We start from the raw sequence: 144,179 nt of genomic DNA, 5'->3' as shown, positions 1-144,179 counted from the left end.
CAGAATACTTTGGACTCTACTATTGATGACATTGTAACTCATTGTGATACTGTCAAAGAAATGTGGGAATACTTAGAGTCTATGTATTCTAGTAAACAAGACTTGACTCATATTCATAACTTGCTGTCTTCATATTATCGTCCTCAGAGAAAGGGTCGCACCTTCTTTCAGTATTATAATGAATGTAAGCAGATTTGTGAGGAGAATCGAACTTGATTTCCTATGACAGCTGATGATAAGCAGATGCAAGAGGATGATGATCGTATATTTGTTCTTGGATTTCTGGAGGGTCTTGGTCCTAAATTTGAAATAGCACGCAGCCATATATTCACCAATGGGACACTTCCCTCCTTTGTTGACCTCTATGGTCGACTTCTTCCCATGTGTAAGGATATTGAAAAGACGTCTGATGTGATGTCTCAAGAGACAATGGCTCCGGTGAGCAATGCAATGCGTGGAGTTCAAACTGGTCCTCAGAATTCCACTACTCACCGTATCTCTCAAAGTGGTCCTCAGTAATGCCATCATTGCGGTAAAGAAGGACATATTAAGAAGAACTATTGGAAGCTACATGGTCGGCCTCAGAAAAGTAACAATCGGAAGTTTGCTCACATTGTTGTTGGTGATGGTATCCTACCGTCCCCTCAATCTTCATCTTCTACTCCTACTGTCACTATCTCTGTTGATGAATATGCTCGACTTCAACAGCTGTCTCTTGATCATGGTGCCTCCCAGTCCGCTACTACTGCTTTGGCTAATACAAGTAATCGGGATGCTTGTCTCTCCACCTCTTCCCGTAGTTAGGTTATTGATTCTGGTGCTACCGATCACATGACTGGTAACACATGTATTCTTTCTTCTTTTGATCCTAATACCAATCTACCATCTGTTACTTTAGCTAATGGAGCCACCGCTCCTGTAAATGGTCATGGAACTGCTCATCCTACCTCCAAAATCTCTTTACCCTCTGTTTTATGTCTTTCTCAATTTCCTTTTAATCTATTATCTGTTAGTCAACTCACCAAAGCCCTTAATTGTTGTGTTGTTTTCTTCCCAAATTATTGCCTTTTTCAGGATCTTGGGACGAAACAGAATATTGGTAGAGGGAAACTGGTGAATGGGTTGTATGTTCTTGACTCCACTGAAGCGGTGCCAAGACCAATTGCCTGTACAAGCTCCTCTCTATTGCAGCTTCATTGTCAGTTTGGTCATCCATCTCTTCCTGCCTTGCAGAAAATGTGTCCGAGTCTTCCAAGGAACTCTATTTTGGAGTGTGAAGCATGTCAGTTTGCTAAGCACCATCGAGTCATATATTCTCCTCGAATAAATAAACGTGTTGAGTCTGTCTTTGATTTAGTTCACACTGATGTGTGGGGTCCTTGTCCTATTGTTTCTAAACTTGGTTATCGTTATTTTGTGACTTTTGTGGATGATTTTTCTCGAGTTACATGGCTTTATCATTTGAAGCACCATTCAGATTTATTTACTGTTTTTTGTGCTTTTCATGCTGAGATTAAAACTCAATTTAATAAAAATATCTGTATTTTACGAAGTGACAATGCCAAAGAATACTTATCCAGTACTTTTCAGTCATACCTTTTACAACATGGTATTATTCATCAAACGTCATATGTTGTTACACCACAACAGAATGGTGTAGCTGAAAGGAAGAATCGCTATTTACTTGAAGTCACCCAAGCTATCATGTTCCAAATGCAAGTCTCGAAAGTGTTTTGGGAAGATGTTGTTTCCACTGCCTGTTACCTCATCAATCGTATGCCATCCGCTGTCCTTCAGGGTCAGATTCCATACTCTATCCTGTTTCCTTCTCAATCTTTATTTTCTCTTGCCCAATTTGTACACGATATTCGTCCTCAATTCTCCAAACTTGACCCCAAATATCTCAAGTGTGTCTTTTTAGGATATTCTCGAAGTCAGAAAGGGTACTGGTGTTACTCTCCATCCTTGGGGTGCTATCTTGTGTCGGCCGATGTCACATTCTTTGAGAATACCCCTTTCTTCCATCCATCTTCCCCTTCACCCTCTTTTCCTGCTGATACTGTTGAAACACCTTTCCACATGATTTTGATTTGACAAAATTATTTAAGTAAAATTAAATATATTCTAAACACACTAAGTTTAAATGCTTTGATTTATTACACTAATGTGTTTGTTCAATGTTGAGTTAAATTGTTTATAAGACATAAAGACTAAAAGGCTTAAAGCCCATATGGAAGTCAAAGCCCAAGTCAAACAGATCAAGACCACTCGGCCCGCGTGTGCAAAACGCTATCCTTATTAACAAAACGCAGCTCAGCGAAGAGAAGGATCTAGAAGACCTTCGTTGAACAACTTCGGAATGAAGCTGCTGAGTTGAATCGACAAAGAGTACAAGACAGCAGCTGAGCAAGAACAACTTCCAGACAAAGTGTTTCCACTTTGGGTAAAGTTCAGAAGACACAGGACGCTGTATAGTTGACCTTACCATAAATGGAGAGACATTCTGCAGAACTGACTAAAAGCTGACCGAGGACAGAAGATACTCAAATCTGATTGGCCGAGAGCTCTGAGCAAGACTGAGTGACAACGACAGGAAGCCGTTTCCCTCCAACGGTTATTTCGAAATTCGAAATGACTGATGTCTCAGACGTCTCTATAAATAGAGCCCTTCAGTTGCTTCATTTCAACACAGAACTTGATCAAGCCATTACGCTGACCAAAAATTTACTCAAAGTTCTGTGAGAAAAAGCAAAGCAAATACTTACACCAAATTCTATATCTTTCGTGTAAAAGTCTAGAGTGATTATTCAATCATCTAAGGTGTCTTAGCAATTGTTGTTTAGGACAAATCTTTATCATTTATAGAGATTAGAAAGGAGAGGCTGAGTACTCGGTTATAGTACTCAGCGAGAGATTAGGAGTGAGTAGAGGTATAGAGGAAGGTACTCTTGTTATACTCAGCTTCTAAGTTGTAAAAGGTTTGATGCTCTACCGTTAAAGAGCTCAGTAGAGAATTCGAAAGCTCGGAACGTGTTCCGGGGACAGGATGTAGGCTTAGAGGCCGAACCTGGATAAATCTGTTGAGTAACATCTTTCTAACCTTAAACTCCTTAATATATATATTGCTTGCTTAAACAAAACTGACCAAGTAAAGAGGTCACGCTGAGTTGTGTTGAATTGAGTATCTGAGTTCAGGAATAAACTTAAGTGCTATCTCCTGACTCAAAGAAAGAAGCTGACTTAGTCACCAGTTGACTAAGCTAGTGTCTTAATTTACTCAGCGCGCTGTGTAATCCTTTTTCAAAGAAAAAGAAGTCAGCCTTAACGTATTAAAATTTAAAGTAGTTCCTATCCCCCCCCCCTTTGGAACTAACTTGTTACGTTATAAGGGACTAACAGATACATCTGATGATGATTTTTTGATCTATACTATAAGTGAACAGGTTGTCCCTCATCCTCCTATTCGTCACGTTTATTCTAGGTGTGTGTAGCATGTGGTTAAGGCACCTGCTCCAGGACCAGTCACCAATGATACCTCATCTGTTTCGGCTCCAGATCCTACACCTTCATCTGAACCCAGTCTTGATCTCCCTATTGCTCTTCGGAAAGGTACAAGGTCTTGCACTTACCCTATCTCCTCCTTTGTTTCTTATAATTCCTTATCACCCCCTTCCAAGTGTTTTGTAGCTACCTTAGATTCCATTGCAGTTCCAAAATCCATTTCAGAGGCTATGGATCATCCTGGTTGGTAGAGGCAATGAAAGAAGAACTAAAGGCACTCGAACAAAATCACACTTGGGACCTTGTGGACTTACTAAAAGATCAGAAGAAAATTGGTGCTCGGTGGATCTGGACTGTTAAGATGAATCCTGATGGTACTGTTGCTCGAGTGAAGGCTCGCTTGGTTTCTAAAGGCTATGCTCAGACTTATGGTCTTGATTATTTCGATACTTTCTCTCCTGTTGCCAAACTCACTTCTGTCCGTCTGTTCATTTCTTTAGCTGCCACTTACAATTGGGAGCTTCATCAACTGGACGTTAAAAATGCTTTCTTGCACGGTGACCTGAATGAAGAGGTTTATATGGAGCAACCTCCTGGCTTTATTGCTCAGGGGGAGTCTGGAAAGGTGTGTAGATTAAGAAAGTCTCTGTATGGTTTGAAGCAATCTCCTCGTGCATGGTTTGGTAAATTCAGTGCCGCGGTAATGGAATTCGGCTTACACAGAAGTGCATATGATCCCTCTGTTTTCTACTTTAGTTCTAGCTCTGGATGCATTCTACTGGTTGTGTATGTTGATGATATCATAATTACAGAAAGTACTGTTGCTCGGATTAAGGAGTTGAAGAAGTTCCTTGGTACTTTCTTTTAGACAAAGGATCTTGGTCCTTTGAAATACTTCTTGGGAATAGAGGTATCTCGCAGTAGGAAAGGAATTTGTTTAAATCAAAGAAAATATTGTTTAGATATGTTGAAAGATGCAGGTCTAATTGAGGGAAAGACTTGTGATGCTCCAATGGTGCCCAATGTGAAGTTGAAGTCTGATAATGGTGACTTACTCAAAGAACCTGAGAAATACAGGAGAATTGTTGGCAAACTGAATTATCTCACAATTACTCGTCCTGACATTTCATTTCCTGTGAGTGTGGTAAGTCAATTCATGTCCTCACCTAGGACAACGCATTGGGATGCTGTTACTCACATCCTGAGGTATCTAAAGGGAGCTCCTGGACAAGGCTTGTTATATCAAAATCATGGACATCACATCGCAGAAGGCTTCACCGATGCAGACTATGCTGGAGATTTGTCAGACAGACGCTCTACTACTGGGTACTGTGTATTTGTTGGGGGAAATCTAGTTTCATGGAAGAGTAAGAAGCAAAGTGTAGTTTCTAGATCCAGTGTAGAATCTGAATACCGAGCTATGGCACAGGCTACGTGTGAACTTGTGTAGTTACGTCGTCTACTTGGCGAAATTGGGTTTGACCAGATAAAACCAATGAAGTTATATTGTGATAATAAAGCAGCTATCTATATTGCAAATAACTATGTGTTTAATGAAAGAACAAAGCATATAGAAGTTGACTGTCATTTTACTCGAGAGAAGTTGGAGGATGGTACAATCACAACACCACATGTCAGAACCGGAAGTCAATTAGCAGATGTGTTCACCAAGGCTTTACCAGGAACTCGAGTCAATTATATTTGTAACAAGTTGAGCATGATAAATATCTATGCTCCAGCTTGAGGAGCGTTACAGTATTAATTAGATATAGTTAGTAGTTGGCATTTAAGTAAGTAGTTGGGAAGTAAGTAGTTAGGAATTAATTGTTGTTTGTATATATATATACTTGTAATACCTTTGAGTAATATAAGAAAAACACACTTTCAAATAACCCATGTGTGGTTACAAATAGTATTTAAGATGCATTCCGAGTACGAAACTTCTCTCGGAACTTAGATTTTGACTCGTTTGATAAAATCGGTCACTAAGGTGTAATTAAACTCGCCATAGAAATCAGACAAAAGGTTGTGCTCACAATTGACAATCTCATTGACATGACAACAAAGGTGATAACATCAATCAAGTTTTAACATTGTTTGGACTTGATTAATGTTCTCAAGACTTGAAGATTACATTTTGAGAACATTACCAAATATGGGAAAACATAAGAAACTAATTTAATTGGGGTTTTTTTGAAAGATCACCAAAACGGATTTGTACTTTAGAAAATCTCAGCCTTAAGAAGTGAGATTTTTAAAAGATTTTCAAAGCTATTTAGCAAATCACTTTACAACAAGCCTCCTCTAACTAAGATTTTAGTTGTATCTCTTCTTTTTGTTGCAATATTTTCCTCATTAATGAAATATATATTTGGTAGTGTCCGGAAACGTAAATAATATTGGACAAATCTCATTAAATTTTGGTGTTCTCTCTATTAGTTTTACGTTTTAGCTTTCAAACTAATGGTTGTTTCTGCAACATAAACCATATAAAAATTTATTGTGATAATCAAGCAATTATTCATATAGCAACCAATCTGGTCTTCTGCACACACACAAAAAAAAAAGACTACACATCTTGATATTGATCGTCATATTTTACTAACTAGATTGCAGATGTTCTTACCAAACCACCCACGAAAGGCCAATAGCTCCTAATTCGGTCAAGATGGGTGTTTCGTATGCAACAACTATCATTTTGAGATAGAATAAACAAATTTACTTTTTTCAAGACATTTCCCCTCTTTTAAACAAATAGGAATCATCTGTTTAAAGAGTATATAACGAGCCAATGAGAGTTAGCTCTAGTGTTATAGAGTTAATACCTCTACTTATTACGTTTAGGATTCAATTTCCCACGTGTAAAACTTATCGAGGTCTGTAGTTTACCTGAATTTAAAACGATCTATTTTGTGCTACAAGAAAGAAGCAAATCTCATATCATTTTATGCATTTGGGCAGGGTATTTCATGATCAACAATGATACCCAACCCTTCAAAGCATCATGCTAGCAACTCTTTTGTATCACATTCACTCATCATCCTCCACTAATAAAAGTTGTTTCCAAATCACCTCTCTATATTATAAATTACACTGAACTTCACATTTGAGTTCGATAAAATCTCACCGAAATATTGACGTGATACCAAAACTGTAACGTCCGTAAAAATTTATATAAATAATTAATAATTTTTCATATGCTTTCATTTTTATCGTAAAAAAACTATTATATTTTATTTTTTATTATTAGTATTACTTTTTAAATGGTGCATTTTCTTAAAATAATAAGAACAATATAAAAAAAAAACGTATTTTCTTTTATTTAATTTGTGTTTTCTTTTATTTAATTTGTGTTTAAAAATGTAGGTAGATAAAGATAATAAAGAATTAGTTATAAATATCTTATCCATATATTGAGTTGGTTTTAAACTCTTCCATCACCAATATTCTTCACTTGAATTTCGTTATTGCATTTATAAATTTGGTGTTTCATTATTTTATTTTAAAAGGAAAACCTTAGTGCTAAATTCTATTATTTTGGCACAAGGATTAATAACTGTTTCAGAAAATTTCAATCGGCAAAAACCCTATTTTTTTTCTTCTCCTCCCTCAACTTAAGCCGCCGACTATATCAAAAAAAATTGTTAGGGTTTGATCATTCAACTTTCAAGGTCGGGGATGAAACAGAAAATAGACTACGGAAAAATCGTATGGTTAGATTTTGATGTTGGAGGTAAGTAGTTAATTATATACATAGTTCTTTGTTTGCTTGTTCATATGTCTATTTTAATTGATTGTTATACTTATAATGAATGTGAATAGTTAATTAAATAGAGGGTATGTTAATTGTATATTTGTTGTCGTGTTGATTTGTTGAGATAAATTGTCTATTGGTTTGATCTTTGTGTTTAATATGTGTATCTGGTACATTGACAATAGTCATGTTGGTATAAATAAATTTGAGAATGATGATGATGATGATAATGACATGAGAATTGAGTAAAATATATATATGAGATGTGCAATTTTTACTATAGAAAATGGAAGAGATTAAGAAAGCTTAAACTAGGATAGTATATTCAATGGTTGCGATTGAAATAAGAAAAATGAATATTGTGATCACGTGAAATATAAACACCGGGTATTTGTTACGACAAGGTGTTAAGGTACTGGGTATTTGTTACGACAGGGTACCTAGAAGACGGGATACCGAGTATTTGTTACGACAGAGTATCCCAGGATATGATTTTATTGGCCAAGCAACCATTGGGTATTACTAGACTAGAGTAAGCAGGGCCCTTTGAATAAATTAATAATAATATTTATTTATTAAATATTTTGCTTGATAACTAATAATGATTGAATGCATGTAAACTGAATTGTATGCGTGTGTGGTTGTGCTATGTATTTGATTGGCTATCTTACTGGGCCTCCCAAGCTCACCCCCACTCTCCATCAGTTTTCTTTTCAGGTTAATGTCATTAAATGCTAGCGACGCTTGTATGGATCGGCCAGTATGTAGAGTCGTCATTGTTGGGTTTATATTACTAATAGTCTAGCCTGTGGGCACTTTTGGTAAATTTTAAACGTTTGGTTTCTTTTATTTGAACCTATTGGAGTGCATTTATTTTTTTTTTTGGTAGAAAAGGAAAGGAAAGCAAAGCAAAACAAGCAACTACACCGAGATTAGCCTAGGAAAGCTAACCCCAATCCTATCCTCTAAAAGAAGAGGAGAAAGAGCGATATGGGGAACGGTAAGGGTAGAAACACCTAACACCCCCTCATGGCCTGCCGCCGCCAAGTGATCTGCAACACGGTTCTGCTCCCGGAAAATGTGGCTGAACTCAAGGATATCAAATGAGGGGCTAAGCCTCTTAATAGCTTTAATAAGGTTGCGGCTATGAAGACCCATGGCATGACTACCCAAAATCATATTGATAGCCTCCAAGTTATCTGACTCCATAGAAAGCCTCTTAATGGAATGCATTTATAAACGTAATGGAACTGTTTTTTTTTTGTTTTTTTTTTTTTGTTAATGGAATTTATTATTGTTCTAGAATTTGACGGTTTTTAAAAAGGGGTGTTACATTTAATGGTATCAGAGCGTCAGTTTTACGTTCCTATGGGTAGAGTATAAGGAGTTAGGATACATACTGGCCGAGCGTTTAATGAAAATTTCGAGGACGGAATTCCTTTTAAGAGGGAGAGAACTATAATTTAATTACAAATAAAATTTATATATATTAATTTCGAGGACGGAATTCATTTTATAGCATGAATTGTAAAAAGAAAAAAGATACAATATGTCTAAGCAGTGTGGTCGATGAGGATCATTTATTAGTTAACCTGCGAGTCGGAATATAAATAAATGATTAATTATATGTATAGTTATATTTGTTTATATAGTTCACATGGCTAAACATGTAATTGTCGTGTTTGATTGGTTGATTTGTTAAGCTTGTGATAACAAATAATTGATTGTCGTTAGCATTTGTGGATACTAACAATAATTGAGTTTGAGATGTGATTGATGGTTAATATATAATTATCTGGTTATTAATTCAAATCAAATATTTTATGTGAATTAATTATTTAGCGATGGTTATGGTGTATTTAAATTCAATAGACGAATTGGCCGTAATGTCCATTGTTTCAAAGATATTGATTTTTTTTTATGTATTTATTCTGTGTTTTGGGATAAGTGTAATTTTCATAAATTTGAAACAAAAACATTGCAATGTAAATGTTATATTCTTTTGCTAATATGTTAGTGTCATTTAGTTTTCAGACATTTGACTCATATATTATTGAAAATATATTAAATAATTTAGGCTCTGGTTTGTTTACCGAATTTTTTTTTTATCTTGGGAAATATATGTATATACTTCCATGTATTTATTTTGGCATATAGTATATTTTAATGATTTATATTATAATAATAATTTTAAATTTGATTTATATAACTGCATACATCTGTATATAATTTATAAGCGAGTGTTTAACTATTTTAGGACATGAGGATCCGTAGATGGTAGACCATAAGAGTTAGTTGCTTAGTTAATTTTTTAAAAATATTCTAGTTCCTTGTTTTACATGTTCATTGTAATTGACTGTTATATTTATAGGCATAGCTTATATATGTTTGTCTTCACTTGAGCGTGATTGTTAAACTTGAAGTTGTGTTTGATTGAGTGATGTGTTAGATCTAAAAATATGAAGCGTTTGATGACATTTGTGCGTTTTTTTTTTTTTGTTATCGATGATAATATTAGTAATAGTTGAAACTACGTGACTGTTGTGACTTGCTTAATGAATGTGTTTAGTGACAGACTTAATAGTGTGATATTAAATATTATAAAATAATTATTATTGAGTGAATTGGTAAATTAGAAAGAAACATAAGATAATTAATAGCTTGTCTTGATAAAAAATATACTCAATGATCCATTTGTGAACATGTTTCTTTTACAAAAATTCATTACTTCCTTTGGGTCTCACTTCATTTTATTTTCATGTGTATCAAAATTGTACATAAACGGATATATATATATATAATTATTTAGTAATATAGCTTTTCCTAAAACGGAAGATGAAAATTGGCAATTCTTCACAGATCTACTTCTAAAATTATTTCTTTTCAATCAATTTTTTTTTACTGATTGAATTTTTTTTATTATTATTTTATGCTTCGAATTGCTCTTTTCTAGTTAAAATTTCTTAGAAATTTTCAAAAGACCAGTATGGTTCTATTTTTCCATATTGATTGATATTCTCAACAAATTCAATTATTATTGATTTAATTATGATTATAATTATTGGCTTGACTTTAAAGTCACTTATTTTTAATTTCCATTTTTTCTACTCTTTGTTTCAAACAAAATCTTATTATTATTATTTTCTTTAATGAGCAGTACCTATTATTCTATTTTAGGGAGAAATAATGTAATAATCATAAACAATATATATATAAATTAATTGTGTTGAAAATTCATTTTATTATTTTATTCATTTAATGGAAAAAAGAGAGTTAATTTTTTTAAATTTAGAACTTTGTTTTTATACATGAACAATTCTTGCTTTTCATGTTAAATTGTTTTTTTTTTAAAATAAAAAAATCAAGGATTCTTGTTGCTTTTTATCTTTATTAATTACCTGATTATTGGTTAAATTATAGTTTTTGATTTTTATGATTATTGATGAATTATAATTTTTTATTTTAATTGTTTTAAACTCATTTAATTGTAATGTGGAAACGAAAAAAATGTCTTTGTTTTATTTGGAAGAATAATATGATATTTCCTTTGTAAATTCCAAAAAAAAAAAAAAAAACCCACCATAAGTTTTGAAAAAGAAAAATGCTATTTAAAGTCATAATTGGAATTGGGATTCATTTATATATATAGATTTGTCTTTTGCTGAGTTAAATTAATTTCACATAAATAAAACTTGATTTTGTTTTCACTTTTAGTCAAGTTTGAGTTTATTAAACTCTTTTTATAAGTGTTGGGTTTGAACTGCTTACTTAAGGAAATTATTAGACTCTTACTTGTTATATATGGTTAGTTAATTTTACAATTTTTTTTTAGAGATTTAAATTTACAATATTATATATCAGGTTACGGAATAAATCATTAAACGAGTTATCAAATAATTACGTGGTACAGTTGAATCGAATAAGTCTTTATGGTAAAAAAAAAAATTCGGCTGATTGTGAACCTTCTTAGTACTGTCTTATTCAATATTTGATGCAAATGCCTAACTAATACTTTTAAGGGTAAATTTCAAATAAAACCTATGTGGTTTCACTAATTTTCAGATAAAGGACTGTGGTTTACTTTTTATCAAAACGATGATTGAGGTTTTCAACTTTAGCAAAATAAGGACTTTTTCAATTGATACTATTAAAATCACCCTTGACGACTTCAAAAATAACATATTTTAAGAACTACTAATATTCTAAGCAACTTTAATTCTTCAACTTTTTTATTTTGAGATTATTTAGATGAAGTTTGGGAAAGAGAGAGAAAGTCAATGTTTAGAGAGAGAAAGTTCCAGAAAAGATGGTTTTCAAAAATAAAAAATGTAGTTCCATAGAAAATATGACATTGAACAACTTTAATTCTTGAAATTTTTATTTCCAGGTCGTTAAAGATGGTTTTAATAGCATTAATCCAAGTGCAAAACCTCAATCCTCGTTTTGACAAAAAGTAAACCACAGTCCTTTATCTGAAAATTAGTAAAACCACAGGGGTTTTATTTGAAATTTACATTAAAATCAATTCTTTGGTTGGACTTCATATTTGATTAACTGGGTTTTATTATGTTTAGTTATTCCTCTCACTTGGTCTTTTATTTGAATATGTTTTTTTCCTAAAAGAAAAAAGAATCCGTTCTACTTATTTTTATCTTCAAATTGATTTGTTTTGATCAATTAAATTGCTAATATCTAGATCGTAAAATTTCACCTTACCATATATTTTTGTTGTCACTTTATTTTGAATATTTTCTACAAATATAATTCATATATATTTTTTAAAATATACCATTTGTGAATTTCGAGGACGAAATTCATTTTAAGGAGGGAAGAATTGTAACGCCCGTAAAAATTTATATAAATAATTAATCATTTTTCATATGCTTTCATTTTTATCGTAAAAAAAACTATTATATTTTATTTTTTATTATTAGTATTACTTTTTAAATGGTGCATTTTCTTAAAATAATAAGAACAATATAAAAAAAAGGTATTTTCTTTTATTTAATTTGTGTTTTTTTTATTTAATTTGTGTTTAAAACATGTAGGTAGATAAAGATAATAAAGAATTAGTTATAAATATCTTATCCATATATTGAGTTGGTTTTAAACTCTTCCATCACCAATATTCTTCACTTGATTTTCGTTATTGCATTTATAAATTTGGTGTTTCATTATTTTATTTTAAAAGGAAAACCTTAGTGCTAAATTCTATTATTTTGGCACAAGGATTAATAACTGTTTCAGAAAATTTCAATCGGCAAAAACCCTATTTTTTTTCTTCTCCTCCCTCAACTTAAGCCGCGGACTATATCAAAAAAAAAATTGTTAGGGTTTGATCATTCAACTTTCAAGGTCGGGGATGAAACAGAAAATAGACTACGGAAAATCGTATGGTTAGATTTTGATGTTAGAGGTAAGTAGTTAATTATATACATAGTTCTTTGTTTGCTTGTTCATATGTCTATTTTAATTGATTGTTATACTTGTAATGAATGTGAATAGTTAATTAAATAGAGCGTATGTTAATTGTATATTTGTTGTCGTGTTGATTTGTTGAGATAAATTGTCTATTGGTTTGATCTTCGTGTTTAATATGTGTATCTGGTACATTGACAATAGTCATGTTGATATAAATAAATTTGAGAATGATGATGATGATGATAATGACATGAGAATTGAGTAAAATATATATATGAGATGTGCAATTTTGACTATAGAAAATGGAAGAGATTAAGAAAGCTTAAACTAGGATAGTATATTCAATAGTTGCGATTGAAATGAGAAAAATGAATATTGTGATCACGTGAAATATAAATACCGAGTATTTGTTACGACAGGGTACCTAGAAGACGGAATACCGGGTATTTGTTACGACAGGGTATCCCAGGATATGATTTTATTGGCCAAGCAACCATTGGGTATTACTAGACTAAAGTAAGCAGGGCCCTTTGAATAAATTAATAATAATATTTATTTATTGGATGTTTTGCTTGATAACTAATAATGATTGAATGCATGTAAACTGAATTGTATGCGTGTGTGGTGGTGCTATGTATTTGATTAGCTATCTTACTGGGCCTCCCAAGCTCACCCCCACTCTCCGTCAGTTTTCTTTTTAGGTTAATGTTATTAAATGCTAGCGACGCTTGTATGGATCGACCAATATGTAGAGTCGTCATTGTTGGGTTTATATTACTAATAGTCTAGCTTGTGGGCACTTTTGGTAAATTTTAAACGTTTGGTTTCTTTTATTTAAACCTATTGGAGTGCATTTATAAACGTAATGGAACTGTTTTTTTTTTTTGTTTTGTTTTTTTTGTTAATAGAATTTACTATTGTTCTAGAATTTGACGGTTTTTAAAAAGGGATGTTACAAAAACACAGTAGACTATATGCTAAATAAGCATCATTTCGAAAAAGAATGTGATTTTTCTATATCGTTTTGTAGTTTATGACGTGTGATTTAGCTGTCACATGTTTGCCATGTCAACCATAAAAACCAGGTTATATTTGGCATTGCGCATAGTCAACTTTCTTTTGTGCCAGGTTAACATTCCAATGAGTTTTTATACACAATTTGAAACAGTCGAAAACACTATTGAAATTAAAAGCAAAGTTGTTCAGTGATTTTATTGAAAGATTATTAAATTTAGTGACCTTTGTGAAATACACCCATGTAATTTAGCCTGCATTCAATGTCAACAACTACTCCACAGGCAATGATGTCTCAATTGCAACAAAACAATTTAATAAGATTCTGAAATAATAATAAGATTCTGAAATAATTTTTATTATTTTTAATACATGTATCTAAAGTTCTGTAATGAAATTGGTTACACGGATTTGCAGATAAGTACCTGTGGTATTTTTCTTTGCAAAAGCAACTACGTGGTTTGCAAAATTTTGTATTTTTTTACTTTACCAAATTTGACCAGTAACGGCCTCAAAATGAAAATTTTTAAGAATTAAAGTGTTTAGTATCATATTTACTATGGAACCATATTCTTAATTTTTCAAAATCATCATTTTTTGAGTTTTCTCTATCATCAAAAACAACATTTAAATGACCTCAAACCTAAAAAGTTGAAGAATTAAAGTTACTTAAAATGTCATTTAACTCTTGAAAATCTTCATTTCGAGATCGTTATCGGCCAAATTCTGACAAAATGAACCCAAATGCACAATTTTGCAAACCACGGGTTGCGTTTGCAAAAAGAAATACCATAGGTACGCATCTGCAAATCGGCGAAACCACAACGCATCTATATGTAATTAACCCTAACTATAATTACCAGAATTAGAAATCCAAACTTGTAGGTCTAAATAATTCTAATACTGTGTAAAATGACTATTAAAGCCAAAAAGTTACTATGATAGCTAAGATTTAAAGCATATAATGCCATGAAGTTGTTCTTACCCGAGTGGCGAGTCGAGTCGAGTCAAGTCGATCAAGAGGCAAAGAGATTTCAAAAGAAATTGTGAACTGAATGAAGAATTATAGCAGAAAGACTAATTCACAAAATGATTATTAATTTGACAATTGGCCAAGACTAAACACATTCTAGTGAATGAAAATTGATACCTTGCAAACATTCAACCACTTGAGTATTCATATCGATGGAACGAATCCAATCTTAATCTAAAATTTTGATTGTTCGTAGTCATATACCAATAAAAATCTGTCATTTCGCTAACCTGATGAAGCGCGAGAAGCTGGTTTGCGAGTAATAAGCATCGGTTTTTCATTTGAAGCTCGTTGAGCAGCAACGTCTTCTAAACGTTTCCATGTGGCTGCATTTCTTGCTTTGACTTCAACCTCCCTCTTCTCTTTCTCTTCAAATTCAATTAAGCACTGATTGAAGAAATCGGGATCAAGATCTTCGAAAATCTTTCGGACATTTAAAGTCAAGCTGCGGACAGCTTGATTCCAATGGTTTCTAGCATTATTCTCTAGAGAAGGGAAGATGATGGGCAGTATAACCCGACGGTTCTGTACAATCAAGTTCTCGATGGAATCATTGTTCCATAAAAACAATGTTCTCTCTGCCACCTGCAATCGCATGAATCAATTAAAATTAGACGGTAAAAAATGAGATGATAACATATAACAGCGGATCTTCACATGTTAATGGAATAGATTCCAGAAAAACAATACAAGCCTTCATTCCGCTACAGTACATCCACATTTCCGTATCAACACATTTGACCATATTTCATCTTTATAACTGCATAATTCTTTGCTAATCCTATATAAACAAGAGACGTCAATGTAAAATGAACGGATCTCGTTGTATATTCATATGTATCCGTCACAAGAACCATAGCTAAATGCTTTCAATTCTATCAGGCAGGGTTAACATCAACGAAACCTTTGAATGTGAAACAAACTTTCTCTGAATATTCTGCATTATGAGCAAAGTCAACTAAAAACCGAGCTTGTTACACTAAAAGATTCAGCTTTATAATACCCTGATTCTCTCCGGTACATCACATTTACCGAGTCTAAGGCCCTAAAAGATACACAAACCATCAAGAACAAGTTGAGCTTAACGTCATCTTATATTGAACATGTGTAAATTTCTAAGCGGATATTTGTCTCTAGTTGCGGTCCTCGCAGCTCGTGTGACAGAAAAACAATAGACAATTTCATGCTTTTTACTGGTATCTTCCAAGAGAACTTGAAGAAGCCAAATTCTAGCACAAATGTTAACGGAGAGGAAAATGCAATGATAAAAGCGTCCGGAATCTGATGCGAGAGTTCACTTTGCAGTTAGAATGATTATATAATGTTATAGATTAAGCATTTTTCGCAGAACAAAGTCATATTGCACATAAAATGAAGATTCAAAATATGCTCGAACAGGACTAAAGCCAACACGTACGAAAATATCACCTGAAAGTGGAAACTGTTCAAGCACCGAGCAATTTGCTGAAAAAGTGGAACCATACAACGCTGAAATTCTTGTGACTGAGTAGCTTCCAAAATTTCTTCCAGCTCGTTGAGTAACATTACTTCCTTCGAACTATTAGTGAGAGGCCAGTACTTTAACAGTCCCCTTATTACTGTATCAGCAAGCTTGTTGTCTTTCTCGACAAACTGCGAAATGCAATACGACAACGGCTGATGGTACATTGCCAAGGATCTCGGTCTGTGGAGAGGAATTAGAACACGAACAAGGAACAGTTTATGCTCCTCTTTTAATGGAAGAGCAAATCCATTAATAATGCTACCCAAAATCTCTAAAAGTTCGGCAATCCCATTATGCTTCTCAGTCTCGAAAATAAATTGATAAAAAATATTATTGATCGCTTTCCTGATAAACGGACGATGCACCATGAATTTTCCATAAATGCGATGGAGAATTGTTTTCGAGTACTCCCTTTCTCTAGGATCTTCAGAATCAAATAAATCAAGCAACTTTAGAATAAATCGCTGATCAACGTACTTTTTCGCCAGTTTTACATCGGTCTCCGATGATGCCACAAACCTTAAGAATATCTCGTACACGAGCTGCAAGTGCGGCCATGCAGGATCCATTGAAGGCTCCTCGTCCTCCAAATCAACACCATCCACGACTTTATGCTGACGCTGTTGAGGAGTGAGAGTCCTGAATAAATTTGTAGACACCATTTTTATAACTTCTTGTATAGCAGTTTCCGTGAATTTTCCGCTCACAGAGGTAACATAATCTACCAGCTCTAACAACGTCTGTCGCTTAATCTCCTTTTCTTTGAGGTTCTTTGTGGGATCAATGAAATCAAATACAACACAACAAAGTTTCAACATCTTTATAAACAAGTCTGGCTTCTCAGAATTCGGAACATCCTTGAATTGAGGCAACGCTTCAAACGAAGAAAACCCATTAAGCTTCGAAATCGCAGCCTGCTGATTCGTGTTAGCAACATGGTTTTGTCCTGTATCAGAAGCAGAATTATTTCCTGTTATAGATGCGACATTCAACTTCCCCGGCTTACTAGCAGCCCCTAAACCACTGCTTCTTGATCCAGCAGAACCGATAGCAAGATTTGGACCATGATCGCGATTTTCAGTCGATTTAGACGACTTCCGTGGAAGCTTGTTGAGTATCTGTTTAACTTTAAACATAGTTTACAATTACATAAACAAATTATAAGAATCACAACACTGAATTCCCAAACTTCTTACTTGGCAATCCAAATAACAATCAATCAGATTCATCACATAAAACCGACTTCCGAATTCCTCCTCATAACCTCAAATCCACTTCAAAACTAACAATATCTTCACTTCCAAGAACAAAGCATACAAAAGGGGCCAAAACCCCCCTTATCATCTGCAAAATCAAGACCAGAAAAAACTCACTTCAACCCTAAAATCAAAGCAACTTGATTCATCTGATTTCAGTCAAACCAAAACAAAAACCCTTATTCAACTTTCTCTCTCTCTCCACCCTAAAACCCAGTATCAAAATCCCAATTTTATGACTTGAATTGAAACCCCCAAATTACAAATTCAAACCAAGCACAAAATCATCATCCATCAGAATTCGAAAAGGAAAAAAGAAAATTACCTAATCTGTTTCATGATATAAAATTAAGACCAAAATCACCATCAAACATAAACTAATACAGAATCAAATTAGGGATAGTGAAAATTCAGAGGAAAGAAGAAAAGATTGGAAATGAAAGAAATGATTGAGGATGAGGAAATACTTACAGATAGAATCCAAATCTGTTATTGTTTTTCTCGTTGGTGTTTGTTGACCGGGAAAGTGATCAACTTTTTTCATTTTTGTTTGTAATGTTGCGCCTGAAAGTAGTAGTCAATCCTACGTTTTTGTCTGGCTTTACGTTTCTAATAACTTTGAGACCTCAGTCAAAAACGCACACTAAATTGAATTGAATACAAGCCGAAGCCGGTCGATCGAAACTTCAGTTCTGTAAAACGCTTAATTAAGAATAAATTAAATTAAACTGAAAAGCCCCTTTTAATTAAATAAAATACTTCACCTTTTTCTTTTTAGTTCTTCTTTTAGAATTTATACTATGCTCGTCAAAATTGAAACGGTTACAAAATAAAAAAATATAGAAAATTAATTAATTTTTTAATATAGTATTCCAGAGATTGGGATAAAGAGTTGTTAGTGGAAGTTTTCGAGATATTACAAAAATTCATAAACTGTCTGTTGGTATTTTAAGTAGTGAGGATCGGTTAATATGGAAATTCCATTCTTCGGGACGTTACACAATCAAAAGTGCTTACAGGTTGGCTACAACTTTGGAAGCATGTGAAAGATTTTATGTTCAGGGAGCTTGGAAAAAATTGTGGTATGCTGAAATTTCACAAAAAGTCCGACATTTTGGTTGGCAACTAGCACGAAATTGTCTCCTAACACGTGTGAATCTTCTATTTCGTGGGTTACAGGTATGTAGTACTTGTGTGATATGTAAAAACCTTGGGAGGATGGATGAAATCTTTTTATTGAATGTGCGGGAGCTATACGAGTGTGGCAGAATGCGGGGATGCTGGAGCGAATTAATGCGGAGGCGGCAGTGGCTGAGAATCTGACAGCATGGTTTCATAATATGATTAGAGCAGCACCGGAACAAATTGTGAAAACATTTTTGATGCACCTCTGGAGTTTATGGCAGGCTAGGAATACCCGTATTTGGCAGTATGAGATTCGCACAACAGATCAGATAGTAGCTCAAGCTTGCACAATGCTTAATGATTGGTCAGAAGCAAATGCCTTGAGGAATCGGACTGGTACGGAAAAACAGCGGATTGGAAATACAGTAGCAGGAAATAATTCATTCGCTACTTGCACGGCTTGGCACCCGCCATCGGAATGATTTCTCTCGTGTTGTGTTGATGCCGCATGTTTTAACGCTGATGGTCGTGCAAGGATGGGAGCAGCAGTAAGAGATGCAAATGGGCAGTTTGTAATGGGAAGATGTGTGGATCTGTTATGTTGTCCAACAACTCGAGAATGTGAGGCCAAAGCTCTATTACAGGCTATGCAATGGCTAGAAGCTGTTGGAAGAAGGAATGTGGTTTCGAATCTGATGCTAAACAAATGATTGATGCAATAAACTCTAGTTCTGTTGATTATTCCGAATTTGGGGATAGAATTATTCAAATACGATCGATTCTAACATCAAATAACTCTTACTCAGTCAAATGGATGGCGGCAAGCGAATGAGATGGCACATGTGTTAGCACAGTCTTCTCGTTTATCCACTTGCCCTTCTTTTTTTAATTTATTACCGAGTTATGTTTATGTTTCATTGTTATAATTTTGCCATGATTTGGCTCATTAATGCATTGTTCTTTTGATTAAAAAAAATATAGTAAAATATTAATAAAAGTTATATTATAATTTTAAATATCAAACTAATAAATTTATACAATACTCTTCCAAAAAAAATAAATCCAATATAATAAGAAAATACAATAAAATTCAATATATAAATTAAAATGTATACATATTATTATTATTAACATATATAAATAAATGGCTGTAAAAAGAACATATATAAATAAATTATAGCTTAATTATTTAGTTTATTAGATTTTTACACGTTACGGTTAAATCAACACTTTTTTTTAAACGTTAGGATCAAACTTGACCTTTATAGAGAGTTGATTGGATCAAACCGTTCAACTGGAACCGGATCAAACAGTTCATAGTTTATCCAGTTGGTTTAAGCGGTTCTAGTCAAGTTTTTCTTTTTTGAAGAACAATAAGTTCTGATCGGTTTTCATAGTTCTGATCGAACCGGGTTGATTCAGTCAGTTTAAATCTAACAACTATGATTTATAAACCCAAAGTGCTCAATTGGAACCGAGTCAAATGGTTCACGGTTTGTCCGGTCAATTCAATCAGTGCTAGTGGGTTTTCTTTGTTGAAAAATTATAAACTAAAAAAGGGATCAGTTCCAATTGAACCAGATTAACCCGACTAGTGCGGTCCAGGCAATGGTGGAGCTAGGAATCTATATCTGGAGGGTTAATTTTAGCACTGTTATGGGAATAATTTTTCGAAGTCCAGCCGTCAGGATTGAACAAAAAAAATTAGCCTCCAACATGCTAAAACTTTATCGTTTTGGCATGTTTGCTAAAAAATTATAACATTTTTACATTTTTTTATTTATAAATTTTTTATAATTTTCATAAAATTTAATTCAGAAATTAAGTTATTTAAATCTCAAAAATAAGAATTTGAGTTTTTCAATGGAAAAGAGATATGATAAATTTAAGTCCATTTGGAAAAATAAAGTTTTATCAAATAAAATGAGTTTGGTAGGGTTTGAACATGACCCCTCACTTTAAAACAAGCCTTTTAAATCAACTTAGTCACTTTGAAATATTGAAAATAATATTACATAGGTTAAATATAAACCAATATTAGAAGGGCTATAAGTAGACCCATCCGTTCCGTCCAGGCCCGTGCTCCTTGGACCGGGCTTGGATAATGAAAATTGAATTTAGACCCAGCCTGGCTCAGACCCGCTAAAGCCCGTCTATTTTTTGGACGGGCTTGTGATTAATAAAAATAGCACGGGCCGGTCTATCCCGGCTCGCCTATTAATAAATTTATATATTTATATATTAAATATTTATTTTAAATATAATATTTATTTTTTATAATTAAAAATTATATATATATATATATAGGTGGGTTTATATGGGTTGAGCTTGAGATTTGATTTTTAAGCCCGAACCCACCTAAATTAATAATAGCGGACTGGGCTGGACTTGGACTGAATATTTTTACCTAAAATCCAATAGGCTCAGCCCGAGCCCGGCCCATGGCCAGATCTAATTATAAGGAACGAAACTAACGATACTCAAAGTCGGAGCCGATCACTGGGGGGCTTCAACCTCGGGCTCTAAGCTGTGTCCAGGTCTAACAACTATTATTTATACACTTTTATTTTGTAAATTAGCCTGTTAATTGTTGTAAGAAAAACTACTCTCTAAGGTCACAAATAGATAAAGTTTAAAGTTTTTCATTAAAATTAATAAAAATATTAATTACACTATTAAAATAATTAAATTACCTTCAACACTTTTCTACTAAAACACTATTTTCTATGCAAATTTCTACCGCAAAGTTTATACTTTCTACCGCACCATTTTGACATTTATACCCTTCTTATAATTTCAAACCAATAACTAAAAACTCTCAAATCCTCTCTAGCTTTTGAAGCTTTTCATAAAACCCGACCTAAAACGACATACCGCCAAAAGAAGGAAGGGGAAAAGGCTTAATGAACCTTCCGATAAGTTTTTTTTTTTAATATGTCCGAAATCACGGGTTCCGCCTCCGAAATCGAAGACGGAACCCTTTTTTTTTTTGCCTAAACGGAACTCCGACGCCGTTGCCACCACGGGCGGAACGGACGAACTGTTCGTTCCGCCCCTGGTGGCAACGGCGTCGGTCATACTTTCCACCGTATGGTGGAAAGTATGGCGCACCCGTTCCACCGTAAGGTGGAACTGGGTTCCACGCTCGTTCCACCTGATGGTGGAACAGGTGCGCCATACTTTTAGGCTTATTCCTTAAAAAAAATAAAAATTTAAAAAACGAATTTTAAATTTAAATTTATATCGTAAGATTACTTCGTGTTCGAAATCATGGTCTTCGGGAATACTCGGGTTCATTTTCGTCAAATTCGGATTTTTAGGTTTGGGAGAGAAGAGAAAGAGAGGAAAAAAATTTGAGTTTTTGAAAAAAATAAAATAAGATGGGTATAAATGTCAAAAAAGGTGCGGTGGATGAAAAAAAAGTTGCAGTATATAACAACTCACGTAAATAATGGTAAATTTGACAAAAAGAAAATCAAAAGTGCACTACTAATATACAAGGCGGTATAAAAAAAAAAAAAAAAAAAAACAAATTGATAATCCTAAAATCACATCTATTTGAGACAGGAGGGGTATGGAAATTAGTCCCAAAAAAAATACATATCTCTACTATATATATTAAAAAATTACTCCCCTTAAAGTTTTAATATATGTGTTGAAATGTTTTCATCAATATCAATAAAATATTAATTAACTATATTAAAATGAGTAATTTACTCTTAATATTTCTCTCCTAAAATACTACTTTCTATGTAAAAACTTTTTTCTCTTAATTAGTAGCTTAATTATAGATACAATTGATTTAGATACTCCATAAAATATACAAAAGTTCATAATTGCTGTTGATAGAAGTAGCGGAAAGTAAATAGATTTTTAATTAGTAAAATTTAATTTGTTGTTGGAAGTGTACTTAAGGCCCGTTTAGTTTACATACTGTTTGTTGTTACGATTTGCTGTTGGAAAAATCTACTTTTCATAAAAATATGAATTCACTGTTTTTGTAAAAAATCTACTATTCATAATTAAAAGGCAAACAAGAGTTATAACCAAACACCTAAAATTCTCTTCTTTAAAATGAAAAGTCAAACAGAAAAAGGGAATAAACAAACACCCCCTTAATCATTCAATTACATATAAATAAACTTTACTTTTTTTATAGATTTATTTGATTCGCCAATTGGGTAACAGCTAATGTTATGGGCCGGAACCAGCCATCTCAACTCCATCTGGGCCCGAAGTCCACTAAAGCACTTACTCTATCTATAAAAGGCGCACCAACCACCAATAAGGGATATGATCTCTCTCTCGTAGTTTACTCTCTCTCTATTTAAACTAACTTGGACGTCGGAGTGTTCCCATGGTCCGCTCCCCGCATAAAGAAGACATCTGACACCACAGGAAAGACATCCGGCCGCAAAGATCCACGTTGCCCCCACATCTACATTATTTATTATTTTAGAAAATTAAGAGGATATTTATGTCCAAATATATCATTGAATCTATTGTTGCTTACAATAAAATTAGCAAAACATCTCACATTTTAAAAAATAGAGTAATTAATTTATTAGTCTTTATATTTTGACAAAATATACTATTTAGTCCCTGTATTTTTAAAACACACGGTAAGGTCTCTAACCTTTTTCTTGATGAACTGTTTAGTCCTTCCATTTGTAGAAAAACATGAAAATTGAAAACGAGAAAAATGAAAAAAATGCGAAAAACCGAAAAAATGCGAAAAATGAAAAGAAAAATGAAAAACCGGAAAAAAGAGAAAATAGAAAAACGGTGAAAAATGTTGCAAAATGGAAATTAAAAAAACGGTGAAAATTGTTGAAAATGGAAATTAAAAGAAACGAGAAAAATGTAAAAAAAAACAAGAAAAAACGAAAACTATATACTAATTTATTGATTTCGGTTAATCTAATTTTGTATTTGATTTCGATTCGATTTTTCACATTTTTCGTGCTTTTCATGTTTTTCGTCGATTTTAATTATGTAAATAAAATTTTATGATTACATTGAATTAGGAAAATATAAATATTGTAATGGTCATTACATTACATCATGATTGTCAACCAAACATGGTAATGGAATTACCATTCCATTCCATTCCATTACAACTTTGATTACATTACGATCTTGATTACATTACATTGCATTACGGCATACCAAACGGATTTAGTTTTCAATAGGCAATCAAACCAATTTCAATAGGCAAAATATACTAAAAAAAACAAATTCAAATTAACTTCAAAGGTGCATATGTAAAAAAATATTGACAGCTTAGAGAGGTGCGGACCGACACTATGGCTGGAAATGCCTTGATCCCGAAATACCTTTCAATATAATGGGGGAGGATTTTAGCTTGTCAAAATCCCCGACTGCTCCCCAATTCCCTTTAAAATTTTGACACTGTGTAATTTTATCATGCGTTCGTCTGTGACCTTAAATTTATGGTTTGGACCACCAAGTTGATAGTAATTCTTATGCTCTTTTAAACATTAGCCTCAAAATTTCATATACAAAAGAGGAAAAACTAAATATTATTAAAATTTAAATAAAATAAACTAAAGAACACATCTATACTATATATAATAGTGGAGGCTGTAAGAAATTGATGAAAAAGTTTTGAAGGCTTTTGTTATAAGTTGACGCATTAAGAAAAATCTGATAAATAAAAAATAATTAATTATATAAATTCCTTAATTTTAATTAATTCTTATTATGTCTAGATTTATATGGTAATTATTAATTTACAACTTAAACAGAAACGGTTTTATGAGAAGATCAAAAGTTGATATCTCTACATTGATTTTTCCTCTATCATCTCTAAGACTTTAATTATCTCTCTCAATTCTCAAGATAGGAATTTTATTCCTACACATTTTAATTTCTTTCTCATATTTACTTACATGTGAGTAAAATCTTTCTCTATTCTGATTTTTCTATTTAACCATCTAACCAATTTTCTCTATTTTTTTTTTTTTGTTAAAGATTATTTATTTCTTTTGCTAATTAACTTTCAAAAAAAATAACCATTGATGCAAAGATGATAAATGTATACTTTAGTTTTGGCAAAAAGCATCCTAAGGCCCCTGATCTTTCATTGTTTAGTGCATTAAGCCCTCGATTTTTTATTTAGACACATTGAGCCCCTGATCTTTCATCATTTGGTGCATTAAGCCCTCGATCTTTCATTTAGACACATTGAGCCCTTGATCTATCATATATGGGTGTATTAGGCCCTTCCATAAATCAATTAATATATAGGTTTATTAAGGGCATGTTTGGTTAGGTTTATATAACTGCAACGTTTCGCATATTCTCTGGACACTACAGCATTTTAGAGCTTTTCACGAAAAGTTTTTTTCATGAACATTTGTTTGTAGTTACTTGTTATTGATAAAATTACCCTTCTTATTTCCACAAAATGTGCTTCAATTTTAATATTATTTTTTAGAACATAATTATCGAAAAACAAGGTTTTGTTGTGTTCAATAAATTTTTTATTTTTTATTTAAATTATTTTTTTTAATTTGTATAATATATTTTTTTATTTAGAATTTGTTATTTTTAGAACATCATTTGTTGTCACACCAAACATGCCTTTAATAAACTATATATTAATTGATTTATGGAATGGGATAATACACCCATATATGATAGATCAATGGCTCAATGTGTCTAAATGAAAGATCGAGGGCTTAATGCAGCAAATGATGAAAGATCAGGAGCTCAATGTGTCTAAATAAAAGATCGAGGGCTTAATGCACCAAACAATGAAAGATCAGGGCCTCAGGATGCTTTTTGCCTTTAGTTTTCAGGAGATTGGAAACTCAGTAGGGTTCATTCTGTGGTTCTTAGATTTTAAAATAAGAATTGGTTTATAGTTATTAGTTCAATTTAATATTTTTAGTCACTAAATTTGTTTGGGTTTACATGTCCATAAAAACTTTCTTAATTTTATTGATATTAGCTTTCGATGGAACTTCATCACTCCATCATTAAGTGAATTTTTTTGTTGTTTCATTATATAACAAAGTTCTATAGCTTTGAAATTTTACATACTGAGATCGAATGCTCTTACATTTCCTGAAACTTACATTTTCTTTATCTTCATCTCAACTTTTGGGGTTGTCTTCGAATCATGGGTGGAGAGTGGAGCCTAATTAATTAGAATGAGATTTGTTTCAAGATAATTTGATTATTGGGAAGTTTTTCAAATAGTTGGATACTTAATAGATAAAACAAAGATTTTGAAAGTGAAATAACCGAGTTTTAGTTCGGCTGAGATTGAAAGATGAGGCAAAAATAGTTTAATTTTTCTATGAAAAGAATCAGGGGTTTTCATCCCCCTCTTTTTTTTACAATCCAAATCTACTTTTTATGTGTATTGTATGTTCATTCAGCTTTAATCTAATTTATTGTCTTGGTTGAAATACAAGAGATTGCTTGCAAAGTTTAATCTCTTCTATAAATTTTATAATAGATCTTGCACTACTTTTGGTTTGTTTTGATTATGGCCTCTATGTTTCTCTATGGAGTGAATAAAAGCTTTTGAATTATTATGATTGATGTTATATAGTAACTAATAATTTTGGTATATCATCCATTAGAGTATAACAATCTGTATTATCAGTTGCACGGATATGGAGCACAACTCTATAAATTTCAAAGTTGATGTATAGGTTGAAGGGATTGAAAAATTCTCTCTTGATCGGCCGATAAACTCTCATGCGAATTGTTATTTGCATGAGAGTTGACACGTTGCTGGAGAAATTTTTGACATTTGCAACATTAAAGGTGAAATGGTTTACATTCTCTCTCAATAATCCATTTATTGTACTCTCAAATGCACTAGAATGCAAATCAAGTTAAATTAAACATCGGACGTTTACAGCACAGATATGATCTACTATTAATACAAAACTATGATAATTGAAAAAATAATCAAATAAAAAAATTAAGAGAACAAAATGTAATCTTTAAAATTAGTTTTAGACAAATAAAATAGATGATAAGATAGACACGGTTGAATAATTAAATGAGACGAACTCAAAATTATTCATCCATCTTAAAACGAACTACTACACTGTTTTGTAAACTGGCATTTTAATGTTTATACCTCCTTTAATTTGTTAAAAATATTTCTCCTATAACTAATCAACATATTGCATAAGTTAACATTACAGTAATAACTACAATTTTGATTTTAAATGCTCAATAACTATGTCAACATTCAATGTTTTATTTTGATAATGATAATAATTTGTTTCAATCTCAACAATATAAAATTTATTTGCAATTTGCAATTTTCATTACAACCGTGATCAACAATTATTATCACTACAGAAAAAACATTGTTGAAAATAATTAATATAAAAAATATAAAAATATTAAGTTAATCCTCGTAACGCACGAATATGCAACTAGTATATATAAAAGTATAGACAAAATGTATTTCTATACTTTGACACATCACATTAATTGTGATGTGTAAAAAATTAAAGAAAAAAATCATAATTCTCTTTATAATAATTTTTTTACTCTATTTTTCTATGTTGGAAATTGAAAAGTTTACACCTAAATTCGATCGTTTTGAAACTAAAAAGGTTACACTAATTTAATAGTGTTTCAAAATTTATGTGTAATAGTAGAATATCAAAAAGACATTTATGCTTATTAAGTATTTTCCTTTAGAGCTCATACCGGTTCATATGTTGAAAAAGTTCTCTGGCTATGTAAGATGCACATTATTCTCTCTCACCAATTCAAGTATCCTTAAGGAACCAAGAATGATCGGAAGAAATTTTGAATCCCAAACCACTACCATTTAAATTTTATATTAATTAATAATATTTAATTTCTAAATTTATTTATATTAATTAATGAATATTTATTAGTATTTAAAACAATTATAATTCTTATTTAATTACAATAAAAAAAAGTGAAATAAAAATATATATTTTGATTTGAAATAAATGATACATAAAATAGTCAAATATTTTTTATATTTATCTTCTCAAATTTTATACTAAATTACATTATCTTTTACCTAATTGATATAATGTTGAAATTATCAATCATAAAATTTATTAAATAATATTATACATCCCGTACAACACACGGGTTATAAGTCAAACCGAAAATACAGATAATCTACATGAGAAAATTTTGATCACCAGATCTCACCAGAGGCAGATTTCATCAATCAATTAACATTGTAAGCCATATTCAGCTCTGCAATCAATAAATGCCTGAATTGATGGTTCCCTTCCGAGAAAATCTGATAAAATTTCAATCGGTTCCTTTGCTCCTCCCGGGGCCAGTACCTACAGTGCATTTAAACAAGGTTTAAAGTACAAATGTAGATCAAAGATTGCATCATTCATATAAACAGTATTAGTTATTATTATAGCAAGAACTCGAATTCTGTAAAGGTAGTGAAATAATTGTCCAAATGGAATAGCAAGCATTGTAGAATAAGTTATTATTAGGGATAAAGTACCAAAATAGGTCTTGGGAAGTACAAATTTAGGCTCAACGTTCAAAATAGCACAATATAGGCTTACAACATAATATCAATTTAGGTTTAATGTTTACAACATAGCATCAATATCAATTTAGGAATTACTAACAGAACGTGACACGTCATCCGTTAAGTCTGCCAACTCAGCATCACGTCACGTAAGGTAACAAAATAGACCTAAGGTTTGTAGAAAGTATCAATTTAGGCCTCACGTACAAAATAACACCAATATAGGCTTAACGATTACAAAATAATACGAATTTAAGCTTAACGTTTATAAAATATATCCAATTTAAACTAAACGTCACAATTGAGACTGAATTGTGTTGTGTTAATGACACATCAATATTATTTTAACTAATGTTCGAAATATTGTGGATATTCAATTACTTTTAGTTTGCATATATTACATGAGGCATGGAATTTAGGAGTCACGGAATCATTGATGAAAAACAAATATAAGATCTTAATGGGCAAAAATACAAATTAATTATATTATAATAAATAAGAAAATACAACTAAATAAAAAGATAACATATAAAGTTAATAAGGAAACAATATAATATGATTAATTTAATTGTAACATTTAACTTAAATTGGATATATTTTGTAAATGTTAAGCTTAAATTCGTATTATTTTGTAAATGTTAAACCTATATTGGTAATATTTTGTACGTGAAACCTAAATTGATACTTTCTACAAACCTTATGCCTATTTTGGTACCTTATGTGACGTGGCGCTGAGTTGGCAGACTTAACGGATGACATGTCACATTCTGTTAGTAATTCCTAAATTGATGCTATGTGTAAATGTTAAGCCTAAATTGATATTATGTTGTAAACGTTAAGCCTCTATATTAATGCTATTTTGAACGTTAACCTAAATTGATACTTACCCAAGACCTATTTTGGTTTTTTTTTTTTTTTTTTTTTTTGTGTGAATCACATCCCTTATTATTATAGGGAGAACTCGAGTTCCGTAACGGTAGTAAATAATTGTCCAAATGGAATAGCCATCGTTGTATTTTACTCTACGTAATAAGTAGCACATAGCATTTTACTCTACACAATTTCTCAATATGGAAATTAATTTCTATAATTTCTTTTTTACTTTTTTTTTTCTCCCCTGGTTAAGAAACTCTTATTTTTATTTGTCCATGTCAACTGGCTGAATCGCCCTAACAATTTGTAGGGCCCAAACTCGACGGAAAAATTAAACAAGAGTCTGATTCATAACAGAATCAATGATCAATGGCTCAATGTGGAAAAATAATTGATCAGAGGCTTGATCCTTAAACTGGTAAAGTTTATAGGCTTAATTATGCTTTTTTCCAATCCGAAATCTTCCGCAGAAATAAACTAACGAGTTTATAATGACAAAATCACAATTCAACTTCTGAACTCGTATATGAGGAACAATTTAGCCCAAATTAGCCGATTTTGATTCTAGACTTGTACTTCTGGAGAATTTTGTCTGATATTATTGCAGATAAAAAGACCAGGAGCCCTATCTTGATAGACGTAATTCAGAAAAGCTCAACTAGCCTGTAAAGATAGGGGTACTCTAAAGTCCAGATATTCCACTTAGTCAGAGGCTATATACCCCAAAAAAACGAGTATGGGGCTCCCTTCTCTACGGTCTCAATATAATCTCTCCTATAATATACTGGCTTGGACATTCGGAGGGTGACCATCCCAGCAGAGGACCCGGTTCTCCAGAACATCAACACTTATCATGCTCTTATTAGTTGAATATGCATAGTTGTCATGCTTTGCATAATGACACGTGTCAATTTCCCCTAGTTTTTTCCAAAGTCCAAATTGGCATAAAAGATTTATTTGCTAAAGTGTCCCTAGAATAAATTGGGCCTATCTCATAAACTAATTGATTGTGACAATAATGCTCGCCTTTTCAGAATAAGGCATTCCAAAAGAGAGAATTGAAATGCAGGCTATCGTATTTTACCTTTTCCCTAAACCGCATGCCAACATTGTGGTTCAAAAGATCATCACGGAATTTTGAGGTGAATATGTCAGCAGCAAAGACCTGGAAAACATTTCAGGAATCAGTAACAAGTTTTTATAGGGATTACGTGATGGAAAATGAAGCATCCACATCCGACAATGGAATCATTAACTAAACCAATTACGAGGAAACTTATAAATAGAATGTCAAACCTCACTCCAAATGCGACTATAACAAGCAGCTTCATAGCCGATGGCACTGCGTGGGAAACATGAGGCTGGATTGGCCCCTTCCAACATTGGTAGACCTAACATGACCTGGAGAAACAAAGTTGAATCGATTCTGATGATCCAGGTATTCTAATTATAAACACAATTTTTACTGCATATTATTTTACTTTTAGCCTGTTTACCTTCAGATGGAGATGCTTGAATAACTCAACAATGTCAACGTTATCCGCGGAATATACAATTTGATCAAACAGACCTAGTATCACAGGCACATTTGAATTATTCGAAGAAATAGGAAGGGACAATGAATTTTTTAATAAAAAGACGATTTCAATAATGTTCAATCCGAGCTTTCCTTATCTCATGGTGTTTTCTTTATTATTCAGTCACTATGAGACATTGAACTGATCTTGACCATACTACATGTACATCTAACATAACATACTTTAGAATTACAGTACTTTCAACAATAATATGAACCATGCCATACATTAAATCAAAATAGCTGTTACAAATCAGTCAATGTTGTTGCCGACAAAAAATTGATCAACACGAAAAACACAAGATATATTGAGTGAATGTTATCGTGATGGGCAAGGGAAATATAAGCTTCAGACATAATAATGAAGAATCTGGCACTTCTAGTTGTAAGTGACTTTCAGGACAAAAGAAGATTTGATTCTTGGAAGGTAGATGGCATATTTCATGTTTCATTTGAAGTATAACAAGGTAGTAAAGGATATTTAGTGACTGCGATATATTGTCAATAGAATTGAATGCAGGATAAGTGCAAGAAATAAGCCAATAGAAGATCGGGAGAGATCAATCCAGCACCACATATTCCTTCATCAAAAGGCAAAAAAAGAAAGTGAACAATATTTTATTGCCAGAAAAAAAAAAATCATAGCAATTTATGAAGTCTTCTATTTTTCATGTGCAATCCGAATCAATAATCCAAAAACAGAATGTCCCAATAAATTCACTCAGACTTGAAAATTTAACATTCAACTTCTTGAAATTCCTAAATGCTCTCAACCCAAATTCTCAGAAAATCTTAGTTCCATTTTGTTGAACCTTGCATAAATTGTTCAAGCAATCCAAAACTACATTACTAAAGTAATATCAAATAGAGACAACCAATAAATGACCACTTCCAGTGAAACACAAAGTCGCCGGGCCGATTACAAAGAAATGGATTGTAAATAAAACTGCATGCATATTTAAACATATCTCACACATAATTCAACGATAATATTCCAAGTAAATTATAAAGTCACTAGTTCCCAAAACAAGAACATAGTATGACTTACAATAAAGTATTTCCTGCTTCAATTTAAGTGCAGCAAAAAAATACCGCCATCTCTTGAGCGACTTGCAAATGTCATCCTTGATGGGCTTTGTTATGTCCTACAACCATAAACATTATGGATATCATAAACAAAAGTTGATCTTAAGGAACCAGCTAATAATGTGTTTAACCAGAAACATTTACACTCCCATTTGTGCATGCACTAATGAGAAGAGGAGGGAACAACCATGTGCCTCTACCTCCCATATTTCTCCCATCCTATTGACATAATGTCCATAAATTTAAAGAGAAAATATCAAAGGCATGCATCACCTGGTGGAAGCCAGATATCAGCTTTAAGGAGAAGCTCTCATAGCACCTAGAAGATTCACAAGTATTACAAGGTAGGTAAGTAGTCCAAATAATCAGAACAAGGCAAAGTATGATATAATTGCCTACCAGTTTTCTAGCAAGAGAGCAGGAATTTCCACAAAGTCGGGATCAACACGCAACCCAGAGAATTTGGCAAATGATGCACGATTGCAAATATGCTGGACCTAAAAGTTCAATATCAATAGAAGTATCTTAAAATTACTATAACAAATGTTATCAGATGCAGGGATAAGTGATTGACATGAAACAGGATGAAATCAACAAAGCATACATACCACATGGCCAAACTCATGGAAAAGGCTAACCACTTCAGCGAATCTCAATAAACAAGGCTGACCATTAATACCCTTTTGCAGCTGAGCTATGAGTAATGGCACCGGAATCTAGTAAAAAAAAAATTGATGACTATTTAGATTGATCATGTGCATACTTGCTTTAGAATTAGATGATTGCAAAAAACCTCAGATAAGAAGCAAGCATTTAAACTGAAGTAAGCACATCAAAACATACCAAGCAGTGGATCATTTTGACAGCTCAGTAAACAGACAGTTTTCTATTATTGGATAGTTAACTTTTTTTTGCTGGTTGTTATGCAAAAAACAGAGATCAAATTCACAAAAATACATTGAGAAAAGAAAGAAGAGACGTTGAGGCTTACACGTCCTTCCAGAAAAAGAAGAATGGAAACTTCTGAATGCAACTAAAACAAAGCATCAATAAAAATCTGAATCCCTACTCTTTTTTCCGAAATCAATTGAAGGAATCTTCTCTTAGAAAAAAGAAAGAACCGTAAAAACAAGAACCAAAGTAACTGCCTGACATAACAAAAGGACATGCCTTCTGCAAAATAAAATAGTTAGTGCTGCGTATTTCTTAAGGATCCATTGCAGTCCAGGATAGCACTATACAAATGTAGTTTATATAGGCAAAGTTTCAACATCCAAATTTTCCCAAAAGCAGGAAGCAAAAAAAAAAAAAAAAAATCACCTGCCGTACACCATTGCTTGATAGTGCACCATTTTGAAGAGCCACCACACAAGTATGACAATGTTTTCCTTCCCTGTTATATAACACAACAGTGTTTATTCGAAATACAAAAGTAAAACTAAATGATTACATTGAGAAGTCGAGATAATAGGTCTACCTTTTATATAAATCAAGATAGAAATAACCCAAGAGTTCACCAGAACTCAAGTCATACACTGAAAAGATGCAAACGTCATTATGCCAAACCTCAGCATCTGCAATTTCCTGAAATCTTAATCCTGTTGAAAGTAGAGAAAGAGTGGTAATTATGACTATTTATCATAAATGAAACATAAAACTAGACTTCACTAGCTATGGAGTATGTTGGCACAAACAAGATATTAGGAAGACACCTTGGATTCTGTAATAATTAACAATATACAATTACCAAAAAGGTCTTGCACTATTTTAAAAATCCCAGATAAAACCAAATCAACAGGGAAGTACTGCCTAAGAGCTTGGAAGTCCAGATCAAACTGGTCTGCTTCAGCCCTCTTCACATAGTATAATAGGTCTTCAATTCCAAATGGAAGTTCTCCTTCCTCTTTCTTCTGAAGCATCATGATACCAGAAAATCGTATATAAGGAAACTATAGAATAAACAGATAAACTTTGCATGGGGAGATATAGGCAAACAAGTTCTAACCTTCATGCCTTTCAACACATTGAGTTCCCAAGTTGCCAGATCTGTTAAAGTGGCAGATATATCTTCTAAGAATTCAAAAACCTGACTTGATAATAACAAGAGCTTGATGAGTAAAATGTTGGAAATAGAACAAAGTATAACATTAGAAACTGCTCTGCCTAAAACAGTCAACAATCTTTGTGGCACTATTGATATTGCAAAGCCTCCACCCAAATCAATTAAATTAACAACTCATTAATTATCTCAACTGACTCAACCTATTCAAACCAAGATTTATACAGAGCACAAATAAGCCAACTTTTATCTAATTTATACTCTTGCTTCATCAATAACCATAAAGGTTCACAGTTACATTTAGATATTTAAGGCTCTAGTTCTTTCAATAGCTAATTGACAAATGATGAAATTTCAATCAAGGCAAGATAGCGATGCAACCAGCATCAAACTACCTTTTTCCAAAAAAGAAATTCTAGGAAAAGGCAGAGTTTTTTCAGAGCCCAGCTCCTTGACGTCACAAAGTTAAATTGGTTATAATAACTCCAAAACCACATAGGAAGATGTTACACCCAATTCGACTAGTAGCCTTGATGTCTGGAGCAATTCCAATTTCAGAAATATAATGAATATTATGATCACTTGTAACTTTATGCATTAATTGATCACTTAAGTACATGAACAAGACTAGACGAAATCAAACCCATAAAAATTACTTTAGGTTGACTTTATAAGGAAAGGGTAGAAAATGTTTTTAAAGAAAATGACTCGAACTGAAACCTTTGATGATGTCTTTGCCATTCTGAGATCAACAGCATAATCAGCATAACTTGAAAATCCAAATAAACGAGCATATTTGTGGCGCAATTCCACCTAAAAATACCATGAGATAACTTTCTTAATTTTCTTGCACAAAAACAAATAACATACAATATTATATACAGAAATATAACAAACAGGAGGCTGATAGTGGAAGTTTCTGATGTGAATGTCATTGCAATTCCAACAACGTAAAGATTCCTAGAATTGGCAAACCATGGGAACAGATTTGTGCAAGAACATGGTACTCAAATAAACTTAAAAATATAAAAGGGCACCAACAACAGTACAAACAGAAATGGTAATCTTGGATCTGGGTCTTTCAAGATTCAATTGTTAAAAGGGTCAAATACATGAATATCATAATTTTCCCTCTATATATTAAAATAGTTTTTAAAATATATTAAAAGTACTGATTTTACTAGTTTGACATAATCCAAAATGATGACTTGACATAGTTGTAAATAGTTTTTAAAATATGAATTTCTGTGTAATTTTCCCTTGTTAAAAGTAGTTGCTAGGCCTTCAAAAGGTCTCCACCTGGACTATATGATATAACTCTATTTGAAGCCCACTATCAAGCACCTCCATGTCACTTATCTTTGCTTAAGGTCACATGAAAGTGACATCAGATGGAAAATTTTACAGAAGACTTAGTCAGCGTAGCATGTAATATCAACCATTTTTTTCAATATGAGTGAGGTTAGTTTTCTAAATTTTGGTAGTTGAAAATGTTCCCCTAGTATAGTGATGGATAAGCCACTTCCTACAAGAACCTGTCCCTCGTTGGTATGCGATCATTGAGAGTATGCACAAGCAGTGTAAGAATTCACAACAATAAGTAGTATCACTGAACAAAGTCCACAAATTGGCCATCCTTATCATCTTGTTTCTGTTTCAGTAAATAAAGGGGTGGAAGGAGTTTCATGTGATTTTGGGAGGACATTTAGCAGCATGCTAAAAATTCTTTATCTCGTCTCTTTCTTCATCTTAGGTTTTTTAGTTTGTATGCTGCCCCCATTTCCTACATCTTACTTGGGAAAACAATTCCCTTATGTAAGGATTTCCAGCTCTTCAAGAGTAAGATGTATATATCTTTGTTGAGATGTTTTCTTTGTATTTGGAAGTATTGTCTAGAGAAATTATGAGAGATTTTTCTTTGCATTATAACCTATTGTTACTAGAAAATCACTGTTTCTACTCAGCCACTAATATTCTGGAAGCCCAGAGTACCATAAAGACGGTGTTATGTGCCAGCAAGCAGCAATTTCCATGGTAATATAATCTGTACCAACGTGTCCTTGTGACTGTTCTAAGGATCTGCTGCCCTGTGCATAAATGTCCAGTGTGTCCAATCTCCAATGTATAAGTGTCCTAAGTATGCGTCTTAAAGCAATTCTTATCCTCTTAGTAACTGCAATAGGCAGCAGTTGCAATTGTAAATGTTAACTGCATTAGGCAGTAGTTACAATAGTTAGCATTAGGGAGCAGTTTCAGGTTCTATCTACTACTTATTTCAGGAAAAAGAAAATGAAAGAAGTATTTTCCAGCAGAAGAATTTTTGAGGGATCAAAGGGTTCTTTCTAAACGAGTTTTTAACATAAATCAGAAATCGAACAAACCAGAAAATTATCCAATAACTGGATTTGTGGGCCAGAACATACACTTTTTTTTGTCTGAAGATTCTATATTTTAATATTGATGATGACTAGTTGCAGCAAAAAGAGAGAGAGAGAGGGGAAGACTTATTCTCCACTCATTTTTCTAGATTGGTGTAATGGGCCTCAAGTATAATGTATCTTGTTCTCATTGTGACACTGCTTTTACAGGTTCAAGATGAAAAATATTTAGCATTGTCTAAGTGCTTTAAAATTATGCCTTTTCCCACTGACTTTGAACATTTGGGATGGAAAGGAATTACTAAAGTAGGTTTGTGGTGATATTTGCGCTTGTAATTTAGTCACCTATTAGATACTATTGTCTTTTTGGATTCGTTCTAGATTTATGAGTTCAGGATTTTCAAAGAAGCGTCTTTCAAGTTTCAATATTACCCCATATGATTAGGAAGCAGAAGCAGTAATTTAATAGTGTCTTCTATCTTATATCTATGATTTTCTTTTGTTTCACGTTTGTCTGTTCAAAATCTTATATTCCATTGCATGCATTCTTAGTCTTCTTCTTTAAATAAAATATTTCTATCAAAAATCAACATGATAAATCAAATTGCACATGTATAAATGCAACTAATACAAAAGGCATTATCCTTTAGGATTTTTAACAACTAAAATGCAATATGAAATGCTTAGATGAGGACGAATGGTGTTCAATTTCATAATTATGACAAAAAAAAAAATTGGCCCAAATGACAAAGGGCTTGAACAGAATTCATAAAAAAAAACACAAGAATTACCAAACGTTCTAAGACAGAAAGATTGACTTCTCCACACCTCTTCCCATATGCCATTACCACAGTCCTCCTTGTTGTTCCTACCTTCACGTGCGCAAAATAAATATCAATTTGATTTAGTATAACTAGGTCAAAATTGCATCAGAGATTAAATAATAACACAGAGAAAGAAAATTCAAACTTTGTCATTATTAGATCAATGACTACAATCACGTAAAGAGGAAGCTGAATCAAATGTTAAGAACTAACAATACTTTCATCTATATGATCTTTAATGCTCTACAGAATATACAACTTTTAAATTTTGACAGCTTATATATTTTGATGATGTTCCTGTTCCTTTCAGTATAACTTGCTTATATGACACTCTACTTTTAGCAGGTAAAGCAACACATAGCAACACCACCAAACAGCCAACAACAAAAACAAATGTAGATGCCTAGACCATCTTATTTTGGAGGCGGAACAAAAAAGAAGAGAGTCTGATTATCTATTCGCACTCAACAATCTAACAATGATTTCCTGAAATACGAAAACTATGGTGACCAAAAGTTCCAAAATTTTTGAAAAGATGTAGCTAATTGTCAAATATCAGCATGTGAAGACTAAGCAAAGTTGAAACTAAGAAATGCCGATAGTGCTCTTGCGTATTTATTTTATATAGTTTATGTTCCTCCCTATATATATTGTATCTTGCATGTTTGACATGACGTATAAGTCCTTAGTTTTTCAAATATATTGAGAAAAAACTGACACTGTACAATCCAAAGTTGTAAAATGAGGTGCATGAAACAAATAATTGACAGATTCACCCACAACTAACGGTCAAAAATAAGATAATGAATCAAGAATCATACCTTGCAAAACTCTAGCAGTGGCAGAACATGATGACTTTTCATTCTGACCTTATATTTACCATTTTCAGCTTTATCTAAGCTCTAAAGGGAAGACAATCCATTTCAACAAAAGAAAACAGTATAAGTCAGAATTCAGTAAACTTTAATAAATAAGAAGCATATATTCTATTGAAATAATAGTTATATTGGTTATTTCCTGTTTCTTTGATGTATATGTATTTAGGGTTAATCAGATTATAGATTGGTTTCCACCAAAAAGCGGATATAAACACTTCAAATGACAGATTTGTTCTGAAAGTGTCCTTCAGAACATGGTCAGTTTGTCCACAACAAAAACTTTAGAGGTATTGAGATCTTTCGTTATGCACATATACATCATAGATAAAGAGAGAGGACGAGTGCAGAAAATACCTTCACATACTCTGATGGTAATCCAGCTAGTTCAGTTTCACTAAACATAAGATAAGTTTTATCATCATTCAAATTCTGAACATATCGCAAGCTTAGCTCATCAATTTGAACTCTTAAGCGTTGAGCTTCGTCTCTCTTAGTAACAGTAAGGTTCAGACCACTCCGCTCAAAGTCTGTGACCTGTCACTAATCAGGAAAGACTTGGATTGAATAGGATATGCAGCTCGATGGATATTAAACAAATACATCATATTACAGATTACCAAAGGAAAAAGCAAGTCTTCAGCAATTCAGCTAAACACATATTAGATCAAAAAATCATGTTTGAAGGATGAAAGGGATTAAAATTAATAAATCTCCTTACCAGACACTTAATATATTGCTTTGCGTCAGTGTTCATCAACTCCCCTTTCAAAGCAACAGCTTTCACTGCAAGATATATATCCTCGCGTTTTCTGATCAGCTTGCATAAAATAGGTCAGCATTCAGTTTCATACATAATGAACCATTAATTCAAACTTTAATCCAATAAACTTCCACTATTACATATATAACCAGTCAGATTATGACAAACATAACTGAAATTTATTCTGTTGTCAACTACACTCACCACAAAAGGTGCAAAAGCTCAACTTAATGTTTATTCACATGTAACCATGACAATCTTTTACGTCCATACTCCATTCCAAGATCTTAATTGTTATCATATATCAGTGCATGTTACCTTTGTACAACATCTTCATAATTTCCTACAGCCTCTAGTTACATTTTTACTTGGTGTTGATTCTTGCATAGACTGTGACATGTCAAATGAGAATTTAGCATGCCCCACTGAACTTTTTCACAAAAAGTCTACTTTTATAAAATGGCAAGGAACAATCCTCATCACTTAACTCATGCTCTTTCCGAGCAGGCTAAGAAAAGTATACATGTTAATCACTGGCTTGTTTCAAAGAAAAAAAATCAATTTAGCTGATGCTTCATCTGATATTCTGGCTACAAAATTCACATATGCTGCAGTCTATAGAAGCAAAATATTGAATGCTGAATAACCCTTTTTAATATTTCTATAACAGGCGTATACTTTAGAGAATATTAGCTTTTTCTTCAGTCTAGAATAAATTATCACACTTCTTGCATTCCGAACCTTAAATAAGTAAAAAATTTAAATAGTAAATATACAAGGACCAGAATAAGCAAATGAAACCTGCACGTTGAAATGTGAGCATCTATTCTCCGGTCAGCTTCAGAACTTGCTTTCCTTACATCTTCCACAGTAGACACAAACTTCGGAAATACACAAGACTGAATCAACGGAAACTGATGTGCTTCCAAATCTGCCAAGGGTACAACAACATTGGCATAGGTGACCTGCATATTTAAGCACAGCAGCTCAGCGAGTACGGAAACAAATACAGAACTGGTGCTTAACACACACAAAAGGAGCAACTAAGCGAACTTACGATTGGGGAAAAAATGTAATTTATGGCCTGAATTTTAACGGGAAAGTAAAAATGTACAGCTAAGTACCTTATCAAGGGGAATAGAAGCAATAGCATCATGAACCTCCTGAGACTTGGCAATGATCCGGCCAGCTAATTTCAGAATATCAGTAGCAGATAGATTGGCGCGAACAGAAGACCCCTGAAGATCTATTGAAAAGAAGAAAAACAAGAAATGCACCAAAGCCAGTAATATATATGAGATTCGAACTTGACATTCGTAGTACCTAGAGAATAGAACGAACATAAAAACAAAGCAGAGACTGAAGTAAAAGCAAAGATAGACAATGACCTTTCTTCTTTGACTTTTTGCGATGAGAATTGAAGGCGGAAATAGCAAAGGTAGCAGTGACAGCGAGAAGAGCAGCAGCGCCGGTTAAAGCGAGTAAGTTCCGGTCTCTCTTACGGCGTCTAAGAGTCAAATCCTCGGTGTTTCCTTGACTGTCCGCCATTTCTCCGGCGGAAATATAGCAGGGGCGGAGCCACAGTGGGCGGGGAGGGTCGGCCCACCCTCCGGCTCCGCCAGAAAACCCCAGGGAGGGGGTTTGCCTCCCTGGTTTCGCTAGAAACCGCCATGGGTGGAGCCCCTCCAGCCATGGCGGCTGAAAGAGAAAACGCAGAAGAAGGACCTCCAGCCATGGAAGCACAACAAGAATAGAGAAGAGAAAACATGATTGGGGGGAAGAAAGTGCAGATTCTCAACGATGAAGATCAAGAGACGCAAGTTGAAGAGACCAATTACCTAGGAAAACGCAGTTGATATTTTAGTGGCTCAAAATAAACTTGCAATCACTGCTCTCCTATTTCCAATACTAGAGCCAATAAAGTTTTTTTTTTATTATTTATAACTAAATAAGAAATTATTCCTTACTAACATTTTAATTTTTTCTAGTAACGTTTTAATTCCTTAATTTTTTAATTATTCAAAGCTATACTACGTAAATTAATACTGATTAATAAGGAATTTTAATTTTTCAATTATCATACCTTATTTTAATTGATTAAATTTTTTATATTTTAATTGATAAATTGAAAATTTTGATTAAGGTTGAAATTGAAAATATTAATTAAATATTTTTCCAAATAATCTTATTATTTTACTATTTAATTTATTTTAAATTGTTAACTTTTGAGTTATTGGAAAATAGGTAGATTAGGATTATCAATCAAAAGTTTTGTATAATTTGATTTAGAATATTAATTTATGGGTTAAGGTGTAAAAATACTCCTAATATTTTGAGTTATGAGTGATTTTACCCATTACGTATAAAATGGTTCAATTTTACTTCTAACATTGGAAGTCAATATCAATTTTATCCCTCATGCTAATAAATTGGGTCAATTTGAAAAATAATTCATCTAACTGTCTTCTCGATCATGAATCTTGTCATATACACTTCACACGTGTGTCATTTCATCAGTAACAAATCACAAACATATTTTGAGATGTGAAAAAAAAAATTATTATACCAAGTCAAATAATGCACTTTTATCCTGTAGAATGAATTTTTTTTTTTTGTCCACTTCGTACTCGTGTATATAGACCTTTGTCAACTAAAAGAGCATATTTTATCGCGAACTAATTTTTTTTGAAATGTGTCATCTCAAAAGTTATAATTGTTACATGTTAAAAAAATTTCTTGAATAACTTATTTTCTTTTTTTTCTACATGCAGTGGAGCCCCTCCGAACTTTCCCTCCTGGCTCCGCCACTGAAATATAGGAATTGGTAATTAGGAGGGAAAAAATTAGGTAGCGGTGAGGGCGGAAAGAAAATGAAAATTCAACCAAAGCGTTCAAAATAAAAACAAAAAGGAAATAGCTTTATCAATATGTGTCTATTCACCAAATCCATTTGACCATTATATTAATTGACTACTAATTATTGTGTTCTTTTCATTCAAGGGAAAATTACAAAACTCGATCAAATTAAGACCCATTTGAAAACACATTACATATCTAAACTGTTTCATTATAAATTACGCATGTAACAACTTAGCCAAATAGTTCATTCTTGTACAAATGAAAAAACCAGATAGAAGAAAGAAAACAGAAATTCATCTTATTGAAATATAGTGTGCTGATTACAGGTATATATAGACCATGTATCAGTCATACAAAAAGTGTGAGTTTAGTTTGCCACATCAGCAAACTAAATATCACAATACAATACAAATTTTGTTCTTATTTAATCTACACTCCCCTCTCAAGCTTGTGATTCTGCAAATCGCATTCCAAGCTTGTATAAAACTGATAACATAAAAGAACTGGTGATAGGCTTTGTAAGGAAGTCAGCAAGTTGTAGCTTTGTATGAACATAAGGAGTATCTATAAACCCATTCTATGACAATCAATGTCAATGTGTTTGGTTTGTTCGTGGAACACTGGATTAGCAGTTATATATATAGCTGATTGATTGTCACAGTGTAATGGTATTGGCAGCTGAACTGGTATTTTAAATTCTCCAAGTAGAAAACTTAACCATTTGAGTTCACATACGGTTGTAGCCATAGCTCTATATTCTGCCTCTGCAGAAGAACGACTTACAGTGGACTGTTTCTTGGATTTCCAGGATATTAGTGTCTTTCCTAGCAAGATGCAATATCCAGTAACCGATTTTCTAGTTATCTTGCATCTCGCCCAATCAGAATCACAATAACTGCTAATTGTCAATTCATTTTCTGTAGGATAAAACAATCCTAGCTTAACTGTTCCTTTTAGATACTTTAGCACATGTAGTGCTATTTGCATATGAGCTTCAGTAGGAGCATTCATGAATTGGCTAAGCTGTTGTGTGATAAAAGAGATATCTGGCCTAGTAAAGCCTAGATAAAGTAATCTGCCCACTATTCTTCTGTATCTTTCTGGTTTAGAATAAAAATCTGAATTATCATCAAACTTAAAACCTGTAGGCATAGGGCTGGAAACTTCTTTAGTTTCAGTTAAACCTGCATCCGCAATTAACTCAGAAATGTATTTCTGTTGAGATAAGAACAGACCATCACAAGATCTTGCTAACTCCACTCCCAAGAAGAATTTTGCATAGCCTAAATCTCTAATGGTAAAAACTGTGTCCAACTCCTTTTTCACTTCATCAATTAGAACCTCCGAAGATCCAGTGATCCATAGCTCTATATTCTGCCTCTGCAGAAGAACGACTTACAGTGGACTGTTTCTTGGATTTCCAGGATATTAGTGTCTTTCCTAGCAAGATGCAATATCCAGTAACCGATTTTCTAGTTATCTTGCATCTCGCCCAATCAGAATCACAATAACTGCTAATTGTCAATTCATTTTCTGTAGGATAAAACAATCCTAGCTTAACTGTTCCTTTTAGATACTTTAGCACATGTAGTGCTATTTGCATATGAGCTTCAGTAGGAGCATTCATGAATTGGCTAAGCTGTTGTGTGATAAAAGAGATATCTGGCCTAGTAAAGCCTAGATAAAGTAATATGCCCACTATTCTTCTGTATCTTTCTAGTTTAGAATAAAAATCTGAATTATCATCAAACTTAAAACCTGTAGGCATAGGGCTGGAAACTTCTTTAGTTTCAGTTAAACCTGCATCCGCAATTAACTCAGAAATGTATTTCTGTTGAGATAAGAACAGACCATCACAAGATCTTGCTAACTCCACTCCCAAGAAGAATTTTGCATAGCCTAAATCTCTAATGGTAAAAACTCTATCCAACTCCTTTTTCACTTCATCAATTAGAACCTCCGAAGATCCAGTGATCAATGCATCATCAACATACATTACAATCACAATGAAATCAGTTCCTGTAGTTTTAGTAAACAAACAATAATCATGATATGACTTTGTAAAACCCAATTCAAGCAACTTATTTGTGAATTCCTTATACCATTGCCTCCCTGCCTGTTTCAATCCATAGAGTGACTTATTTAACTTGCAAACTTGTCCTGATTTAGCCTTACTGTACCCTTCTGGTGGCTCTAAATAAATCTCTTCATCCATAAAACAATGTAGATATGCATTATTGATATCTACTTGGTGAATTGGCCACCCTTTCGCTGCAGCAATAGCAAGAAAAGTTCTAACTGTAACTACTTTAGTCACCGGAGAAAAACTCTCAGTATAATCAACTCCATATTTTTGTTTATACCCCCTAGCAACAAGCCTGGCCTTGAACCTTTCCACAGACCCATCTGACTTGTACTTCACACGAAAAACCCATCTAGAGGTGATAGTGTTCTTGCCAGAAGGTAAGGTTGTAAGAGTCCAAGTGTTATTCTGCTCAAGGGCTGTGAGTTCAGCATCCATAACAGCAATCCAAACAGGATCCTTCCTAGCTTCAACATAAGTTTGAGGTTCCTTGACTTTGGAGATCTGAGTTAGGAAAGCATGATAATGAGGGGTAAAAGTCACTTGAGAAAGATTGCTACTAGTGTGAGCTGTATTAACAATGAAATCGTTATGCCACAAAGGTGGATTGTGAGGTCTCATTGATTGTCTTACAGGAGGCTGAATAGGAGATTGTAAAGTAGAGGAGGATTGAGGAGAAACAGGAATTTTTGATGAAACCGATTTATGGGACATAACTGGAGTAGAAGAAGGAGAAGGTACAGGAGAGGAATCTGAAATAGAAGGATTAGGAAGAGGTATGATAATGGGGTCTGCAAGTGAGACTTTGGGAGAAGCTAATGAAGGTGGAGTCTCATTTTGAAAAGGGAAGATTGATTCATAGAATTCAATATCTCTAGAAACACAAAACTTTTGTGTATCTAAGTTAAGGACCTTAAAACCCTTTTGCCGAGGGGCAACTCCCATATAGATTGCTTTATAGGCCCTGACCTCAAACTTAGTTTTATGAGGTTTAGTATTGGTTATGTAACAGAGACAACCAAACACTTTGAATTTCTCTAAGCTAGGTTGTTGACCTGTCAAGATGAACAAAGGACTCTTCCACTTGAGAATTCGAGTAGGAAGAACATTGATTATATGAGTGGCATGAAGAATAGCTTCCCCCCAGTATTTAGGTGATAGATGACCTTGTTGTAGCAATGCTCTTGCAATTTCAGCAAGATGTCTATGCTTGCGTTCCACAACCCCATTTTGTTGTGGTGTGTGGACGCAAGTTCGCTCATGTAGAATTCCATGGGAACCAAGGACTTGTTGTGTGTCTCTACTGATGAATTCAGTACCATTGTCGGATCTGACTCTCTTGACAGATGTGGCAAACTGAACTGAAATCATTTTTAAAAAATTATCCAACAGAGTTGCAACTTGGGATTTGTGATGAAAAAGCAAAGTCCAGGTAACTCTGGAAAAGTCATCAACAATAGTTAGCACATATCTTTCCCCTTTAGTTGCTGGTGTGCTATAAGGACCCCAGACATCAATGTGTAGAAGTTCAAAACAAGATAATGCTTTAATTGAACTATTAGGAAAAGTCTTTCTAGTTTGTTTAGCAGTATGACAAACTTCACAGACTGATACATGAGGAATAGCATTAAAACCAAACAGTTTAGCTAAAGTGCCAAAGGCTACATGTCCTAGTCGAAGATGTCAGATATCATTAACATTGGAATCTCTAATGTGATTAACATATAGTTGAGAAGCACTAACATACTGCTACAAAATACTCTGATGAAATGATGCCTGGTGTAAGATGTAGAGTCCATTTTGGTAAAATCCAACTACCAATATATGATTAGAGTCCTGGTCATATAGCACACAATGTGAAGCATGAAACTGAATTAATATTTTACTATCAGTCAATAACTGGCCCACTGAGAGAAGATTGAATTCAAAACTTGGCACATAAAGTACGTTTTGTAACTTGAGATCACTGCTCAGAATCACAGTGCCTTTGACGAGCACTTGTTGCGCTTGTCCATCAGGCAAATACACATTTCTGGAATGCGTTAACTTCTCTTGATGAGAGAATAATTTCAGGTTATTACACATATGTGTAGATGCTCCTGAATCTACTATCCATATAGTTGATGAAGAATTATGTGTGTGCACAGATAAAGCAACATCAGAAAACTTACCACTACATGCAAAAGCGGTGAAAGAAGGCTTGGTATTTGTATTTGCTTTACCTCGAAGAAGTCTGGCTAACTCCTTCTGAACAAGCTTCATAACTCCCTTCTCCATAGTTTTATTTCCTGCAAAACATTCTTCATCACTCTCAACATCACTATTGTCATCCAGAGGTGTCTCTATGTCACGTGCATTTGCAAAAGCAGCAGTTGCTGATTTCGTGCCGGAACTAGAACCAGTACTATTAGCAGTATTCACTGGGGCACTTCCAGGTTTCTTCCCCTTGTACCAATCAGGAAATCCATGGAGTAAGAAACATTCTTCCTTCACATGCTTGTGGCGTTTGCAATGAGTGCAAAACTTGTCTTGTTTATCTTTTCTCGAATTAGGAAATTGCTTTTTCTTGCGAGGATCTGGCTTGGATGAACTCTGTTTGAAATGTCCTTGTGCCACAGCATTAACAAAATCAACCTGATTATCTGCAACATATCCTCTCTGTGTTTCCACTCTTTGCACCATCGAATAAGCATTATTGATATGTGGAATTGGATCCATCAACAGTATTTGATTGCTAACATATTCATACTCAGGATTCAAACCTGATAAGAATTGCATCACTTGATTAGTTTCACATTGAGTCTGAAACAGAGATCTCGATCCGCCACAATCGCATTTCTGAAAAGGTTGTAATATTGAAATTTCATCCCATAAGCGCTTCAATTTCATGAAGTAGGACGATATGGAGTGACTGCTTTGAATGACTTTGCTAAGCTCTTGTTTCAGATGGAAGAGCTGCAATCCGTTATGTTCTCCAAATCGCTGTTGCAGTTCAAGCCAAAGTGCTCGAGCAGAAACTGCATACAGAAAAGCATCAGCGATTTCTTTGGATATGGAGTTAAACAACCAGGAAAAGACAAGACTATCTAATTATGCCCAGCATTTATAGTCAGGTGCATCGGTCTTGGGAGATGTATCACATAAGATGAAATTCAATCTACGTTTTGCACGCAGAGCATGAGTCATAGAATGACTCCAAGGTATGTAGTTAGCATTTCCTGTAAGAACAGTACTTACAAGAACGAGACTAGGATTATCAGTGACAGATAACGATCCAAAAGAATCAACCTGATTGGAAAAGTTTGATGATCGTATTTTTGACCTAATTTTCTTTTCTGTCGGATCTTGTGCAAGATTTGATTTCAAACCATCATGATTCGATTTTGTAGTAGTTGATTTTTGAGGAGAAGTTGATTTTGCTTCAGCCTCATCTTCCGATGAATCAGTTACATCAGTTTCATGACCATCTTCTTGCATTTGCAGAGCACGAAGGTAGTTTCTATTTTTCTTCGTCATTTGTGAGGAGTAATGGTGAATTCAAATCTGTGCTTCCATATGCTCTGATACCATCTTGTACAAATGAAAAAACCAGATAGAAGAAAGAAAACAGAAATTCATCTTATTGAAATATAGTGTGCTGATTACAGGTATATATAGACCTTGTATCAGTCATACAAAAAGTGTGAGTTTAGTTTGCCACATCAGCAAACTAAATATCACAATACAATACAAATTTTGTTCTTATTTAATCTACATTCATCTTTCTTTTTTATCTCTCTCTTTCTTTCTTAAAGTTAGATTGAAATCCTTCATTTTCATACATCAATTCAAGATCCGAGTTTTTCATGCAACTATTATGTTAATTTCACATATATAAATTCCTTTGAACTTGTTAGTTTTGTGTTTTTGAAGTTAGAAATTTGAAAATTCTATAATTAAAGTTAGTTTTAGGTAACCCGATAGTTTCGCAGTTTGTGCTTTTTCTTTAGGGAATCGCAAACTGCGAAGACTGCGAAGTAAATATAATTTGTTTACTTTAGTACATTGTTTGACACTATCTTTTGGTTTCCTTATTGTTTATCTTTGGTAGGAGTATGTCAACCGATCATTTATTATGTGTGATTATATGGAATGGCCAATGGAAAATCATGGGAAAAAGCATGACATACGAGAGGGTGAATCGAAGTTGCTTCGGCTATCAACGAAAATCAACTTTGAAATGTTTCTAGAGAAAGTATACACTTCTACACGTATTGCTTCAATATCATTTGATGTACGTATGACTTTGCAAACTACATATGGCCCAAACAAAGTTCTTGAGATAGTAGTTCCGATTATTGATTCAAGTGATGTTGAATGCTTCATAGAGTATTGTCGGATGAATCCAAGCGATGGTATCGCACTATATTTTAATTTTGAATCACGAACAATCAAAATGCGATCTATGAAGATAGAGAATGTTATTCAATCAAGTTATGATGCCACAGTTGAAATGGACACAACCGCTGAAGTTCGAACTCCTCGGCCAGGAAAAGAAAAGATCACTGATTTCAACCTTGCATCCAACCTTGGTTTAGATGATATTAGCTCGAATCCGGTTTTTTGGGAAGAAACGACGTATGAAGAAGACATTTGGGGTTATTTTGACATCGAAGAAACATAATTGATGAACAACTTATACCTCGAAAACAATCTCATCGCGAAGCTGTTCTCTAAAGCAATGTATCGACAAGTATATATGAGGCGGGTGATGAAGAAAGAAGGAGAAAGAGGACTGGTCCATTTCGATGGCTCTCAGAGGTCCATGATGCACTTATGCTTCCTATTGAAACTAGTGCATCAAAAGGGGTTATCAGTTTAAAGGTGCATGATATATTCTCAAACAAACGAGCATTATAAGATGCACTTGGAAAATACGCAGTTAAGAACACGTTCGAATGGAAAGTGTATAATTCTAACAAGTTCATGTTTGAAGTTAGATGTAAGCATGATGAGACGTGTAAATGTAGTGCTAGAGGTATTGCGATACCAAATTCTGATATGTTTAGGCTCCAAAAAATGGGTGAAATGAAGAAACATACATGTAACATAGATCAAATATTACCACATCACATGCAATCGGGGAAACGAGTTATCGGCATATTACTTACGGATAAGTTTGATCTCGAGGATAGAGTGTATAGACCAAAAGACATTGTCAAGGATTTTGAGGAAGTGTATAAAATCAACATGTCTTATATGCAAGCTTAGGGAGAGCAAGATGTTGGGCGTTAGAAAATGCGATGGGTTCACTAGAAGAGCCATTTATGTTGTTACCGGACTACTACTAGACCCTAAAAAAATGCAATCCAGGTGCGGTGACACATATTCAAACCAATGATAATGATAAAATTCAAGTACTTCTTTCTGGCGTTTGGTCCTTCACTTAGAGCGTTTAAAGAACACATTCGCCATGTTCTTTGTGTTGATGGAGCGCTCTTAAAAGGTAAACATCCTGGCCAATTGTACATTGCAGTTGGCAAAGATGCTAATAACCAAATTTTTCCTATTGCTTTTGGGGTTATACCAAACAAGAGCAATGAGGCATGATTTGGTTTATGATCAAGATTAAAGAATGTATTGGGGATGTAGCGAATTTTGCCATAATTTCGGATAGGCACAATGGAATTGATTATACTGTGAATTTAGTGTTTCCAAATACGATACATGGATGTTGTTGTCAACATCTAAGAGGGAATGTGAAAGCTAAATTCTGGAACACTAGAAAGATAGATGAGGTGTATTAGCGAGCTGCTAAAGCTTATAGAGTTTCTGATTTTAACGAGGCATTTTCTCGACTTCGGTAACTACATGGTCCCATAGCAGAATATCTAGAGCAAGTCGGTATCGAGAAATGATCACATGCTTGCTTTCATACCTATCAATATAACATAATGACCACAAATACTGCAAAATCATGGAACACGGTTATGGTGGTAGGAAGACATTTACCTATCACAATGTTGGTAGAGTACATTAGAGCTAGTGTCCAACGATGGTTTTAGGAGGGACAACAATTGGCATGTAAACATTTTAGATATTATATCTTTTGAATATTGGATGCTATATAAATATATTAACATAACAACTTTGAATTTCAAGATCACGACAACATCATTTGTCATATTGGGCTGAAAAAAGGATGATGAGTCATGTTGACAAAGCTATCCCTTGTACGTTATTTGGAATAAACGAATACACATTTCAAATCGGAGATCGAACAAAAGGGGGAGTTGTTGACTTAAATACAAGCACTTGCACGTATAGAAAATGGCAACTTTCTCAATTTCTTTGTAAACATGTATGCAAAGTTGCGTATGAGCATTGTTTGAGTAATGCATACCAATGGGTGAATAGTTACTATACCAACAATGTGGTTAAATTAGCTTATGCGGAGTCTATATACCTAGTTGGAACCCAGACGGAATGGACAAACTATGATCCTCTAATGAAAGTTCTCCCCATGTAAAAGGCTATGCACATGTCGGGCGACCAAAAGTCAGAACAGAAGACCGTCACAATCAAACTTGATCAATTGAGATTAGGTGAAGTAATTATATTTCAAAAACATCAACCCACATGAATTGATGATAACACTGATTAAAGGATTAGATTTCATCTTCAACTAATTAGGAATCACAAAAACAGAATCAGATTTAAGCACCACAAAACCAATTAGATGCTTGTGTACAAAAAGAAATCGCAAAAAGAACAAAGAAGCATGGTACCTTTCTAGGTCGCAATAAAAGAAAAAACCCAATCCCTAATCAGCATCTAAAAATCAATCATTAAGGAATCGATAGAGAAGGAGGGGAATGGGGTTTGAGAAAATCGGTTTCTTAAGCAGAATTCAAGGAAATCGCAAAAAGAACAAAGAATGAGCAGATTTGACTTATATTTTTAGAAGAAAAAATTCCATTTGAAATTTTAGAACAAATAAAAACAAAAACGACAATAGAAGAATTGTGAGAAAGACTAAGAAATGGTTAAGTAGAGATATAAACCTGAGAGGCGCCGAAAAAGTATAGTGAGGTTTGGTGAACGGCGGTAACTTCTAGCGTCGCCGCCAATGGGTGAGAATATTGAGAAGCGAGTTGGCCGCACAACAGTATAAACAGAGATGTAAGATTGGGGTGATGGCAGAAGTGAGGGGTAAATTGCATCATAGTCCTTGAAGTTTGGGGTCAATTTCAAAAAGTCACTATAATTTATTTTATTTCCATATAATATTCAATTTTACTTTTTATTTTAATAAAGTCATTTCAATTAATACATAAATGAATCATTAGAATAGTGACATGACAATCACATTGAAAAAAAGTTATTTTTCCATGTAACATGAGAGGTACGCGGAAACCACGTGTCTGCCACATAACAACTAAAAAAATATAAAATAAATACATTTTTTTTGTCCGCGTGCCAATTCAAATACTTGAATAACATAAATACAATTTTATTTTTTTATTGTCATATAGCTACTATGTCATATGTAAGAGTTGACCAGTTCCAACATGATTATCATATCACTAATTCGATGGTTTTTTTTCCGTTGAAATTGTCAAAATGACTTTATTCAAATAAAAATGAAAGTTCAATGAATTTATTGAAATAAAATAGCGTTCAATGAGTTTATTGGAACAAAACAAAATTCAATAAATTTTTAATCCCAAACTTTAGTGATTATTAATGCAATTTACTTGAAAAATAGATACATATTTTGTGTGACACTAAGAAATATAGAACCGTCATTGTTGTTACTGGCTTGTGAATGAGTGTCGAAGGTTGTGTGCAAATAATTGGGAGATTTGACAAATGATTGGGAGATTTGACTAGTGCATGTGTACCAGGAAGGTAATTGCGCTGCAGATTGGATGGCTAACTTCGCAGAACATCTATCTTTGGGTTTTCATGAGTGTGAGAAGCCTTCTGTAAGCATCCATGATATTCTTTTTTCCGATTATTGTGGGATAGATCACTCACGGATGATTTGGTCCTAGTTTTCTGTTTTCTGGGTTTATAGTCGTCCATTCGACAAAAAAAAAAAGAAATATGCACATTTATGATTAACCGAATATGTTAATTTTGTATATTTAAAATCGAAACTGAAAACTAAAAAAACAACATGCATAAACTAAAACCATCAATTCGTTAATCAATTTTTTCGATTCAATTTTTCGTTTTTCGGTTACCTATTTGATTGGTTTTTTTCATCTGTGACGTTGGGGAAGTACTAACTAGTAAGACAATGTGAACTGTATCAATGATAAAATAGTCGTAAATCAGAGTCTTTAATGGATATATGTGGCCGAAAAGTTGGGGAAGGGAAAAGGAGTTTGTAGATGCAACATTGTCAAAACCGTCGAATTTATAATTAGATTATGAATCACTTGATTTACCTAAATAAATATATATAATTAAGTACAAAACAACATATGCACAAAATTAAAGTTGAGAGAGTTGTTTCTTGAATTAAAAGTCGAAAAGGTCATTCATCAACTAGTTTGATACCTAAACTTTAATTTGGACTAAATTGATCCAAAATGACAAATTTCAAGACCATTTTGACCATTTATTTGTTCTTGCTTGAAGATGAAATTATATTTGTGTTCACTTGACCGGTCTAAGAGACTTTATTTCGATGTGGCATTCGCGTCACCCACGTCGTGCGAGTGTGTCCCTAACCCGATGACACTTCGGCTACACCCCTACGTATGAGATTAGTTAAAAGCTTATAAGGTCATTTACCTATAAACTAGTCTCATTTCTTTCCTTTGTATGTTTAATTTTTTTTTTCTTTCAAATAATTTCAAGTGGTTCACTTTGAGCATCGGTTTCTCATTCATACTTGTCTGTTTTGAGTTTATAATATACCGTCGTATAGAATACGTTGACATATTTCAAGTTGTTCTAAACTCCATTTATCCGTTATATATTTAAGTCTCAAGTTGAGACAAAAAAAATAACAAACCAATAGTTGTTTATAATTTGTCTTGGGCATGTATAATTTATAAAAAATAATTTTAAATTAATTAAATATATTTAATATATATAAATATTATTTATTCATTTACTACGTCATCCGGTCCGATCAAAAGACCCATGATCCATTTATAAATTCAGTTTGATATCCGGTTCAATTTTGATAATATTGCTTTTTCCAGTCTCATAAGCCATTGTAGGGATTAAAACAATTTAAAACAAAAACAAAATAATTATATATGGATTCCTGATACAGCAGACTCACAAAAATCATTCACACATTTCATATGAATACCATCGAGTAAACTTATCTTTATATTCATTACAAGTTCAAAAAACCAACCGAAACACTAATTTCATGACTGCAAGCAATGAACCGATTCTGACCTGGGTTTGAGGAACGATCGGAAGAAGATGACTATAGTCAACGATTGTACCTCCTTACCTACACTATTTCATGACTGCGTGCGATGACCAGATTCTGACCTGGGTTTAAAAATGCTAGGGTTTGTGTTTAGGGGAGAAGAAAATATCAAGACAAATAACTGAAAAACAGATCAAAAGCCGAAAATTGCTAAATTAGAAAATATTTTTGGGTAAATAATATAAACTGAGTCAAATTTATAATTATAAATAAGTTTAAGTCTAAATAAGTAATTTGGATTATTTGGTAAATTAAATTAAATTCATTAATGAGTTTATCGGTCAAATAATTAATTAACCAGAATGTTATTGTAATTAAATTAATTAGTTGAAAAATTAGAGGGATAAAAGTTAAAGGTGATTATATAGAGAATTGGAAGTTATACATGTGAGTTTTAATGCAATTGAGGGAAAAGCCTTAATCATCATGAAAGTGTTATAGTTTTTTTTATTATATAAAAATGTAATATATCATTCCATTAGATTAAAGAGTACAATGAAAATTAGGAGGAATAAAATTTCGCACTTATACAAACTACAGTCAGTACAAGATCCACAAATGGAAGAAAAAAGAATATAAAAAACAATAAAAACCATAAAAGGTACAAACACAATAAAATAGAAATCATATCACCCTCGTAAGTCAAATCCCGTTGAAAAACTGTTGTACTCCATTTTTATCATTTAGCTTTTTCCGAGCATTCAGATCTGAGTCATTTTTTTTTACAACCACACAGATTTATAGATCTACGAATAAGATGAATATTTTCTGCTCTTGCTAAGACCGAAAAAGGAATAAATGAAAGAAGTATAGCTAACAAGTGTAGATCTGATGAAAAAAGAAGTTCGATAAGGTATATAGACTTCCAACAGATGGTGCTTTCTTACGATTTCGTGTTTTATTAGAGATTTTCCATCAAAATATATGTCCATTGTAAATGTGTTTGTGTATATTGGATTGTTTGTGCACATTGGATTGTTTATATATATTTGTGTTTGATATATTGTGTTGGATATGTTTGTGAAAATTCTAATAGGCTTTTGAAGTGAATTTAACTTTGCAAATGAATAAAATTGTGAAATGGTATGCATATCTACGAAATGAATTTACTTCACAGATAAATTAAAATGCGAAGTGGATGCATATCTGCGAAGTGAATTTACTTCGCAGATAATCATTTGTTTCGCAGATCATGAAACTGTGAACATATGTTTTACCAACTGCGAAGTGGTTCTAACTTCAAACACGCTACTTCATATTTCTAACTTCAAATACACAAAACTAATTTCAACATCCCCAATATATTCGTACAAAAACACTTCAATATTATTACAAAAACACTTCAAAACTCTTACAAAAACACTTCATGTCCTCAAGCTTAGAGAACTTGCAATTGTACTTGGAGTATTACTTGTATTTGGTAGCAGTTGATGATAATTCAATCTAGTGTGGCCAATATTCCCACATCGGCTACATATTCTTGGAACTGGATCTTCACCTTGTGACGGTCTTCTGTTCTGACTTTTGGTCGCCCGACATATGCATAGCCTTTTACATGGGGAGAACTTTCATTAGAGGATCATAGTTTGTCCATTCCGTTTGGGTTCTAACTAGGTATATAGACTCCGCATAAGCTAATTTAACCACGTTGTTGGTATAGTAACTATTCACCCATTGGTATGCATTACTCAGACAATGCTCATACGCAACTTTGCATACATGTTTACAAAGAAATTGAGAAAGTTGCCATTTTCTATACGTGTAAGTGCTTGTATTTAAGTCAACAACTCCCCCTTTTGTTCGATCTCCGATTTGAAATGTGTATTCGTTTATTCCAAATAACGTACAAGGGATAGCTTTGTCAACATGACTCATCATCCCTTTTTCAGCCCAATATGACAAATGATGTTGTCGTGATCTTGAAATTCAAAGTTGTTATGTTAATATATTTATATAGCATCCAATATTCAAAAGATATAATATCTAAAATGTTTACATGCCAATTGTTGTCCCTCCTAAAACCATCGTTGGACACTAGCTCTAATGTACTCTACCAACATTGTGATAGGTAAATGTCTTCCTACCACCATAACCGTGTTCCATGATTTTGCAGTATTTGTGGTCATTATGTTATATTGATAGGTATGAAAGCAAGCATGTGATCATTTCTCGATACCGACTTGCTCTAGATATTCTGCTATGGGACCATGTAGTTACCGAAGTCGAGAAAATGCCTCGTTAAAATCAGAAACTCTATAAGCTTTAGCAGCTCGCTAATACACCTCATCTATCTTTCTAGTGTTCCAGAATTTAGCTTTCACATTCCCTCTTAGATGTTGACAACAACATCCATGTATCGTATTTGGAAACACTAAATTCACAGTATAATCAATTCCATTGTGCCTATCCGAAATTATGGCAAAATTCGCTACATCCCCAATACATTCTTTAATCTTGATCATAAACCAAATCATGCCTCATTGCTCTTGTTTGGTATAACCCCAAAAGCAATAGGAAAAATTTGGTTATTAGCATCTTTGCCAACTGCAATGTACAATTGGCCAGGATGTTTACCTTTTAAGAGCGCTCCATCAACACAAAGAACATGGCGAATGTGTTCTTTAAACGCTCTAAGTGAAGGACCAAACGCCAGAAAGAAGTACTTGAATTTTATCATTATCATTGGTTTGAATATGTGTCACCGCACCTGGATTGCATTTTTTTAGGGTCTAGTAGTAGTCCGGTAACAACATAAATGGCTCTTCTAGTGAACCCATCGCATTTTCTAACGCCCAACATCTTGCTCTCCCTAAGCTTGCATATAAGACATGTTGATTTTATACACTTCCTCAAAATCCTTGACAATGTCTTTTGGTCTATACACTCTATCCTCGAGATCAAACTTATCCGTAAGTAATATGCCGATAACTCGTTTCCCCGATTGCATGTGATGTGGTAATATTTGATCTATGTTACATGTATGTTTCTTCATTTCACCCATTTTTTGGAGCCTAAACATATCAGAATTTGGTATCGCAATACCTCTAGCACTACATTTACACGTCTCATCATGCTTACATCTAACTTCAAACATGAACTTGTTAGAATTATACACTTTCCATTCGAACGTGTTCTTAACTGCGTATTTTCCAAGTGCATCTTATAATGCTCGTTTGTTTGAGAATATATCATGCACCTTTAAACTGATAACCCCTTTTGATGCACTAGTTTCAATAGGAAGCATAAGTGCATCATGGACCTCTGAGAGCCATCGAAATGGACCAGTCCTCTTTCTCCTTCTTTCTTCATCACCCGCCTCATATATACTTGTCGATACATTGCTTTAGAGAACAGCTTCGCGATGAGATTGTTTTCGAGGTATAAGTTGTTCATCAATTATGTTTCTTCGATGTCAAAATAACCCCAAATGTCTTCTTCATACGTCGTTTCTTCCCAAAAAACCGGATTCGAGCTAATATCATCTAAACCAAGGTTGGATGCAAGGTTGAAATCAGTGATCTTTTCTTTTCCTGGCCGAGGAGTTCGAACTTTAGCGGTTGTGTCCATTTCAACTGTGGCATCATAACTTGATTGAATAACATTCTCTATCTTCATAGATCGCATTTTGATTGTTTGTGATTCAAAATTAAAATATAGTGTGATACCATCGCTTGGATTCATCCGACAATACTCTATGAAGCATTCAACATCACTTGAATCAATAATCGGAACTACTATCTCAGGAACTTTGTTTGGGCCATATGTAGTTTGCAAAGTCATACGTACATCAAATGATATTGAAGCAATACGTGTAGAAGTGTATACTTTCTCTAGAAACATTTCAAAGTTGATTTTCGTTGATAGCCGAAGCAACTTCGATTCACCCTCTCGTATGTCATGCTTTTTCCCATGATTTTCCATTGGTCATTCCATATAATCACACATAATAAATGATCGGTTGACATACTCCTACCAAAGATAAACAATAAGGAAACCAAAAGATAGTGTCAAACAATGTACTAAAGTAAACAAATTATATTTACTTCGCAGTCTTCGCAGTTTGCGATTCCCTGAAGAAAAAGCACAAACTGCGAAACTATCGGGTTACCTAAAACTAACTTTAATTACAGAATTTTCAAATTTCTAACTTCAAAAACACAAAACTAACAAGTTCAAAGGAATTTATATATGTGAAATTAACATAATAGTTGCATGAAAAACTCGGATCTTGAATTGATGTATGAAAATGAAGGATTTCAATCTAACTTTAAGAAAGAAAGAGAGAGATAAAAAAGAAAGATGAATGTAGATTAAATAAGAACAAAATTTGTATTGTATTGTGATATTTAGTTTGCTGATGTGGCAAACTAAACTCACACTTTTTGTATGACTGATACAAGGTCTATATATACATGTAATCAGCACACTATATTTCAATAAGATGAATTTCTGTTTTCTTTCTTCTATCTGGTTTTTTCATTTGTACAAGATGGTATCAGAGCATATGGAAGCACAGATCTGAATTCACCATTACTCCTCACAAATGACGAAGAAAAATAGAAACTACCTTCGTGCTCTGCAAATGCAAGAAGATGGTCATGAAACTGATGTAACTGATTCATCGGAAGATGAGGCTGAAGCAAAATCAACTTCTCCTCAAAAATCAACTACTACAAAATCGAATCATGATGGTTTGAAATCAAATCTTGCACAAGATCCGACAGAAAAGAAAATTAGGTCAAAAATACGATCATCAAACTTTTCCAATCAGGTTGATTCTTTTGGATCGTTATCTGTCACTGATAATCCTAGTCTCGTTCTTGTAAGTACTGTTCTTACAGGAAATGCTAACTACATACCTTGGAGTCATTCTATGACTCATGCTCTGCGTGCAAAACGTAGATTGAATTTCATCTTATGTGATACATCTCCCAAGACCGATGCACCTGACTATAAACGCTGGGCATAATTAGATAGTCTTGTCTTTTCCTGGTTGTTTAACTCCATATCCAAAGAAATCGCTGATGCTTTTCTGTATGCAGTTTCTGCTCGAGCACTTTGGCTTGAACTGCAACAGCGATTTGGAGAACATAACGGATTGCAGCTCTTCCATCTGAAACAAGAGCTTAGCAAAGTCATTCAAAGCAGTCACTCCATATCGTCCTACTTCATGAAATTGAAGCGCTTATGGGATGAAATTTCAATATTACAACCTTTTCAGAAATGCGATTGTGGCGGATCGAGATCTCTGTTTCAGACTCAATGTGAAACTAATCAAGTGATGCAATTCTTATCAGGTTTGAATCCTGAGTATGAATATGTTAGCAATCAAATACTGTTGATGGATCCAATTCCACATATCAATAATGCTTATTCGATGGTGCAAAGAGTGGAAACACAGAGAGGATATGTTGCAGATAATCAGGTTGATTTTGTTAATGCTGTGGCACAAGGACATTTCAAACAGAGTTCATCCAAGCCAGATCCTCGCAAGAAAAAGCAATTTCCTAATTCGAGAAAAGATAAACAAGACAAGTTTTGCACTCATTGCAAACGCCACAAGCATGTGAAGGAAGAATGTTTCTTACTCCATGGATTTCCTGATTGGTACAAGGGGAAGAAACCTGGAAGTGCCCCAGTGAATACTGCTAATAGTACTGGTTCTAGTTCCGGCACGAAATCAGCAACTGCTGCTTTTGCAAATGCACGTGACATAGAGACACCTCTGGATGACAATAGTGATGTTGAGAGTGATGAAGAATGTTTTGCAGGAAATAAAACTATGGAGAAGGGAGTTATGAAGCTTGTTCAGAAGGAGTTAGCCAGACTTCTTCGAGGTAAAGCAAATACAAATACCAAGCCTTCTTTCACCGCTTTTGCATGTAGTGGTAAGTTTTCTGATGTTGCTTTATCTGTGCACACACATAATTCTTCATCAACTATATGGATAGTAGATTCAGGAGCATCTACACATATGTGTAATAACCTGAAATTATTCTCTCATCAAGAGAAGTTAACGCATTCCAGAAATGTGTATTTGCCTGATGGACAAGCGCAACAAGTGCTCGTCAAAGGCACTGTGATTCTGAGCAGTGATCTCAAGTTACAAAACGTACTTTATGTGCCAAGTTTTGAATTCAATCTTCTCTCAGTGGGCCAGTTATTGACTGATAGTAAAATATTAATTCAGTTTCATGCTTCACATTGTGTGCTATATGACCAGGACTCTAATCATATATTGGTAGTTGGATTTTACCAAAATGGACTCTACATCTTACACCAGGCATCATTTCATCAGAGTATTTTGTAGCAGTATGTTAGTGCTTCTCAACTATATGTTAATCACATTAGAGATTCCAATGTTAATGATATCTGACATCTTCGACTAGGACATGTAGCCTTTGGCACTTTAGCTAAACTGTTTGGTTTTAATGCTATTCCTCATGTATCAGTCTGTGAAGTTTGTCATACTGCTAAACAAACTAGAAAGACTTTTCCTAATAGTTCAATTAAAGCATTATCTTGTTTTGAACTTCTACACATTGATGTCTGGGGTCCTTATAGCACACCAGCAACTAAAGGGGAAAGATATGTGCTAACTATTGTTGATGACTTTTCCAGAGTTACCTGGACTTTGCTTTTTCATCACAAATCCCAAGTTGCAACTCTGTTGGATAATTTTTTAAAAATGATTTCAGTTCAGTTTGCCACATCTGTCAAGAGAGTCAGATCCGACAATGGTACTGAATTCATCAGTAGAGACACACAACAAGTCCTTGGTTCCCATGGAATTCTACATGAGCGAACTTGCGTCCACACACCACAACAAAATGGGGTTGTGGAACGCAAGCATAGACATCTTGCTGAAATTGCAAGAGCATTGCTACAACAAGGTCATCTATCACCTAAATACTGGGGGGAAGCTATTCTTCATGCCACTCATATAATCAATGTTCTTCCTACTCGAATTCTCAAGTGGAAGAGTCCTTTGTTCATCTTGACAGGTCAACAACCTAGCTTAGAGAAATTCAAAGTGTTTGGTTGTCTCTGTTACATAACCAATACTAAACCTCATAAAACTAAGTTTGAGGTCAGGGCCTATAAAGCAATCCATATGGGAGTTGCCCCTGGGCAAAAGGGTTTTAAGGTCCCTAACTTAGATACACAAAAGTTCTGTGTTTCTAGAGATATTGAATTCTATGAATCAATCTTCCCTTTTCAAAATGAGACTCCACCTTCATTAGCTTCTCCCAAAGTCTCACTTGCATACCCCATTATCATACCTCTTCCTAATCCTTCTATTTCAGATTCCTCTCCTGTACCTTCTCATTCTTCTTCTTCTTCACTTCATAACTCAACGCCTATTTCAGATTCCTCTCCTGTACCTTCTCCTTCTTCTACTCCAGTTATGTCCCATAAATCGGTTTCATCAAAAATTCCTATTTCTCCTCAATCCTCCTCTACTTTACAATCTCCTATTCAGCCTCCTGTAAGACAATCAATGAGACCTCACAAACCACCTTTGTGGCATAACGATTTCATTGTTAATACAGCTCACACTAGTAGCAATCTTTCTCAAGTGACTTTTACCCATCATTATCATGCTTTCCTAACTCAGATCTCCAAAGTCAAGGAACCTCAAACTTATGTTGAAGCTAAGAAGGATCCTGTTTGGATTGCTGCTATGGATGCTGAACTCACAGCCCTTGAGCAGAATAACACTTGGACTCTTACAACCTTACCTTCTGGCAAGAACACTATGACCTCTAGATGGGTTTTTCGTGTGAAGTACAAGTCAGATGGGTCTGTGGAAAGGTTCAAGGCCAGGCTTGTTGCTAGGGGGTATAAACAAAAATATGGAGTTGATTATACTGAGAGTTTTTCTCCGGTGACTAAAGTAGTTACAGTTAGAACTTTTCTTGCTATTGCTGCAGCGAAAGGGTGGCCAATTCACCAAGTAGATATCAATAATGCATATCTACATTGTTTTGTGGATGAAGAGATTTATTTAGAGCCACCAGAAGGGTACAGTAAGGCTAAATCAGGACAAGTTTGCAAGTTAAATAAGTCACTCTATGGATTGAAACAGGCAGGGAGGCAATGGTATAAGGAATTCACAAATAAGTTGCTTGAATTGGGTTTTACAAAGTCATATCATGATTATTGTTTGTTTACTAAAACTACAGCAACTGATTTCCTTGTGATTGTAATATATGTTGATGATGCATTGATCATTGGAACTTCGGAGGTTCTAATTGATGAAGTGAAAAAGGAGTTGGACAGAGTTTTTACCATTAGAGATTTAGGCTATGCAAAATTCTTCTTGGGAGTGGAGTTAGCAAGATCTTGTGATGGTCTGTTCTTATCTCAACAGAAATACATTTCTGAGTTAATTGCGGATGCAGGTTTAACTGAAACTAAAGAAGTTTCCAGCCCTATGCCTACAGGTTTTAAGTTTGATGATAATTCAGATTTTTATTCTAAACCAGAAAGATACAGAAGAATAGTGGGCAGATTACTTTATCCAGGCTTTACTAGGCCAGATATCTCTTTTATCACACAACAGCTTAGCCAATTCATGAATGCTCCTACTGAAGCTCATATGCAAATAACACTACATGTGCTAAAGTATCTAAAAGGAACAGTTAAGCTAGGATTGTTTTATCCTACAGAAAATGAATTGACAATTAGCAATTATTGTGATTCTGATTGGGTGAGATGCAAGATAACTAGAAAATCGGTTACTGGATATTACATCTTGCTAGGAAAGACACTAATATCCTGGAAATCCAAGAAACAGTCCACTGTAAGTCGTTCTTCTGCAGAGGCAGAATATAGAGCTATGGCTACAACCGTATGTGAACTCAAATGGTTAAGTTTTCTACTTGGAGAATTTAAAATACCAGTTCAGCTGCCAATACCATTACACTGTGACAATCAATCAGCTATATATATAACTGCTAATCCAGTGTTCCACGAACAAACCAAACACATTGACATTGATTGTCATATTGTGAGAGACGAGTATGTGAATGAGTTTATAGATACTCCTTATGTTCATACAAAGCTACAACTTGCTGACTTCCTTACAAAGCCTATCACCAGTTATTTTATGTTATCGGTTTTATACAAGCTTGGAATGCGATTTGCAGAATCACAAGCTTGAGAGGGGAGTGTAGATTAAATAAGAACAAAATTTGTATTGTATTATGATATTTAGTTTGCTGATGTGGAAACTAAACTCACACTTTTTGTATGACTAATACATGGTCTATATATACATGTAATCAACACACTATATTTCAATAAGATGAATTTCTGTTTTCTTTCTTCTATCTGGTTTTTTCATTTGTACAAGAATGAACTATTTGGCTAAGTTGTTACATCCGTAATTTATAATGAAACAGTTTAGATATGTAATGCGTTTTCAAATGGGTCTTAATTTGATCGAGTTTTGTAATTTTCCCTTCAACTAAAAGAACACAATAATTAGTAGTCAATTAATATAATGGTCAAATGGATTTGGTGAATAGACACATTGATAAAGCTATTTCCTTTTTGTTTTTATTTTGAACGCTTTGGTTGAATTTTCATTTTCTTTCCGCCCTCACCGCTACCTAATTTTTTCCCTCCTAATTACCAATTCCTATATTTCCGCCGGAGAAATGGCGGACAGTCAAGGAAACACCGAGGATTTGACTCTTAGACGCCGTAAGAGAAACCGGAACTTACTCGCTTTAACCGGCGCTGCTGCTCTTCTCGCTGTCACTGCTACCTTTGCTATTTCCGCCTTCAATTCTCATCGCAAAAAGTCAAAGAAGAAAGGTCATTGTCTATCTTTGCTTTTACTTCAGTCTCTGCTTTGTTTTTATGTTCGTTCTATTCTCTAGGTACTACGAATGTCAAGTTCGAATCTCATATATATTACTGGCTTTGGTGCATTTCTTGTTTTTCTTCTTTTCAATAGATCTTCAGGGGTCTTCTGTTCGCGCCAATCTATCTGCTACTGATATTCTGAAATTAGCTGGCCGGATCATTGCCAAGTCTCAGGAGGTTCATGATGCTATTGCTTCTATTCCCCTTGATAAGGTACTTAGCTGTACATTTTTACTTTCCCGTTAAAATTCAGGCCATAAATTACATTTTTTCCCCAATCGTAAGTTCGCTTAGTTGCTCCTTTTGTGTGTGTTAAGCACCAGTTCTGTATTTGTTTCCGTACTCGCTGAGCTGCTGTGCTTAAATATGCAGGTCACCTATGCCAATGTTGTTGTACCCTTGGCAGATTTGGAAGCACATCAGTTTCCGTTGATTCAGTCTTGTGTATTTCCGAAGTTTGTGTCTACTGTGGAAGATGTAAGGAAAGCAAGTTCTGAAGCTGACCGGAGAATAGATGCTCACATTTCAACGTGCAGGTTTCATTTGCTTATTCTGGTCCTTGTATATTTACTATTTAAATTTTTTACTTATTTAAGGTTCGGAATGCAAGAAGTGTGATAATTTATTCTAGACTGAAGAAAAAGCTAATATTCTCTAAAGTATACGCCTGTTATAGAAATATTAAAAAGGGTTATTCAGCATTCAATATTTTGCTTCTATAGACTGCAGCATATGTGAATTTTGTAGCCAGAATATCAGATGAAGCATCAGCTAAATTGATTTTTTTTCTTTGAAACAAGCCAGTGATTAACATGTATACTTTTCTTAGCCTGCTCGGAAAGAGCATGAGTTAAGTGATGAGGATTGTTCCTTGCCATTTTATAAAAGTAGACTTTTTGTGAAAAAGTTCAGTGGGGCATGCTAAATTCTCATTTGACATGTCACAGTCTATGCAAGAATCAACACCAAGTAAAAATGTAACTAGAGGCTGTAGGAAATTATGAAGATGTTGTACAAAGGTAACATGCACTGATATATGATAACAATTAAGATCTTGGAATGGAGTATGGACGTAAAAGATTGTCATGGTTACATGTGAATAAACATTAAGTTGAGCTTTTGCACCTTTTGTGGTGAGTGTAGTTGACAACAGAATAAATTTCAGTTATGTTTGTCATAATCTGACTGGTTATATATGTAATAGTGGAAGTTTATTGGATTAAAGTTTGAATTAATGGTTCATTATGTATGAAACTGAATGCTGACCTATTTTATGCAAGCTGATCAGAAAACGCGAGGATATATATCTTGCGGTGAAAGCTGTTGCTTTGAAAGGGGAGTTGATGAACACTGACGCAAAGCAATATATTAAGTGTCTGGTAAGGAGATTTATTAATTTTAATCCCTTTCATCCTTCAAACATGATTTTTTGATCTAATATGTGTTTAGCTGAATTGCTGAAGACTTGCTTTTTCCTTTGGTAATCTGTAATATGATGTATTTGTTTAATATCCATCGAGCTGCATATCCTATTCAATCCAAGTCTTTCCTGATTAGTGACAGGTCACAGACTTTGAGCGGAGTGGTCTGAACCTTACTGTTACTAAGAGAGACGAAGCTCAACGCTTAAGAGTTCAAATTGATGAGCTAAGCTTGCGATATGTTCAGAATTTGAATGATGATAAAACTTATCTTATGTTTAGTGAAACTGAACTAGCTGGATTACCATCAGAGTATGTGAAGGTATTTTCTGCACTCGTCCTCTCTCTTTATCTATGATGTATATGTGCATAACGAAAGATCTCAATACCTCTAAAGTTTTTGTTGTGGACAAACTGACCATGTTCTGAAGGACACTTTCAGAACAAATCTGTCATTTGAAGTGTTTATATCCGCTTTTTGGTGGAAACCAATCTATAATCTGATTAACCCTAAATACATATACATCAAAGAAACAGGAAATAACCAATATAACTATTATTTCAATAGAATATATGCTTCTTATTTATTAAAGTTTACTGAATTCTGACTTATACTGTTTTCTTTTGTTGAAATGGATTGTCTTCCCTTTAGAGCTTAGATAAAGCTGAAAATGGTAAATATAAGGTCAGAATGAAAAGTCATCATGTTCTGCCACTGCTAGAGTTTTGCAAGGTATGATTCTTGATTCATTATCTTATTTTTGACCGTTAGTTGTGGGTGAATCTGTCAATTATTTGTTTCATGCACCTCATTTTACAACTTTGGATTGTACAGTGTCAGTTTTTTCTCAATATATTTGAAAAACTAAGGACTTATACGTCATGTCAAACATGCAAGATACAATATATATAGGGAGGAACATAAACTATATAAAATAAATACGCAAGAGCACTATCGGCATTTCTTAGTTTCAACTTTGCTTAGTCTTCACATGCTGATATTTGACAATTAGCTACATCTTTTCAAAAATTTTGGAACTTTTGGTCACCATAGTTTTCGTATTTCAGGAAATCATTGTTAGATTGTTGAGTGCGAATAGATAATCAGACTCTCTTCTTTTTTGTTCCGCCTCCAAAATAAGATGGTCTAGGCATCTACATTTGTTTTTGTTGTTGGCTGTTTGGTGGTGTTGCTATGTGTTGCTTTACCTGCTAAAAGTAGAGTGTCATATAAGCAAGTTATACTGAAAGGAACAGGAACATCATCAAAATATATAAGCTGTCAAAATTTAAAAGTTGTATATTCTGTAGAGCATTAAAGATCATATAGATGAAAGTATTGTTAGTTCTTAACATTTGATTCAGCTTCCTCTTTACGTGATTGTAGTCATTGATCTAATAATGACAAAGTTTGAATTTTCTTTCTCTGTGTTATTATTTAATCTCTGATGCAATTTTGACCTAGTTATACTAAATCAAATTGATATTTATTTTGCGCACGTGAAGGTAGGAACAACAAGGAGGACTGTGGTAATGGCATATGGGAAGAGGTGTGGAGAAGTCAATCTTTCTGTCTTAGAACGTTTGGTAATTCTTGTGTTTTTTTTTATGAATTCTGTTCAAGCCCTTTGTCATTTGGGCCAATTTTTTTTTTTGTCATAATTATGAAATTGAACACCATTCGTCCTCATCTAAGCATTTCATATTGCATTTTAGTTGTTAAAAATCCTAAAGGATAATGCCTTTTGTATTAGTTGCATTTATACATGTGCAATTTGATTTATCATGTTGATTTTTGATAGAAATATTTTATTTAAAGAAGAAGACTAAGAATGCATGCAATGGAATATAAGATTTTGAACAGACAAACGTGAAACAAAAGAAAATCATAGATATAAGATAGAAGACACTATTAAATTACTGCTTCTGCTTCCTAATCATATGGGGTAATATTGAAACTTGAAAGACGCTTCTTTGAAAATCCTGAACTCATAAATCTAGAACGAATCCAAAAAGACAATAGTATCTAATAGGTGACTAAATTACAAGCGCAAATATCACCACAAACCTACTTTAGTAATTCCTTTCCATCCCAAATGTTCAAAGTCAGTGGGAAAAGGCATAATTTTAAAGCACTTAGACAATGCTAAATATTTTTCATCTTGAACCTGTAAAAGCAGTGTCACAATGAGAACAAGATACATTATACTTGAGGCCCATTACACCAATCTAGAAAAATGAGTGGAGAATAAGTCTTCCCCTCTCTCTCTCTCTTTTTGCTGCAACTAGTCATCATCAATATTAAAATATAGAATCTTCAGACAAAAAAAAGTGTATGTTCTGGCCCACAAATCCAGTTATTGGATAATTTTCTGGTTTGTTCGATTTCTGATTTATGTTAAAAACTCGTTTAGAAAGAACCCTTTGATCCCTCAAAAATTCTTCTGCTGGAAAATACTTCTTTCATTTTCTTTTTCCTGAAATAAGTAGTAGATAGAACCTGAAACTGCTCCCTAATGCTAACTATTGTAACTACTGCCTAATGCAGTTAACATTTACAATTGCAACTGCTGCCTATTGCAGTTACTAAGAGGATAAGAATTGCTTTAAGACGCATACTTAGGACACTTATACATTGGAGATTGGACACACTGGACATTTATGCACAGGGCAGCAGATCCTTAGAACAGTCACAAGGACACGTTGGTACAGATTATATTACCATGGAAATTGCTGCTTGCTGGCACATAACACCGTCTTTATGGTACTCTGGGCTTCCAGAATATTAGTGGCTGAGTAGAAACAGTGATTTTCTAGTAACAATAGGTTATAATGCAAAGAAAAATCTCTCATAATTTCTCTAGACAATACTTCCAAATACAAAGAAAACATCTCAACAAAGATATATACATCTTACTCTTGAAGAGCTGGAAATCCTTACATAAGGGAATTGTTTTCCCAAGTAAGATGTAGGAAATGGGGGCAGCATACAAACTAAAAAACCTAAGATGAAGAAAGAGACGAGATAAAGAATTTTTAGCATGCTGCTAAATGTCCTCCCAAAATCACATGAAACTCCTTCCACCCCTTTATTTACTGAAACAGAAACAAGATGATAAGGATGGCCAATTTGTGGACTTTGTTCAGTGATACTACTTATTGTTGTGAATTCTTACACTGCTTGTGCATACTCTCAATGATCGCATACCAACGAGGGACAGGTTCTTGTAGGAAGTGGCTTATCCATCACTATACTAGGGGAACATTTTCAACTACCAAAATTTAGAAAACTAACCTCACTCATATTGAAAAAAATGGTTGATATTACATGCTACGCTGACTAAGTCTTCTGTAAAATTTTCCATCTGATGTCACTTTCATGTGACCTTAAGCAAAGATAAGTGACATGGAGGTGCTTGATAGTGGGCTTCAAATAGAGTTATATCATATAGTCCAGGTGGAGACCTTTTGAAGGCCTAGCAACTACTTTTAACAAGGGAAAATTACACAGAAATTCATATTTTAAAAACTATTTACAACTATGTCAAGTCATCATTTTGGATTATGTCAAACTAGTAAAATCAGTACTTTTAATATATTTTAAAAACTATTTTAATATATAGAGGGAAAATTATGATATTCATGTATTTGACCCTTTTAACAATTGAATCTTGAAAGACCCAGATCCAAGATTACCATTTCTGTTTGTACTGTTGTTGGTGCCCTTTTATATTTTTAAGTTTATTTGAGTACCATGTTCTTGCACAAATCTGTTCCCATGGTTTGCCAATTCTAGGAATCTTTACGTTGTTGGAATTGCAATGACATTCACATCAGAAACTTCCACTATCAGCCTCCTGTTTGTTATATTTCTGTATATAATATTGTATGTTATTTGTTTTTGTGCAAGAAAATTAAGAAAGTTATCTCATGGTATTTTTAGGTGGAATTGCGCCACAAATATGCTCGTTTATTTGGATTTTCAAGTTATGCTGATTATGCTGTTGATCTCAGAATGGCAAAGACATCATCAAAGGTTTCAGTTCGAGTCATTTTCTTTAAAAACATTTTCTACCCTTTCCTTATAAAGTCAACCTAAAGTAATTTTTATGGGTTTGATTTCGTCTAGTCTTGTTCATGTACTTAAGTGATCAATTAATGCATAAAGTTACAAGTGATCATAATATTCATTATATTTCTGAAATTGGAATTGCTCCAGACATCAAGGCTACTAGTCGAATTGGGTGTAACATCTTCCTATGTGGTTTTGGAGTTATTATAACCAATTTAACTTTGTGACGTCAAGGAGCTGGGCTCTGAAAAAACTCTGCCTTTTCCTAGAATTTCTTTTTTGGAAAAAGGTAGTTTGATGCTGGTTGCATCGCTATCTTGCCTTGATTGAAATTTCATCATTTGTCAATTAGCTATTGAAAGAACTAGAGCCTTAAATATCTAAATGTAACTGTGAACCTTTATGGTTATTGATGAAGCAAGAGTATAAATTAGATAAAAGTTGGCTTATTTGTGCTCTGTATAAATCTTGGTTTGAATAGGTTGAGTCAGTTGAGATAATTAATGAGTTGTTAATTTAATTGATTTGGGTGGAGGCTTTGCAATATCAATAGTGCCACAAAGATTGTTGACTGTTTTAGGCAGAGCAGTTTCTAATGTTATACTTTGTTCTATTTCCAACATTTTACTCATCAAGCTCTTGTTATTATCAAGTCAGGTTTTTGAATTCTTAGAAGATATATCTGCCACTTTAACAGATCTGGCAACTTGGGAACTCAATGTGTTGAAAGGCATGAAGGTTAGAACTTGTTTGCCTATATCTCCCCATGCAAAGTTTATCTGTTTATTCTATAGTTTCCTTATATACGATTTTCTGGTATCATGATGCTTCAGAAGAAAGAGGAAGGAGAACTTCCATTTGGAATTGAAGACCTATTATACTATGTGAAGAGGGCTGAAGCAGACCAGTTTGATCTGGACTTCCAAGCTCTTAGGCAGTACTTCCCTGTTGATTTGGTTTTATCTGGGATTTTTAAAATAGTGCAAGACCTTTTTGGTAATTGTATATTGTTAATTATTACAGAATCCAAGGTGTCTTCCTAATATCTTGTTTGTGCCAACATACTCCATAGCTAGTGAAGTCTAGTTTTATGTTTCATTTATGATAAATAGTCATAATTACCACTCTTTCTCTACTTTCAACAGGATTAAGATTTCAGGAAATTGCAGATGCTGAGGTTTGGCATAATGACGTTTGCATCTTTTCAGTGTATGACTTGAGTTCTGGTGAACTCTTGGGTTATTTCTATCTTGATTTATATAAAAGGTAGACCTATTATCTCGACTTCTCAATGTAATCATTTAGTTTTACTTTTGTATTTCGAATAAACACTGTTGTGTTATATAACAGGGAAGGAAAACATTGTCATACTTGTGTGGTGGCTCTTCAAAATGGTGCACTATCAAGCAATGGTGTACGGCAGGTGATTTTTTTTTTTTTTTTTTGCTTCCTGCTTTTGGGAAAATTTGGATGTTGAAACTTTGCCTATATAAACTACATTTGTATAGTGCTATCCTGGACTGCAATGGATCCTTAAGAAATACGCAGCACTAACTATTTTATTTTGCAGAAGGCATGTCCTTTTGTTATGTCAGGCAGTTACTTTGGTTCTTGTTTTTACGGTTCTTTCTTTTTTCTAAGAGAAGATTCCTTCAATTGATTTCGGAAAAAAGAGTAGGGATTCAGATTTTTATTGATGCTTTGTTTTAGTTGCATTCAGAAGTTTCCATTCTTCTTTTTCTGGAAGGACGTGTAAGCCTCAACGTCTCTTCTTTCTTTTCTCAATGTATTTTTGTGAATTTGATCTCTGTTTTTTGCATAACAACCAGCAAAAAAAAGTTAACTATCCAATAATAGAAAACTGTCTGTTTACTGAGCTGTCAAAATGATCCACTGCTTGGTATGTTTTGATGTGCTTACTTCAGTTTAAATGCTTGCTTCTTATCTGAGGTTTTTTGCAATCATCTAATTCTAAAGCAAGTATGCACATGATCAATCTAAATAGTCATCAATTTTTTTTTTACTAGATTCCGGTGCCATTACTCATAGCTCAGCTGCAAAAGGGTATTAATGGTCAGCCTTGTTTATTGAGATTCGCTGAAGTGGTTAGCCTTTTCCATGAGTTTGGCCATGTGGTATGTATGCTTTGTTGATTTCATCCTGTTTCATGTCAATCACTTATCCCTGCATCTGATAACATTTGTTATAGTAATTTTAAGATACTTCTATTGATATTGAACTTTTAGGTCCAGCATATTTGCAATCGTGCATCATTTGCCAAATTCTCTGGGTTGCGTGTTGATCCCGACTTTGTGGAAATTCCTGCTCTCTTGCTAGAAAACTGGTAGGCAATTATATCATACTTTGCCTTGTTCTGATTATTTGGACTACTTACCTACCTTGTAATACTTGTGAATCTTCTAGGTGCTATGAGAGCTTCTCCTTAAAGCTGATATCTGGCTTCCACCAGGTGATGCATGCCTTTGATATTTTCTCTTTAAATTTATGGACATTATGTCAATAGGATGGGAGAAATATGGGAGGTAGAGGCACATGGTTGTTCCCTCCTCTTCTCATTAGTGCATGCACAAATGGGAGTGTAAATGTTTCTGGTTAAACACATTATTAGCTGGTTCCTTAAGATCAACTTTTGTTTATGATATCCATAATGTTTATGGTTGTAGGACATAACAAAGCCCATCAAGGATGACATTTGCAAGTCGCTCAAGAGATGGCGGTATTTTTTTGCTGCACTTAAATTGAAGCAGGAAATACTTTATTGTAAGTCATACTATGTTCTTGTTTTGGGAACTAGTGACTTTATAATTTACTTGGAATATTATCGTTGAATTATGTGTGAGATATGTTTAAATATGCATGCAGTTTTATTTACAATCCATTTCTTTGTAATCGGCCCGGCGACTTTGTGTTTCACTGGAAGTGGTCATTTATTGGTTGTCTCTATTTGATATTACTTTAGTAATGTAGTTTTGGATTGCTTGAACAATTTATGCAAGGTTCAACAAAATGGAACTAAGATTTTCTGAGAATTTGGGTTGAGAGCATTTAGGAATTTCAAGAAGTTGAATGTTAAATTTTCAAGTCTGAGTGAATTTATTGGGACATTCTGTTTTTGGATTATTGATTCGGATTGCACATGAAAAATAGAAGACTTCATAAATTGCTATGATTTTTTTTTTTCTGGCAATAAAATATTGTTCACTTTCTTTTTTTGCCTTTTGATGAAGGAATATGTGGTGCTGGATTGATCTCTCCCGATCTTCTATTGGCTTATTTCTTGCACTTATCCTGCATTCAATTCTATTGACAATATATCGCAGTCACTAAATATCCTTTACTACCTTGTTATACTTCAAATGAAACATGAAATATGCCATCTACCTTCCAAGAATCAAATCTTCTTTTGTCCTGAAAGTCACTTACAACTAGAAGTGCCAGATTCTTCATTATTATGTCTGAAGCTTATATTTCCCTTGCCCATCACGATAACATTCACTCAATATATCTTGTGTTTTTCGTGTTGATCAATTTTTTGTCGGCAACAACATTGACTGATTTGTAACAGCTATTTTGATTTAATGTATGGCATGGTTCATATTATTGTTGAAAGTACTGTAATTCTAAAGTATGTTATGTTAGATGTACATGTAGTATGGTCAAGATCAGTTCAATGTCTCATAGTGACTGAATAATAAAGAAAACACCATGAGATAAGGAAAGCTCGGATTGAACATTATTGAAATCGTCTTTTTATTAAAAAATTCATTGTCCCTTCCTATTTCTTCGAATAATTCAAATGTGCCTGTGATACTAGGTCTGTTTGATCAAATTGTATATTCCGCGGATAACGTTGACATTGTTGAGTTATTCAAGCATCTCCATCTGAAGGTAAACAGGCTAAAAGTAAAATAATATGCAGTAAAAATTGTGTTTATAATTAGAATACCTGGATCATCAGAATCGATTCAACTTTGTTTCTCCAGGTCATGTTAGGTCTACCAATGTTGGAAGGGGCCAATCCAGCCTCATGTTTCCCACGCAGTGCCATCGGCTATGAAGCTGCTTGTTATAGTCGCATTTGGAGTGAGGTTTGACATTCTATTTATAAGTTTCCTCGTAATTGGTTTAGTTAATGATTCCATTGTCGGATGTGGATGCTTCATTTTCCATCACGTAATCCCTATAAAAACTTGTTACTGATTCCTGAAATGTTTTCCAGGTCTTTGCTGCTGACATATTCACCTCAAAATTCCGTGATGATCTTTTGAACCACAATGTTGGCATGCGGTTTAGGGAAAAGGTAAAATACGATAGCCTGCATTTCAATTCTCTCTTTTGGAATGCCTTATTCTGAAAAGGCGAGCATTATTGTCACAATCAATTAGTTTATGAGATAGGCCCAATTTATTCTAGGGACACTTTAGCAAATAAATCTTTTATGCCAATTTGGACTTTGGAAAAAACTAGGGGAAATTGACACGTGTCATTATGCAAAGCATGACAACTATGCATATTCAACTAATAAGAGCATGATAAGTGTTGATGTTCTGGAGAACCGGGTCCTCTGCTGGGATGGTCACCCTCCGAATGTCCAAGCCAGTATATTATAGGAGAGATTATATTGAGACCGTAGAGAAGGGAGCCCCATACTCGTTTTTTTGGGGTATATAGCCTCTGACTAAGTGGAATATCTGGACTTTAGAGTACCCCTATCTTTACAGGCTAGTTGAGCTTTTCTGAATTACGTCTATCAAGATAGGGCTCCTGGTCTTTTTATCTGCAATAATATCAGACAAAATTCTCCAGAAGTACAAGTCTAGAATCAAAATCGGCTAATTTGGGCTAAATTGTTCCTCATATACGAGTTCAGAAGTTGAATTGTGATTTTGTCATTATAAACTCGTTAGTTTATTTCTGCGGAAGATTTCGGATTGGAAAAAAGCATAATTAAGCCTATAAACTTTACCAGTTTAAGGATCAAGCCTCTGATCAATTATTTTTCCACATTGAGCCATTGATCATTGATTCTGTTATGAATCAGACTCTTGTTTAATTTTTCCGTCGAGTTTGGGCCCTACAAATTGTTAGGGCGATTCAGCCAGTTGACATGGACAAATAAAAATAAGAGTTTCTTAACCAGGGGAGAAAAAAAAAAGTAAAAAAGAAATTATAGAAATTAATTTCCATATTGAGAAATTGTGTAGAGTAAAATGCTATGTGCTACTTATTACGTAGAGTAAAATACAACGATGGCTATTCCATTTGGACAATTATTTACTACCGTTACGGAACTCGAGTTCTCCCTATAATAATAAGGGATGTGATTCACACAAAAAAAAAAAAAAAAAAAACCAAAATAGGTCTTGGGTAAGTATCAATTTAGGTTAACGTTCAAAATAGCATTAATATAGGCTTAACGTTTACAACATAATATCAATTTAGGCTTAACATTTACACATAGCATCAATTTAGGAATTACTAACAGAATGTGACATGTCATCCGTTAAGTCTGCCAACTCAGCGCCACGTCACATAAGGTACCAAAATAGGCATAAGGTTTGTAGAAAGTATCAATATAGGTTTCACGTACAAAATATTACCAATATAGGTTTAACATTTACAAAATAATACGAATTTAAGCTTAACATTTACAAAATATATCCAATTTAAGTTAAATGTTACAATTAAATTAATCATATTATATTGTTTCCTTATTAACTTTATATGTTATCTTTTTATTTAGTTGTATTTTCTTATTTATTATAATATAATTAATTTGTATTTTTGCCCATTAAGATCTTATATTTGTTTTTCATCAATGATTCCGTGACTCCTAAATTCCATGCCTCATGTAATATATGCAAACTAAAAGTAATTGAATATCCACAATATTTCGAACATTAGTTAAAATAATATTGATGTGTCATTAACACAACACAATTCAGTCTCAATTGTGACGTTTAGTTTAAATTGGATATATTTTATAAACGTTAAGCTTAAATTCGTATTATTTTGTAATCGTTAAGCCTATATTGGTGTTATTTTGTACGTGAGGCCTAAATTGATACTTTCTACAAACCTTAGGTCTATTTTGTTACCTTACGTGACGTGATGCTGAGTTGGCAGACTTAACGGATAACGTGTCACGTTCTGTTAGTAATTCCTAAATTGATATTGATGCTATGTTGTAAACATTAAACCTAAATTGATATTATGTTGTAAGCCTATATTGTGCTATTTTGAACGTTGAGCCTAAATTTGTACTTCCCAAGACCTATTTTGGTACTTTATCCCTAATAATAACTTATTCTACAATGCTTGCTATTCCATTTGGACAATTATTTCACTACCTTTACAGAATTCGAGTTCTTGCTATAATAATAACTAATACTGTTTATATGAATGATGCAATCTTTGATCTACATTTGTACTTTAAACCTTGTTTAAATGCACTGTAGGTACTGGCCCCGGGAGGAGCAAAGGAACCGATTGAAATTTTATCAGATTTTCTCGGAAGGGAACCATCAATTCAGGCATTTATTGATTGCAGAGCTGAATATGGCTTACAATGTTAATTGATTGATGAAATCTGCCTCTGGTGAGATCTGGTGATCAAAATTTTCTCATGTAGATTATCTGTATTTTCGGTTTGACTTATAACCCGTGTGTTGTACGGGATGTATAATATTATTTAATAAATTTTATGATTGATAATTTCAACATTATATCAATTAGGTAAAAGATAATGTAATTTAGTATAAAATTTGAGAAGATAAATATAAAAAATATTTGACTATTTTATGTATCATTTATTTCAAATCAAAATATATATTTTTATTTCACTTTTTTTTATTGTAATTAAATAAGAATTATAATTGTTTTAAATACTAATAAATATTCATTAATTAATATAAATAAATTTAGAAATTAAATATTATTAATTAATATAAAATTTAAATGGTAGTGGTTTGGGATTCAAAATTTCTTCCGATCATTCTTGGTTCCTTAAGGATACTTGAATTGGTGAGAGAGAATAATGTGCATCTTACATAGCCAGAGAACTTTTTCAACATATGAACCGGTATGAGCTCTAAAGGAAAATACTTAATAAGCATAAATGTCTTTTTGATATTCTACTATTACACATAAATTTTGAAACACTATTAAATTAGTGTAACCTTTTTAGTTTCAAAACGATCGAATTTAGGTGTAAACTTTTCAATTTCCAACATAGAAAAATAGAGTAAAAAAATTATTATAAAGAGAATTATGATTTTTTTCTTTAATTTTTTACACATCACAATTAATGTGATGTGTCAAAGTATAGAAATACATTTTGTCTATACTTTTATATATACTAGTTGCATATTCGTGCGTTACGAGGATTAACTTAATATTTTTATATTTTTTATATTAATTATTTTCAACAATGTTTTTTCTGTAGTGATAATAATTGTTGATCACGGTTGTAATGAAAATTGCAAATTGCAAATAAATTTTATATTGTTGAGATTGAAACAAATTATTATCATTATCAAAATAAAACATTGAATGTTGACATAGTTATTGAGCATTTAAAATCAAAATTGTAGTTATTACTGTAATGTTAACTTATGCAATATGTTGATTAGTTATAGGAGAAATATTTTTAACAAATTAAAGGAGGTATAAACATTAAAATGCCAGTTTACAAAACAGTGTAGTAGTTCGTTTTAAGATGGATGAATAATTTTGAGTTCGTCTCATTTAATTATTCAACCGTGTCTATCTTATCATCTATTTTATTTGTCTAAAACTAATTTTAAAGATTACATTTTGTTCTCTTAATTTTTTTATTTGATTATTTTTTCAATTATCATAGTTTTGTATTAATAGTAGATCATATCTGTGCTGTAAACGTCCGATGTTTAATTTAACTTGATTTGCATTCTAGTGCATTTGAGAGTACAATAAATGGATTATTGAGAGAGAATGTAAACCATTTCACCTTTAATGTTGCAAATGTCAAAAATTTCTCCAGCAACGTGTCAACTCTCATGCAAATAACAATTCGCATGAGAGTTTATCGGCCGATCAAGAGAGAATTTTTCAATCCCTTCAACCTATACATCAACTTTGAAATTTATAGAGTTGTGCTCCATATCCGTGCAACTGATAATACAGATTGTTATACTCTAATGGATGATATACCAAAATTATTAGTTACTATATAACATCAATCATAATAATTCAAAAGCTTTTATTCACTCCATAGAGAAACATAGAGGCCATAATCAAAACAAACCAAAAGTAGTGCAAGATCTATTATAAAATTTATAGAAGAGATTAAACTTTGCAAGCAATCTCTTGTATTTCAACCAAGACAATAAATTAGATTAAAGCTGAATGAACATACAATACACATAAAAAGTAGATTTGGATTGTAAAAAAAAGAGGGGGATGAAAACCCCTGATTCTTTTCATAGAAAAATTAAACTATTTTTGCCTCATCTTTCAATCTCAGCCGAACTAAAACTCGGTTATTTCACTTTCAAAATCTTTGTTTTATCTATTAAGTATCCAACTATTTGAAAAACTTCCCAATAATCAAATTATCTTGAAACAAATCTCATTCTAATTAATTAGGCTCCACTCTCCACCCATGATTCGAAGACAACCCCAAAAGTTGAGATGAAGATAAAGAAAATGTAAGTTTCAGGAAATGTAAGAGCATTCGATCTCAGTATGTAAAATTTCAAAGCTATAGAACTTTGTTATATAATGAAACAACAAAAAAATTCACTTAATGATGGAGTGATGAAGTTCCATCGAAAGCTAATATCAATAAAATTAAGAAAGTTTTTATGGACATGTAAACCCAAACAAATTTAGTGACTAAAAATATTAAATTGAACTAATAACTATAAACCAATTCTTATTTTAAAATCTAAGAACCACAGAATGAACCCTACTGAGTTTCCAATCTCCTGAAAACTAAAGGCAAAAAGCATCCTGAGGCCCTGATCTTTCATTGTTTGGTGCATTAAGCCCTCGATCTTTTATTTAGACACATTGAGCTCCTGATCTTTCATCATTTGCTGCATTAAGCCCTCGATCTTTCATTTAGACACATTGAGCCATTGATCTATCATATATGGGTGTATTATCCCATTCCATAAATCAATTAATATATAGTTTATTAAAGGCATGTTTGGTGTGACAACAAATGATGTTCTAAAAATAACAAATTCTAAATAAAAAAATATATTATACAAATTAAAAAAAATAATTTAAATAAAAAATAAAAAATTTATTGAACACAACAAAACCTTGTTTTTCGATAATTATGTTCTAAAAAATAATATTAAAATTGAAGCACATTTTGTGGAAATAAGAAGGGTAATTTTATCAATAACAAGTAACTACAAACAAATGTTCATGAAAAAAACTTTTCGTGAAAAGCTCTAAAATGCTGTAGTGTCCAGAGAATATGCGAAACGTTGCAGTTATATAAACCTAACCAAACATGCCCTTAATAAACCTATATATTAATTGATTTATGGAAGGGCCTAATACACCCATATATGATAGATCAAGGGCTCAATGTGTCTAAATGAAAGATCGAGGGCTTAATGCACCAAATGATGAAAGATCAGGGGCTCAATGTGTCTAAATAAAAAATCGAGGGCTTAATGCACTAAACAATGAAAGATCAGGGGCCTTAGGATGCTTTTTGCCAAAACTAAAGTATACATTTATCATCTTTGCATCAATGGTTATTTTTTTTGAAAGTTAATTAGCAAAAGAAATAAATAATCTTTAACAAAAAAAAAAAAATAGAGAAAATTGGTTAGATGGTTAAATAGAAAAATCAGAATAGAGAAAGATTTTACTCACATGTAAGTAAATATGAGAAAGAAATTAAAATGTGTAGGAATAAAATTCCTATCTTGAGAATTGAGAGAGATAATTAAAGTCTTAGAGATGATAGAGGAAAAATCAATGTAGAGATATCAACTTTTGATCTTCTCATAAAACCGTTTCTGTTTAAGTTGTAAATTAATAATTACCATATAAATCTAGACATAATAAGAATTAATTAAAATTAAGGAATTTATATAATTAATTATTTTTTATTTATCAGATTTTTCTTAATGCGTCAACTTATAACAAAAGCCTTCAAAACTTTTTCATCAATTTCTTACAGCCTCCACTATTATATATAGTATAGATGTGTTCTTTAGTTTATTTTATTTAAATTTTAATAATATTTAGTTTTTCCTCTTTTGTATATGAAATTTTGAGGCTAATGTTTAAAAGAGCATAAGAATTACTATCAACTTGGTGGTCCAAACCATAAATTTAAGGTCACAGACGAACGCATGATAAAATTACACAGTGTCAAAATTTTAAAGGGAATTGGGGAGCAGTCGGGGATTTTGACAAGCTAAAATCCTCCCCCATTATATTGAAAGGTATTTCGGGATCAAGGCATTTCCAGCCATAGTGTCGGTCCGCACCTCTCTAAGCTGTCAATATTTTTTTACATATGCACCTTTGAAGTTAATTTGAATTTGTTTTTTTTAGTATATTTTGCCTATTGAAATTGGTTTGATTGCCTATTGAAAACTAAATCCGTTTGGTATGCCGTAATGCAATGTAATGTAATCAAGATCGTAATGTAATCAAAGTTGTAATGGAATGGAATGGAATGGTAATTCCATTACCATGTTTGGTTGACAATCATGATGTAATGTAATGACCATTACAATATTTATATTTTCCTAATTCAATGTAATCATAAAATTTTATTTACATAATTAAAATCGACGAAAAACATGAAAAGCACGAAAAATGTGAAAAATCGAATCGAAATCAAATACAAAATTAGATTAACCGAAATCAATAAATTAGTATATAGTTTTCGTTTTTTCTTGTTTTTTTTTACATTTTTCTCGTTTCTTTTAATTTCCATTTTCAACAATTTTCACCGTTTTTTTAATTTCCATTTTGCAACATTTTTCACCGTTTTTCTATTTTCTCTTTTTTCCGGTTTTTCATTTTTCTTTTCATTTTTCGCATTTTTTCGGTTTTTCGCATTTTTTTCATTTTTCTCGTTTTCAATTTTCATGTTTTTCTACAAATGGAAGGACTAAACAGTTCATCAAGAAAAAGGTTAGAGACCTTACCGTGTGTTTTAAAAATACAGGGACTAAATAGTATATTTTGTCAAAATATAAAGACTAATAAATTAATTACTCTATTTTTTAAAATGTGAGATGTTTTGCTAATTTTATTGTAAGCAACAATAGATTCAATGATATATTTGGACATAAATATCCTCTTAATTTTCTAAAATAATAAATAATGTAGATGTGGGGGCAACGTGGATCTTTGCGGCCGGATGTCTTTCCTGTGGTGTCAGATGTCTTCTTTATGCGGGGAGCGGACCATGGGAACACTCCGACGTCCAAGTTAGTTTAAATAGAGAGAGAGTAAACTACGAGAGAGAGATCATATCCCTTATTGGTGGTTGGTGCGCCTTTTATAGATAGAGTAAGTGCTTTAGTGGACTTCGGGCCCAGATGGAGTTGAGATGGCTGGTTCCGGCCCATAACATTAGCTGTTACCCAATTGGCGAATCAAATAAATCTATAAAAAAAGTAAAGTTTATTTATATGTAATTGAATGATTAAGGGGGTGTTTGTTTATTCCCTTTTTCTGTTTGACTTTTCATTTTAAAGAAGAGAATTTTAGGTGTTTGGTTATAACTCTTGTTTGCCTTTTAATTATGAATAGTAGATTTTTTACAAAAACAGTGAATTCATATTTTTATGAAAAGTAGATTTTTCCAACAGCAAATCGTAACAACAAACAGTATGTAAACTAAACGGGCCTTAAGTACACTTCCAACAACAAATTAAATTTTACTAATTAAAAATCTATTTACTTTCCGCTACTTCTATCAACAGCAATTATGAACTTTTGTATATTTTATGGAGTATCTAAATCAATTGTATCTATAATTAAGCTACTAATTAAGAGAAAAAAGTTTTTACATAGAAAGTAGTATTTTAGGAGAGAAATATTAAGAGTAAATTACTCATTTTAATATAGTTAATTAATATTTTATTGATATTGATGAAAACATTTCAACACATATATTAAAACTTTAAGGGGAGTAATTTTTTAATATATATAGTAGAGATATGTATTTTTTTTGGGACTAATTTCCATACCCCTCCTGTCTCAAATAGATGTGATTTTAGGATTATCAATTTGTTTTTTTTTTTTTTTTTTTTTATACCGCCTTGTATATTAGTAGTGCACTTTTGATTTTCTTTTTGTCAAATTTACCATTATTTACGTGAGTTGTTATATACTGCAACTTTTTTTTCATCCACCGCACCTTTTTTGACATTTATACCCATCTTATTTTATTTTTTTCAAAAACTCAAATTTTTTTCCTCTCTTTCTCTTCTCTCCCAAACCTAAAAATCCGAATTTGACGAAAATGAACCCGAGTATTCCCGAAGACCATGATTTCGAACACGAAGTAATCTTACGATATAAATTTAAATTTAAAATTCGTTTTTTAAATTTTTATTTTTTTTAAGGAATAAGCCTAAAAGTATGGCGCACCTGTTCCACCATCAGGTGGAACGAGCGTGGAACCCAGTTCCACCTTACGGTGGAACGGGTGCGCCATACTTTCCACCATACGGTGGAAAGTATGACCGACGCCGTTGCCACCAGGGGCGGAACGAACAGTTCGTCCGTTCCGCCCGTGGTGGCAACGGCGTCGGAGTTCCGTTTAGGCAAAAAAAAAAAGGGTTCCGTCTTCGATTTCGGAGGCGGAACCCGTGATTTCGGACATATTAAAAAAAAAAACTTATCGGAAGGTTCATTAAGCCTTTTCCCCTTCCTTCTTTTGGCGGTATGTCGTTTTAGGTCGGGTTTTATGAAAAGCTTCAAAAGCTAGAGAGGATTTGAGAGTTTTTAGTTATTGGTTTGAAATTATAAGAAGGGTATAAATGTCAAAATGGTGCGGTAGAAAGTATAAACTTTGCGGTAGAAATTTGCATAGAAAATAGTGTTTTAGTAGAAAAGTGTTGAAGGTAATTTAATTATTTTAATAGTGTAATTAATATTTTTATTAATTTTAATGAAAAACTTTAAACTTTATCTATTTGTGACCTTAGAGAGTAGTTTTTCTTACAACAATTAACAGGCTAATTTACAAAATAAAAGTGTATAAATAATAGTTGTTAGACCTGGACACAGCTTAGAGCCCGAGGTTGAAGCCCCCCAGTGATCGGCTCCGACTTTGAGTATCGTTAGTTTCGTTCCTTATAATTAGATCTGGCCATGGGCCGGGCTCGGGCTGAGCCTATTGGATTTTAGGTAAAAATATTCAGTCCAAGTCCAGCCCAGTCCGCTATTATTAATTTAGGTGGGTTCGGGCTTAAAAATCAAATCTCAAGCTCAACCCATATAAACCCACCTATATATATATATATATAATTTTTAATTATAAAAAATAAATATTATATTTAAAATAAATATTTAATATATAAATATATAAATTTATTAATAGGCGAGCCGGGATAGACCGGCCCGTGCTATTTTTATTAATCACAAGCCCGTCCAAAAAATAGACGGGCTTTAGCGGGTCTGAGCCAGGCTGGGTCTAAATTCAATTTTCATTATCCAAGCCCGGTCCAAGGAGCACGGGCCTGGACGGAACGGATGGGTCTACTTATAGCCCTTCTAATATTGGTTTATATTTAACCTATGTAATATTATTTTCAATATTTCAAAGTGACTAAGTTGATTTAAAAGGCTTGTTTTAAAGTGAGGGGTCATGTTCAAACCCTACCAAACTCATTTTATTTGATAAAACTTTATTTTTCCAAATGGACTTAAATTTATCATATCTCTTTTCCATTGAAAAACTCAAATTCTTATTTTTGAGATTTAAATAACTTAATTTCTGAATTAAATTTTATGAAAATTATAAAAAATTTATAAATAAAAAAATGTAAAAATGTTATAATTTTTTAGCAAACATGCCAAAACGATAAAGTTTTAGCATGTTGGAGGCTAATTTTTTTTGTTCAATCCTGACGGCTGGACTTCGAAAAATTATTCCCATAACAGTGCTAAAATTAACCCTCCAGATATAGATTCCTAGCTCCACCATTGCCTGGACCGCACTAGTCGGGTTAATCTGGTTCAATTGGAACTGATCCCTTTTTTAGTTTATAATTTTTCAACAAAGAAAACCCACTAGCACTGATTGAATTGACCGGACAAACCGTGAACCATTTGACTCGGTTCCAATTGAGCACTTTGGGTTTATAAATCATAGTTGTTAGATTTAAACTGACTGAATCAACCCGGTTCGATCAGAACTATGAAAACCGATCAGAACTTATTGTTCTTCAAAAAAGAAAAACTTGACTAGAACCGCTTAAACCAACTGGATAAACTATGAACTGTTTGATCCGGTTCCAGTTGAACGGTTTGATCCAATCAACTCTCTATAAAGGTCAAGTTTGATCCTAACGTTTAAAAAAAAGTGTTGATTTAACCGTAACGTGTAAAAATCTAATAAACTAAATAATTAAGCTATAATTTATTTATATATGTTCTTTTTACAGCCATTTATTTATATATGTTAATAATAATAATATGTATACATTTTAATTTATATATTGAATTTTATTGTATTTTCTTATTATATTGGATTTATTTTTTTTGGAAGAGTATTGTATAAATTTATTAGTTTGATATTTAAAATTATAATATAACTTTTATTAATATTTTACTATATTTTTTTTAATCAAAAGAACAATGCATTAATGAGCCAAATCATGGCAAAATTATAACAATGAAACATAAACATAACTCGGTAATAAATTAAAAAAAGAAGGGCAAGTGGATAAACGAGAAGACTGTGCTAACACATGTGCCATCTCATTCGCTTGCCGCCATCCATTTGACTGAGTAAGAGTTATTTGATGTTAGAATCGATCGTATTTGAATAATTCTATCCCCAAATTCGGAATAATCAACAGAACTAGAGTTTATTGCATCAATCATTTGTTTAGCATCAGATTCGAAACCACATTCCTTCTTCCAACAGCTTCTAGCCATTGCATAGCCTGTAATAGAGCTTTGGCCTCACATTCTCGAGTTGTTGGACAACATAACAGATCCACACATCTTCCCATTACAAACTGCCCATTTGCATCTCTTACTGCTGCTCCCATCCTTGCACGACCATCAGCGTTAAAACATGCGGCATCAACACAACACGAGAGAAATCATTCCGATGGCGGGTGCCAAGCCGTGCAAGTAGCGAATGAATTATTTCCTGCTACTGTATTTCCAATCCGCTGTTTTTCCGTACCAGTCCGATTCCTCAAGGCATTTGCTTCTGACCAATCATTAAGCATTGTGCAAGCTTGAGCTACTATCTGATCTGTTGTGCGAATCTCATACTGCCAAAGACGGGTATTCCTAGCCTGCCATAAACTCCAGAGGTGCATCAAAAATGTTTTCACAATTTGTTCCGGTGCTGCTCTAATCATATTATGAAACCATGCTGTCAGATTCTCAGCCACTGCCGCCTCCGCATTAATTCGCTCCAGCATCCCCGCATTCTGCCACACTCGTATAGCTCCCGCACATTCAATAAAAAGATTTCATCCATCCTCCCAAGGTTTTTACATATCACACAAGTACTACATACCTGTAACCCACGAAATAGAAGATTCACACGTGTTAGGAGACAATTTCGTGCTAGTTGCCAACCAAAATGTCGGACTTTTTGTGAAATTTCAGCATACCACAATTTTTTCCAAGCTCCCTGAACATAAAATCTTTCACATGCTTCCAAAGTTGTAGCCAACCTGTAAGCACTTTTGATTGTGTAACGTCCCGAAGAATGGAATTTCCATATTAACCGATCCTCACTACTTAAAGTACCAACAGACAGTTTATGAATTTTTGTAATATCTCGAAAACTTCCACTAACAACTCTTTATCCCAATCTCTGGAATACTATATTAAAAAATTAATTAATTTTCTATATTTTTTTATTTTGTAACCGTTTCAATTTTGACGAGCATAGTATAAATTCTAAAAGAAGAACTAAAAAGAAAAAGGTGAAGTATTTTATTTAATTAAAAGGGGCTTTTCAGTTTAATTTAATTTATTCTTAATTAAGCGTTTTACAGAACTGAAGTTTCGATCGACCGGCTTCGGCTTGTATTCAATTCAATTTAGTGTGCGTTTTTGACTGAGGTCTCAAAGTTATTAGAAACGTAAAGCCAGACAAAAACGTAGGATTGACTACTACTTTCAGGCGCAACATTACAAACAAAAATGAAAAAAGTTGATCACTTTCCCGGTCAAAATTTATACTGGACAAAATTTATAATCTATATTAATTTTTAGATATTTTTTATATTCAGATAATTTTATTTATTTTCATATTTGATAGGTTCAAATATACTAATGGTTCATAGATTGTATTTGTCTAATTGTATTCCACTAAAGAAAATGTTATTTAGAATTTAAGTAATTGGGGAATGGAGATCCCCACGGGAATCCAAATTCCCACGAGGATGGAGACAGGTACAAATTTTGTTCTCATTTCATCTACGGAAACAGAGACCGTGGAGTAGTCTCCATCCCCACTCAGCCCCATTTGCAACCCTAGATGAAACCTTATGTCCACAATAAACAACTATGATCATTTCAATGTTAGTAATATGAAGAAAATTGTGGACAATAGGAGAAATTATTAGAAGAAATTATTAGAAATATCCAGTTCTCCACGTCAAATAGATGATACATATTTTGCCACATGTAATATGGACCTACACATATTATAAGAGGCCCTGCTATTTTAATTATTAAATGGGGTTAAAATACACGTGTGAATTGGAGGTCCTCCAAGTGACATGGAAGACTGGATCCAAGAACTCGGACAATAGATTGTTCAAATAAGCGAAGTCCAATTATCTAAACTAACTTCTACCCGATACACATAAATTTCGCATATTTATAACTTGAACGCATCATGTCTTATCAGGCAAGACTCTACGCATCACCCAAATGAACAAACAAACAAACGTCTTCAGCAGCTAACAGAAATTGGCAATTGGAGTAGACCTAAAATAACAAAATCCACGTTTGCTGCTCATGCAACTATTTAATCCCGTTTACAGAAACGTGATTTGGAGAACCATAAAATCAAAAAATGATTATAAACAACAAATATCTTTACTGATTTCATATCAATACAACAATATATTAAACGAATATTGAAATTTTACCATTTGTAACCTTATTGGAACATTGTCGAAACTTACTTATATGACTATCGGTGCTAATTACCAATAATATCAATAAAATTGTAAAATAACCTTTTTGACCAAAAGAAAGCAATAAAATCTACTTATACTATGATGCAATGTCAGCCACAAAAATCAATCTCTTACTCCATGCACATATGACATAGCAACCATGATGTAGACGATAGTCCTTTTGGGTGAAAAAGACACTCTGTAAACATACTGATTTTCGTGACCAGCAGTGCCAACATGCCAGATATAATAACAGTATAAAAAAAAGGCAGCCCGGTGCATGACGAGTCCCCGCTGAGCGAGGGTCCGGGGAGGGGTCCCACCACAAGGGTGTATTGGGGGCAAGTCGGCAACAACGTTTACCGTTGCGCCAAGGCTCACCCTCATATAATAACAGTATATCAATGCAAAAAGAAAGTAAAAAAACAGTGCCAAGCAAAAGAAGAATAATCCAAATTGACAATGGCATACCAAATTGAAAGAAAGCACTCACGCACCTGAGCAGCCTGATGTTGACCTCAGGCAGACAGATGCAAATCAAAACTCGAAACCATTAATCATAGAGCAGCCTCCTCCCAAATGAGTTGTAGACAAGGAAAAGGAGTATTAAGAATCCTATATGTTCCAGTTATTCTGAAATCAACTTGACACAATGATGCTAGACCTTCAAAATCTCGGTTTCGTTGAAGAAACTAACTGATAAATTAGAAATAGTTATAAAAAAATTATCCGATAAAATAGAGGTTTATCTCTTCTTTGCTCTTGTAATGTTTCTAATTGGAGAACCTCAGTGAGGAGTTCATAGTCATTTCCTTGATTTCTTTCTTGATGACTTGGATGAAGGTTTTAGTTGTTCAGCGGCTGCTTTGGAACTACCAGTTTGGCCTGATTTTGAACTTGAGGAATTGGAAGTGGCAGCAGCTTCATGCTTATCTCTAACCACAGCACCTTGAGATCCTCTCACCTGAGCTGCTCTCTTATCCTTTCTCTTCGGCTTGTAACTCGATCTCTCTCTCTTGGGGAGCCATCTTTCTGGATCTGGAGGAGGACCAGGATTCGCAGGGTCAAACCCTTTAGGGTACTTAGGTTTTCTCTTTCTCTTTTTCTTCGGTTTCTCTTTCTTGCCTTCATCGTGCACATCAGCAGCCAATATATGAGAACCTTCGACATGTTTTGCCCCTGAAGTTTTCTCCAAACTATCCACGTCGATCCCTTTCAGACCTGGTAAAGGTTTTAGCTGCTTCTCATAAGTTTCCGCCTTGTCAACATTGACACGGGCGATTGTACTTACCAGGCCAGCCAATGCCTCAACGGTGCCATGGCTTTTCACAAGTTGCTCGTATAGGTGGGCAGCTTCTTCTTCCCGTCCATGCTTGATCTTAAAGGAAGCAGCTTCTTGCATTATAACATCCAACTTGTTGTCCTCACTCATGGCATTTGTCCACCATTTGATTGCAGCGTCGAGAACTGCAGATGCACCATCGATGTCTCCAGCCCGCTCTTTAAGAGCGACAATGGTGGCAACAGTGGCAGGCATGTGCTGAATATCAGTTATCTTAGCCAACGAGTCAGCTGCAACTTGTGGATGGCCAGCGGCAGCAGCTACTTGTGCCCTTGCAAGAAGAATTATCTTGGACTTTTCAGGGAACTTTTCAACAAACTGACCCAGTATTTCTTCAGCTCTACCAGCCTTATTCTCTCTAACCAAAACTGCAGCCTGGAGCAGCACTGGTACCACACTGTCAGCAAACATGTCTGGCAGAGCAGCTACAATTTCTCGTGCCTGTTAATGATGGCAATGAAATAGGACATTTATAGATACTGAGAATCCACTCATTGTATTTTATGAAAATGTATATCTCACAAAACAAAGAAATGCAAAAAAGTCAAATAGATACCTGATCCATCTTATTTGAGTGGAGAAGTAAAAGCACTCGATTCACATATATTGCCTCCCTTTGTCTTGCAGAAAGCTTTTCAAGTGCATCAGAAAGCTGGAAACCTTGTGCATCCTTGGCTTTGAGCCGGTCAAGTTTCCTCAGGTTATCAGAAACATCCCTTGTTCCTTTCAAAGCAACAAGGTTGTTGACTGCCACAGCAGAAGACAATTCATCTTCCAGATTTTTGTTAATAATGTCGGTGTAAGCTTTCATTGCCTCTGGTGAATGTCCTAAGAGCTGATAAAATAAGCAACGAGCATTATTTGGCTACCAAAACCTGTAAATGATTAAATTAGTAATAAAGAAATTCAGACTAGAACATCATTATGTTACCTGCTGAGTGTAAGCCAATTGGACAGATATACGAGCCAATTCATTCTCTATTGCATCATCAGCCCAGTCATCATTCATCAAATCTTCCTGACCAACTCTGACAGAATTATGGAAAAACATGGAGCAATGTTAAGTCATCATACTCACTTATTTGAACAAATTTATTCCAAAGGATTGATGAAAGAAATGAAGCAAAGCAAAGCATGCTAACTCATCATACAAAAGTTCCTTCAGCAAAGTAGTCTATGAATCACCTTTGGGCAGTCACCAAAAGCTGTTCTGCTTCTGTATACATGTTTCTTTCAATCAAGGAACAAGCAATGTTATATGCCAACTCAAAGTCACGAGATGCTTTAATCTGACTTGCCTCCATTCCTTGCACTTCAGAAGCTCTCCCACCCAAAACTAATCCAGCAACAAGGTTTGTTTCCAACGCCTTAATCTTGGACTTCTGAAGTTTCTGATAGAGATCAACACCAGCATCCCATTTCTTCAGGCGGAAGAGAATCTGAGATTCTAACAGCATGGTCCCAGAGTCGCTCTCTTGACCTTTCAAGCATTCCAAAGCTTCATCCAGCTTGTTCAGTTTGTATAAACAGTATGCCTATAAGGAGAAAACATGGGCCATGGGCCATTTATTGATACTGACAACCACATGAGAAATTTAAGCACATTTTTTATCCAGTACCCCATCTAACATCAATCTTAAAACCACACCAGAGAATTCATAATAAGCAAGTAGAACTTAATAGTGAGATGAAGCAACAAGTAGGTAGCAGGATGAAATTTAAAAATAACAAGTACCTCAATAGAAGAAATTCACGGGATCACAAGAAAATCTTTGTTTGACATAATAAAAAAGACATGTTCTTCACCCTATTTTCGGTTCACAGGACTCCACAAAGATATTTGAAGTCGCCCAAGTACTAGAAAAGGCTCCAATAAAAACTGGCCAAAGCTCATTGGGGATATTATTTTTACCTTTCGTTCCTCTTTACAGCATAAGTGAGTTATTCAATCACTTAAACAAAATCACAAAGTAAATGCACACAGTAGGCTAAATATCTCCCAAATTCAGCTAGAACTTCCCTATTTTTCACAATTTAATAAAACTCGGACAAATAATAGCATACAGCAATACATGCCATTAACCAAAGAAGCACCAAAATAAACGGAAAATTAACAAAAGAGGAAAAGCTGAATTTGGTCTACCTTGAAGAAACTGAAGTCAATTGGAAGCTTCCGAGCTGACTGAATAGTAGAAAGAGCTTCATCAAATTTTTCAATCTTTATCAAAGCAACCACCTTGCATCGAAGTGCATCCTCATCAGCAGGAGCAGATGCAAGAACTGCAAAAATAAAAAATAAATAAATAAAAGAGGCAATAATCATAAATCAATTCGAAAAATGCAGAATTTTGAAAAAAAGGAAATATGATCATTGGACCTTGATTTGCAACTTTGACTGCTTGCTCATAATGAGAATCTTGTTGGATGTGTTTGTTGAGAGTGGTGAAGAGATCTTCGATGGCAGGCGGAGGCTGCAATGCTGAAGCAGATGGTTTTCCTCTGTCTTTAGGCTTAGGAGCCATTGGTGATTTTAAACAGAAATGCAAGTGCTGGCAGGGATGGAGCTTGGAGTTTCAGTTTTGGTATTTCCTCTGGCAGAATTTAGGAATTGAAAAATTAGGGATAACAGACAGGATAGGGCACACTAAAAAGAAAAGTCTTGCAAATCTACAATAATCAACATCATCTTCCACAGCACACAACCAGACTCAACTTAGTTTGCACTTGAACCTGTCTTCATAAAAGAAACGAAAATGTCAATAACATAACCAATTAATATGGAACAATGAAATCATGTGGAGATACGCATCATGTCATATAGAAAGAAACCACATCCTGGACCTCCAATATTGATATTAAAACTGAAAATATAATTGTGTGATAAGAGAAGATTGCATCTTCAATAACAGATATAACTTCAAATTCTATGTGCTATTCAACAGGAACCGCATACATAAATTAAAATGCAAAGAAACCCAAGTAAGGTTCTTAAGGTCAGAAAAGGAAGCTTACAAAGATTCAAATAAGTAAAGAAACCTTGTAGAATAATAAGTAAAGAAACCAGAAATGAAGATAAATTAAATGCCATCATTCTTTCCTCTAAACCAAACATCAAAGCAGTTTATTAACAGTTACCAAATCCATTGACACAAAATCCAAAAGAAGAAAAGAAGGCAAACAAACCCGTAAATGCCTCGTATGGAGCAACTACTGAATTGCTATTTAGTTTCGGATTTACAACCTTACTTCCATGATTATAACCTAAATGTTGAGCAGAATCAGAAAGCGAATTCGACAAATTGTCATTACCAAGATTATTGCTTCTAGATGAACTATTTGAAGAAAGAGCAGACTGACTGCCAATTTCGCGATTATCAGACGATTTCGATGGCTTCCTTGGAAGCCTACCAAGTATCTGTTTGAACATTACTCAAAATTTTATATACAACCATAAAAAAAACCCTCCAACCCAGTTGTTCTCAAGATCAAAACAACAGATTTTCAACTTCAAAATCAAAGATCCATATCAAACAACAGGATAATCAAACCAACTTCATATCTACAGAAACCAAGATGCATCAATTTAAGCACCAATTACAGAATCGTCCACAAGCTTTTTTCATCTTATAAAAAACCCAGAACAGCAAATTGAGACCTTTTGACTTCAAATTCAAGAACCCAAGAACTGCTCCTCTAATCACTCATACCAGAAAACTCTTCCTTTTCCAGTATTAAGCCCAAAAAAACAGCTGACACAGCTCAATCAGAAAGGGATAGGATCTGGATTCGATCAGGAACAACAAAATAGCATTACTACACGAAATTGAATGAAAAAAACAATGAATCAAACAAGGAAGAGATTAAAATGAAGCAAAACAAAACAAAACAAGAAACCCCCAAATTCCAATATAAAATTGGGGAAATTTCAAAATACCCTAGAATGTTTGATACTTACAGGAGACTTGAAGGAGAAGCAGTGCCCGAAAAGCTTTTTCGTTTCCCCCTTTTCCTTTTTCTCAATTAGTATGGGCCAGATAGAGAGAGAGAAAGAGAAAGCACAAGTGGCCAAAGCAACCTCCTTTAACACTCTCTCACAGACCGTAAATGGAACCCATCAGAATTTAGAGGATTAAAGAAAAATAATTTAAACAAAAATGGGAAATTTGTATTAACCACAGCAAGAAAAACGTAAAGTTGGGATTTTTATTTTGGCATATGATGTTTTTTAATTTAATCCAACGTTATCGGTTAGATTAGATCAACTGTGCAAAATTGCTAAATCGGAGAGAGAGTCCATTTGAGATATGTGGACCTCTCCATTACCAAATCCATTTATATCAATAGAGGGTCGTTTTCAGTTTTTCCCTTTTTTATATTCTTTTCTCTTTTTATTTATTTTTTGTTTGCATTTAAAATTATGATTCATAATATACTACTCAATTATTTAAATTTACTTTTGTTTTTTTCTTACAAGTCAACTCAAGTTCAAGGGGGAATCAAACCGGATAGATCCAATGGAGCGTTTTAGGGAGAAGCCGGAGCTTCTCTCTAAGATTTTGAGAAAGAATGTTCGGATCTCAAATTCTTTTACGCATCAGGCGTCCAATGCTTTTCGTGGGCTGTTTTGGTGGTGATCTCCCAAATTTGTTGAATATCTTTGTCTTGTTATCTTTGTCGGCTAGACATTCCATTTGGCTCTTTTCCTTTTTTACCGTTTCTTGAGATCTTGTTAGAAAAAAAAGGAAAGGAAGAGCAACAAATTAACATAAGGCAGATGTAGGTGATCACCATAAGCTTCAACAAGTTGGCGGGAAGAAGTGGTTTTCCTTTTTACTTTGTTAAGAAGTTGTAAATTGTTATGCTTATGCGGAATATAAAGAGTACTATTCCTTTATGCATTTATAATGAATATTTTCTTGATCCTTGTTCATTTTTCATGGTATCGGAGCTTTGTTATAGAAATATTCATTTTTTTTTAATTGTATTGATTTTTCTCAAATTGATTTGAGAATGTCGTCGAAAAGAAAAAGTTGTGTGGATGCAGCTTTTCACATTGAAGATGAAGTTAAAGTGGAATATGGGGGATCCATGGGAATTAATACATCTAGTAGAAATCAAGTCAGAAATCAAATTCTCAAGGCTCTCATGATATTGATAGCAATAACAAATCTACTTATTCAATACAATCACAGCAAGGATATGAGAATCCAGGCTTAATCCTTATAAGTAATTTGTTGAATGGCAACAATTATATTTCATGGAAGATGTAAATTTTAATAGCATTAAATGTTAATAGAAAAGCTACTTTTGTGCTTAAAGACATTAAACCTAATGATGTTAATTGTGAAGAATATGAGAAGTGGAAAGAAACAGATAGCGGGATAACTTTATTAAAAGAATTGGCTGAAGTTTTCTTATTTACCCCAGCTTCAAAAGCCTTGTGGAATGAAATTGAGATGAGGTATGGAGAAAGTAATGGCCATCCTATGAAAGAAATTAGTGAGGTTACGCTAGGATTCATGTATGTTGTTGAATTTTTCAATAAGATATAAGATTGTGGGATAACTTGTTGTGTTAAGGCCTTTTATTGGTTGCAAATGTGGAAAAGCAAGAGTTATTGCACAAAAGTTATGTGGTGAGGAGCAACTTATGAAATGTATTTCAGGGTTGAATTTAGAACATGATCACATTTGAGACCATATTTTGTTAATGGACCATTTGCCAAATGTCAATAAGGAATATTCAATGTTCTTGAGGATTGGGAAACGAAAAAAAGTTGTTACTAAGATACAACCTTCTTTTGTAAGTCAAATGAGTTTTGAAAGTATAAACAATTTGAAGAAAGACTTTACTAAAAAGGGTGGGAAGTTCAAGAAACAAGAGTGATAAACATTGCAATTTTTGCAACAAATATGGGCATGAAAGAGAATCTTGTTTCAATTTGATGGGGTATCCAGGTTGGTTTAAAGAACAAAGGCCATAAGGAGCAAATAGTTTAGAGACTACTCATGTTAATTCTGCAAATATTACTGCACAAGCACAAGTTTACATGACCAAGATTGTTTTAACACCATTAGATTGTTCTGATTCAAACTCAGTTGTTGAGAAGGAAAAGTTTATACAGTGGATGGTCGAGAAATATCTTAAATGTAAGAATATGCAAAATCACGTCTCTAATAAAGCAAATATTACTACTTTTATAGGAGCATGCGTGATGCGTAGAGAACCGACTCGGGCTATTATCATACGCTCGAGTATAAGCTCTGTACGACAACTATGGGATAAGTGTACCCCATCATTATCAAGTAATAAATTTGGTTAAGTCTAGGTATCGAATCCACAGGATTTATATCCACAATTATTAAATCCATAATTATTAAACTACTCGGTTTTATAATGTTATCTAGGCGATAAATACTTTAGGTTTGGTCTGTGTGACAATTATGAACTACTCCTAAGCTATATGTGAGACAATTTTTAGCATATAAGTCCTTATGGGATTATACGGACCGCGTAAAGTTATAATACATAATAAACAATATTTCAGATTATACATAAGTAATAATTTATTCTTGCAAAGACGATTATATATAAACTGACCAACTTCGTTAAGTACTTAGATCGTGATTCCCTCTTAAGGCGATTCTAATTCTAATAGATTCAGAAAATAGGGTCTGTAAGTGTCGTGGCTTGTCAATTCCTACAGTTTCTGGGTTGTCAATTTTGGTGAGGCAACACCTATATATGAATCCTAATGGAATTCGGAATTTGTAATCAACCTACACCATAATCAATTATGAGAATCAAAGCAATAAATAAACATCAACAAGTATAGTGAAACTGAAAAGAAACCGTGTAGAATAATAAGTAAAGAAACCCGAAATGAAGATAAATTAAATGCCATCATTCTTTCCTCTAAACCAAACATCAAAGCAGTTTATTAGCAGTTACCAAATCCATTGACATAAAATCCAAAAGAAGAAAAGAGGGCAAACAAACCCAATAAACGGGAGTGTAAATCGAAATTGCTCAGTTTATATACAAATACAAATATTAACATCAGAATCGAAGAATTGATCAGCGATTTAAGAGCCAAGTTGGATTACTCAATTGCACGGAAAAGGACAAGTGAAGAAATCAGTACCTAGAAAACTGTTAGCTTGCGCTGGATGGGAAGGGAGCATCAAAAGGACTTGAGCAACGTTGGGTGGGGATGGGCATGGTTCGGTTAATCGGTCCATTAGGCTATTTTATAAACCGAACCAAATACTCCCTCCGGTTTTTATTATATGACATTTTAGACTTTTTAATTTGTTCTTTTTTATATATCGTTTTGTATTACCAATGCACTTTTTATAATGCTTTCTCTAATTTGTCCCTATTTATGATAGGAGAGAGGTATAACTATTAATGCAAATAACCTTAATTAAGCTATAAAAATTAAGATGAGAGAGAAATTAGCATAGAAAATAGAGATTAGAGAAGGATAAATTAGTCATTTTAACAGTCTCATTAATATTGCATTGGTTTTAATGAAAAACCTTAAACGACGTATAAAAAAGAATGGCGGGAGTATATGGGTTTTAATATTCGGTAAGGTTTTCGGTTAACGGTTTAAAATACACATGTTTTCAAACAATAAAAATAATACCCAAATAACTCCAAGAAACTAACATTAAAGTTCCTTAAATCTCCAGAAAATGGCTTCGCAGAATGATTTTGCTTCACATTTTGCGAATCCTGCAAAGCAAAATCATCATTTTTTAGTTTGTTTTTCTCTTCGCAGATTCGCTTTCTGCGAAGCAAAATCATCATTTTTTAGATGTATTTCTCTTTGCAAATTCACTTTCTGCGAAGCACAGATCATCCTTTTTCAGGTGTATTTCTCTTCGCAGATTCGCTCTCTGCGAAGCGTTTCTTTCATTATTTCCTTAAGAGACTTAATTTTTATGAAGATTGAATATAAAGGCATTAATCACACCATTTATCTTGAATACAAAGACATCAATCACAGTGAGGTGATTGAGATGTGTTACATATGGTGAAGACCAATGCATCAAATTCAAGTATCCGTTTAGCTTGAATGCAAATGCATCAATCACAGTGAGGGTGATTGGGATGTGATGTGATGAAGATGGTGAAAACTAAATATTCTAGTTCCTTTTGCTTCTGAACTTGACCAAATTTTCTAGTTCCTTTCAAAATAATTATTAAGAACTAGTATTCTTCAATCTTTTTTTTTTATAGAATATATGATATTTCTTATTAAAACACACTCACCAAAACAATTACACAGATCACAATCCCAGCAACCTTCTCTTTACCCCTCACCACAACCTAGAAACACAAATATGCAAAGCTCTTACTTAGACCAATTATCCCAAACATAATTCCCCTTATCCCTCATCTCTTTCCTATACAACAATTGCAATCTTAACTAAATATATTTCATATCTACTTTTTTTTATTTATATAAATAATAAAAATAGCTTAAAAAAAGGAAAGACAATACGAAAACTAAAGTAAATTTGTCTCCCATTATAGTAACAATTAAAAATTACAGAATATTCTTATTAAAAATCACAGAAATTTTCTAAAATGAAACACAATATTCACATTATCTTTTATAAGTCAATCCTTTTAATAAAGTGAAAAAATAACACTTTTTTTTTCTTCTAAAAATTCCCTTTTCCATTTGAATAATTTACGAAGTGGAAGACTTTTTTTAATCTTCACAAATCATAAACTTTCAAACAAATTATATCCAAATAATTGAATCAAATAGCTTTCATGTAGTTTGTCGCTACCAGATTTTTCAGGGGCACGAACGCCGGAAGCTAAATCGGTTAATAGTTGTTCCTAATTAAAACTATTTTTTAGAGTCGCCACCAATCAGAATTAAGGCGTGATTGGACACCGGAAATGGTGGAATTTTAACGGATAAGGGGGTCTGCGAAATAGAGATTTTTGGTTCGTTTGTCGGTTACGTGTAGGGAAGAAAAACTTGATTAATCACCCTACCCCGCCCAAATATTGGTACTAAAAAAATGTGGTTTTTGTGTTAAATTTATTTGATTTATCTCAATTTTATTTGTACTTTCATAATATAATAAAGGCATATAATTTAATTAATTACATGATTAATGTCGTAGGTATTTAATATTTATGTAACGTTAAATCATTAATTGTATCCTTTTAATTTTAATAATTTGGACAACATTTAATTCGCATTTCTATAACATATAACTACGAATTAAAACGTTTAATTTTATATAATTTGGGTAATGGTTAATTCATATTCCTATAACATACTACCTCCGTTTCATATTACATGACTTTCTAGAGATATTTTTTTTGTTTCATATTACATGACACTTTGTATGGTCAGTACACGTTACTACCCTTCCTGTTTCCCCTAGTTTCATCTCTCATCTTCTCTTAGAAGATAGGATTGGGGTTAGCTTCCCTAGGCTAATTCCTGGGTGGTTTGTTGTTATTCGTTTTTCTTTTCCTTTTCTACCAAAAAAAAAATAAAATAAATAAATATTAGAATCAATAAATAAGGGGCAACAATGTCTTTTTTACAATATCCTTAATTTCTATACAACTCTCTAAAAAGTCATGTAATATGAAACGGAGGGAGTAGAACTGTGAATTAACTCATTCAGTTTTTGTTTATTTAGTAACGTTTAATTCTTATTTCTATAACATAGAAATAACGAACTATCTCGTTACCTTTTTTTATTTTTTATACCCTTGTAGCACATACATATAAATTGAAACATTCCACGTTCATTAAGTTTTTATTTTTTTTTATTATCGTTTTCATACCTCTATGACATAAAAATATAAATCGATTCATCTTAACTTTATAGTGTACACGTTTGGTTTATATCTCTATGACATAGAGCTATAAATCAAATCGTTTATTTTTTCGTAAAAGAAAAAGGTAGATTAAATTTAACCATATGAAAACAAATGATATTTTACTAATGATATAACACATATGTTACGTGAAAATAAATTGGTTGAACTATGTAAGTAATATGAAATTAAGTAATGAAGGGTCCAAATTAGAAATGAATTAAAAGGGATTGGAAAGTTAAATTAGAATTTTAGACAACTAAAAGAGGGCCTAATCTAGCTTAACTCAAATAATTAGGGACCTAATTAAAACATGAGGGATTTAATTACAATTTGGATTATCAAAAGAAATTAAAGGTAACATGGGGGGATTAAATTGCAGAATAAAAAATGAAAAGAGTCGAATTGGAGAATTAAATAAACAGGGAGGGGGCGAAATGTAATACGGATGGACTTGATCTAAACAGTTAGAATGATGTGGGGCAGAATTCACAAATTATAGAAAAAGGAAGGTATCAAAACGAGATTTCGCGGGGGTAATTTGGGAATCCAAAATAGTAGGGTATATATTTGAGTTTTTAGGGTTTTATCTTTAGATTGCCAGCCACCTATCTCCTTATTCTTCCTCTTCTCTCTTCTTTTCTCGGATACCCTAAGCCTGGAAGCTCAAAGCTTCGACAATGGCGTCCCTTTCCCTCTCGTTCACTTGCTTCTCCGACTTCCCTCCACCTTTTTCTCCTTTTCTTCTCTTTTCCAGAACCCTAACACCTTCTCCCATGGCAGCCTCTATTTCTGAATCTTCTTCAACCTTCGAGAAGATCTAAAGCTTCTTTACTATCCATGGCTTCTTCCATCTTCATCCTTCAACTTCCTTTTCGAAGACCCGTGAGCCACGGCCGCCATCCTTCTTTCCTTCTCTGTTGATCCGACGATCTGCGATGGCTTTCCTAGCGGAGGGAGATCGGCGGTGGAGGTTCAGTCGGTGAGTTTTTTTTCTTTAATCTTTTCTCTGCTTGGTTCGGCTCAAGTCCGACGTCCCGGCGACTAAACTTCCTCGGTTTTTGCAGGTGAAACGGAGCTAAACTTCTCCGATCTACCTTGTCCGTAGGGTTTACAGACGGGCGGCCCTTGCAGAGGGCGGACGGCCATCGTTCGGCTCCCTAGAGTTCCGATCTACCCCTGATCTGGTTTCTCCCGAGGTAAATAATGTTTATTGCGTTTTTTCCTTTTCGTATTTTCGTCTTTAACGGAAATGTCACTGATTTATTTCTTTTCTTGTTCGTTGGACCCGCACTGCAGGTTGGTGGTGACTCATGGGTTTACTACAGATTAAAGAAAACAAAGACCCTTATTTGTGACATTCTGTGTTTTTCCTTAGAAAAAGGACTTGCTGTTGATCTGAAACGGAGATGTCGTGTTTTACTCTTTTCAGAAACCTTTTTATCTTTTGGTTTTGGTTTAGTTGCAGATTCTGTTTTTTTCTTATTTTTTTGGTCTGGATCTGAGGAAGAGTATAACCTCATTTTTTGTTGCATTGTAAATGTATTTTTAATGTGAAGCAAAAGAGTCGAACAGTGAATGAATGAAAGAAAATGAAGATGAGATACAATGGCTAAGAAAAAAAGATAAAAAGGAGTGAAATAACAAATGATATGATTTTTCTAAAGCAGGGGATTTCCAGATCTGGAAAGTAGAACCTATTTTCCAGATCTTTTGGAATCCCTTGCATCTTTAATGTTTTTTTTTAAGAAAATGAGATAGATGAATGAGAAGAGGATTGCAATAACAAAAAAGGCTGAATTTTTCAAAGCTGGGATTTCCAGATCTGGAAAGTAGAACCTATTTTCCAGATCTGTGAATCCCCTTACATCTTTAACATTTTTAAGGAAAATGGGATGAAAATGATATACACTAGATCAGAAAAAGATAAGAAAAATATTGAAATAATAAGATAGATAGAACTAGATCTTTGTATTTGGATACTGGCTTCTTAAAAACTCACCCTTTAAAAGCTTAAAAGAAGAAAATAAATTTTATTGTTATTTTAAAAATGGTAGAAGTAGATGAATAACTGAGTTTGAAAACAGTAGAGGAAAAGAACTAATAAAGACAAAGAAGATGGCTTACATGATCTTATTTTTCTGCTTCTTTTTGACATATTTTTTTGACCCTCTCCTTCCTCTCTCCTTTCTTTTCTTATGTCCCCCTTTTTTTTGTCTTTGTCTTATGCTTGGCCCCTTTCTTTATATAGAGAATTTTCTAATTAATTAAGGACTAATAAAGTGTTAATACAGCCTAATTAGAGTTGATTTGGATTTGTGCTTGATTAGTGAGTACCAATTTATTAGAATAGGCTTGGGCTTGAGTTCTGGATTTGGGCTTGTTGGAATAGGTTTTGACCCCCTGAAATCTTATAATTTCTGAAGTTATTTAACAAGATATTCTGTTTATTATTATTTAAACATTTTAGATTTTGTTTGTAACTACATCAATAAAATTAAACATCATTTCATTCATATCTAATTAAAAGAAATAACGTTCATTTAATTAATAATGGTCGTTTTAATCAATCGATTTAATCCTTATAACATAAACATTCAACCGATTTTAGGGATTATATATATAATTTCAATTCTTTTTTACAAATATTAGTTTATTAAGTAAATATCTACAATAAAAATATTTATGAAATAAATTGGTTTAAAAATGTAAAATTATAAAAAAAATGAGAAATTACCCCCGGACAAAATGGGTATCTACAGTTGCCCCCCTTTATATAGCTTTATGCAATAAAGATATATAAAGTAGCTCTAGATATACATTTTGCACGCTTTCAAAGTAGCCTTATCGTAAACAGTCATTGATTTCGAGACTTGATCTCGGGAGATCGATATAATTAGGGTTCGAATCCTGGAGACTTGATCTTAAGATATTCGAGGGGAACGAACATTTCTATCTTGAATAGAAATGAATTGCGAGACTATATATGGAAGGATTAAGGATTTGAATCATGAGGCTTGATCTCAAACGATCCAACAGTTTGGATGAACAAATTATGAGACTTGATCTCAGAGGATTCATGAGAAGAAGGTTTATAGGATGCCAAATTTTTATTTCGTGACTGAAATGAGCTTTTAAAGTGGCTCCCCCACAATCGAAATGAACTTTTATAGCGGCTCCTCGCAAGTTTGGAGACTAGTGCCTTACAATGTAGACGTTCATCTTAAGAGAGAATATGAGGTTTCAAGACCCAAAATATTCAAAGGAATTAGTTGTTAAATGGGAGTGATCATGAAGACCCGACATTGAAGAATTGAAATGGGTAAATTCTATCTTAAATAGAACGGGGTCACGAGACTGGACCTTGAATGAATGAATAAAACAGACATTTCTATATTGAGTAGAAATTAATCGTGAGATCTGGTGAAAGGATCAACAAAAACAACAACGGTTTCTATCTTGAATACAATTTAATCTAAAAAATATACATGATTTCAAAAGATTTTAAAGAAGAAAAAAACTCCTATGTTGAATAGGCTTCGACTCAAAAGATGCATGATTTTATCAAATTGGGCTTTGAAAATAGTTTCTTACTTTGAGTAGGGGTGAATCTTGAGATTTGATCTCGAAGAATTAAAAAAAGGTAAATTCTACCTTGACTAGAAGTGAATCCTAGGACTTGATCTCGCTGAATTCAACAAGGGTAAATTTCTATCTTGAATAGACATGAATTCTGAGACTTGATCTCGAGAAGTTTAGATGGAGACACTAAGTCTTGAATAGAAGTGAAACCTGAGACTTAATCTTAAGGATTTAGAAAGGGATAAGCATGAATAGAAGTGAATTTTGAGGCTTGATCTCAAGGAATTCAAAAGTAATAATTCTATTGGGTATCAAAGTGAATCTCGAGACCTGGTCTTGAGGAATTAAAAATGGGAGAACTTCTATCTCGAACAGAGGTGAAATTTGAGACTTGATCTCGAGGAATTAAAAAAAAATGATAACATCTATCTTGAAATAAAAATGAATTCTGAGACTTGATCTCGTTGAATTCAAAAAATGGGTAAATTTTTATCTTGAATGGAAGTGAATCCTGGAGACTTAGTGTTGAGGAATTCAAAAGGAGCAGAGAATCTTGAGATTCGATCTCAATGATTTCAAAGGGGATAAATTTTATCATGAATAGAGACGAATCGTGAGACTTGATCTCAGTGGACTCAAAAAGCAACAAAAAGTTATATCTTAAACAGAAATGACTTAAAAAACAGCAAATATTTATATCTTGAATCGAATCATGAGACTGGATCTCAGTGGACTCAAAAACTAAAAAGAAAAATTTATAAACTGAATAAAAATGACTTAAAAAGTAACAAAAATTTATATCTTAAATCGAATCATGAGACTGGATCTCAGTGGACTCAAAAAGTAAAAGGAAAATTTATAAACTGAATAAAAATGACTTAAAAAGTAACAAAAATTTATATCTTAAATCAAATCATGAGACTGGATCTCAGTGGACTCAAAAAGTAAAAAGAAAAATTTATAAACTGAATAAAAATGACTTAAAAAGTAACAAAAATTTATATCTTAAATCGAATCATGAGACTGGATCTCAGTGGACTTAAAAACTAACAAAAGGTTATATATTGAATAGAAATGAATCGTGAGACTCAATCTCAATAGGCTCAAAGAGTAACAAAATGTTATATATTGAATAGAAATGAATCGCGAGACTCGATCTCAGCGAACTCAAAAAATAAGGATTTCTATCTCGAATACAAATGAATCGTAAGACTTGATCTCAGCGGACTCAAAATGGGTAAAGATTTCTATCTTGAATATAAATGAATCGTAAGACTTGATCTCAGCGGACTCAAAATGGGTAAAGATTTCTATCTTCGTGAGACTTGATCTCAACAGATCCGAAATGAATAAAGATTCCTATCTTGAATAGAAATGAATCGTGAGAATTGATCTCAACGGATCCAAAATGAAGATTTCTATCTCGAATAGAAATGAATCATGAGATTTGATCTCAGCGGACTCAAAGGGGATAAAGATTTCTATCTTGAATAGAAATGAATCGTGAGAATTGATCTCAATGGATCCAAAATGCAGATTTCTATCTCAAATAGAAATGAATCATGAGATTTGATCTCAGCGGACTCCAAGGGGATAAAAATTTCTATCTTGAATAGAAATGAATCGTGAGACTTGATCTAAGCGGACTCGAAAAAGAATAAAAATTTCTATCTCGAACAGAAATGAATCGTGAGATTTGATCTCGACGGACTCAAAATGGAGGAAGATTTCTATCTTGAATAGAAATGAATCGTGAGACTTGATCTCGATGGACTCAAAATAATAAAGATTTTTACATTGAGTAGAAATGAATCGTGAGACTTGATCTCAACTGATCCAAAATGAATAAAGATTTCTATCTCGAATAGAAATGAATTGTGAGACTAGATCTCAAGTGATACAAAAATAAAGATTTCTATCTCGAGTAGAAATGAATCATGAGACTTGATCTCAGCGAACTCAAAATGGGTAAATATTTCTATATTGAATAGAAATGAATTGTGAGACTTGATCTCAATAGACTCTAAATGGATAAAGATTTCTATCTCAAATATAAATGAATCGTGAGACTTGATCTCAACGGGCTCAAAAAGGAATAAAGAGTCATATCTTGAATAAAAATGACTTGAAAGCAACAAAAATGTATATCGTAAATAGAAATGAATTAAAAGCAATGGAAATTTACATCCTAAATAGAAACGAATCGTGAGACTTAATCTCAATGGATCTAAAATAATAAAGATCTTTAATTTGAATAGAAATGAATCGTCAAACTTGACATCAACATATTCAAAATAAAGATTTCCATCTCAAAATAGAAGTGAAAGGTGAGACTTGATCTCAGCGGATACAAAATAAAGATGTCTACCTCCAATGGAAATGAGTCGTGAGACTTGATCTCAGCGGACTCAAAAAAGATTTCTATCTTGAATAGAAACGAGTCGTGAGACTTGATCTTAGTGGACTCGAAATAATATAGATTTCTACGTTGAGTAGAAATGAATCGTGAGACTTGATCTCGACTAATCCAAAATGAATAAAGATTTCTATCTCGAATAGAATGAATCGTGAGACTTGATCTCAGCGGACTAAAAAAGAAATAAAGATTTCTATCTCAAATAGAAATGAATCGTGAGACTTGATCTCAACGAATCCAAAATAAATATTTCTATCTCGAATAGAAATGAATCGTGAGACTTGATCTCAGCGGACTCGGAATAATAAAGACTTATATCTCAATTAGAATTGAATTGCGAGACTTGATCTCAGCAGATCCGACAAGGAATAAAGATTTCTATCTCGAATAGAATTAAATTGTGAGACTTGATTTCAACGGATCCAAAAGGAACACAAGTTTCTATTTTAAATAGAAAAGAAAAATTTCACTAGAGGAATTTTTGAGAAAACTGTATTTTTTTATGTAATGTAATGTGGTTATTTTTTTCAGAATATCCATAATGAGATAAAAAAAATTGTCGATATCAATTTTTTTTACATAATTATCGATTTGGCTCATTCATATGCTTATAATCCAAGAAAGATCAAGATTGCTTTCCTGGTACCTCAACTTAATCTCGTCAAAATGCATGTGTTCGTGCCTTCACTTGTAGTAGACAACAATTTCTTCGAATTGGATAAACATACTCTCGGTCTGCAACATTTCTTCTTGAAGTGGTTTAAAAAGATTTTTTTTCTAGAATTTCATGTATGACCAATGTCCTTGTCTGATAGTAACTTGTGTTGAATCATGCAAACTCATTCCACAAAGAGTAATCAGCTCGTTTGATCTTGAAATCCATGAATCTTTGTGTTGTTGAAGATTATGATTCTTTATAATGTGTATTTTTTCCAAACCATTCTGATTCTTCATGTTTGTCGAAAGGTATCTTGCCCCCAATTCTTTCTTCTATTGGTTCTTTAACTCAAGTAGAAATGTAGCTTTTTGCTAGAAGGGTCATCACATTGCCCCCGATATTAGTCAGTTGTGCATGCTTAAGCTTGTGGAGAAACATCATCTTCATGATGTGTATGGACGTTGAACCAAAAAAAATTGGGGTACTATCTTGATAACTCGTTGTTCAAATCAAACATGACACTAGAATTGAAAAATATTCATTTCAAATATTCTCAGAATCATAATCATTTAATAAATGCACAAGACCATTTTCAGGGAAAAGATTTGGCAAATAATGGAGTAAAGTGTAAGCATGAAAGCTATATGTTGTTAGAAATGAGTGTCATACCTCAATGGTGTGAGATTTTTATTGTGAGATTCGGTTCAAAAGGGCTTATCCGAAAGTGATTGTGACCATAAAGTTATTTGAAATTTTTTAATGATCATGAAATAAGGAAGATTTCATTGTTCAACACATCCCTACATGATGTCATTGTTCAAAATCTTGAATCTTCGTTGGTTTCAACACTTTGAGTGCTCCCACCTTGTCGTTGAATAATGAATTTTGCCATCAGAATCAAATGTCATTTCACTTTGATGCTTCAATGATGCCCCCAAAGTGGAGTGTGCTGCAACTTTTGCATAAATCGCCCTTTGCGGGTTTTCGACTTAACATGCCTTGGTTTTTGCTTGAGTGATCCTTTGTAATTTTCTCACTCAGCATGCTCTTTATTTTATTGCCATTTATTTTCTAGTTAGATCACCCTTGCGGGTTTTCGACCTAACATGCTAAATTTTTTTTCTTTTTAATCATTTTTTGCATGCCTATTTTGAGATGAGCTCACTCCATCTTCTGACTTGATTTATCTTCTTCCGATGCATTGCTTGACTTCCTTGCGCATGTCGTTAATGAATATATGTCATTGAAATCTCATTCATAATGTTGATCTTGATAAACTCTCAATAGTTCTAGAGTAAATGCTTTCCCTTGAATGATGAGAGTACTCCTTTTATCGTTTGGTGAGGGAACACTATAACTCTTGCTCTTGTCCATGTGTTCATCTTGATCATAATTTCATCTTCCTCAATCAATGTTTATGATAACATGCAGTCTCAAATAAAATTTCGAGGTTATTGAATCAAATTAATTTTGCATTAAAACTACCATATGCTTATTTTTCATACTCATCTCCACTAACCGTAACTAACATCATGATTAGGGATCGAAAGGTCTTTTTAGGTTAAAGGTAATAATGAGGGAAAAGGCTTGGAAAACCAGTTGAATTGGTCAATTTTCGTATGTCACGAGGAGATTTATTTGCTCTAACTCGGCTGATTTGACCTGATCGTCTTACGACTGTATGTACTTGACCTGCCTTAATTTTTGCCTAGATTGAGGTTTTCAACCTAGCAGGCTTACCCTTTCTTTTGCCTAGACCGCCATTGTGGGGTTTTTGGTCTAGCAGGTTCTTTTCTTCTTTCCTTGCCCTATTTTTGCCTAGACCGCCCTTGTGGGGTTTTTGATCTAGCGAGCTTTTTTCTTTTTGTTTTAGCTGCATTTGACATTGTATTGCAGCATCTTGGAACATCTATTGATTGACCTGGTATTGGTCACTTTGAAGGTATATTGATTATATGACTTTCGATCATCCTTCAGTCAACTGGTTTTCTTGTAGGAAAAGTGAGAATTTCGTGATATGAAAGAAAGGTTTATCATCGGCTCAAAGGGCGAACAAAGGAACATGATGAAAGGGTAGGTAAAAGGCTGAATGAGTGATTCAAAGAAGGCCTTAGTCATTTTCCTAATCATGAGTTAGTCAGATATTTCGCCTCGAGGAATAATCAAATAAGTTCTAGAGTTTTGAAATTAATTTAATCCATTAACCAAGATAATTTTTCTAAGACATGCACAAATCACTAACATAACTATCTACAGTAGACTGAGATATCTGAAATTGAGTTTATGTTGCACAAGCCTCCTTGACTTCCTCAATATTCGAGTCGATAGTCATATGCACTTGTTCTCTGAAGATTCCTTTTTTACATAAACCTATTGATGTATCAACACAAGTCAGAGTCCGAAAACTTCTTCACTTATCAGGCGTGCTAGAACAATGAAAATCTTACCTTCATTCATGAACACTATAATTTCTCAAATTATTTATGGCCATTTTGTAAGGTATGTACAAACATATGGCGAGTATTATGAAAAAAAAGAATAAAATATTGAGGCATGACATGGAAATGATAAAGTGCATTCACTATAAAATGATAATCCTGAGAACATTTGAAACGAACTCCCGTTTTTACAATTCTTTCCTTAAATTGAGGCAGAATTCCGATAAGTCAATGCCAATTATTTCTTCATGTTTCTGAATAAAAAATGTAGAAACTATAAACCAAATTTGTATGGTTAAGGAGAAATCAATTCTTTCTTTCCCGTCGAGCGTCTTGGTTCTTTCTTTCCATTTGACCATTATCCGGGTTGTGGTAGTAACAAAACTTCAGAAGGTTGACATATTCTGCTATGCTCTTCAACCAAATTCGTCATTATTTTTTCATCTTTCTCTTGTGAACCCAACATCTGAGTTATCTTCTCAACGTCGTCCTTCACTTCTTACAGTAACTATTTATCGATGATCGTTGTTTTTTTTTCCTTGGACTATATGAACGAGCCAAAAAAAATAGTTATGTATTTTATATTTATTTAAGTGTTGAAAAAAAAACTACAAATATTAAAAATAATGTCAAAAAATTTTTTTTTTTGAAGAATTCCTCAAGAGTTTTTTTTTTTGAATAATAGTTGGGAGAAAAAAAAAGAATTGAAGTTTCAACCACTTTGTATTAGAGATCTAGACTAGACTAATAGAAGATAATTTTTCATCAATCAGAACCTGACCGATAATGAAGTATATATATATGATGAATCTAATTAAGCTTATATGATTTTTTATAAAACAAACAAAAATAAAAAAAAATGCTTTTTCCTTGAGAATATGACATATACGTATATTTACTAATATGAAAGTAAAATTAATTTGATTTTTTTTTATATATTTAATAACCACAATTGTAAGACCAAATTTTTTCAATCTCACCAGAAATTTAATCAGTGTATTAATTAAATAAATTTGAAATAAAAGTGAATTTTTTTTAACAACCTAGAAAAGTAATAACATATTTATTTCAAAAAAAATTATACAACAATTAAATTAAATAACCAATATTTAAATAGATAAATGGGTAATTATTGTATCAGTGAGATATACTATAATTATATTAAAGATCCGAGGTTAAAGTAATGTTATTATAGAAAAATGTATTCCTAAAAGGTATTATTGAAGACAAATGGGTAGCTTTTGATCTAATTCTAACGGGTGGGTTTTCAAACCATTTTTTATACTAACTCTCGAATCGAGTTTAGTAAAATCTTTCCCACCAAAACTTGGAAGAAAGCGGTTTGAGTTGAGAACGTTTCACGGGCCTAACCAGGTTTCCCATGGCGGCACCCCTACTTTGTTCTCACCTAAAATCCTAAAAAAGGTAAGACCAGAACCTGGCCTTTGAGTGTTCGTGTGATAGTGAGGATTATGACATGTACTAAATAATGTGATAAATATAAAATAAGATAATAATAATAAAAATACATCGCATATATTAAAGAAATAAAACAAATAAAACAAACAAGCAACTTAATACAAACCACATCTTGGATTAGCTTGACATTCCCCAGTGAAGTCGCCAGCTGTCGCTACCGGATTTTTCAGGGGCACGAACGCCGGAAGCTAAATCGGTTAATAGTTGTTCCTAATTAAAACTATTTTTTAGAGTCGCCACCAATCAGAATTAAGGCGTGATTGGACACCGGAAATGGTGGAATTTTAACGGATAAGGGGGTCTGCGAAATAGAGATTTTTGGTCCGTTTGTCGGTTACGTGTAGGGAAGAAAAACTTGATTAATCACCCTACCCCGCCCAAATATTGGTACTAAAAAAATGTGGTTTTTGTGTTAAATTTATTTGATTTATCTCAATTTTATTTGTACTTTCATAATATAATAAAGGCATATAATTTAATTAATTACATGATTAATGTCGTAGGTATTTAATATTTATGTAACGTTAAATCATTAATTGTATCCTTTTAATTTTAATAATTTGGACAACATTTAATTCGCATTTCTATAACATATAACTACGAATTAAAACGTTTAATTTTATATAATTTGGGTAATGGTTAATTCATATTCCTATAACATACTACCTCCGTTTCATATTACATGACTTTCTAGAGAGATTTTTTTTGTTTCATATTACATGACACTTTGTATGGTCAGTACACGTTAAGTCATCTTTTTTTCTGCTATAAAACGCGGTTTTACGAAAATTAATTAGAATAATGGACTTATTATAGAATAAATAAATATTAGAATCAATAAATAAGGGGCAACAATGTCTTTTTTACAATATCCTTAATTTCTATACAACTCTCTAAAAAGTCATGTAATATGAAACGGAAGGAGTAGAACTGTGAATTAACTCATTCAGTTTTTGTTTATTTAGTAACGTTTAATTCTTATTTCTATAACATAGAAATAACGAACTATCTCGTTACCTTTTTTTATTTTTTATACCCTTGTAGCACATACATATAAATTGAAACATTCCACGTTCATTAAGTTTTTATTTTTTTTTATTATCGTTTTCATACCTCTATGACATAAAAATATAAATCGATTCATCTTAACTTTATAGTGTACACGTTTGGTTTATATCTCTATGACATAGAGCTATAAATCAAATCGTTTATTTTTTCGTAAAAGAAAAAGGTAGATTAAATTTAACCATATGAAAACAAATGATATTTTACTAATGATATAACACATATGTTACGTGAAAATAAATTGGTTGAACTATGTAAGTAATATGAAATTAAGTAATGAAGGGTCCAAATTAGAAATGAATTAAAAGGGATTGGAAAGTTAAATTAGAATTTTAGACAATTAAAAGAGGGCCTAATCTAGCTTAACTCAAATAATTAGGGACCTAATTAAAACATGAGGGATTTAATTACAATTTGGATTATCAAAAGAAATTAAAGGTAACATGGGGGGATTAAATTGCAGAATAAAAAATGAAAAGAGTCGAATTGGAGAATTAAATAAACAGGGAGGGGGCGAAATGTAATTAGGAGGGGCTAAATTGAAACAAACAAAAATGAAAAGAGTCGAATTGGAGAATTAAATAAACAGGGAGGGGGCGAAATGTAATACGGAGGGACTTGATCTAAACAGTTAGAATGATGTGGGGCAGAATTCACAAATTATAGAAAAGGAAGGTATCAAAACGAGATTTCGCGGGGGTAATTTGGGAATCTAAAATAGTAGGGTATATATTTGAGTTTTTAGGGTTTTATCTTTAGATTGCCAGCCACCTATCTCCTTATTCTTCCTCTTCTCTCTTCTTTTCTCGGATACCCTAAGCCTGGAAGCTCAAAGCTTCGACAATGGCGTCCCTTTCCCTCTCGTTCACTTGCTTCTCCGACTTCCCTCCACCTTTTTCTCCTTTTCTTCTCTTTTCCAGAACCCTAACACCTTCTCCCATGGCAGCCTCTATTTCTGAATCTTCTTCAACCTTCGAGAAGATCTAAAGCTTCTTTACTATCCATGGCTTCTTCCATCTTCATCCTTCAACTTCCTTTTCGAAGACCCGTGAGCCACGGCCGCCATCCTTCTTTCCTTCTCTGTTGATCCGACGATCTGCGATGGCTTTCCTAGCGGAGGGAGATCGGCGGTGGAGGTTCAGTCGGTGAGTTTTTTTTCTTTAATCTTTTCTCTGCTTGGTTCGGCTCAAGTCCGACGTCCCGACGACTAAACTTCCTCGGTTTTTGCAGGTGAAACGGAGCTAAACTTCTCCGATCTACCTTGTCCGTAGGGTTTACAGACGGGCGGCCCTTGTAGAGGGCGGACGGCCATCGTTCGGCTCCCTAGAGTTCCGATCTACCCCTGATCTGGTTTCTCCCGAGGTAAATAATGTTTATTGCGTTTTTTCCTTTTCGTATTTTCGTCTTTAACGGAAATGTCACTGATTTATTTCTTTTCTTGTTCGTTGGACCCGCACTGCAGGTTGGTGGTGACTCATGGGTTTACTACAGATTAAAGAAAACAAAGACCCTTATTTGTGACATTCTGTGTTTTTCCTTAGAAAAAGGACTTGCTGTTGATCTGAAACGGAGATGTCGTGTTTTACTCTTTTCAGAAACCTTTTTATCTTTTGGTTTTGGTTTAGTTGCAGATTCTGTTTTTTTCTTATTTTTTTGGTCTGGATCTGAGGAAGAGTATAACCTCATTTTTTGTTGCATTGTAAATGTATTTTTAATGTGAAGCAAAAGAGTCGAACAATGAATGAATGAAAGAAAATGAAGATGAGATACAATGGCTAAGAAAAAAAGATAAAAAGGAGTGAAATAACAAATGATATGATTTTTCTAAAGCAGGGGATTTCCAGATCTGGAAAGTAGAACCTATTTTCCAGATCTTTTGGAATCCCTTGCATCTTTAATGTTTTTTTTTAAGAAAATGAGATAGATGAATGAGAAGAGGATTGCAATAACAAAAAAGGCTGAATTTTTCAAAGCTGGGATTTCCAGATCTGGAAAGTAGAACCTATTTTCCAGATCTGTGAATCCCCTTACATCTTTAACATTTTTAAGGAAAATGGGATGAAAATGATATACACTAGATCAGAAAAAGATAAGAAAAATATTGAAATAATAAGATAGATAGAACTAGATCTTTGTATTTGGATACTGGCTTCTTAAAAACTCAGCCTTTAAAAGCTTAAAAGAAGAAAATAAATTTTATTGTTATTTTAAAAATGGTAGAAGTAGATGAATAACTGAGTTTGAAAACAGTAGAGGAAAAGAACTAATAAAGACAAAGAAGATGGCTTACATGATCTTATTTTTCTGCTTCTTTTTGACATATTTTTTTGACCCTCTCCTTCCTCTCTCCTTTCTTTTCTTCTGTCCCCCTTTTTTTTTTGTCTTTGTCTTATGCTTGGCCCCTTTCTTTATATAGAGAATTTTCTAATTAATTAAGGACTAATAAAGTGTTAATACAGCCTAATTAGAGTTGATTTGGATTTGTGCTTGATTAGTGAGTACCAATTTATTAGAATAGGCTTGGGCTTGAGTTCTGGATTTGGGCTTGTTGGAATAGGTTTTGACCCCCTGAAATCTTATAATTTCTGAAGTTATTTAACAAGATATTCTGTTTATTATTATTTAAACATTTTAGATTTTGTTTGTAACTACATCAATAAAATTAAACATCATTTCATTCATATCTAATTAAAAGAAATAACGTTCATTTAATTAATAATGGTCGTTTTAATCAATCGATTTAATCCTTATAACATAAACATTCAACCGATTTTAGGGATTATATATATAATTTCAATTCTTTTTTACAAATATTAGTTTATTAAGTAAATATCTACAATAAAAATATTTATGAAATAAATTGGTTTAAAAATGTAAAATTATAAAAAAAATGAGAAATTACCCCCGGACAAAATGGGTATCTACAGTTGCCCCCCTTTATATAGCTTTATACAATAAAGATATATAAAGTAGCTCTAGATATACATTTTGCACGCTTTCAAAGTAGCCTTATCGTAAACAGTCATTGATTTCGAGACTTGATCTCGGGAGATCGATATAATTAGGGTTCGAATCCTGGAGACTTGATCTTAAGATATTCGAGGGGAACGAACATTTCTATCTTGAATAGAAATGAATTGCGAGACTATATATGGAAGGATTAAGGATTTGAATCATGAGGCTTGATCTCAAACGATCCAACAGTTTGGATGAACAAATCATGAGACTTGATCTCAGAGGATTCATGAGAAGAAGGTTTATAGGATGCCAAATTTTTATTTCGTGACTGAAATGAGCTTTTAAAGTGGCTCCCCCGCAACCGAAATGAACTTTTATAGCGGCTCCTCGCAACTTTGGAGACTAGTGCCTTACAATGTAGACGTTCATCTTAAGAGAGAATATGAGGTTTCAAGACCCAAAATATTCAAAGGAATTAGTTGTTAAATGGGAGTGATCATGAAGACCCGACATTGAAGAATTGAAATGGGTAAATTCTATCTTGAATAGAACGGGGTCACGAGACTGGACCTTGAATGAATGAATAAAACAGACATTTCTATATTGAGTAGAAATTAATCGTGAGATCTGGTGAAAGGATCAACAAAAACAACAACGGTTTCTATCTTGAATACAATTTAATCTAAAAAATATACATGATTTCAAAAGATTTTAAAGAAGAAAAAAACTCCTATGTTGAATAGGCTTCGACTCAAAAGATGCATGATTTTATCAAATTGGGCTTTGAAAATAGTTTCTTACTTTGAGTAGGGGTGAATCTTGAGATTTGATCTCGAAGAATTAAAAAAAGGTAAATTCTACCTTGACTAGAAGTGAATCCTAGGACTTGATCTCGCTGAATTCAACAAGGGTAAATTTCTATCTTGAATAGACATGAATTCTGAGACTTGATCTCGAGAAGTTTAGATGGAGACACTAAGTCTTGAATAGAAGTGAAACCTGAGACTTAATCTTGAGGATTTAGAAAGGGATAAGCATGAATAGAAGTGAATTTTGAGGCTTGATCTCAAGGAATTCAAAAGTAATAATTCTATTGGGTATCAAAGTGAATCTCGAGACCTGGTCTTGAGGAATTAAAAATGGGAGAACTTCTATCTCGAACAGAGGTGAAATTTGAGACTTGATCTCGAGGAATTAAAAAAAATGATAACATCTATCTTGAAATAAAAATGAATTCTGAGACTTGATCTCGTTGAATTCAAAAAATGGGTAAATTTTTATCTTGAATGGAAGTGAATCCTGGAGACTTGGTGTTGAGGAATTCAAAAGGAGCAGAGAATCTTGAGATTCGATCTCAATGATTTCAAAGGGAATAAATTTTATCATGAATAGAGACGAATCGTGAGACTTGATCTCAGTGGACTCAAAAAGCAACAAAAAGTTATATCTTAAACAGAAATGACTTAAAAAACAGCAAATATTTATATCTTGAATCGAATCATGAGACTGGATCTCAGTGGACTCAAAAACTAAAAAGAAAAATTTATAAACTGAATAAAAATGACTTAAAAAGTAACAAAAATTTATATCTTAAATCGAATCATGAGACTGGATCTCAGTGGACTCAAAAAGTAAAAGGAAAATTTATAAACTGAATAAAAATGACTTAAAAAGTAACAAAAATTTATATCTTAAATCAAATCATGAGACTGGATCTCAGTGGACTCAAAAAGTAAAAAGAAAAATTTATAAACTGAATAAAAATGACTTAAAAAGTAACAAAAATTTATATCTTAAATCGAATCATGAGACTGGATCTCAGTGGACTCAAAAACTAACAAAAGGTTATATATTGAATAGAAATGAATCGTGAGACTCAATCTCAATAGGCTCAAAGAGTAACAAAATGTTATATATTGAATAGAAATGAATCGCGAGACTCGATCTTAGTGAACTCAAAAAATAAGGATTTCTATCTCGAATACAAATGAATCGTAAGACTTGATCTCAGCGGACTCAAAATGGGTAAAGATTTCTATCTTGAATATAAATGAATCGTAAGACTTGATCTCAGCGGACTCAAAATGGGTAAAGATTTCTATCTTCGTGAGACTTGATCTCAACAGATCCGAAATGAATAAAGATTCCTATCTTGAATAGAAATGAATCGTGAGAATTGATCTCAACGGATCCAAAATGAAGATTTCTATCTCGAATAGAAATGAATCATGAGATTTGATCTCAGCGGACTCAAAGGGGATAAAGATTTCTATCTTGAATAGAAATGAATCGTGAGAATTGATCTCAACGGATCCAAAATGCAGATTTCTATCTCAAATAGAAATGAATCATGAGATTTGATCTAAGCGGACTCGAAAAAGAATAAAAATTTCTATCTCGAACAGAAATGAATCGTGAGATTTGATCTCGACGGACTCAAAATGGAGGAAGATTTCTATCTTGAATAGAAATGAATCGTGAGACTTGATCTCGATGGACTCAAAATAATAAAGATTTTTACATTGAGTAGAAATGAATCGTGAGACTTGATCTCAACTGATCCAAAATGAATAAAGATTTCTATCTCGAATAGAAATGAATTGTGAGACTGGATCTCAAGTGATACAAAAATAAAGATTTCTATCTCGAGTAGAAATGAATCATGAGACTTGATCTCAGCGAACTCAAAATGGGTAAATATTTCTATATTGAATAGAAATGAATTGTGAGACTTGATCCCAATAGACTCTAAATGGATAAAGATTTCTATCTCAAATATAAATGAATCGTGAGACTTGATCTCAACGGGCTCAAAAAGGAATAAAGAGTCATATCTTGAATAAAAATGACTTGAAAGCAACAAAAATGTATATCGTAAATAGAAATGAATTAAAAGCAATGGAAATTTACATCCTAAATAGAAACGAATCGTGAGACTTAATCTCAATGGATCTAAAATAATAAAGATCTTTAATTTGAATAGAAATGAATCGTCAAACTTGACATCAACATATTCAAAATAAAGATTTCCATCTCAAAATAGAAGTGAAAGGTGAGACTTGATCTCAGCGGATACAAAATAAAGATGTCTACCTCCAATGGAAATGAGTCGTGAGACTTTACTTCTTACTAAGCCGTACAATTAACATTTCATTGTAGATCAAGTTTAAACAATGGTTTCAACTAGAAAGTCTATAGTAGTTGAACTTAAGAAAGACACTAATATAAATGTAATGGTTTGATTTTGGGAGTTATTTGAAAACTTTTTTGTTAGTTTTGAATTTGTTTATTTCAAAAATATTAGTTAGTTTTTCGGTTATCTTGTTTCATGTATTTTATGAACATGATTATTTAATAAAGTTTTCATGAATTTTTCCAATACACGAGTGCAAATATTTTATTTTTTTGATATTTTCTATTATATTATAATACATCTAAGACACAGAAGTAGCTCACTCACATGAGTATTTACCCTTGTTTTTTCATATGGTGACAAAGATAAGGATGATGATGTTTTTGAACAATTCGAGAGCATGTTCAATAACAGAAACCGCCTTGTAAGAAGTATGAAAGTAATTTCATTGTAGGTGCAAGATGATAACACACACTATATGTGTATGCAAAAGATTAAGTGTAATCTGAATGGCAAGTTAAAGACAGCTTAAAGCTTTTTGTCTTTATAGTTAAAGCTTTTTGTCTTTATAGTTGGATGTTTTGGCACATTTGAACCTAAGCTTTCGTATGGTGTTAGAAAGAGTGGCGTGCTCGTCTTTCGAAGAAAGGATTAAACGCCATAACACATGCTTGCATATCAAGTGTGCTTTGAAACCATAAGATGGAAAAGAGACAATCTTGCCTTTTCGTAGTGCTAGACTTACATCGTGAAACTATGGTGTCTAGACATCACTTATCCTTGGAGCCCTTAACTTGTTCTGGAAGTATAATTTGATGTGGCTACCTTGGAAGGATTATCTCTAGGTTGATGTGATAATTCCGCCTGAAGAGAACCCGACCAAGTAAGCGAATAAGATTATGATGGAAAAAGTATAGTAGGAGGGAAAGTTATCCATGAGTTCACATCTTAGAGTTTATGTGTTTCACTGTCCCGACATTTATTCATATGTGGATATTTATGAAAAATATTTGTAAAGATTAAAGTTATTACAGTGGATGTGATATGGAATATGGGATAAGGCATACACTATGGACAATCCATGTTCATAGCAATGGCTATATATCTCCAATGAGTGTATAGTTTCAGGTTTGATACATGCACATTGAGCAACTATATATCTCCAATGAGTGTATAGTTCCAGATTTGATACATACATATCGAGCAGCTATATATCTCCAACGAGTGTATAACACTAGAGCTCTCGATAACATGTCATTCGTACGAGCTATTTGCAAAGTATAGGATAAGATTGAGGTGAGACTTGGAATTTGTTCCATTACGTGCGAGTAAGAAATATTAGCACTATTCGGGTTGTGGACTGAATAATAGTTATGTCTGTAATAGTAATGGGTTAGATCCATCTAAAGAGATGGAGGATTAGGGTTAGGATTTTCCTTAATCCTTAAGCTATAAATAGATAGTTTAACCCACCTAAACCCCAATTTCATAAGCTTAATATCAATCTAAGAGAGACAAACAGGTTGCCTCTTTCAAACTCCCTCTCTACGCCACCCTCTTTCTCTATCCCAGTCATCCGCTCTTAGTTCGCGGACTTATCATTTTAATCTCCCGATTAATCCCGACATGGGTGGTTCGCGACCGGTAATACGAGATCGCGGTGATCCGTTCTTCCGATATGATTCCTACTCTAAGCCTTAAATTTATATACGTATTTGGATTATTATGGAATAATCCCTTCGGATAGGGACTAAATTGTTGTTTAAGTTAATAAAATTTTATATATTACAATATTTATTTATAAACATGTGAAACAACCATATTTTTTTGAAACTTTTTTTTCCAAAAACGTGTTACAATTTCTACCAATTGACCAATATTATAGTATTTTTTTTAATTATTTTTTAAGGAAATAAAAAGAATTGGTGATGACATATAAAGAAGAGAAACATAGCTTGGAAGTTTAGATAAGCCATCAAAGATACTAAAGAACAAGTTTTAGTTGAGGAATCTTTTTGGATTTGGTGAGCTAAAAACCCACATTAAAATAACCCAAATTATGCTCTCTTAATACTCAAGCAAACTCCTTACGAAGTTGTCCACTTACCATTTCACTCAAATGTCACCATCTATAAACATTTCAAAATATTAATTATATTTTAGGGAAAATTAAAAATTAAAAAATAAATTTTATGTGTTTTGATTTATTTGTAAACACAAATATTTGTTTGGTTTAATACATCATTTGTCTCCAGAACTTGTCCAAAAAGCTTGATTGACCCTCTCAACTTTTAAAGTGTTCCGATAGTCCTTTCAACTTGCATAAAATATTCAGTTAGTCTTCTGAGCTTGCGCAAAATGTAATCAATTGATTACTTGGTTGCAAAAAAAAAAATAAGTTAAATGCGGAAAATGTATTGCACGCGTCTTAAAAAAAGTAAAACGACCAAGATCGGGGTATGCGGCTCTAATATTAGAGTTGACAAGTTTTATAGTTGAGCAAGTCATAACTTCCTTTTTAATCTATTTTTGAATTATGTAATAACATTATAAGATGCGTGGAATACATTTTCTGCATTTAATTTACTTTCTTTGCAACCGATTGATCAATTGATTATATTTTATGCAAGTTAAGAGGACTATTGAGACACTTTTAAAGTTCAAGGGGCAATCAAGTATTTTGGACAAATTCAGGGAGCAAATTTAAAAGTTGGCAAATAAAGATTTGAGATATCTTCTGATGAGGGATGTGGCGGCCCACTAGGTCCAAACCGATCAATCCAAGACAATAAGTCCCTTTAAGCCTATAAGCACATTTACTATAAATACTCTTACAAATGGAAGGTATGCCCCTCTCCTCTCTCTCTCTCCACTCTCTCGCTACTTTATCTCTCTATTTCTATACTCCTACTAACTTTAGCATTAAAGTGTACACTGAGAGCCTCCCCCCGACGCAGGTCTGGCGACCGGAACGACAACAACCCAACTCGTCTGACCGACCAACTCTGAAGATCTCACTTCCTCATTATCTTCTTATTCTCAATTATGTATATGGTTAAGAAATCTGAATACGGGTTGGATGAAGGGTTTTTTTGTGTGTATTTTTATATGCTATTTTTTAAAGACAAATGTGTCATGGATCGATTTTTAGTCAATTGGACATGTTACCACAAATAAACGGTGTTATTTTGAAACTTGTTGATTGCAAATTGGGCAAATCGCGTCTTTTTTTATTTACTTTGCCCTAGATTTCAATACATGGCTTAATTTGAAAGGCTACTTTCTATATCATTAGTGACGGAATAAAGAAAGAAAGTCTCGGAGTATAATTGTAGTATTTTTTAACAATGATGAAAAGAGAAAGGTGCACAAGATTTATTAACAATCGAAATCCACTTTGAGGGGTGTGGTTCCAAACCATGCCCATCCCTACCCAACATTGCTCAATTCCTTTTGATGCTCCCTTCCCATCCAGCGCAAGCTAACAGTTTTCTAGGTACTGATTTCTTCACTTGTCCTTTTCCGTGCAATTGGGTAATCGAGCTTGGCTCTTAAATCACTGATCAATTCTTTGATTCTGATGTTCATATTTGTATTTGTATATAAACTGAGCAATTTCGATTTACACTTCCGTTTATTGGGTTTGTTTGCCCTCTTTTCTTCTTTTGGATTTTGTGTCAATGGATTTGGTAACTGCTAATAAACTGCTTTGATGTTTGGTTTAGAGGAAAGAATGATGGCATTTAATTTATCTTCATTTCTGGTTTCTTTACTTATTATTCTACACGGTTTCTTTACTTATTTGAATCTTTGTAAGCTTCCTTTTCTGACCTTAAGAACCTTACTTGGGTTTCTTAGCATTTTAATTTATGTATGCGGTTCCTGTTGAATAGCACATAGAATTTGAAGTTATATCTGTTATTGAAGATGCAATCTTCTCTTATCACACAATTATATTTTCAGTTTTAATATCAATATTGGAGGTCCAGGATGTGGTTTCTTTCTATGACATGATGCCTATCTCCATATGATTTCATTGTTCCATATTAATTGGTTATGTTATTGACATTCTCGTTTCTTTTGTGAAGACAGGTTCAAGTGCAAACTAAGTTGAATCTGGTTGTGTGTTGTGGAAGATGATGTTGATTATTGTAGATTTGCAAGACTTTTCTTTTTAGTGTGCCCTATCCCGTCTGTTATCCCTAAATTTTCGATTCCTAAATTCTGCCAGACTACAGAAGTGCAGGAAATACCAAAGCTGAAACTCCAAGCTCCATCCCTGTCAGCCCTTGCATTTCTGTTTAAAATCACCAATGGCTCCTAAGCCTAAAGACAGAGGAAAACCATCTGCTTCAGCATTGCAGCCTCCGCCTGCCATCGAAGATCTCTTCACCACTCTCAACAAACACATCCAACAAGATTCTCATTATGAGCAAGCAGTCAAAGTTGCTAATCAAGGTCCAATGATCATACTTCCTTTTTTCTTTTTCTTTTTTGTCAAAATTCTGCATTTTTCGAATTGGTTTATGATTATTGCCTCTTTTATTTATTTATTTATTTTTATTTTTGCAGTTCTTGCATCTGCTCCTGCTGATGAGGATGCACTTCGATGCAAGGTGGTTGCTTTGATAAAGATTGAAAATTTTGATGAAGCTCTTTCTACTATTCAGTCAGCTCGGAAGCTTCCAATTGACTTCAGTTTCTTCAAGGTAGACCAAATTCAGCTTTTTCTCATTTCTCTTTTGTTAATTTTCAGTTTATTTTGGTGCTTCCTTGGTTAGTGGCATGTATTGCTGTATGCTATTATTTGTCCAGGTTTTTATTAAATTGTGAAAAATAGGGAAGTTCTAGCTGAATTTGGGAGATATTTAGCCTACTGTGTGCATTAACTTTGTGATTTTGTTTAAGTGATTGAATAACTCACTTATGCTGTAAAGAGGAACAAAAGGTCAACATAATATCCCCAATGAGCTTTGGCCAGGTTTTACTGGAGCCTTTTCTAGTGCTTGGGCGACTTCAAATTCACTATTAAGTTCTACTTGCTTATTTTGAATTCCTGGTGTGGTTTTAAGATTGATGTTAGATGGGGTACTGGATAACAAATGTGCTTAAATTTCTCATGTGGTTGTCAGTATCGATAAATGGCCCATGTTTTCTCCTTATAGGCATACTGTTTATACAAACTGAACAAGCTGGATGAAGCTTTGGAATGCTTGAAAGGTCAAGAGAGCGACTCTGGGACCATGCTGTTAGAATCTCAGATTCTCTTCCGCCTGAAGAAATGGGATGCTGGTGTTGATCTCTATCAGAAACTTCAGAAGTCCAAGATTAAGGCGTTGGAAACAAACCTTGTTGCTGGATTAGTTTTGGGTGGGAGAGCTTCTGAAGTGCAAGGAATGGAGGCAAGTCAGATTAAAGCATCTCGTGACTTTGAGTTGGCATATAACATTGCTTGTTCCTTGATTGAAAGAAACATGTATACAGAAGCAGAACAGCTTTTGGTGACTGCCCAAAGGTGATTCATAGACTACTTTGCTGAAGGAACTTTTGTATGATGAGTTAGCATGCTTTGCTTTGCTTCATTTCTTTCATCAATCCTTTGGAATAAATTTGTTCAAATAAGTGAGTATGATGACTTAACATTGCTCCATGTTTTTCCATAATTCTGTCAGAGTTGGTCAGGAAGATTTGATGAATGATGACTGGGCTGATGATGCAATAGAGAATGAATTGGCTCGTATATCTGTCCAATTGGCTTACACTCAGCAGGTACCATAATGATGTTCTAGTCTGGAAATTTTTATTACTAATTTAATCATTTACAGATTTTGGTATCCAAATACTCGTTGTTTATTTTATCAGCTCTTAGGACGTTCACCAGAGGCAATGAAAGCTTACACCGACATTATTAACAAAAATCTGGAAGATGAATTGTCTTCTGCTGTGGCAGTCAACAACCTTGTTGCTTTGAAAGGAACAAGGGATGTTTCTGATAACCTGAGGAAACTTGACCGGCTCAAAGCCAAGGATGCACAAGGCTTCCAGCTTTCTGATGCACTTGAAAAGCTTTCTCCAAGACAAAGGGAGGCAATATATGTGAATCGAGTACTTTTACTTCTCCACGCAAATAAGATGGATCAGGTATCTTTTGAATTTTTTTGCGTTTCTTTGTTTTGTGAGATATACATTTTCATAAAATAGAATAACTGGATTCTCAGTATTTATAAATGTCCTATTTTATTGCCATCGTTAACAGGCACGAGAAATTGTAGCTGCTCTGCCAGACATGTTTGCTGACAGTGTGGTACCAGTGCTGCTCCAGGCTGCAGTTTTGGTTAGAGAGAACAAGGCTGGTAGAGCTGAAGAAATACTGGGTCAGTTTGTTGAAAAGTTCCCTGACAAGTCCAAGACAATTCTTCTTGCAAGGGCACAAGTAGCTGCTGCCGCTGGCCATCCACAAGTTGCAGCTGACTCGTTGGCTAAGATATCTGATATTCAGCACATGCCTGCCACTGTTGCCACCATTGTGGCTCTTAAAGAGCGGGCTGGAGACATCGATGGTGCATCTGCAGTTCTCGACTCTGCAATCAAATGGTGGACAAATGCCATGAGTGAGGACAACAAGTTGGATGTTATAATGCAAGAAGCTGCTTCCTTTAAGATCAGACATGGACGGGAAGAAGAAGCTGCCCACCTATACGAGCAACTTGTGAAAAACCATGGCACCGTTGAGGCATTGGCTGGCCTGGTAAGTACAATCGCCCGTGTCAATGTTGACAAGGCGGAAACTTATGAGAAGCAGCTAAAACCTTTACCAGGTCTGAAAGGGATCGATGTGGATAGTTTGGAGAAAACTTCAGGGGCAAAGCATGTTGAAGGTTCTCATATGTCGGCTGCTGATGTGCACGACGAAGGCAAGAAAGAGAAACCAAAGAAAAAGAGAAAGAGAAAACCCAAGTACCCTAAAGGGTTTGACCCTGCGAATCCTGGTCCTCCTCCAGATCCAGAAAGATGGCTCCCCAAGAGAGAGAGATCGAGTTACAAGCCGAAGAGAAAGGATAAGAGAGCAGCTCAGGTGAGAGGATCTCAAGGTGCTGTGGTTAGAGATAAGCATGAAGCTGCTGCCACTTCCAACTCCTCAAGTTCGAAATCAGGAGCTGCTGCCACTTCCAATTCCTCAAGTTCAAAATCAGGCCAAGCTGGTAGTTCCAAAGCAGCCGCTGAACAGCCAAAACCTTCATCCAAGTCATCAAGAAAGAAATCAAGGAAATGACTATAAACTCCCCACTGAGGTTCTCCAATTAGAAACATTACAAGAGCAAAGAAGAGAGAAGGCAATAAACCTCTATTTTATCAGATAATTTTTTCATAACTATTTCTAATTAATCAGTTAGTTTCTTCAACGAAATCGAGATTTTGATGGTTTAGCATCGTTGTGTCAAGTTGATTTTGGAATAACTGGAACATATAGGATTCTTAATACTCTTTTTCCTTGTCTACAACTCATTTGGGAGGAGGCTGCTCTATGATTAATGGTTTGGAGTTTTGATTTGCATCTGTCTGCCTGAGGTGAACATCAGGCTGCTCAGGTGCGTGAGTGCTTTCTTTCAATTTCGTATGCCATTGTCAATTTGGGTTATTCTTCTTTTGCTTGGCACTGTTATTTTACTTTCTTTTTGCATTGATATACTGTTATTATATCTGGCATGTTGGCACTGCTGGTCGCGAAAATCGGTATGTTTAATTACCGAGTGCCTTTTTCACCCAAAAGGAATACATCATGGTTGCTATGTCATATGTGCATGGAGTAAGAAATTGATTTTTGTGGCTGACATTGCATCATAGTATAGGTAGATGTTAGTTTTTCCTGCTTTCTGTTGGTCAAAAAGGTTATTTTACAATTTTATTGATATTATTGGTAATTAGCACCGATATTCATATAAGTTTAGACAATGTTCCAATAAGGTTACAAATGGTAAAATTTCAATGTTCGTTTAATATATTGTTGTATTGATATGAAATCGGTAAAGATATTTGTTGTTTATAATCATTTTTTTGATTTTATGGTTCTCCAAATCATGTTTCTGTAAACGGGATTAAATAGTTGCACGAGCAGCAAACATGGATTTTGTTATTTTGGATCTACCTCAATTGTGAATTTCTGTTAGCTGCTGAAGACGTTTGTTTGTTTGTTTGGGTGATTCGTAGAATTTTGCCGATAAGACATGATGCGTTGAAGTTATAAATATGCGTTAGATAATCGGACTTCGCTTATTTGAACAATCTATTGTCCGAGTTCTTGGATCCAACTTCCATGTCACTTGGAGGACCTCCAATTCACATTTGGACACATGTATTTTAACCCCATTTAATAATTAAAATAGTAGAGCCTTTTATAATATGTGTAGGTCCATATTACATATGACGAAATATGTATGGAAGACCTTTTATTTGACATGGAGAACCAGATGCTTTTAATAAAATTTCCCCTATTCTCCACAATTTTCTTCATATGCTAACATTGAAATGATCCTAGTTGTTTATTGTGGACATAAGGTTTTCATCTAGGGTTGCAAATGAGAAATTTTTTTGTACCTGTTTCCATCCTTGTGGGAATTCAGATTCTCGCGGGGATTCCGAATTACTTAAATTCTAAATAACATTTTTAATAGTGTAATTTAAAATTTTGGTGTATAATACAATTAGACATATGAAACATTAGTATAATTGATACAAAAAATGCATCAATAATAATTAATATTAATACATCTATCAAATATGAATAAATAAAATTATCTAAATATATAAAATATCTAAAAGTTAATCTAAATTATAAATTTTGTCCAATGTAAAAAGTACGATAGTGTTTACATGGGTCCTGAATGATTAAATGAATTTAATTATTCATCGTTAGATCTAGACTTGTTATATCTAATCCGTAGGATCGTAAAAAGTAATTCTATAAAGCCCTGTTTGGTACGTTGTAATGGGTGTCGTAATGGAACGCCCATTACAATAGATAATGGGCATCATGAACAAAAGATGCATGAATCCCTATTACGATTAACCTTTGTAATTTTTTTACTAATGGCGGAATACGAAATTAACATGAAAACGTAAGAACCGAAAAAGAGAAATGTGAAAAACCCGAAATGAGAAAAAATTGCAAAAAATGTGAAAATCGGAAAACGGGAAAAAGGTGAAAAAACATGAAAACGAGAAAACATAAAAACCACGAATAAAGATAAAAACCACGAAAAAGACAAATGAGAAAAAACACAATTTATGAGAAAAAAACGGAAAAGAGAAAACGGGGAAAACAAAAAGAAGCGAAAAACGGTAAAAAAAAACATGAAAATATGAGAGAAGGAAAACAAACAAAAAATGTGAAACACAAAAAAAAAGAGAAAAACATGAAAATAACATTTAACTAAATAAATAACGTATTGTAATAATTACACTTTATCAATTTTATTAAAATTTATTAACCAAGATAATAGAATTATTATTCCACTCCATTCCATTCCATTACACATTTGATTACATTACACTTTAATTACTTTACATTGCATTACAACGTAACAAATAGATCCTAAATGAGTAAGTGTGTCTGTTACGTTGTAATGCAACTCGTGTTTTGGTTAAGTAATTGTAAGGACTTCAATTTGATTACGTCTACTTTCTTTTCCTGCCAAAGAGGACAAAGATAATGTACAAATAAAGAAGTTTTCCTTCTCTCCATTAAGTTTACCAATAAAAATGAGTGATTGGTGAATTTGTCTGACTTATGTTAGCCATTTATTAGGGTGGATAGAACATCAACAATCATCCATTTTTTCAAGTCTAATTGATTATGTTCCTTTTTTTAAAAAAAAAATCTTTTTACAAATTCAACCCAATTTAGTAAGTAATTTGCATCTCAAATTTTATTAAGGGTCTAATTTGACTATTTGGTTTAGTTATTTGATTATAGATCTTAGTTAATTTTATTTTCAACATATTCTTCCTTAGTTTTAATTACATGGGTAATAACTACCAAGTGCCAGTTTGGTTTCACTTTTCGAAACTATTTTTTACCTTTAAGTCCAAACATGAGATAAAGTAAAAATTTGAAACATCTGATTTTAGGAAAAATCAACTAACAGGAACAAGTGAATTAAATGGGCTTTAAGGGTGTAATTGTTAAGTTATTTTTTAATTAATCTAACTAATCACTATACTCTCTGTTTTTTCAAAAAGCCAAATCAAAATACTATTGATTTTTGGCATAATATATTAGAAGCCTTATGAACTTGGCTCATAAAGTTAATTGGCTTTCTTTCACTTACCAAGTGTCTAGTTAGCCTTCGAACTTGCTTAAATTGACATGATTAATTTTTCAAGTTCATATAGTGGAACGTGATTGGTATTTGGACAAATTGAAATTTATATCACTTTATGCAAGTTCAAGGTAAATAGATCAATGTAAGAAATTCATGAGCACTTAAACAAATTAAAATTATCAATAGATTACTCTAAACAATTTTAGAGGGTTAACTAGGGCCGGCCCTGGGCCTAGGCCGAGAGTGCGGCAGCCTAGGGCCAAGGCTATAGGAGACCCAAAAAAAAATTTAGGTTTATAAATATTTGAAGTAATTATTTTTATATACATATATTAATATTATTTAGGTTTTAAAAAATCTAAATAATTGACCTTTTAGACTTTAAAAGGGTCCAATTGGTTTTTAAATATAGGTTAAGAGTTAATTTAAAACAATTGTGACTCATCTTTGTTATTTTGGATAAATAAAAGTATATTTGGTGAACGTAATAATACGTACCGTATAATTATTAATTTATTAGAATGTATTTTAAATTTTTATGTACAATTGTTTTAAAGCGGTCCATATATCTTATTTCACCAAGAGCCTCGTAAATTGTTAGAACCGACCCTGAGGTTAACAAGACACATTGTAATTTCGGGGCCTATTCGATTTTTTGAGCCAAGTTTATGGGCTATTGATGTATTAACCATGATTTTTTTTTTGTCTCTTTCTAAAATATGTCATTTTACATATTTAAGAAGGCTATCTTTTGATTACTACACAAGTATATGTAGGGATATTTTAGTGAAATAACACTAGATTAAGATTTTTTAATTATTTTTCTTAATTTATATGTCTGAAGAGATTACTCTCTTCATTTTTGAAATTATATCTTTTAAAATTTTGTTTAAAATATTTTAATTACATGTGTTGTACTACTAAAACATCTCCATCACTATTTTTAAGCAAGAAGTAAAAATGAAACTGTTTTTTGGTGCTATTTAATGAGGTATTTAATAATATTAAAACTAACATGGGCATAGCTAGGAATGCATAGAAGATGATATGGAAGTTACAACAAAAGTAAAAGAATATTATATATTTAACACCCAACCAACTCTTTCAATATCTTATTGGATAATAATAATAATAATAATAATAAAAATAATAAAGTTAAGATTATTGACTCGTATATTATATAGAGGCGGATAACTTCTACTATACTCCGAGAGTAATATACTCGATCAATAGAAAAAGATAACTCCATGAAACACGATTCGTGTTGAGAAATAAATATGTATAATGATATTATATGATTGGTCAGATACTTTCTCAGTAGAAGAATGAGTGTACAATAAATCCGTTGTATTCATAGCCATCAAAATCCGCGTACTTTGGAAAGAATAGTTTTACATAGCCATTCACCTGAAACATTGGTTTGGGGCTTTGAAAAAGCAAACAAAGAGGGCCTGGAGCGTGCAATTGCTTGTACCTCCAAAGGTAGAGGGTTGTTTGGAACCACACCCCTCAGAGTGGATTTCGATTGTTAATAAATTTTGTGCACTTTTCTCTTTTCATCATTGTTCAAAAATACTATAATTATACTCTGAGACTTTCTTTCCTGGTTCCGTCACTACTGATATAGAATGTAGCCTTTCAAATTAAGCCATGTATTGAAATCTAGGGCAAAGTAAATAAAAAAAGACGTGATTTGCCCAATTTGCAATCAACATTGTTCAAAATAACACCGTTTATTTGTGGTAACATGTCCAATTGACTAGAAATCGATCCATGACACATTTGTCTTTAAAAAATAGCATATAAAAATACACACAAAAAAACCCTTCATCCAACCCGTATTCAGATTTCTTAACCATATACATAATTGAGAATAAGAAGATAATGAGGAAGTGGGAACTTCAGAGTTGGTCGGTCAGACGAGTTGGGTTGTTGTCGTTCCGGTCGCCAGACCTGCGTCGGGGGGAGGCTCTCAGTGTACACTTTAATGCTAAAGTTAGTAGGAGTATAGAAATAGAGAGATAAAATAGCGAGAGAGTGGAGAGAGAGAGAGAGAGAGAGAGAGAGAGAGAGAGAGATGGGGGGGGGGGGGGCATACCTTCCATTTGTAAGAGTATTTATAGTAAATGTGCTTACAGGCTTAAAGGGACTTATTGTCTTGGATTGATCGGTTTGGACCTAGTGGGCCGCCACATCCCTCATCAGAAGATATCTCAAATCTTTATTTACCAACTTTTAAATTTGCTCCCTGAATTTGTCCAAAATACTTGATTGCCCCTTGAACTTTAAAAGTGTCTCAATAGTCCCCTCAACTTGCATAAAATATAATCAATTGATCAATCAGTTGCAAAGAAAGTAAATTAAATGCAGAAAATGTATTCCACGCATCTTATAATGTTATTACATAATTCAAAAATAGATTAAAAAGGAAGTTATGACTTGCTCAACTATAAAACTTGTCAACTCTAATATTAGAGCCGCATACCCCGATCTTGGTCGTTTTACTTTTTTTAAGACGCGTGCAATACATTTTCCGCATTTAACTTATTTTTTTTTTGCAACCGAGTAATCAATTGATTACATTTTGCGCAAGCTCAGAAGACTAACTGAATATTTTATGCAAGTTGAAAGGACTATCGGGACACTTTAAAAGTTGAGAGGGTCAATCAAGCTTTTTGGACAAGTTCTGGGGAGAAATGATGTATTAAGCCAAACAAATATTTGTGTTTACAAATAAATCAAAACACATAAAATTTATTTTTTAATTTTTAATTTTCCCTAAAATATAATTAATATTTTGAAATGTTTATAGATGGTGACATGTTGAGTGAAATGGTAAGTGGACAACTTCGTAAGGAGTTTGCTTGAGTATTAAGAGAGCATAATTTGGGTTATTTTAATGTGGGTTTTTAGCTCACCAAATCCAAAAAGATTCCTCAACTAAAACTTGTTCTTTAGTATCTTTGATGGCTTATCTAAACTTCCAAGCTATGTTTCTCTTCTTTATATGTCATCACCAATTCTTTTTATTTCCTTAAAAAATAATTAAAAAAAATACTATAATATTGGTCAATTGGTAGAAATTGTAACACGTTTTTGGAAAAAAAAGTTTCAAAAAAATATGGTTGTTTCACATGTTTATAAATAAATATTGTCATATATAAAATTTTATTAACTTAAACAACAATTTAGTCCCTATCCGAAGGGATTATTCCATAATAATCCAAATACGTATATAAATTTAAGGCTTAGAGTAGGAATCATATCGGAAGAACGGATCACCGCGATCTCGTATTACCGGTCGCGAACCACCCATGTCGGGATTAATCGGGAGATTAAAATGATAAGTCCATGAACTAAGAGTGGACGACTGAGATAGAGAAAGAGGGTGGCGTAGAGAGGGAGTTTGAAAGAGGCAGCCTGTTTGTCTCTCTTAGATTGATATTAAGCTTATGAAATTGGGGTTTAGGTGGGTTAAACTATCTATTTATAGCTTAAGGATTAAGGAAAATCCTAACCCTAATCCTCCATCTCTTTAGATGGATCTAACCCATTACTATTACAGACATAACTATTATTCAGTCCACAACCCGAATAGTGCTAATATTTCTTACTCGCACGTAATGGAACAAATTCCAAGTCTCACCTCAATCTTATCATATACTTTGCAAATAGTTCGTACGAATGACATGTTATCGAGAGCTCTAGTGTTATACACTCGTTGGAGATATATAGCTGCTCGATATGTATGTATCAAATCTGGAACTATACACTTATTGGAGATATATAGTTGCTCAATGTGCATGTATCAAACCTGAAACTATACACTCATTGGAGATATATAGCCATTGCTATGAACATGGATTGTCCATAGTGTATGCCTTATCCCATATTCCATATCACATCCACTGTAATAACTTTAATCTTTACAAATATTTTTCATAAATATCCACATATGAATAAATGTCGGGACAGTGAAACACATAAACTCTAAGATGTGAACTCATGGATAACTTTCCCTCCTACTATACTTTTTCCATCATAATCTTATTCGCTTACTTGGTCGGGTTCTCTTCAGGCGGAATTATCACATCAACCTAGAGATAATCCTTCCAAGGTAGCCACATCAAATTATACTTCCAGAACAAGTTAAGGGCTCCAAGGATAAGTGATGTCTAGACACCATAGTTTCACGATGTAAGTCTAGCACTACGAAAAGGCAAGATTGTCTCTTTTCCATCTTATGGTTTCAAAGCACACTTGATATGCAAGCATGTATTATGGCGTTTAATCCTTTCTTCGAAAGACGAGCACGCCACTCTTTCTAACACCATACGAAAGCTTAGGTTCAAATGTGCCAAAACATCCAACTATAAAGACAAAAAGCTTTAACTATAAAGACAAAAAGCTTTAAGCTGTCTTTAACTTGCCATTCAGATTACACTTAATCTTTTGCATACACATATAGTGTGTGTTATCATCTTGCACCTACAATGAAATTACTTTCATACTTCTTACAAGGCGGTTTCTGTTATTGAACATGCTCTCGAATTGTTCAAAAACATCATCATCCTTATCTTTGTCACCATATGAAAAAACAAGGGTAAATACTCATGTGAGTGAGCTACTTCTGTGTCTTAGATGTATTATAATATAATAGAAAATATCAAAAAAATAAAATATTTGCACTCGTGTATTGGAAAAATTCATGAAAACTTTATTAAATAATCATGTTCATAAAATACATGAAACAAGATAACCGAAAAACTAACTAATATTTTTGAAATAAACGAATTCAAAACTAACAAAAAAGTTTTCAAATAACTCCCAAAATCAAACCATTACATTTATATTAGTGTCTTTCTTAAGTTCAACTACTATAGACTTTCTAGTTGAAACCATTGTTTAAACTTGATCTACAATGAAATGTTAATTGTACGGCTTAGTAAGAAGTAAAGGTTCAATACATGCAAGTTCTCTACGCAACCTATATCTAACTAATAAAGTTTTTACACTAGATTTGGATTAAAAAATGAGACTAAAAGAAGATGGCCGAAATTACCCTTTACACTCTAATGTTCGGCCTAATTAACTAGATATTTATGCATAGAAAACTAGGTTATCACATGTAACTAATCTTGTAACGTATTACAAGGTGATTATAAATGTTTACTATTGACTTTGAGTGTATTATTCGATCTTAATTAATTCTTCTATAAATAATATTAAAGATAACGTATTAAATCATTCCAAAACAATTAATTACTAAATAATAAATCACAATAAATATTCATAAAACAACTCAAAAACTATAATAACCAAAATTATCCATAAGATAACCGAAAAACTAACTAATAGTTTTAAAACAAACGAATTGAAAACTAACGGATGTTTTTCCAAATAATTCCCAAAACCAAACCATCACATTTTACTGTAAATCACTTTGACTGGACCAGTCTTGACAAATCCTCCAAAAACGGAATGAACTCCCTTTTGGACTATGTGTACTAAGAAATTTTTCCGACCTCAACTTCATCTCAAAATAGCTTATGACAGTTATAACACACAATCTGTCCAAGATCCATAAAGACAATCACATGCTTTTTGTAATTCATCCTTTCTTCAATCCAACTTTCAGTGAGTAAACGCCTAGCTTTGTGATGAAAAGGATTTATTCAACGTATTAAACAGAAGATCGTGGTTCTACGCTTGAGCTAAACCACCGACAAAGATACAAACTTACATCAGTTTCTACATTTTAACTAGATGAAGCACAATTATATTCACATTGTCCCATCTGACATATAGAGTCATTTTGCAATTCTGGGAGGCGGTTGTTTATCTACTTTTCACCTCATGTTTGCCTTTTCACTTTAAAATGGAGAGTTTTATGTGTTTGGTTAGAAACCTTCTATTTGCCTTTTATACATGAAAAATAGCTTTTTAAAAGCAGAGAATCCCTGCTTTTTGAAAAACCAACTTATTCTAACAGCAAATAGCAAACCGTAACAGCAAACATCAAACATCAATAGTAAACAACAGGTAAACTAAACGAGCCCTTGATCTCCTTTATCAAGTTTTGGAACTTAGTTAACTATGTAGAAGTCTTAGGAACCATGAGAGCGTGTTTCACAATAGCCATTACTGGGAAAAGTAATGAGAAAAAAGTTAAAGTACTTATACAAAACCTTTATCAATCAAAAACATATTTTGATTGCTTCAAAACACTCCTAAAAATTATTTCTTATATTCTGAAATGTTTATAATTTATTGATAATTAAAAATATATTCTAAATTTTTTAAATGATTTAGAATATTTAGAAAATAAAAATAAATATTATTTTATCTAAAAATTAAATAAAATTACAAAAATAGCAAAATAGAGTGAAAAATTTAAAGCAAAACGGGGTCTGGGAACTGCCCCCACACGCCATGTGGTGTTCGCAGGTTGTGCAGGGGCTTGCCAATTGGTACACGTGAGGCACATTTTCCCAACATGCACCGCCTTCTCGCCGTCATTTGACTCCCAAATTTCGTTAGTTATAGGATTTTCAGAGTCTCCGATCATGGTGGTTGTGGTCCGTTTGTCTATACAACGCATGAAAGGTGGGATTTGTGAATCACACACTCATTGCTGAGACTGAAACAATATAGATCTGAAAATTCTTGAATCCCTGAAATTAGTTTATTTTGACGATTACAATATAACTAAACCTATTAAACAGGCAGAAATCGCATAAAAAAATAGTTTTCACCAATAATCAAATTAAAACAACTATTATCTTAATTACAAATTTCTTTATGTCCGTGGATCAACAACTGACATAACACGAGATATGTGACTCTGATACCAATGAAGGGATTATACGTTAATAATTCAAATATGAATATAAGTTTAAGACTTACTTTTTATAGATCAAGAACCTATTGAGAAGCTTATAGCGGAAGAACGGATCACCACAATCTCGTATTACCAGTTACGAGCCATGTTGAGGTTAATCAAGAGATGAAAACGATAAGTCAACGAACTAAGAGCAGGAGACTGAGATAGAGATAGAGGGTGGTGCAGAGAGGGAGTCAGAAGGAGACAACTGATTTGTCTCTATTAGACTAGATAGAGAGCTTATGAGATTGGGGTTTTAGGTGGCTTATGCTATCTATTTATAGCTTAAGGATTAGGGCAAACCCTAACCCTTACCCTTCATATCTTTAAATGGATCCGACTCATTACTATTACAGGCGTAACTATTATTCAGTACACGACCCGAATAGTGCTACCACTGACCTATCAAAATTGTTTATAGAGAAAAGTGCAAAAATAAACCTTGTAGTTTCATTGATTTGGAAATACAGTTCATGTGGTTTAAAATTTTGCAAAAAAGAGTTATGTGCTTTGTGGAATTTGACTTTGTGAGTCAATTTTTGGATCAAACATACTCGTGGTTTAGATAATTTGCAAATCAAATCTTGTATTTTTGAGTAATTTACAAATCTTGAAATTACCCTTTTATCCATTTACTAATTAATATATTTAAATTATTTAGTTAGTATCTTTTTATCAAAATTCTAATTGGGGGAAAAATAAAATAAAACATACATAAAATGAAATAATTACAAGAGTATTGTAAATTGCGTGAAAATTATTTGAAAATATTTAATTCATTTTTTTAATCAAATTTCTTTCCTGAAAAAAAACTAAAAAATAAAAAATAAAAATAATTTTATTGTACGTAAGATGAACTAATTATAAGATGGACTAATTATAAGACCATTATAAATTACATGAAAATTATTTGATTCAATTATTTGGATATAATTTTTTTGAAAGTTTATGATTTATGAAAATTAAAAAGTCTTCACTTGATAAATCATTCAATTGGAAAAGGGAATTTTTAGAAAAAAAAGTGTTTTTTTTTTTTACTTTATTAGAAGGATTGACTTATACAAAATAATGTGAATATTGTGTTTCATTTTAGAAAATTTCTGTGATTTTTAATAAAATATTCTGTGATTTTTAATTGTTACTATAATGGGAGACAAATTTACTTTAGTTTTCGTATTGTTTTCCCATTTTTTAGACCATTTTTATTATTTATTAAAAAACAAGTAGATATGAAATATATTTAGTTAAGATTAAAAAATACTAGTTCTTAATAATTATTTTGAAAGAAAATTAGTCAACATAAAAAAATACTGATAACAGTAAATAACATTGTAGGAACTATTCACCCGTATTAATTCAGATTGGATGGATTACAGATAATTATAAATCTTAATTAATTAATTCAGATTGGACGGATTACAGATAATTATGAATTTTAATTAATTAAGGAATTCTATTCTAACTAGAAAGTTTTTTTAAATTTTTTTTTAGGAAATTCTAACCAAAAATTTAGGATCATAATTAATTTAGGATTTATTGTCTTACTCTAAAAAAATTAGTACTATTTTATATATATATATAGACATAATGGAAAACAATTGAAATCATAGAAAACATAAAATCTCTCTCCCTCTCCTTCTCAATTCGGCGCATGTCTTTCTATACAAGGGGCTTTGCATTCAGATCGTGAACTCGAACAATTTTGGCGCAAAAATAGCTGTTGGAAATTTGTATTGAAATAACAAGTTTCATTGTTTTTTTTTGTCACCTTGAAGTTTAAATATATAATGGATAAATGAAGTTTAGAATAATTTGAAATACGTCAACATATTCTATGTCATAAAATTTTTTTAACGGTATATTACAAGCTCAAAGTGGACAAGTGATGAATGAGAAAATGATGCTCAAAATAAACCACTTGAAATGATTTTGAGAAGGATAAAGAAAATTAAAATTTCCCATCCCAAATTGGAAAAATTTGAGAGTTTCAAATAGTTTATAAGTGAAGGGCTAAGCCTTTAACTAATTACTAGATGAAAAACTCTCTCATGCGCAAGGGGATGCAATCGAAGCACCACCAGGTTAAGGGCGCACCTGCACGACGTGAGCGATGTGAGTGCAGCTCTGAAATGGAGGCTTTTAGGCGGACCTACTTTTGATTCAGCAATTAATTTTTTATCCTGTAAAAACTTGAGCTGAGTTTTGTTCATAAGCTGAGCTGAATTAATTTTTGTATTTCATAGTTTAATTCCAACAGTCATCTCTGTTCATGAACAATCGTGTTCCTTCGTGAGTAGCCATATGTCTGTTCATGAACAGTCGTGTCCATTCGAATTCTATATATACAAAATTCAAATTTTTAGTTCAGACACACAATACTACAAATTCAAAAATTACAGAATCATCTCTCTAAAATTATTTTGCTCCTAGTTGTTCAATTTGCTCTGCTCCTTTGTCCGCTGATAATGTCTTACATGTATCTGTTATATACTAAGAGATGATTGTCAATAGTGATGAAGTCTATCCTAAGGAGATTGTTAATACAATGTTTAGATTTCTGTTCTTCTTTACATTGTTTTACAACACGTGTGTGGATTTACAAAGACCGAATGGACATAGTTGTGGTGGATGACATGCCAACTATTTGGCAATACATTGAGAGTTATAACTTTCTACTAATACCAGAGGTTAGAGCGAACTATGTACCAAGTTCATGATCCCAATCATATGCCTCACGGTGCAAAGGAATTTATATACCATCAAGCACGAACCTGGAGAGAGGCCGAGATCTTACATCAAAAGGTTTTATAAAGTCTGTATGGATATTTGTAATTTGGATTGCCATGATCTCCAACACTTGATGCAAGGTTTGACCAGGAGCGTAGTCCTAGAAAATCCCAAGGTCACGAGCCATCTGTTTATAGAGCTGGATTAGGTAAAAGGAATATATGTTTAAGCAAGATTCATTCGATTTTAGCTTCGAAAAATAGGTTTTTGGTGCTTCTTAATGCTAAAATTTAGGAGTATCTTTCATTATTTTTTCTTCTTTTTCGAATTTATTTTTTATGACATCACATTTATCTTATTTTCAAACTTTATTTTATATTTTTATACCAAATTTTTATTTTACAAAAATGATTTTTTTTGTCCTTAACATGGGGTAAATTACATACGTCGTGTACAACCTTTATCCATAATCACACTTTGATGTACAACCAAAATTTTGTCACACTAAACTGTACAACCTTTTAGTGACCTCCCACTAAAGTGTATAACAGGTGATTTTGACTGGTCAACTCCTGGTCAACGCGCCACCTCATCATTTTTAACCTCCTAACAAATAAAAGTGGATCCCACCTAATGCTAAATGACTAATTTACCCTTAATTATATTTTTTTTATTTTATTAATTCTTTTCTCTCTCCCCTATCTCGCTCTTCCGCCTCCGCCTCTTCCACTGGCTCCTCCTCCTCCTTCTTCTTCTCTACTTTGTTAAATTCAGAAAAACCTTTCCACCTGCGAATAAACAAACTTAACAATGGAACAACTTGAGATTTTTCACGACTTTCAGAAGAAGACTAACCGCAAAGAGTGAGAAATCTAACTTGCTTTTGAGGAGAATCCGGGGTTACCTTGACGCAACACGCATTCCGAAACACCTCTTGCCCGACCAACTGTAATCATCTTGCATTTGTAGCAGCAGCTGAGGTGCCCACGAAATTGGGAATGCGATGATGAACGGGATGGGGATTCTGGGCAAAGTTACGAGCCTCCATCAAATCCCAAATTCTCTTGCGAATTAACCATTTCTAAGCTTTGGGGTCAGACTCACCCTCGTCCAACTTCATCTCTCTTTTAGAAGTCTCCACCATCGCTCGTGCCATGGAGTCAAGCCGTAATCTCTCCGTCTCGAAAGCGGACTCGTCGAAAACATTAATTTTTGTTGCTCTAGCATCAATTTGGGATTGGAACTAAATAATCTCCTGGTGGATATTATTGTCGGCCAGAGAGAATTACTGAACAAGGGATTTTTATGTAGCGAAAATGGAGCTGAAATCTGAGTGAGTGCGAAATCCATGGGTAAATTACATTCGTGGAGGTGAGAGAGAGCAAACTGTTGTAGGCATGGATTCAATTGAAAATTTTTCTGGATTCAACGAAGTAGAGAAAAAGAAGAAGGATGAGCCAGTGGAAGAGGCAGAGGCGGAAGAGAGAGATAGGAGAGAGAAAAGAATTAATATAAAAGAAAAATAAAAAATATATATAATTAAGGGTAAATTATTCATTTAGCATTAGGTGGGATCCACTTTTATTTGTTAGGAGGTTAAAAATGATGAGGTGGCGCGTTGACCGGTCAAAATTACCTGATGTACACTTTAGTGAGAGGTCACTAAAAGGTTGTACAGTTTAGTGTGACAAAATTTTGGGTGTACACGAAAATGTGATTATGGATAAAGGTTGTACACCACTCCCCAATATGTATTTTATTAATTTTAAACCAGATTAATATTCCAAGTATTGTTTCATCCATAGGATTTGAGCAGCACAACTTCCAAGAAAGAGATATTCGGCTTATGTAGTGAATATTGCAACTGAGCTTTGTTTCTTACTAGAATATTATACCAAAGGTGCCTTCTATGATTACTTTGTTTTTGACATAACCTTTACCAAAGCATGCTGAAGAAATTAACATAGTATATATCAATATATGAATTTCATTCAGATCTTTTAAGAATCTTTCTACAAAAAAATAAAAGAGACTCTTTAAGATTTGATCGAAAGCGTGCATATAGACACACTATGAACTGAATATCTAGTTTAGTTGTCATAAAGTATAGTAAGGAACTAATCATTTCTCTATATTTTTTATATCGACACTTTTTCCTTTTTAATCCCCATCATAATAATTGATGTATTCATTTGAGTTTTAACACTCTTAAAATTTTCAATTTCATATTTTGTGAGCAATTCTTTAACATATTTTTCCTAGATGAAGGTTTCAGTTTTTCATTGTTTTATTTGAAGACTTAAGAAAAAAGTTCAATTCTCCCATTATAGTGTGAATACAAATTTTTCCCAATGATATAAGCAGTTTCACCCGACAAAGGTCGATGCACGATAGAGTTTTGCGCTGTGAGAATTCGAGGAAGATTATTAAATTTTCTGAATAATGAATCTGAAAGTGGACTAAGTAAAAATATTGGTATTTTTGTAATTTTAAAAATTTACGGGGATCTTTTTGTCTTTTGCAAAAAATTCATCGCCGAATCTTGGGGTGTTGATATGCGATAGAAACACCGGGACTCCACCCCACATAATATTTCTGCTCTCTCGGGCGGATTCGACCCTCCCGAGTGGACAAGGCCTCCTTGAGGGTGGTCGGGGCCGCCCGTGAGGTGACTCGTGCCACACCAAATGTGGCATTGGCACAATCTTTCCCCTTTGGGGGCTCCCCTTTTTAGGGAGGATTTTGAGAAAAAGAGAGAGATAGAGAGAAATGAGTTTTTTTTAGAAATCTAAATTTTGAGAAAGAAAGAGAGTGAGTTTTTAGATAAATTAAGATCTTTAGAGAGATAAATCCCCACCACCAAAAATAGAGACTTAGTTCGAAAGCGAGTGAAAATCAGTCAATTAATTTCAAAAGTCAGTCCATTCAAAGAGTCTAAATTTGATATTTCTAATACGATAAAAAAGATCCAAACATTGGAAATTCAAAAAGAATCTCCTGAGAATCAAAAGCTTGTCCGCAAAGGCTCCGATGATAGAACCAAGCCAGATACTGGAGGCACGCTCCGAAGTTAACGCACCGAAAGACATAAAATCCACGAGCTTATTTTGATTTAATTATTGATGGGTTTTACTTATAGGAATTGTTTGAAATATTTTCATTATTTTAATTCTTTTAAAACAAAAATATAAATAAATTTTATTATATAATTGACTTTTATTAGTTTTCATCTATGCATTAAATTTTAATATTTATTTTTTGTCCAATTCTTTTCCAAATAAAGATTTGATTCCATAAGAAATCTAAAATACTTTTGTAAATAAAATTCATTTGTTTTAAAAAAAAAACCATAAGGTCCCACACATGCTTTGAATTTTGTTTAGCATATAAAAATATATAAAGGTAAATAAATGTAGAAATTATAAGAAAAATAATTTATTAGAAAGTTTAAATCGTTTAACAATTAGATAAGTAAGTGAATGTCCACGAATCTAGTTTCTATAAGGTGGAATAATCACCCACGGGCCGCTTTACCGAATATTTCTCGTTTCTTTAGAACCAAATGGCGACTTTGTCTTTTAGAAACGAAGTGTTTCAAAGTGTTCATTTGTATCGAGTTGCACGATACTATCCCTACGAGTCTTGCATCGAACTATGCGATGCATCCATATGACACTTCCAAAATAAGTAAGCAATATATTTACATGATGTGATGCTTACTGACCCTCGAAAGTAACACCCCAAATAAGTTTGGAATGAACGCGAGTTTCTGGCCACTCATAGTGGAGACTCTAATAAGGATTATACATATAAATTTGTCTAACTAGTTAGTTCAAGAAGATATTTAGGCTTTTAAATGGTTACCCAATGAAGCTTATGTGAAAAGATGAACTGACCTCACCAAGTACCTATCTTTCTAAGGAAATTTTAAGAGCGCAAGTGGATATTTTAATTCATTTTCAAGAGTAACTTTTAGTAGCTTTGAGGAAAGGTGAATTCATCGCACCTTATAATTGGTACTCAAGAGAACTTCGAAAATGAATTAAATATTTCTAGAATTTCCTAATTGGTTTAAACTATGCATTCATACTACAAGAAAAACTGTAATTACCAGCCAATATTTGAAACCAAATTAAAATTGGTTGTAATATTGCAACATGTTTGGTTACAAAGCAATATCATTGGTTGTAAAGATGAGGATTAGATTTGTAAAATACATTTGCAACTAATATATGGTTTCAAAGTTATATTGGTTGGAAAAATTGCAACCAGATTAGTTGGAAAGTAAATATTCTGGTTGCAATTATTGAGGCCAATTTTGGGGCCAATATTGGCGCCAATTTTATAAATTAAATAATAAAAATAAAAAATAAAATCTTAAATTACATTAATACCCTTAATCATGACCGTGAATTTTATTTGATGGCTTGATTAATTGACATCTGTAAAACTACGCTCTTTTTCCCCTAAACCTATTTGCAGAAGCCTCAGACTCTCGGTTCTCACTCAAATCAAAATCCTTAAGCAGTTCCTTTCGTGCGATTAGTACCATGCTCAGACTCTTGTTCCTTCTATTTGCTTAAGCGGCTCCTTCTTTTTTTTTCAATCGCTTTAAATATGGAAATCTACAAGAAGGGTATGGTGTAAATTGCAGCAGTAGGACAAAAAACCATTTGAAGGTCGGCTAAAGAAAGTAAGTTCTTTGATTTTCACTATGAATTTGTGTGTTTAATGTCATTTATCTAATTCCAAATAATCTGCAACATAAGGTGTGATATTTTAGGGTTCTAGGTTTTTGTAATGTTCTAGGTTTAGGAGTAGTATAGTGAAGTTGAACAGATGATTTTCTTCATATAAAAGGTCTGCATAAAAGTAAAGCGAGGTTAAGAGGCCATGAGGGGTTCAAGAGGAGACTCAAATGCCATTGGTGTTGACTCCGACGACATTAGGCTCATTGTTGGTGGATGCTACTATTCCCATGCACGTGACTGTGAGAGTGAGAGAGCCATGAGAATTAGAAAGATGAGACGATATGAAAATATCTAATTATTACAACTTTAAAGTTTTCTATTTGCTTTTCCTTATTTCATCACGACACTTCACACGATTCACGACGAATCCTTTTAGCCCCGATGTGGTTTTTGTTGAAGTTAAATTTAGGAATACCTTTAACTAACCATTTCCTAGTTGATTTATTGCATGTCCTAGTCTTTTATGTCATAACCAACAAACCTGATTTGAGCAACAAAGTATTTATCATATGATACTGAATCAAGATCTCAGCATATATACATTTTTTATTATTGGGGCTGTAAATAATAACTCACCATTTTTAGCATTGATACTTTCATAATTGTTAGATTTAAAATGTATTTTTTTACCTTTATCATATAAATGACATACGATGAGTAGATTATATTTTAATCCATCAGCTAGAGATACATCTTCTATGTTGGGATGTGATCCAATCTTTCCTATCCCAATAGTTTGACATTTATTTTTATCTCCGAGAGTTATTGTTCCTCCTTGAATTTTTTTTAACATTATAAATTTATTTTTGTCTCTAGTCATGTGTTTGAATAGACATTGTCCATACACTAACATTTTATTTCATATGTGCCTTTTAAATAAACATGCATATAATTTAGACAAACTTAAATAGAATGTGATTTGGGTCCTTTTGGTTAGCATGAGATAATTTCAAATCTTTTTGTACCCATATTATAATTTTCCTTTTACTAAACATTGTCTATATCTGTAAAATTTTACTATATGGCCTTCATGGTTACAATCATACTGTATCATTTTCTACATCTAAAGTTGTTATGAGTGTTATTATAATCCTTTCTCTAATTTTTTTATTAATTGTTGTAGGAATTATCTGCCAGCAACTAAATTAGACCATGTGGATAAATATGGTTTCAAGTTTACCTAATTAAGTTATTAAGATAAATAGAAAGCTCAACTATCTAAAGAGAAGATATAGAATCTTATTTTAACTAAGAGTTAGAATTATAATTGATTAAGGTTTACCATGTCTGACTATAATTAGGATTAGTCTTTATCCTCCTCTATAAATAGAGCATCGGTTAGACCATAATCAATAATGATGGATGCACTTTTCTACTCTCTCTCAACATTCATTCTTAGTTCGTAGAATCATCATAATTCCCCCCGATTAACATTAACGTATGAGATGTGTGACTTGTAATACGAGATCACATTTTGATTCTCTCGTTGTAACAAACCAACATGATTCTACATTACAAGAGGTAACTCGATAATCTGTATTTGATGTTCTAATTATATAAAGTAATTCCTTTATTGGTATCAGAGCCATAAATCTCATAAACTATCAGTTGTAGGATCCACATCTTAGATCAAAACGATGTTATTAACTCGTGTAAAATTAATATATATGCTATATTTAATTAATTATGCATAAAAATGTTATTTTTGTTTATACATAAAAAATGGCACTAAAATTTCAAAATATACTGTAGATTTGCGATATAGGGTTTTTGTTACTGTTTTAGTCTTAACAGAGGGTATGTGATGCGCAAACCCAATTTTCTACTAACAAATTTTGAAAAGCGCACCTCAACAACATGATCGGAACACCCAAAAATCCTAAACCAAAAATATTGAGTTAGAAAAAGATGGCAAGGCAGCACATTGACCCTGCCCGTTGCCTTTGCAAGCGATGCGCCATGTAGAGGCCTGATGTGCACGCACCATGTATCACACAATGGTTGATCACTGTGCAACACGTGGATTTTGTGATCCAATAATACAGCGCGCATGTGGCATCTCTAGGGAGGTTTTCGACCTTCGGTTTTTTGGTAGACCCTTTTTTTCCTGAGCTTTTGGTGAATTTTATTTAATTCTTAGGTGAACATAATTTATTTTCTAAATATTCTAAAATTCTTTAAAAATTCCAGAAAATATTTTAATATTTTTAAATCCTAAAAAATTGGAGAAAATTCTTAATAAAATTCAAGAAAATTCAGAAAATAATTTATAACATAATAAAATTAATCATAGTGTATTTTTTATTAATTAAAAATAGTACACGTACTTTAATATTTTTCTTTTACTTATAATAGTTATGACATATTTTGATATGTGTTCTGAATATTTTAGAGTGATTTATGAGCAACTTGAATCGATCAGAATATGTTACACTAAATTAAAGATATTTGTATTTGTACTTTAATCTTTTTACTGTGATAACTAAAAGATTCGTGTTCAAAGTATTGCTCGATTTCTTTATTAGTTAGCTTAAGAGCTAAAATTTAAAGTTGAAATCAATAGTTGCAAAACAAATCGATATGTCAAATGAGATAATAAGGAAATAATTGTGCTTTACATATTTAAGCTTCAAAATTGAAACAATACCATATTTGAGTCATTAATCTAGCTCATGGGCAAGACTACACACTTTTCCTCAACAAGTTGAAGAAACCCATTTCAGCACCAATGTTATGGCATTAACTAACTGAAAGTTTGATAGAAAATGATAAACATTTTATAAAACGGTTGAGCAACCTACGTGTTACATCTTCCATGGGCCATTTTTGCATGAAGCTGAGGGTGGAAAAACTTATTTATACTCAAATGTATAAAGGAATGTGTATCCCAATCGCGACTAAACTTATCATGAAAGTCAACTAGTCGATCCTAATATTATTTATTAGATAATAATGTTTTAATGGACTTTATAAGTTATAGTTCGGTTGGTGTAGATTTGAGGATTGAGATTTAAAGGAACTTTAATATTAGTTTTTTTGGAGTTATTTGGATATTACTGTTGTTATTGATTTATTAAAAATTCAAGGACATTTAATATGGTTTTTTTTAGTGATTTACTATCGAGTAATTTATTACTTAGACATTAATGAAATTTATATATGGAATTAATAGTTAATAATAAACCTCAGTCAACATGAAACATTAATATTCTTGTTGTAGGTTACAAGATTAGTTATATCCAATAACTCACTTCTCTACGTATACATATCTAGTTAGTACAACTCAATATTAGAGAATAAAAGTAATTAGAACGTACCTATGTAACAAAAAAAACCTACCCATGTCTCTTTTTTGAATTGAAATCTAGTGTGAAAACTTAGATATAGATTGTGTAGAGATTGCGTGTATTTTATTAATTTCTCATTAATTTATCCAAATATTTTATTAATTTCTCATTAATTTATCCAAATATACGTTAGGAGTATAAAAGTTTATGATTGGCAGCTTCATTTCGAATTGTTGTTCCATACTAAGGAGGATTTCCATTATCACTAGTCTGAGTGCCGAAGATCCAGTGATTGTAACATAATATAAGGATAAGCTATACTAATAAGCAAGGATAAGCTAGAAAAGTCTCATTCGAATAGTAACAAAGCCACGTTACAACAGTAACTCAAACCAAAGCCCCCTACATCAGTGGGTTGTTTGACACTATCAACATCAAATATCTGCTAAAAGAGCAAAAACTCTTAAACCTTTGGAGAAAGTTATGACTGAATCTGAAAAGGTGTTACAACCCATCATAGAAGGGACAAAAAGACTTATGCAGTGTGGGATAAAGGAATTCTAAAACTCGAATCATATTGCTCAATGCAATGGTTTATAACATCACCAAGTAGTTTTGTAAGCAAGAAAACATAAAGAATCTATGGATCTCTTTAGAAGAAAGTTTAAAAACTTATATCTAATAAAGCTTTATTATCTAATGATCAAATTGGTCAATTACAATAAACATCCTGGTCAAATTTTTGAAACAACTAAGGAAGTTTTCAAACATAATTAGTGAGTTTAATAATATTGGACATCAGTTGACCAATGAATGAAGGTCCAAATTGTTATCTGTTCTTTACCTAGCATTTGGGAGCATAAAAATATATGCCTAAATCACATTGAATATAACAAAATTATTCAATAATGTTATTCTCCAAGCTTGAACTTGATAAGGATCACTTAGCATCATTTAAAATAAATGCTATAGCACATTGTGCTACAACATACTAAGTTGGAAACCAATTCCAACTATTCAAGGCAAGAAGTGTAAGAACTTCAATTAAAAAGGTAAAGACATGTCAATGAGCCTAAGAAGAAACAAAACGAGAACAATAAACCAAACATCTCACACTTGTGACGTGTTTCAATGCCATCAAGAGGCATCAAACATCAAATTATGAATTTGATGCAAAGATACATTTAAGTAAGAAAAGTGAGTATTGAGTACTTTCCTAGCAAAATGCAATCTTTGTGGATTATTAGTTCAAGTATAATAGACCATATGACAAAGGATCAACAAACCTTCTTCCAATTTTGACTTATCAAACTTAAATCTAAATGGACATAAGTAAACAACAACTCAAGAGTTGAAATAAGAGAGATGGAAAGCCTGTAGATTAACTCTACATGGTGGTTGCACTCTCCTCCATTATAATGTCATGTTTTTTCTCGAGATTCAAAGGAATCTAAATTTTTGTTACAACCATGTTGAAATTAGAATTCAATTTTAATTTCAACGATAGCAAGTTAAGGTGTATTTTGGAAGATACATTTTATGTTTCTAGGTTGAACATTTTAC

General features: G+C 33.2%; 5 protein-coding genes across 19 annotated transcripts; 2 read left to right on the top strand and 3 right to left on the bottom strand.

Annotated features, from left to right (window-relative positions):
- Positions 1 to 14,771: 14,771 nt before the first annotated feature.
- On the bottom strand, positions 14,772 to 18,092 carry LOC136229046 (serine/threonine protein phosphatase 2A 57 kDa regulatory subunit B' theta isoform-like). 3 transcript variants are annotated; one of them, XM_066017595.1, is made up of 3 exons: positions 17,955 to 18,092; positions 16,152 to 17,571; positions 14,772 to 15,308 (listed from the first exon to the last, which is right to left on the bottom strand). In XM_066017595.1, the coding sequence occupies exons 2-3, from the start codon at positions 17,361 to 17,363 to the stop codon at positions 14,949 to 14,951; spliced, it is 1,572 nt and encodes a 523-aa protein (XP_065873667.1). In that variant the 5' UTR covers positions 17,364 to 17,571; positions 17,955 to 18,092; the 3' UTR covers positions 14,772 to 14,948. The 3 variants fall into 3 exon arrangements, with proteins under 3 accessions (XP_065873667.1, XP_065873669.1, XP_065873668.1); XM_066017597.1 differs by lacking the exon at positions 17,955 to 18,092 and adding an exon at positions 17,809 to 17,942; XM_066017596.1 differs by lacking the exon at positions 17,955 to 18,092 and having other exon boundaries at positions 16,152 to 17,927.
- A 9,510-nt stretch (positions 18,093 to 27,602) lies between these two features.
- On the bottom strand, positions 27,603 to 40,471 carry LOC136229043 (probable thimet oligopeptidase). Its single transcript, XM_066017581.1, has 20 exons — positions 39,969 to 40,471; positions 39,705 to 39,826; positions 39,382 to 39,545; positions 38,539 to 38,629; positions 38,175 to 38,354; positions 37,764 to 37,844; positions 36,910 to 36,990; positions 34,461 to 34,553; positions 33,687 to 33,767; positions 33,429 to 33,591; positions 33,159 to 33,279; positions 33,002 to 33,074; positions 32,290 to 32,397; positions 32,081 to 32,178; positions 31,955 to 32,000; positions 31,644 to 31,740; positions 30,516 to 30,589; positions 30,316 to 30,420; positions 30,104 to 30,184; positions 27,603 to 27,940 (listed from the first exon to the last, which is right to left on the bottom strand). Exons 1-20 carry the CDS (start codon positions 40,126 to 40,128, stop codon positions 27,824 to 27,826), a joined length of 2,136 nt encoding a protein of 711 aa, XP_065873653.1. The 5' UTR covers positions 40,129 to 40,471; the 3' UTR covers positions 27,603 to 27,823.
- A 22,069-nt stretch (positions 40,472 to 62,540) lies between these two features.
- LOC136229044 (probable thimet oligopeptidase) lies at positions 62,541 to 75,150 on the top strand. Its single transcript, XM_066017582.1, has 20 exons — positions 62,541 to 62,789; positions 62,932 to 63,053; positions 63,213 to 63,376; positions 64,129 to 64,219; positions 64,404 to 64,583; positions 64,914 to 64,994; positions 65,768 to 65,848; positions 68,205 to 68,297; positions 68,991 to 69,071; positions 69,167 to 69,329; positions 69,479 to 69,599; positions 69,684 to 69,756; positions 70,361 to 70,468; positions 70,580 to 70,677; positions 70,758 to 70,803; positions 71,018 to 71,114; positions 72,169 to 72,242; positions 72,338 to 72,442; positions 72,574 to 72,654; positions 74,813 to 75,150. Exons 1-20 carry the CDS (start codon positions 62,630 to 62,632, stop codon positions 74,927 to 74,929), a joined length of 2,136 nt encoding a protein of 711 aa, XP_065873654.1. The 5' UTR covers positions 62,541 to 62,629; the 3' UTR covers positions 74,930 to 75,150.
- A 10,998-nt stretch (positions 75,151 to 86,148) lies between these two features.
- LOC136229045 (uncharacterized) lies at positions 86,149 to 91,275 on the bottom strand. 12 transcript variants are annotated; one of them, XM_066017585.1, is made up of 8 exons: positions 91,009 to 91,275; positions 90,709 to 90,866; positions 89,431 to 89,787; positions 89,197 to 89,333; positions 88,239 to 88,588; positions 87,985 to 88,081; positions 87,610 to 87,888; positions 86,149 to 87,494 (listed from the first exon to the last, which is right to left on the bottom strand). In XM_066017585.1, exons 3-8 carry the CDS (start codon positions 89,573 to 89,575, stop codon positions 86,517 to 86,519), a joined length of 1,986 nt encoding a protein of 661 aa, XP_065873657.1. In that variant the 5' UTR covers positions 89,576 to 89,787; positions 90,709 to 90,866; positions 91,009 to 91,275; the 3' UTR covers positions 86,149 to 86,516. The 12 variants fall into 12 exon arrangements, with proteins under 12 accessions (XP_065873657.1, XP_065873661.1, XP_065873659.1 ...); XM_066017589.1 differs by having other exon boundaries at positions 89,431 to 89,783; XM_066017587.1 differs by having other exon boundaries at positions 90,761 to 90,866.
- A 26,688-nt stretch (positions 91,276 to 117,963) lies between these two features.
- LOC136229383 (uncharacterized) lies at positions 117,964 to 122,257 on the top strand. Of its 2 annotated transcripts, none has more exons than XM_066018135.1 (7): positions 117,964 to 118,142; positions 118,739 to 119,104; positions 119,219 to 119,355; positions 119,812 to 120,161; positions 120,319 to 120,415; positions 120,509 to 120,787; positions 120,903 to 122,257. In XM_066018135.1, exons 2-7 carry the CDS (start codon positions 118,960 to 118,962, stop codon positions 121,917 to 121,919), a joined length of 2,025 nt encoding a protein of 674 aa, XP_065874207.1. In that variant the 5' UTR covers positions 117,964 to 118,142; positions 118,739 to 118,959; the 3' UTR covers positions 121,920 to 122,257. The 2 variants fall into 2 exon arrangements, with proteins under 2 accessions (XP_065874207.1, XP_065874206.1); XM_066018134.1 differs by having other exon boundaries at positions 118,735 to 119,104.
- Positions 122,258 to 144,179: the final 21,922 nt, after the last annotated feature.

Source organism: Euphorbia lathyris, chromosome 5 (assembly GCF_963576675.1).
Source record: "Euphorbia lathyris chromosome 5, ddEupLath1.1, whole genome shotgun sequence".
NCBI classification, from domain to species: Eukaryota; Viridiplantae; Streptophyta; class Magnoliopsida; order Malpighiales; family Euphorbiaceae; genus Euphorbia; species Euphorbia lathyris.
This window is presented reverse-complemented; position numbering and strand designations above follow the sequence as displayed.

Coding starts and splice junctions, on each gene's coding strand:
- LOC136229046 (XM_066017595.1), bottom strand. CDS start 17,363: ATGTTTAAAGTTAAACAGATACTCAACAAGCTTCCACGGAAGTCGTCT. Junction 15,309..16,151: donor TGAACAGTTTCCACTTTCAG/GTGATATTTTCG, acceptor ATGCGATTGCAG/GTGGCAGAGAGAACATTGTT.
- LOC136229044 (XM_066017582.1), top strand. CDS start 62,630: ATGGCGGACAGTCAAGGAAACACCGAGGATTTGACTCTTAGACGCCGT. Junction 63,054..63,212: donor CTTCTATTCCCCTTGATAAG/GTACTTAGCTGT, acceptor TTAAATATGCAG/GTCACCTATGCCAATGTTGT. Junction 72,655..74,812: donor GCATGCGGTTTAGGGAAAAG/GTAAAATACGAT, acceptor AATGCACTGTAG/GTACTGGCCCCGGGAGGAGC.
- LOC136229045 (XM_066017585.1), bottom strand. CDS start 89,575: ATGGCTCCTAAGCCTAAAGACAGAGGAAAACCATCTGCTTCAGCATTG. Junction 89,334..89,430: donor AGTCAAAGTTGCAAATCAAG/GTCCAATGATCA, acceptor TTATTTTTGCAG/TTCTTGCATCTGCTCCTGCT. Junction 88,082..88,238: donor CTTTTGGTGACTGCCCAAAG/GTGATTCATAGA, acceptor TAATTCTGTCAG/AGTTGGTCAGGAAGATTTGA.
- LOC136229043 (XM_066017581.1), bottom strand. CDS start 40,128: ATGGCGGACAGTCAAGGAAACACCGAGGATTTGACTCTTAGACGCCGT. Junction 32,179..32,289: donor TCCATGAGTTTGGCCATGTG/GTATGTATGCTT, acceptor TTGAACTTTTAG/GTCCAGCATATTTGCAATCG. Junction 30,185..30,315: donor ATAGTCGCATTTGGAGTGAG/GTTTGACATTCT, acceptor AATGTTTTCCAG/GTCTTTGCTGCTGACATATT.
- LOC136229383 (XM_066018135.1), top strand. CDS start 118,960: ATGGCTCCTAAGCCTAAAGACAGAGGAAAACCATCTGCTTCAGCATTG. Junction 119,105..119,218: donor AGTCAAAGTTGCTAATCAAG/GTCCAATGATCA, acceptor TTATTTTTGCAG/TTCTTGCATCTGCTCCTGCT. Junction 119,356..119,811: donor TTGACTTCAGTTTCTTCAAG/GTAGACCAAATT, acceptor TTCTCCTTATAG/GCATACTGTTTATACAAACT.